Below are 144,179 nucleotides of genomic sequence, written 5' to 3' on the forward strand. Positions count from 1 at the left end.
TGGCAGTAGTAGCAGACTAGAGTGCTAACAGGGAAGAGAGATTCCACTCCCACCTAAGTGAACTGCAACTGTGATATTAATTTAAGGATTATCCATCACAGGCAACTAGATTGAAAGTACATATAGAGTTAGTGGGTTATATTATTTATATCATACCTTTAGAAAGACTGAGACCAGACTACCACCAAGGCACAACAAAGAAGACTTACTATGAAAACAAATACTAGCAATATTAACTTGAGCAATGGGGAGCTAGGTAGGCTGGCTGCGACTACTGTCCGCTTTGCTCTGTTTCCTGAAACAATTCGGTACTACTTTGCAAAAGAGACAAATCCAACTCGATTTCACTGCAAATCGGTGTCGCCATGATTGCAGTGGCTGCCTCGCTGACAGACATGGATTTGGGCTTCGGTTGGGGTGGTGCTGTTGATGCAGGAGTGCTGCTCCCAAGTTCCTCCCCGGAGGCCAGTGCGGCAGGCACACATCTCTCAAAAAAGGTTGCGGTCAGCACACCAGTGGCCGAAGTCTGCCTCTTCTCTTTGGCTGCTTTCTTGGCAGCACCTTTGTTTGGGGCCATCTTAAAGCTGACAGTTGGCAGTGGCACCAAGCTGCACAAGTGCAAGACATTAGAGGATTGACATCACATGTTTTTGTTCAGGCCCTTTGTTTAGCAATACTGTGGGTGATGTCTCTTCTTCTCTTGTGCACCTAAAGCAAATAAGCAAGAAAAGCATTTAGTGAACTGTGGCATTAGTGTAGTTGGTTACTTAGGTAATAATTAACGACTATTTATCCAACCTTTTTAAAGTCAAACCACACCACCAAAACATAAAATTTAATTTCCAATCAGGATAGCACAACATACAGATATAACTCTTTGCTTTATGTGCATCTATTCAGCCAGGTGAGTGCATGGGGAAATAGAATGATCGTTAAAAAATGAATGATGCTAGTGTGTCTGCAGTTCTCTATGGCAGGTGGCAGGTGCAGAGGGAAATTAAATAATACCTAACAAAATGAAGGCTGTTGTGCGGCTGTGCTCCTACTGTAGTCAGGTGGTGGATGAATCAATTTGAGGCAAAATGAACAAAAAGTACAAACATTAAAATTAAATAAAAATTAAATTAAAATTTTAAAAATTACAAAATAAAAAAATTACATTAAAAAGAAAAAGAAAAAATTAAAAGAAAAATGAGTTGGTTATGTTTGTACTGCAGTGGTATGATAAACTGTTTGGGAGGCAAGGAGGTGCATATGAAAAATGCAAAAAAATGCATGTAATATAAAGCACATCATCTTCATATTTTACATAGACCCAGATTCAAGAAAAGTGGCGTTTCACCTCGTGAAGCATCACTTTTCTAGCACCCCTTTGCACCCCCCCATGCCACCATCTGTGCACCATATTTAAGATACGGCACACCGTGGCAGTATTAGGAACAATAGTGTCAAAATATTGACGCTATTGTGGCGCTTCGCTCCAATAGCAACAAAAATTCTGATGCTAGTGGAGCAAAGTGCAAGAAGGTCTATTGATTCCAAAGGGTGCGTCCCTTTAATGCCTGCTCTCAACAGGCATTAAAAATGACACCAAAATTGGTGCAATGAAATCTTGTAGATTTCATTGTGCCATTTTTGCATGCCTGACTGCGCCTGTACGTCCCTTTGCATACATTATGCATAGCCCATGCATAATGTGGCGCAGAGGGTCGCAAAGTGGTGCAAGGCATACATTGCGCCACTTTGTAGATATGGTGCTGCATTTTTTGGCAATCTAATGCCACATTAGCATCAGAAAAATTACGCTAATGTGGTGTCAGATGGCGCAAGGCTATCCTTATATTTGGGCCATACACTGCAATGATCCTCAATCATATTATTAAACTGATATCACATGCAAGCCTATGACAAAAGCATACCAGCTGGCTGCACAAAATGGTCACCAGTCACGTGGTCAAACAACAACAGTGAGCAAGAAGGCATGGAGAACAAAGAACACTTCCAAGCCTCTTGCAAAAGCACACTGGCTGATTGCACAAAATGTTCACCAGCCACATGGTCAAACAAGAACAGTGAGCAAGGAGGCCTGGAGAACAAAGAGCACAAGCAAGCCTTTGGCAAAAGCACACTGGCTAGCTGCACAAAATGTCCGCCAACCACATGATCAAGCAACAATGAGCAAGGAGGCATGGAGAACAAGGAATACATGCAAATCTATGGCAAAAGCACACTGGCTGAGTATACAAAATGGCCTCCATCCACATGGTCAACCATCAAACTATAAGAGCAAGCAAAGATGCATGGAGAATAAAAAACACATGCAAGCCTATGGCAAAAGCACACTGGCTGACTACATGAAATGGCCACCAGCTACATGGTCAAACAACAACAGCAAGCAGGGAAGCATGGAAAACAAGGAGCACATGAAAGCCTACGGGAAAAGCACACTGGCTGGCTGCACAAAATGGCTGCCAGCCATCTGGTCAATCCAACAGCAGCAAGCAAGAAGGTATGGAGAACAAAAAACACATGCAAGCCTTTGACAAAAGCAATACAAGCCAAGCAAAGGATTAAGCTTTCAACCATGGCATGCTCTTCTGCGTTTTCATTCACACCTGCAACTGTGAAATTTTCAGACACCTTCTTTAGCTGGTCCTACAACAGATGCAACAATGGGATAGCTTGGTCCCTCATACTGTCCTCCTTGCTAATTTCAGGCTTGCACTGACTGGCAGCACAAAATGGCCACTAGCCATATGCTCCAACAACAACAACTAGCAAGGAGGAATGGAGAACAAAGAACACATTCAGGTCAGGGGATGAAGATTAGGCAAAATGGCCCCTGACCATATGACATGGAGAACAAAGACAAACAGAGGCCTATGGCAAATACACTCACACACACACTGGCCAGACAAAGGAGGCATGATAACACTGAAGAAAACACCACCATTACTTCAGTAATGCCAAACATGAAAAAAAACTGAGCTATAACATTTTTACAACAACATACATCCTCCTTTGACAGCATATTACCCTGGAATACCCTTTTGTGGGAACAAATATGAAATACAAAAAATAGCCAGCATTTTTCATTTAATCCAATGCCATCCCTGCTCTAAATGATGTTTCAGAACACATATAGCACAGAAACAGTTGTTTCATGCACTGAGGACTAGTACCGGACCTACTGGCTAGGTGGTCCATTGGCAGAATAGGGCACATAGTAAAAAAAATGAATATTGCAAATGTAACAAACATGGAGAAAAGGTACTGAACTGTGCAACATTTTTCCCATTAAAAAAGGTGAAAAATTAAAGTAACCAGGCCCCTACTTAACCTCTTTGCTGCTAGGCCTTTTCCCCTCCTGTGCCAAGCCTTTTTTTGGCTGTTTGGGGCAGTTTGCGCTTAGGCCCTCATACTTTTTTGTCCACATACGCTACCCATGCCAAATTTGCATCCTTTTATTCCAACATCCTAGGGATTCTAGAGGTACCCAGAGTTTGTGAGCTCCCCTAGAGGAGACTAAGAAATTAGCCAAACTACAGCTAAAATATATATTTTTTTAAATGGGAAAAAGAACTGCAGGAGAAAGCCTGTGTTTTTTTCCACAAAATTGCATCAATAAAGGATGTGAGGTGCTACAATCATCACCCTCCCAGCTTTCAAGAACAGGCAGACTTGAATCAGAAAACCGCATTTTTCAACACAATTTTGGCATTTTACTGGAACATACCCAATTGTTACTTTTTTTGTGCTTTCAGCCTCCTTCCAGTTAGTGACAGAATGGGTGGTGTGAATCCAATGCTGGATCCCGGACAGCTAAACATTTCTCAAAAGTAGACAAAATTCTGAATTCATAAAGGGGTCATTTGTGTAGATCCTTTAAGGTTTTCCTACAGAAAGTAACAGCTACATTTTAAAAATATTGAAAGTGGGGTGAAAAAAGAGCCTTTTCTGTCTACGTTTTCTTCAATAACTTTTTCCAGCTATGACAGATTTCTGAAGCAATATACCATTACGTCTGCTGGACTCTTCTGGTTGTGGGGATATATAAGGCTTGTGGGTCATCAAGAACCCAAGATATCCAATGCCAATAAAGGAACTGCACCTTGCGATGGGTTTTCATTGTATACTGGGTAGTCAGCAATTTATTTGATGAAATATAAAGAGTGAGATATAGGTATCAAGGAAACCTTTGTATTTCCAAAATGAGCACAAGATAAGGTGTTGAGAAGCAGGCGTTCTTTGCACATCTCTGAATTCTGGGGTCCCCATACTAGCATGTAAATTACAGGTCAGTTCTCAAATGGAAGTCTTTTTTACATACTGTCTTACATTTGGAAGGATAAACAGTAGAAAAAGACAAGGGACAAAAACACTTCTTCTTCTATTCTGTGTATCCCCTAGTCTACTGACAAAAATGGTACCTCACTTGTATGGCTAGGCCTAATGTCCGTTGAGGAAACGCAACATGGACCCATCACATTTTCCCGAAGAAAACTGACCTGTTTTTTGGAAAGAGCCTAGCTGTGGATTTTGGCCTCTAGCTCAGCTGGCAACTAGGGAAACCTACCAAACCTATGCAGTTTTGAAACCTAGACACCTAGGGGAATCCAGGATGGGGTGACTTGTGGGTCTCTCATCAGGTTCGGTTCCCATGAATCCTTTGCACTCCTCAAAATGTGGCAAAAACACATTTTTTCTTCACATTCCGTTGATAGAAGGTTCTGGAATCTGAGAGGAGCCACAAATTCTCTTCCACCCAGCATTTCCCCAAGTCTCCCGATGAAAATTATACCTCACTTGTGTGGGTAGGCTTAGTGTCCGCAACAGGAAATGCCCCAAAACACAACATGGACCCATCACATTTTCCCAAAGAAAACTGACCTGTTTTTTGGAAAGTGCCTAGCTGTGGATTTTGGCCTCCAGCTCAGCCGGCACCTAGGGAAACCTACCAAACCTATGCATTTTTGAAAAATAGACACCTAGGGTAATCCAGGATGGGGTCACTTATCGGTCTCTCATCAGGTTCTGTTCCCCAGAATCCTTTGCCATCCTCAAAATGTGGCAAAAACACATTTTTTCTTCACATTCCGTTGATAGAAGGTTCTGGAATCTGAGAGGAGCCACAAATTCTCTTCCACCCAGCATTTCCCCAAGTCTCCCGATACAAATGATACCTCACTTGTGTGGGTAGGCTTAGTGTCCGCAACAGGAAATGCCCCAAAACACAACATTGACCCATCACATTTTCCCAAAGAAAACTGGCCTGTTTTTTGGAAAGTGCCTAGCTGTGGATTTTGGCCTCTAGCTCAGCCGGCACCTAGGGAAACCTACCAAACCTATGCATTTTTTAAAACTAGACACCTAGGGTAATCCAGGACGGGGTGGCTTATGGGTTTCTTACCAGGTTCTGTTACCCAGAATCCATAGCAATTCTCAAAATTTGGCAACAAAAATACCTTTTCCTCACATTTTGGTGATAGAAGGTTCTGGAATCTGAGAGAAGACACATATTTCCCAGCATTCTCCCATGTCTCCCAATAAAAATGGTATGTCACTTGTGTGGGTAGGCCTAGTGCAGTTTGGCACCACTGTGCTGATTACAACTCCACTTTCTACCAGCCTTTTCATGGCGGGGTCTCTGTCATGGAACGGCTGGCAGGAAGCCAGTGCTGGGGCAACAGAGGGGCCCCTGCACAGCACTTACCATGTTTTTGGCAGTGCACATTTCCAGGGTGCTGCTGTATGATAGCATTGTCCTCATCTCCCTAAGAGAGCCAAGGCCAATGCATCCGCAATGTTTCTGCCGGTCAGCCCGACGGAAACATCATAATACGACAGGGGTGAAGCCGCTGGCTTGACAGCGGATTCAAACCCGCAGCTTTGGTGGTCCGGCGGTCAGACTGCCAAAGTCGTAGTAAGGCCCTATGGGGGTCATTCTGATCCCCACCGGCGGCGGAAGCCGCCGGCCTGGCTGGAACCGCCAGAATACCGCTGCGCGGTCAAAAGACCGCCGCGGGTATTCTGAGTTTCCCGCTGGGCGGGCGGGCGACCGCCAGAAGGCCGCCCGCCCAGCGGGAAACCCCCTTCCATGAGGATGCCGGCTCCGAATGGAGCCGGCGGAGTGGAAGGGATGCGACGGGTGCAGTTGCACCCGTCGTGATTTTCAGTATCTGCCACGCAGACACTGAAACTCTATGTGGGGCCATGTTAGGGCACTGCAGGGGCCCCCAGGGGCCCCACAACACCCGTTCCCGCCAGCCAGGTTCTGGCGGTGAAAACCGCCAGAACCAGGCTGGCGGGAAGGGGGTCGGAATCCCCATTGCGGCGCTGCAAGGATTCCCTTGGGCAGGGGTAAACCGGCGGGAAACCGCCGGTTGCCCTTTTCTGACCGCGGCTTTACCGCCGCGGTCAGAATTGCCCATGTAGCACCGCCAGCCTGTTGGCGGTGCTACCCCCGGCTTCCACCCTGGCGGTCATAGACCGCCAGGGTCAGAATGAGGCCCTATGTCTTCTGATATTATGCTACTTATTCTTTTAACATGGACCATGGCATTTCTTTTCTTTCTCTGGCTACAAAGTTAGAGGATTTTGTAAAGTGAGCTATCTGACAATCTTGCTGGGGTACAGGGAGTGTGAAAGGGAAGGCTGTAGGAGATCAGTTTTTTCTAATGCATGACATTATTATGCGTTTCCTACTTTAAAAATGGACTGTGTGTTTAGGGCAGCAGCACGTCTGAGGGAGGGAGATGGAGTGCAAACTACGCTTATGCTAGTTGTCAACCTAACTCCTAAATAGATCACAGTGCCTCACCCAAACCTCCTGACCCACTGGGGTAAAAGGTGATTGAGCAGCCTGAACAGGACACTCCGGCTCCCCAGGGAAGCTGTGGAAACAGATTGTACCCCTTTCGCTCAGTTACTCATGCTGGCCAAGGTGAGACACACGATGCAAAATATGTTTTCAATACATTTATTGAAACAGTCACAATCTAGTATTAAAAGCAAGGGCTGTGATAATTAGGAAGGTGAAACAAAGTTATTTCTGATTCCCAGGATCTCCTTAGGTGCAACTTTTAGAAATCATGGCCCAAATATTTACCTCACTTATTGTGTGTGTATCTCGAAAGGTCATTTCCATGCAGTTTAAGCCATTGTTAGTGCAGATGTGCAATATGTTTTTGCAGGTGCGTATGCCATTGTAATCTTTACGAGTTTCCTTATTGTGCACTAGATACTTAGTTCAGAAAAAAGAGCAATGATCTGGCTAAATCAGGAAGGTACCACTGCTCCTCAAAACAACACATCTGTGCTGCTATGCAAGAGAGCTCTAGCTTTTAACGGTCATTTGGTAGACAAACCACCCTAGACATGGACTTTTGCCTCCTAGAACTGCCCTATTTTATTATTATTTACTTTTTCGATTTTGTCAGACGCATATAATTTTTATTTATTTATCAATACACAGAGCTCCCTGTAATCATGGAAGCACATAGAGATACTTGCTATTGCACAGTTACATTTCTATACATAGTTGCATTGAAAAGTATATTCAACTAGTGCATAAGGCATCACTTACAGGAGAACTTTGCATAAATTGCAGCGCTCAAGAGGTTTGGACAAACGCCTTCACAACATATATGGAGGGATATTATTGCATCACATCTGGCAAAGGCTCCCTCTATATTGGGGATATGTGCCGGGATGGAGCCTGGGGAGTGGAGGCACACACCAGTATAGTGGCCAGCAATTGGGCAGCAGCGCAGTTGCAACCCAGAAGCAGTTGCAGTGTTTCCGGGTCGTGCAGTTGAAGTGGGCGCACTGGCCCTGACCATAAAAGGGACGTCATAGCAGTGAGCGGGTCTTTTGCTCCAGCTCGCCACCTCAATACAAGGATGCCGCCGCTCCCTTCCATGAACACCACAAGGAATTTTTCTCTGTGATCTTTGTTTTGCCCAGCTTCTTTCTTGCAGGACAAACACTCCGCTCTGTGCTCTGCATCAGATATTACGGTACCAGCCCAGCCATCTCATTCCTCTCATTCCTAGGGGCATCCAAGTTTGAGAGTCACTCACCTGAACTGAGAGCTAATGCACTCGCTTGTAGCACAAGGCTGGGGGCCTTGGTGTTGGGGGTGATGGGGTATTGTTGGGGCAATTGTGAGTATGAGCTGGCACTTTTTAAACTATTCTGGTGAAATTTGTTGGGTGGCTAAAAAAAATCCCTCATGCCACCCTGGCATGGTCTAACATCTTCCCAAGATTATAGTGGAGGGTCAGGGCTTTGAATGATTCGGTGAAGTGAATAAACAACAAGGTTGGTAAGTTGTTCAGATCGCCTAAACTGTTGTGGATGCCCCATGGTTACATAAAAGGCAAGCTTTTATACATGCAAGACAGAGTGCACCTGTCAAAGGTTGGTAATGAGATGTTTCTAGAGAACCTATTAGCATGGCTGGAGCACCGCTCTCAGTAGGATAACTGTTTGGAAGAGTCCAGGGAGTAGGGGAACTATGCTGGCCTGTGGCAGGTGAGGTCATGAATCGAGGGACAATTCAGCATACCTTTCCCTACATAAGCATGACAGCGATGTCACCGGGCCTTCCAAGAGGTGCTGGCAACAAGTAGAATGGAGGATCCAGGGGTGCGGGGTTGCAAGCAGTAGCTGGGATCTGATTCTGAGGTTGCCCAAGGTAGGCATCCTGGCGGCAAGGCAGGCCCCCTGCACAGGTGCACCCTGGCAGGGGATTCGGGTGGGTGGGGTCTTCCCATAAGGAGGGACCCACCACAGGTATAAAAGATGGGAAAGTGTGATTCTGGACCAGGAGACACCATTGGGTCCACTCAAGATGTCACTCGCGAGCATAAATTGTGATATGCAAGAATATGTTTAGACAGTGGTAGGAAATCGGATGTATTAGCGTCTCTGTTACTGCTAGTCATCAACTGTAAATAAAGCTGTAAATATTAAGGGTGTGTATAAATACTCGAGAAGATATGTGATCTTTACTGCAAAAAATGTTTGTATGTTTAAATAAAAAATACGGCCGGAGATTTATGACCTTTAATCCAAAATTGTGTATATTTTGCTTGCCAGTGTGGGAAGTAATGGGATGTGCTGGGGAAGGCGGATTAATGGTCGGGGAGAGAGGCCTCGGCTATACCGGTACATATGTAAGGAGTTAATTTTTGACACTGATGAGCCAATTGCTGTACGGAAAAAAGGTAATATGAATTAATGTCTGGCAGAGCATTTACAATTTTTTTTATTTCTCCCGACACATGACTTTCAAGGGCACGTTTTGTAGGGACAAATGATTTTACTATGGCACATATATGTGTCGAGTGCATTAAGGGGCATATTTATACTTCGTTTGCGCTGAATTTGCGTCGTTTTTTCGATGCAAATTTGACGCAAAACTAACTCCATATTTATACTTTGGTGTTAGACGTGTCTAGCGCCAAAGTTCATAGAGTTAGCGTCATTTTTTGGCGTGAACACCTTCCTTGCGTTAATGAGATGCAAGGTAGGCGTTCCCGTGTAAAAAAATGACTCCGATGCATATGCGTCGTATTTATACTCCTGGGCAAAAATGACGCCCGGGAGTGGGCGGGTCAAAAAAACCCGCTTTTGCGCCGCTTTTTAACGCCTGCTCAGGGCAGGCGCTAAGGGACCTGTGGGCTCAGAATGAGCCCAGAGGTGCCCTCCCCTGCCCCCAGGGACACCCCCTGCCACCCTTGCCCACCCCAGGAGGACACCCAAGGATGGAGGGACCCATCCCAGGGACATTAAGGTAAGTTCAGGTAAGTATTTTTTTTTTTTTTTTTTTGTGGCATAGGGGGGCCTGATTTGTGCCCCCCTACATGCCACTATGCCCAATGACCATGCCCAGGGGACAGAAGTCCCCTGGGCATGGCCATTGGGCAAGGGGGCATGACTCCTGTCTTTACTAAGACAGGAGTCATGTTAATGGCGCCTGGGCGTCGTAAAAAAATGGCGCAAATCGGGTTGAGGTGATTTTTTTGCCTCAGCCTGACTTGCCCCATTTTTGGACGCCTAAACGCCATTTTCCCCTACGCCGCCTGCCTGGTGTACGTCGTTTTTTTTTACGCACACCAGCCAGCGCCGGTCGGCTAACGCCTGCTAACGTCATTCAATAAATACGGCGCCCGCATGGTGCTTCAGAATGGCGTTAGCCGGCGCTAATTTTTTTGACGCAAAACTGCGTTAGCGCAGTTTTGCGTCAAAAAGTATAAATACGGGCCTAAGTGTTTTGTATCAGGCACATCATCTTATAAAACACCAATATATGATTTGCTGCTGCAGGAAATATTGTTCTACACTGCTGTGCCGCTTCAGACCTGCCTGCCAATCCTGTAGTTTTTTTCTTTGTTATATTTTGAAACTATGCTCTAAAATGAATCATTTAGCTGTTTTCTTTTCAAAATCCTCCTATGGACCTTAGATGGAAGCCAGAGATAACCGTTCCATTATGTTGATTGGTGCAATGTGAGCACCCACATGTTTATGATCACATTGTGGAGTTTTCTCAAAAATTAGAAGATCCCCAGACGCCAGACATTGTTAGAGCCTCACACACTGACATGTCTTTTTCTGTTGAGTCATTACTGGATCAAACATTTTGATGTAACTTCCTGTAATAAGCCAATGCCCACCTCGGAAAAGATGGGTGAAAAAAAGCAAAATTGTTTATGAAGCACAATTTTATCAATCACTATCAAAGAAATATATAAATAGATAAAAACTGATTAAAACACAATCATGGTAAATTACAAAGATTCAGTGTAAAAAGTGTGACAACGCAGTAAAAAATAAGTGAAGTTTAGGTGCACACATTGGAAAAAAAACAAAAATTGTAATTAAAGGGGGCTGCAAAAGAAAAATCAAAATGACGCGAAAAAAGGTCTCTCAAGAAAGAGTATCAAGTCTGGGAGTTAAATATACAATGATTTTACAAGTCCATATTAGAAAATTGCGTTGATGTTCCAGCCCCTATGGTTAACTTGACCAGGGCCATCATCTGGACAAGATGTCAGAAGATATTTTAGAAGGAGCAATCTAAAGGTTTATGAGGAATTAAAACACAGTTAATTGTACCATGACACTTCTAGGCCAATAAACCCTGAAGGCTTTTGAAAGTAAAGGCAGAAGATTCCTGCAACACCTGTCATGAAAAACAGGGAAGGAATTTAGCAAAACATTCCAAGGTAGAGCATGTATAAAGAAAACATCAACAAGGTATCCACGGAGGGAGAGCAGCAAGTCAGTCTCGGCACACCACACACAATGAACCCCAAATGAGAAGGATTTGTGGCTAGCCCAAAGCAACCATCATCTCTGAAAGGTCCCTGGCAGCTCTGAATGTCCAGAAAGGAAAAAGAGGGTCTGAAATTACACAGCACCCCAGAAAGCAAAAGCTCAGCTTGCTTCCTGTAATGCCATTATGTTACTTCATAATTTTCAATCCTGAAAAGTCCCACCTCTTTCTTAGATCTCACCTAAGACAGTGCATTTGCTGCCTGCTGCGAAACAGTAGACATAGAGCCCTTCCATTGCTTACCATTGGTTGGCTTCATTGTCGCTCTCATCTTCTTGTTTCTAATTAATCAGCTTCTGTAGCTTCCTTCCTCTTCTTATGTTTGTTCTTCCCCTGAAGCAAGCACACACTACGTATTTCATTCCACTGTCCATTTTTCAGACACAATTTTGTTTTTTGTTTAAGCACTATGAGGGTGCATGTGTTTCCCAACTGCTTCCATTGTGTACTTCTTCCACCTCTGTGTTCCCATTTCTCACCTCCCTCAATTGCCATTCTTGATTTCTCCCTGCCAGCCTTCCCTTTTCATTCTTGCTTCTCAAAAACCCACTTGTTCATTTACACGCTCAGCCCCACGCACCCATATTTCATTTTCCATGTATTTCCCCAACTTCTCCCACCTACCCTCCATTGTTTATGTATTTCTGCTTCCCTTTCTGCTAGCCCTCCTTTGTCCGTGTGTGCCCCAACCCTGTCTGGTCTCCTTTATCAGCCTCTTGCCTTTCCTCCATTGTCAGCTTGCTGCCCTAGTTTCTCCCACCTGCCCTTCATTGTTAGCTCACGGCTCCATGTCCATTGTCAACTTGCTGCCCCTTCTCCATCCTCCTGGCCTCTATAATCAGCATGCTTCCCCAGACCCTACCTCAACGCTCTGTCTCCCCGCCTCCATTGTCAGCTTGCTGCCTTCCCTCTTGCACACCTTCCATTGTCCATGCGCTTCTCAAGGTCTTTATGCAGTTGCGTAGATTCTCAGTAGGCTAATGAGGCTACTGGATTTGGGCAGCAGCATTGAATAGATTGCGGGGCACTAAGTACAATTCCACACCATGTGACGCCTGTCAGCCTAATCCAGGTTTTCCAGCTAACTAGCAGCGCATCATCTCTACCCAAGAGCATGGATGATTGTGGTAACCAGACGCATGGTAGGGAAGACTCTGAAGGGGAATCGTGGTCGATCAGATCTCATCCCTTTTTCTCAGTTACATTGGTCTCACACAGGCAAAGCCAACAGAGGCAGAATATAGTTCAATAAGGGTTTATTGAAGTAACTGCATCTTAGATAAAATCGCATGTATTGCAATAACTAGGATGATAAAACACAATAAAAACAAGAGGGTGACAAGGAGAGTGAAACACAAAAACAGTCCCACCATACTCTACCTAGGAGTGATATGTAGTTCTCCTATCTACGCTATGTTCTAGCACAGCATAATAGGCCTAATCTGCCCTTCAGGTTTCCCCCTGGGAAAACATCATCCTTCATACCTGAGTAAAGAAGCCTGTAGTCTAGAAAGACACCGTCCCCATGTAGATCAGGGGTTTGGCAGTCTAAACTGCAGCTGTAGCGAGGCAATCAGCAATCAGCATGCAGTTGCGGTCATCTGGCTGGAATCTCCCTCTAACTTGTATGGGACAATTTAGTGTTTTTATAACTAAACAGTTGACATTCCAAGAAAAGGTCCCCACGTATGAGTGTGTATATTTCTGTGAATGTTGGAGACACAGCATGCAAATTTTGCTGGCAACCCTATCTGGCTGTAGCCTTGAAGAAAGCACAACGTGAAATGAATGTCCTACTGAGAACGTATTGCTTTCCTAGGTGAAAGAACAATTAGATAGAGAGAAATAAAACAACATAGCAAAAGTGGCTATTGCTAGAAAAATAAAGTGATGCTCGATAAAATGCAACTGAGCTAAAGTGAACAACGGCAGGCCTAGTTAGCTAAAATAACGTGTCTAAAATATGGCTAAAATAACATACAATGCCACCCTCTGTTGTCCTTGTGTGTCCTGACTGTCTCTCACATGCCCTCTCCCCCTTGCCTTCTCTTCCATTTTCCCTCCCTTCCTGTTGCCTCGTCCCACAACCAAATCCACCATTTGTTTTTTGTTTGTTTTTTTTAAACTGAAAGAGCATTAGGGCTGGCTACATCATGGCAGTTTTTGTAAAAAGGTATTTTTAGCCGTGCTCTACTGCAGCCACTCTGTCCCCATCTGTGCCTGGCACACCCAATTAAAGGGGTACAGTGTTCCCTATGTTTAAAACGTCCATAGATGCATTTAACATCCTTGGTATACTATTTAACTCAAGCAGGAGTTTAGTAGCGTTCATTCACACTATTGCTATAGCAGCCCGATACCAGGTAACTAACATGACAATAATCCACCATCACTTCAATCAGTACTTGGGGCCTGATTTAGATCCTGGTACAGGGGAATACTCCGTCAGGAATGTGACAGATATCCTGTCCACCGTATTACAATCCCATTATAGCCTATGGGGATCACAATACAGCGGACAGGATATCTGTAATTTGTGACAGAGTATTCTATCCACCAGGATCTAAATCTGGTCCTTAATTGGTAAAAGATTAAGTGATGAGGCCAACGTTTTGCTAAGAAGCCCACAGCTGATGCTATTGAAGGTCTGGATGCTGAATACCACAGCTGCATAGTTTTAATTCCATCAGCCTAAATCATCCACCACCAGACACTCCCTGCCCCTTTATCTCACTCTTGAAGGTTATTTTTCATCCCTGCTTTTTCTCTTTGTCACATTGTTTCTGGCTGCTGCTTCCTTTTTCATTCACCATGTGTTTTTCGCTCTCTTGCTCAAAGTCTAACAGGAAACATAAGTGCTAGTCACCAAAAATAAGTGCTGTTGGGTCCCACCTGCAACCACCAGCTCAAATTAAGTGTTTGCTTTCGCCAAAATAAAGTAGTATTGAACAAAATGGACAATTGCTTGCCGGTAGGTGTAATCCATTGTACATTATCTTTACCCAACCTCAGCAAGCATACATTCTTAAACCACCTCAGAGTTCCCCATTGTACGTCACAAAGCTCTTTCCCGCCGCACCCAGCTGTGAGACTTGCAAACCTGTCAACTGTCAACTGCAGTCTCCTTATGAGCCCACGCCTCTGTGCCGCATCGAGATTCTGGTTTGCTTGCTCTTACTATGTACAATGTTTCTGTCAGAAATATTACTAACTCGGTAAAAAGAAACTGTCCTCAACGTGACCTCTTCCAACTAAAGTTACATTTACCTTAGCTACATAACTACTGTGTTCCTTCAGAGGCATGGTATCCTCTTGGTGTTCCCATGGCATTTCCACACAGTAAAATGGCTCAAAATTTAGCATCACTGATTTTCTCATAAGGGCGTGGATTTTTATAGAGCTTCTCTAGACGCAGCCTTCATGCAGGCTGTAGTTGATTGTATAATTTCATCCACATAGGACAGTCTTCTGTCCCACTAAGAAACAAGCATTTGCAATGCAATGGGGCTCGCATTGGCTCCAGTTAGAGCTATTGGCGTTGTAAATTCCTAAGTGGACTTTTCTTGCCACATAATTTGAAAATAAAAAGTAAAACATTAGTTCACATAAGCGAGCCGATTAAAAGCACCCAGGCTGCCCAGAGCGTGAGCGTGAAGGAGCTACACAAAAGGAAAAAGAAGTTTGCTCGCAGTCAAACATATCGCCAAATGTGCAATTATCCATGTAACAGGGTCAATCTGCAAGACGGTAACAAAACCTCCCCAAGGAGGGACAAACGTAAAGCCTTTACCAATGATGACAAAGCATTGTTGAAAGGCAAGCTCACGCACGAGTGAAAGTGATGGACGTGAGGTGGGCATGGTTAAAAGCCCACAATACTCACAACAGGTCAAAGAGTTTGTGCGCTCGACCTAAAAACAGGACGCTAGTTTCATAGGAAGTGTCCACAGAAGTATAAGATGTGTCCCATAATGGAATCGTGGTATGTAAGAATCTGGTCTGTAATAAGACCCTTTTTTTTCAGCAGGCAGTAACCTGAGTTTGTGCATCTGACTGTTAAGTAATTAATGGTGTGCTTCTGTAAACTGCTGACATTTTTTTAAATAAGGTTTTGGCTGGAAACCAATGATATAACTTCTTGGAGAAAGATGGTAGGAAGTTCAATGATGTCACTTCCTTTGTTGGACTATTTTTTGTGACTTTCATGTCAGGACATAAGGGCATAAAACAATCTAAGGCAGCTTTGAGCAGGTGGGTCAGTCAGATAAGCCTTCTTGGTTATTTGCAGAGCCACGCCACTTTTCATATATAATCCCCAGTTGTCCGACACGGTGGATTTCTGCCTTGGGAAAATAAATCAGAGTGGTTTCCATAGCAAATATCTGCAAGAAGACAAACTTGACACCTCCAAAAATAAATGTATTACATTATAAGATTAGAGGCAGTTGGAAGCTGCTTATTTTGTCAGAGTGGCTCTCTGATAAATTAAGGTTCTTGCACGCTACATTCTTGGAACACTAAATAATCTCATTCATTTGTAAACTGCAGGTGACATACTTTATCAATTAAAAATGATTTATATAAGTAGACATAAATTATCATTTTGTCACCTACTTTAATTGCAGAAGAATTATACTTGTTTTAATAAACGCACTGAATGCCCATGTTCCATTTGCTTCCATCGAGACACAAACTTTGAGAGAACAATTTGTGTGAAAGAGGTTTTGGGCCATTTGTTTTCTTGTTAGCGTTTCCACTAAATATTATTATTTTTAAAACAGTTGATTGTCATCTCTTCTCCAGTACTTGCTTAGGCACTTTTCACCCTGCATCTTTTTCCTTCTAGCACCGTGGAAAAGCGCCTGCAGTACATATGCACATTTCTGCCAATAGCATGCCACTCTGCACAATACTATACTGCCCTTGCTTGATAGGACGAACGCAAAGCAGTTGAAGCTTTTTATTTTCAGCACAAGAAGTTAATCAAAATAAAGGCAGCAAAACTATTTCATGTCATTTTGGAAATGTATACCTTATTCGTCACAATAGATAGTTCCTTGTACTTGGGAAAAGGGGAATTGAACAGACTAATTAATTCCCTTGATGTCGATGCTGTTTTGAACTCTAGCACACATTTTATTATTTTCAACTGAATTTGACATTACTTTGATCAAAGATTTCATGTCTGCTGAGAAGTTTTGCCAGTTCTAAAAGAGCCTTGGAATCCCTCTTGCTTGTGCACAGAAAACAAAAAGAAAAGTAAAACAGTTGAAATAAGCAAGCCGATTCAAATCGCCAAGGCCGCCATGAGCGCATAGGTCCACACAAAAGGAAAAATAAGTTTGCTTGCAGTCAAACGTATCAGCAAACGTGCAATTATCCATGTAAGAGGGTCAGTGCCCAAGGCGGTAACACAATTGCTCCAAGGAGGGACAAACGTAAAGCATTTACCAATGATAACAAAGGATTTTTAAAAGGCAAGCCCACAAAGATTGAAAGTGATGGGCATGAGGTGGGTGTGGCTAAAAGCCCACATAGATAACAACACATTGGAAAAGCAGTGCTTCTGCGCTGCTGTGCTCGAATTAGGGAAAAAGGAGTCTCTCAGGCGACTGGTCGAGAAAGAATCAAACTTTTAAAGAAGCAGTGGCTGAAAATGGTCTCTCACATTGGTTTCTCACATAACAAACATAATCCCCATCACCTCTGAGGCACCCAATGTCATGCTCGAAGCCAAGACACAGGATACCAATTCCAGACCCTAAAGAGTGGACAGGAAGTATAAGGCGAAGCAGAGCATTCTATAGTAGGGTGGCACCGGTACTGCTTGGATGGACACATGGTTACCCAGAAGTAGAAGAACAATCTACAAAGGCGGGCCACAAAATCAAGAATATATTAGCTGTATACCTGTGTGTCATCTGTCCACACTACATTTGTGATACAACATGCCAGGGCTAATTTTTGTCCTTGCCATGTTCCACCATATATTTGGAACCAACAACATACCTAGTAACAACCAGGGCTTTTTTTATTAATTTCTTTAACAATGATGTGCAAATGGTGTGCAATGATGTGAAAATATACTATTAAGCTGGTTCGGTACATGAGAGTTTCAGGGAGAGTTGCCAGTTCTATAAATGCTCGCTACCTCTCTGAAAGAAAATGAGATAAAATGAAACTGGGCAAGATTAAGGTACCTAATATAGGGCCAGATGTACGAAATCACCTGAATTTTGGCAATTCGCTATTAGGAAATCACAAACTGCGATATACAACAATGTGTTTGCCAAGGGGAAGCTCCTCCGTGATAGCGGGGGAGCGTTGCTCCCCTGCTCAGTGCCAGCAAATGAAAAATAACATGATACTAAAGCAATTTTATTAACATTTTATTTTTCATTCCGACTGAGCCATGCCGATCTAGGGTGGGACCGAGCTGGGCCATGGAAGGGAGTAGGAATGGTGGGCACTGTAAAGTGCACATGTTGGTTTGGCCAGCCGTTTTAGCCGGGGCAAACTGGCATGTGCATGTACATTTCTCCAACCCAGCTGTGTTACACAGCCAGGTGGAGAAATGACACAGTCTTCCTGTGGCTGAGCAAGCATCTGACCAGCCCACTCAGGCCAATCCCTGAGCTGCTCTCGTGCTTGGCATAGCATAAGAGTGTTGTCTGAATTGACATGTGCTTGTACAGTTCTTCAACTCAGCTGTGTTACACAGCCAGGTGGAGAAATGGAACAGGCTCCCTGTGCTTGAGCGAGCATCTGACCAACCCGCTCAAGCTATTCCCTTCACTGCTCTCATGCTTGGTATAGCATGAGAGCAGCATCTGGATTGGGAGCTTGTGCCCCAATGACTGCCAGGAAGAGAGGAGTGACAGAGGCAGCTGGTAGTGGGATCAGGAACGGCAGGTAAGTTTTGATTTTTTTATTATTATTCCCCTAACACCCCCCTTCTCACTTCCTCACCCCCACCACCACCACTTTAGATTGGCGGTAGCCATCATTGTGTTTGACACTGTTAGTGATTCGCAGTGGGTGGCAAACGTACCTACCTCATCAATATTCATGCGTCGGGTCGTAATTTGCGAACCAATGTGAATGGCTCAGTCACAGGGATGGTGGCCTGCTGAACTTAGCAGACCACCATATCTGTGATAAAGCAATATTTTTTTTGTAATGCAGCCCATTTTCCTTAAAGGAAAAAGTCCACTGCCTAGTCTTAAAAAAGATGTGCCCCCACCCCCATTTGCCAAAAGGAAAGGGTCCCTAACTTAACATTGGTGGTAACTGCAAATGTTTTGTGACCGTATTCCTAGTCACAAAACATTCTTACATACCAGTGTGACTCGCTATTAGGAAAGGACCCACTTGGGACTCCCCTTCCTAATGCCAAATTGCTACCTATTTTGCGATTCGGTAATAGATTACTGAATTGCAAAATAGGGTTTTGTACATTCAAAAACGCTTTTTTCTGTTCGCAATCGAATAGAGTCATTTGCGAACAAAAAAAAAGCTTTGAGCATCTGCCGCATAGATTTGTACTGCCTTATCTATTTACCACAAGTCCACATGTCCGATCAAGACTCCTGACTCTGAATGTACAGAAACACAAATTCACTGGCTGTGCCAAAACTCTACGTATGATTTGGGATGCTGATTTTAGGATTAATTTCCAGCTAGGAACTGCGGTTATGGTACCAGTGGAACAGACACCATTTGAAGCTGAGACAGCTTCATAGGGTCCTACCACCCACGCCAGAGGAACATCACAAAATGGCGCGATGGTAGTCAAGTGAGTCCAACCCACTTCTTACTATCACCATATCCCTTTATTTACTAGTGAACAAGATGTAGCATTACTAAGTGGGTCTACTCGAGTTGAATAGTTTAATCTAAATGAGGTCCTGCAGCTTTGGTGTCAAACAAATTACCATGCTACAGTTGAAGAGCTTGTTACTTTGAAGGTATTATATACAGCATTTTATTCTAACAGCAACATACTGACATGCCACCTTCGTGTGTGAGTGAAAACAACACAAGCAGGCGTGTGAGACTATCACATGCTCAATTTCCAGCACTAAAATTGTAGTGGCTAAAGGGCTTTGTTATGCAGAAGCGCCCCCGTCCCCTCCACCCACCAACACACACACCCTTTTGGTACACCTTACCGCTTGAGTAAGAAAAATGGCCACTTCACAAAGCAAAGTTATTCAGGTAACTCTCACGAGAATTATTTGCCTTACAAATTCATAGCTTTTGTTAAGTTTCCCGTAGCTGGGAGGCAGTTCATTTTGCTGTGCCTTTCTTATTCTTCAATAATGACACAAATATATGTAAAAGGGACTAAGTTCCACAGGAGGGGGTAAAAGTATGTGCCTTCCCTACAGATGCCAGGTCTACAGTTATTATTCCTTAATGGATGTCTGTAATTGACACTATGTCACATTGTCTATTCTGTTGCCTCTCTTCTGATTTCTTTTTAGTATTATTTGAATGTTTTCTTTCAAAATGTGTTCTTTGTGTTTCATGATAACGCATCCTGTGTGTTGATGGGAGGATCAATGGCACCCTCACATCGCCTGACACCGTCTCAGATGAGAAGTGGCATATTTGGGTGTGACATTGTGTTTTTGTTCACCTCTGTAAAAGGAGTAAGGGTATACTAAGCCTGCTGTGCTGACGGTGGAAGCCACACTGCACTTGATCTGTCGTCTGCTCGGTAGGTGTCTCTAGAAAGGGGAATATTGGCTATCTTGCTGTGTTATTCTACGGTGTGGTGTGTTTTATGGTCTCACGAGTTGGGGATCAGTCTTTTTTATTGTTTTGTAGTGTGGTGTGGTGTAATATGGCATGATGTGGGTATTACGCTGTTTTGGTGTGGGGACATGCAATGTGAAATTTTATGAGGAGCTACTGTATGGTGTGTTGTGGTGCATTGTGATACAGAGTACTGTGGTGTTTTTATGGTGTGAAATGTACCGTTATTTTTACGTAATTTTCGTTGTGCTCTGTTGTGTTATTATTTTTTCTGATGTAGGCTCAAATGATGGATAGATACGTATATAGATAGTTAGATAGATAGATAGATAGATAGATAGATAGATAGATAGATAGATAGATAGATAGATTGATTGATTGATCATGTCTAGCCTACATAATAAAAATAATGGTGTGTTTTGTGTTGTATGGTGTGAAATGTTAGGTTATTTTCGTTGTGCTCTGTTGTGTTATTATTTTGTATGATGTAGGCTAAAAATATGTGTGTGTGTGTGTGTGTGTGTGTGTACATAAGCCTTTTGCCTTTTTAACTCTCTTTTATCATTTTTATCATGCACGATATCTGGTATTTTAGAAAATACTGCCGTAAATGACCATATATTTTACTTTTATGCGTTATTGCGTATTAGACCGTGCTATTCCGTACCAGGTCATATCATGTTAAGCAATACTATATTATGCTAAATTATTTTACGGTATGATGTCAGTGCTATTCTAAGTCATGCTATGTTTTACTACATATTTGTATATGTTGTGCATTGTTAAGTCTATATTATGCTATATTACGCTATAGTATGTTAGGTTAAACAAGGCTATGCAGTTAACCCTTGTGATGGATTCTGTTTGACCTCGGATCACTCAGCTGCTATATATATGATGTGTACACAGATGTGCAGTGCCTCCTCAACAGCATAACAGCACACCCATATAAGCTCCAGATATCAACATCTCAAAAACAAGGCTATATATGTTAGCATAACCTAAGAGGCACCAGCATGGCACCATCATGTGAACAGCTGCTTTATCATTTTCACATCACTCCACTTCCTGCCGAGATTAGTAGTTGCCGAAGTATTTACACCTCAATAGCACATCAGTACACTTTCACCAACACACATATCGGCCATTCCTAACACGTTAAGATAAATATATGAAACTGACACGCTCACTACATTGCATCAAAGCTGATAGCTAGCTAATGATGCGGGCAGCTCGGCAAGGCAACACCAGCTAGTGTGCGCCTCATTTAGAGACTGGCAGACCAAAAGCTTTCTGTCGGGGGAGCTCCCATTTGTTCTGTTTTTGGAAAGCTCTGTTGTGCCATCCGCGTAAAACCATCACACCATCCCCTCTATTTAGAGCAGATAGAGTGATTTTGTATTCCTGTCTCTCACTGCCACATAAAGGCTGGTGGTGAGGGACAGAAAAAAACTGTAATGACCCTCATGTCCTGGGAGAGAAGTCCCCTGGATTGGTGGTCATTGGTCTTGTTTTTTTTTTTAGAAACAAACTCCAGCTTTGGAAGTTTGCTTTTGAAAATCCAAAAAATATAAGCGATGGCGCGTCCACTAAACCTTTTGTACCTTGAAGGGAACTGCCTTGACAACAGTTTCTTTCCAGGTATAGAAATGACTGGCTATGTCCTCTGCCAACCTCCATTACGTCTGACAATCTCAAACTCCATCCCCACGTCCTTTAGCATATGCATCTATGCACATAGTTCACTGGAGAAATCACTGAAGAAGGCTATTAGCCAACTTGAAACCACCAAAGAATAATCTGTTCTATGCTAGCTAGATTTCATCTACCCAAAATGATTCACTACTAGGGGCGTTGTGAACCCCTCTGCTATAGATGCTACAGCTGAGGTAGAGCTGTTGATGAGCCTCTTCTGTCTGTAACTTAGCAGACAAAGGTGAGTGAAAGGATCTATGGATGGATGGAGGTGTATGCGAGTGAAAGGGTGAATGGATGAGTGAGTGAAAGGTTGGATGAATGTATGAGTGAAGGATGGATAAAAGGACGATGAGTGAAAAATGGATGACTGAGCGAAAGGGAGGGTGGATGATGGAAGGGTGGATAGATGAATGAATGAAAGCATTGATGGATGAGTGAAAGGGAGGGTGGATGGAGGGATAAAAGTATGGATAGATGAGTGAAAGGGTGGATGGATGGATGGATGGACAGATGAATGGATGGATGATGAGAGAGCATGGATGGATAATAAGTGAGGGAGTGAAAGGATGGATGGCTGAGTGAAATGAAGAATGGATAAGTTAAAGAGCACATGGATGGATGATGAGTGAAAGAGTGGACGGATGGATGAATTAATAGCTGGATAGACTGATGAGTTAAAAGATGGATGGATGGGAGAAAGGATGGATGAGTGAAAGAATGGATTGATGATTTAAAGGGAGGGTGGATCAATGGCAGTGGAGACTGGTGGCTTTTAAGAGTAATGAGGCGTAAAAGTCATTTTCGACTGCCACCAAGTGAGCAAAGTAAGTGACACCAACTGACCCAAGGGGGTCCCAGGCTAAAAGACACTGGGCCACATGTACATAGAAATTGGTTTATGACTTTGTAATTGTGAGCTTTTGCGACTTGCGATTAGGAAGACGCAAACTGCGATGAACAAATGTGTCTCAGACACATTTCGTGATTCCCAATGGGTCGCAAATGTACCAGCCTCATCAATATTCATGAAGTAGGTTGTAATTTGTGACCCATTGGGAATGGTCTGATGTCACAGAGATGGTGGCCTGCTGGTGTCAGCAGACCACCATGTCTGCGATTGCTTTTTAAATAAAGCAATTTTTTTTAAAATGCAGCCCATTTCCCGTAAAGGAATACGGGATGCATTAGAAAAAAAAAATGAAAAGTTTTCTTTTAATTTTTTAAGAGTAGGCAGTGGTCCATAAGACCACTGCCTGCTCTTAATAAATGTTTGCACCCACATTAACAAAAGGAAAGGGGTCCCTTGGGGATCCCTTTCCGTTTGGGAATGGGTTACCAGCTCCTTCACGGAGTCAGTAAAATGTAAGGGGCATATTTATACTCTGTTTGCGCCGGATTTGCGTCCTTTTTTTTTTTTTACGCACATTCGGCGCAAACACTGTCCCATATTTATACTTTGACGTCCGACGCAGTGGGTGTCAAAGTTCCACCATGTGCGCCATTTTTTAGAAGGGGGAACCAGCCTTGCGTTAATGATATGCAAGGTAGGCGTTCCCTTCTAAAAAATTACTCCCAGGCCTGTGCGCCATATTTAAACTCCTGTGCAAAAATGACGCACGGGAGTGGGCGGGCCTTAAAAAATTACGTCCAGCCGCGTTTGCGTCATTTTTTAACGCCTGCTCAGGGCAGGCATTAAGGGACCTGTGGGCTCGGATGGAGCCCAGAGGTGCCCTCCCATGCCCCCAGGGACACCCCCTGTCATCCTTGCCCACCCCAGGAGGACGCCCAAGGATGGAGGGACCCACCCCAGGGACATTAAGGTAAGTGCAGGTAAGTATATTTTTCCGTAATTTTTTTGTGGCATAGGGGGACCTGATTTGTGCCCCCCTACATGCCACTATGCCCAATGACCATGCCCAGGGGACATAAGTCCCCTGGGCAAGGCCATTGGGCAAGGGGGCATGACTCCTGTCTTTGCTAAGACAGGAGTCATGTCAATGGCGTCTGGGCGTCAAAAAAAAATGACGCAAATCGGGTTCAGGCAATAATTTTGCCTCAGCCTGACTTGCCCCATTTTTTGACGCCCAAGCTCCATTTTCCCCTACGCCGGCGCTGCCTGGTGTGAGTCATTTTTTTTTGACGCACACCACTTAGCAGCGCCGGCTAACGGCGGCTAACGTCATTCAATAAATACGGCGCCCGCATGGCGCTTTGGAATGGCGTTAACCGGTGTTAAAAATTTTGACGCACAACTGCGTTGGCGCAGTTGTGCGTCAAAAAGTATAAATATGGCCCTAAATGTTTTGCGACCGCACACATACCAATGCAAGTTACTATTAGGAAGGGGTGCCCTTAACACGCCTCTTCCTAATACCGAATCACAAAAACTATTTTGCATGTTGGTAATATGTTACGAACTCGCAAAATAGGGTTAGTGCACGTAAAAAGGCTTTTTAGCAATCACAAAAGGGCCTATTCTCCATTGGGGCCCACTGTCTCCACATTCAGCATGCAGACAAATGTATGCCAATAGGCTTGCATTAGCATTATCTCTCATTTACTCAACATTCATATTATCTGACGGTGTGGGAAGGCAAATTGTAATCATTATAATTTTAAAAAACTCAAGAAAATGATGGATAACGTACCCTTATGTCATAATTTAGCCTGTTACTACATCCATAGAGTACCGTCTTTTTGACTTGCACATTAATTGCATATGAGTTCTTGCAACTGAAAGTGTCCTATACATTGGTAGACACATAGCACAAGATTGTTTCAGGTGACTGACTGACCACTGTTTCAAAAAGTATTTTTTATCAGCAGAAACAAATGAGCTAATAGCTTCTAGGCAGCAGTGTTTCACACAATCCAAAATGGAAAAGGACACAGTCTCAGACAGTAAAAGGTAGCAGAGGTGCTTTACATATTACTGGCAAGGTAATATTTGAATGTTTCTTTCATTTTACTGATTTGCTGCACTGACATATTATTTCAAATTGTCTCGTTTTGGTTATAATATAATGGCCTTTATGTATGATGTTTCACTGACTTTTTGTACCCGAGGCCTCCCTGATTAGTGAGAGGGACTCTAAAAAGAAATAACTGTGTGGCTTTCATTATGAAGCAACGTTGCCGCAAACCTTGTTGGAGCACAAACCTTGTGCCAGACATGTAATGCACCAAAAGCCTGTGTAATTATAAAAAGCAGTGCGTTTAAAATCTTAAACTTAGAATAATGGCAGTAACCAGAAAAATATCGCTACTTGGTTATGATATAAAATGTACAATGCTGATTTATATGCAAAGAGGCTGTCCTCACCTCTGAATTGAAATAAGCATTTTATTTTGTTTTGTTTCCCTTAACATTCATGGACGTAGGGGTCGCCTGGTGTCTTTCCCCTTGCGACCCCTGCCACTGCCTTTGCGACCCCTGGGGGCAAGATCAGTGCCTGAAATAGAGCAGCCGATCCTCCATATACTGTATTGTCCTTATTGATGTCCATAAGGGCGCCATTCTCCTTATTTTCAATAACGTTTTTATTTCACTAATAGTGAAGAAAAATACAATTTGCACTATTATTTTAATACACAATGGAGCTGACATAGGGATTTCACTGGCAGTTGAGGTAAGTAAAAAAATGCTTTTCAGTGTATGATGCGTACGTGTTTGCAGGTGGGAGTGTGTTTAAGTGAGAGTGTGTATGGATGAATGTATGCATGTGAAAGTGAAGGGCAAAGGTTGTGTGATGTCAATTCCGCTACCCCTGGTACTTTGGTGAACTGATGTCCATGTTAACATTGTGCACATTTTGTTTGCTCATTATTATTTCTTCGTATTGCTCTCAAGACCATAACATGTCCAATTCTAAACCAGATTGGCCTAGGATATATTCATTTTCTATGAAGCAATTCGTGAATCTGTCGCTGATTTCCAAGGCAGTTCTAAGGATGCCTGTTTCACACGCTTTTTCTGAAATTCGGACAGTCCGACTCTGCTTGCGTTGTATCATTATTTGCAGATGACATACCCTTCTCCCATCTGAGTTATTTCTAGCTGAAAAAATAGCACGGACTGTATGCATGTTTGGTATTGCAGCCGCAGCCGCCTTACTTGTCTGCAATGTGTGTCACCTTAAAGAAGCTTTAGAAACCAGTCAAGGAAAACCTGCACACATTCTTGGGGACCAATGGCACGTGTACAGTCCTGTTGTCACCACGGACCTCTTCACCTCCTATCTTTGTGCGCACACTGCCTCACAGAAGATAATAAAAAAAAAACATGGCCAATTATTGTGTGCTTTAAAATAAAGGGGCGCTGTAGGAAAGCGGGGTATTATGTGGTGTGGGGGTTAGTCCTCACCATGTAATACTCTCACAATACCCCAAAGATGTTCCTTGGATTCAAGCTAGTAAATCCCATGCGCAATCCTGGTACTGTGGCAAAGATCAGTCAGGCTTTACTTAGAGAAACATGTGTTAAGCATTTCAGAGTACCAACATGGATGATAAGTAATTGACATGACCGGAAAGAAATCCAACACCAATTTATAAAAATAGTGCTTATTTCTATCTTAGTTTAGGCACCAAAATGAACAGATTTGCCTAAGTATAACAGGAGTTATGGATTTTTGAAGCAAAACTAAATCACAGCAAAAATGGCCTTTAAACGTTGCATTGAAGTCAAGATAGAAAAACCTTGTGTGGCAAAAGACCAGTTAGAGGTTGAGTTACGTGGAACCGTTGCAGAGGTAAGTTTGTGCGGGTCCTAATACCAGGCCATGACAGTCAGTTCAGTTTTACATGGCCCATGCAGAGTTGTCCTGGTTGCCCGTGGTGCTAAGCAGACTCGTGCTTATTATACCCGTTATATGACGATGCAGAAAAGAAGATGCAAAAACTGAGCTGGGGCCGGATTGGCAATGTCGGATGCAGGATGCACAGTGTGCCCTGCAGTTGCAGCGTCAAATGCAGTGCCAGTTACTGCCTGGCAACCAACAAGCCTTGGCATGGGTAAAGGTTTAGGAACTTCACAGGGTCCAGGGGAATGACATAGCGGCCTGAAATTTCAGGGCAGGTGAGACTACAACTCCCAGAAGTAACTGGACCACCTGGATTTGAGCAATCCCATGAAGGGCCTGAAGGATGCTGGTTCTTCAGAGCCTGAGTGCTATTACCTGCAGTTTGCAGGGGACTAGTGCCACTGGTCCATGGGAGAATGAGGGTGCTTCTGGAGTCCACAGGGGTCCGTCTGGTCAGGAGTGCAGACTTTTAGCCAAGGATGAGGGTCACTTTATACTGTTCACAGCCTTTTGCCTCAAGGACAGAGTATCCCTCTTTTGCTTTGTTGCAGTAGTCAAAGTTCGGTTTTCTGTGACACAGGTCTTCTCTTGGTCCTTCTTCAAAGATGGTCAATCAGATCTGAGGTTCTGGTGTCAGGGGTGGCCCTTAAACATTGGATTTAGGGGAGTAAGGAGTGTGGAGGCTAGTGGCCAATGGGTTGCTATCTCCTATGGCTAATGCACCTCTGAGGTGACCACACATGGTGGGGTGGGTCACCTTTTGCTACCCAGAACCCTCTATTCTGCCACTCCTAGGATAGCAGAAATCAACATTTAGAGCACAGACCGGGATGCTCACCCTAAACGTGCGGTCAGCCTGATGGAAGTGTGTACTGTTCGCCATATCTAATTTCCCACCTGACCACAAGCAAATGTGCCTGTGGCAGGTGCAGGGCTGTTTCCTCCTCTGGGAGACATCACAGATGGTTATCAGGGGCGGTGAAGCTTTTGAAGGTTACCGACCTGATATACCTATTCATTAGCCTAGGCTAGGGGGCGGGATGTGTGACCTCCTTCCTGCATCAGTCTTTGTCTCTGACTCCTGGGAGTGTCCACACTACCTGGCATGAGATAAGAATCCTTTCTTGGTGGCAGAAGACATGGGAAACGTGCAGGCAGACCAGCCAGAGCACAAAGAAGTTGGGGCAAACAGGTGAGTAACCTCTGAAGTGCCACCTGGGTACATGCCAGCTGTCCCTCAACACTAGATTTCTGTCAAGGGAGAGAAGGCAGCTTGTTTGAAACCAAACATGACATGTCTAGAGGGTATCATAATTGAGCTAGCAATCCAGGTCTGTCTGGGTGCAAGTTCCATGTCATCCTATGGATCGGCTATCACTTACAGCAGTGGTCTCCAAACATCTTAGTGCCGCACCCCTCCAGTTGAAAAATAAAATATCATTGCCCCCCCTGAGAATTTTTTACAATTGTTTTATAAAGATGGCACTGTTTAAATATGTCTAGAACTATATAAACATTGCAGTTAAGTAATGTTACCTTTTTAAAAATGCAATAACATGCTTCAGCTTAAAACAAAGGCATGTTATCTGCATAATGCTTTTTTTGGCCAGTGTCTGGCGCCCCCCTGGGATCACTTGAGGCCCCCCTGGGGGGCCCGCCCCTCCGTTTGAAGACCTCTGCCCTATACAGTTCTTTGCATGCATGAATGGTGGCTCCTAGCACCTGGATTTTGATTTCACTTCTGTGATAGCAGGATCTAAGAGCAGGGCTGAGGGAGCTGTAGTTAAACTTACCTCTCTGGGTCGGCTTGTGAGGGCAAACTTGGCTTCTCCCCACTATCAGATGATACTTATAAAATGTGAACGAGAGCATACGTTATTGGCCATTTATTATAATGATGTCTTTCATGACAGTAACTCTGTCATAGTGAAAGCATTGCAGGTGGATATAGAGCAAAGTGTGAGCAGATTCAACGGTAGCTATGCGATTGTATGAATGGGGGATTTTAATGGAAAACATTGTCAAGTGTCTCCAGCAATGTCATGAGGACTGCTGAACAACGAACGGGAGCTTACAACACATTTTGGTCATAGCTCATATGGAGATGAACTCAATTTGCTATTAGTGAGGTACTACCTTATGTTTGCTTTTGACTCTTTAAACAGTTGCCACGTTGTTACTCCCACTTTTGTTTGGCATATCTATTTTAGTTTAATTGATTTTATTTCATTTTCATACAATCTTAGGGTATGGGTCAAAGAATATGCATTACTAGATTCCCCTTTGAGTGATCATAGGCTCATAGCTATTTTGATGAGTAATGTTTTTTTTATAAAGTGTCAGGTGACGACCCACTCAATACCACTGGTACACTCAACTAATAAGGGGGTTATCATGAGATGGGCAATAGTTGTTAACAATACTTTTTTATGAAAGCTAATGGCCACAACTTGTAGTGATTTTTGACATGCCTGGAGGAGATCAAGGAGGAGAGGCTCGAAATAATCAGCAGTTTTTACAGAATCTGTGACACTGCACAGGAAATGTCAGTGTTACAAATAGCATCCATAAAAATAAATGTGTGAGGTGGTTTGACTTGACCTGTACCAGGGTCCACAACCAGATATTGTCAACCCTTAAAGCGGTGGCAAGAGATCGGGAATGGATCCACATCAGTAAAAAGATGTACAAGAAGGCCATACCGACCCAGAAAAGGGAATAAGATAATAAGTTTACAATAAGAGAAGAAGTTTACCGCTATGGGGCTGCGAGCGGATGACACTTGTGTAAGATGTCACGCTCCGGACGCTGGCTTTATTCATTTGACGTGGCACTGTGTGGAAGTATATGACTTTTGGCAGGAGGTTTTTCATGCGATTGAAGAGATAATTTGACTGGAGCTGACTCCTTCTCCTGTGCTGGCGCTGCTGGGTACGGTGAACGGGGTGCCATTGACGGTGAGGAGATTAGTAGGTATGCTGCTGCTATTGGCTAAGCGCAGGTTGGCAATTTGCCGGGGTGGACCCCCTAGAGTCTCCGATTGGCTGTGAGATGCCGCATTTTGTCAGGAACAATTGACAATTTATTGGGAGCTGGTGCCGGAGGGCTCTAGGCCACGTGATATTTGGGTGCCCCTCCGATCCTATCTTACGTCTGTGCATACTTAAGGAGCTTTTCTGCTGACTGGGCATAAATGTGGAATTGTCTGAGCCCTCGCTCCTGTGCATTGCTGTTGATTGAGATGACTGCTGATGGTACTTTCTGCTTCCTCCCCGGCTTCCTTTCTCTTCTCTCTCTGTTGAGTGTTTCTTCTGTGTTCGCCCCTTGGGCTCGGCAGCTTGCTGAGACTTGTTCGGCTACATGCTGCCTACAAATGGACATTTGATATCACTGCTGGACTCTGTTTTCTAGAACTCAGTGGACTAGTTGAGACACATGTTGCTATTAGTGCCCGGCGATACTTTGTGGCTGAATTAGGCTGTAGTTGCGTTTATCTTAATGATAAGTGGGCGGAAGAGGTTCCCTTGTTTGTTTGCAGGTTGTAAGCATAAATGAATAAATAAAAAATAATAAAAAGAGAAGAAGTTTACAATGACTTAATAATGGCTAATGAACTTACAAACAGCAAACTCTTTTGGCAAACGGTCAACTGTAACTATCTCGAGAAACCTTATGAAACAGTGCTGGATACAGAGATCCCCTTGAGGTTTGGGTCAGAAACTTTTCTCAATTATATTCGGAACCTTTGCCTCAGTAGGACCATGCTTCGAGCAAGAGCCAGACAATAACATCTGTAATCTCAATAGCTTCCACCCAGCCGTTCTGCAGCTTAGATGTTAGTCTGAATGATGTAATGGAGGCTATTAAAAGATACCCTTCTGGGAAAGCTCCAGGCCCAGATGGGATACCAGTGGACCTTTTTAGGGTAAACCTACCCTTCTAGGCCCCTCTCCTGACTAATGTCTTTAAGGCTTCCTTAATTTTGGGCCTGCCCAAGACTTGGTCACATGCAACAATAGTCCCTCTTTTTAAGAAAGAATCCAAGGGGTCCTAAAATGCTCCTGCCGCATATCTAATAAATTCCACTGCCCATATAATGGTCAGGATTTTGCTGGAATGTCTGCAAACATGGCCGACTGATAACAGCATGCTTTCAAATCCCCAGGTTAGGTTTCGCACTGGCTTTGGGACTGTCGAGCAGTGCCTCAATCCATAGCCTCCTAATTAAGAAATACACAGTAGCAAAGGAAGGTAAAATGTATTTCGTTTTTATGGATCTGAGCTCAGCCTTTGACTCCATCAACAGGTCAAAACTATAAGCAATCATTATTGATCTAGGGGTTTAGTCTTGTATTGTCAACTTTTTGAAGGAACTCAATCTAGAGGTAACTTCCAGCGTGAGGTTTAGTCCAGCTGGGAACACAACAGAAGCCTTCATGCTTGATCAAGGTGTGCACCAGGGCTGTGTACTGGCTCCCTTTTCTTTTTCATTGTACATCAATGGTCTGGAAAAAAACATTTGTTGAATTTTAACATTGATTGTCCCAGGGTCAGTATTCGTAGTATACGTGCTTTCATCTATGCTGATAACACTGTCCTATTGGCCAGAACTGCGATTGGCTTGCATCATTTATTAGATCGGTTCTGTGCCTTTATAAATGGCTTGGACCCAATGGTAACTAAACAAAAACTCACATCATGGTCTTTGGATCCGAGATAAAAAAAAATAAGGCATTTGCTGTTAACAGAATGAAAATTAGCAAGGTTTCTTTGTATCCTTATGTGGAAATACGTTTGATGATAGATGTACCAGGGGCACTTTGAAAGCTGTCAGGGCCGCCACTTTAGCAAGGAGTACAGGGGCAGTCCTAGGTTTTGCAGCCAGATTGTGTAGCAAGCCGATTAAGAGTTAGTGACCCTTTATAAGGCTAAGAGCTTTCCAGGTGGCACATATGGGGCCAGTGTATGGGGCTTCTTCAACCAACCAGGGTTTGGAAAGGAGGAAAATGGCTTCACAAAAAGGTTGCTAGCTGTGCCCAGGCCCACTAGCAATTACATATGTCACACTGAAACTGGGCTTGAGGACTTAAGCAACACTGTGATGTTACAACCCCTTCTGCTATGGCTGAAAATATGGACTAATGAGTAAACCTTTCTAAACCATTGAATTTGAGCAGACTGTCTTACATTGGAAAAGAGCCTAAAAATACCTTGGATCACATACATGCATATGACTTGTAATTGGTTGACTCTAAGTGAATTTTTCAGAAATCAATGTACCTTTTCTTCTAGTTTCTCGAGATCATTGACCAAATTGTTTTTCGCCAAATGTGTGGAGGAGAGAATGTCCAAAAATGTAGGAAAGCCCACCGTTGTTGCCCACACTCAAATTTGCACCTGCCTTGGAACTAAGCCTTATTTAAGGAGGGTTAGAAGCCTACATCATAGGTTCTTGCTACCCAGATTGAGGTTGAATATCCCACGCAGGGCACGTTTGCTGATAATCTGCCTGCCTACCCATGCGATGGACACTCTGAACAAGGCACAATACACTTTATTATTTTCTGCAACTTTTATTCTTCGCAAAGGAAAATGTTTATTTTACATTTTCAAAAGCAGGCACATTTTGACTGTGTAGTGCCGCCATGAATTTTTTATAGACATTGCCAACAGTGAGGATATGCTTTTCAGCTACAATTTTTATATAGCGGGCTACAGGTTCCGCAATTGTACCATAAAATTATATTCTTGCCTGACATGTTTCAGTTTTATGGTTTCATGATTTTACATAAAACAACAATTTTAGTACTGTTTAGTGTATTTTGTGGGATTTTATTGTACTTTGTTTCTTTTATGGTCAATGGTTGACCGAATAAAGATTCATGATGATGGCTGTCAGATGCTCATTAATGCTATATTATTGCAGGGTGAATACAACACACATTTGTGTATCCTAACCGCTCTCTCACTTTTATATAAATCACTGGAAAGATATAAATAATTTGCTCTTTTGGTCTGCATGTTTAATCACTCACTCCATATAAATCCGTATTTAATTTGGCTCAATAATCCGTATCTACTGGCAACAATCCCTCACTCATTCTCTCTAAGGCGAGGCCTTATCGGGGAAGGAAAAAGCCTCTCATTAAAGTAATCTTGCTTTTATTTGTTAAATGCCCTCGTTGGCCTGGCACAGACCACCTTTGTAAAGCCTGTTTTGTAAGGAGTCAAACATGGAAGAAGAAAGAGGGAATAATGTAAGCTGGGAAGGAAGAGGCGGGCTGCTCTGAATCAATTACAAAAGGGCCGCAGGAAAGTTCTTCTGTTGCAAGGTGTAATGGAGACCATTGATCTTTCTAGAGATGCATGCCATCTATACAACCTAATAAAACCATCACCTAGTCTGTAGAAAAGAAATAGACAATGAACAATGCATAATTATTATTTTATCCCTAAACCAGGAACAAAATTCATTACACCAGTGGTTTTCCATAAAATATCTGAAAGTGAAATAAAACCCTAAGTAAATATTTTGATTTTTAAAGTATATTGGGCGAATGGCATTGGTAAAAGCGGTGAAAGATTTCAAGATTTCGTTATAAGTATTAACAGGGAATCTAACAAAATCTAGATATATCAGATCTTGCCATTTTAATCATGTTTATTAGCAGTGTGTTTTCTTCACGCCTGATAACAAGTAATTGACCTTCACTCAGGGTTGTACTGGAAAACAATTAACCTACTCCATTCATTTAACTCAGAATTTCTCTGAGTTAGTGCATGAGCTGCAGAGCACAGCCTGGAAACCGGGAGAAGCAACCACGGCTTGTTGTGTCCGAGCTGCGCTTTTTGAAGCTCATACACTAACTCAGAAAATTCTGATTCAGATTTAGGCACTTTAGACAGCACAACCACATAAAAGCAGGAGCACAGCTGTGCTACAGGTGAGCGCATAGGTTCAGGAAACAGCCTGATCTTGCATCGTCCATTGCAGATGACTGTGCATTACAGGCTCTCAGTTTTATGTGTTTTTCCTATTCTCTTGTACCTTATAGGGCGCTTGCATCTTGAGGTGTTTTTTATCAGACGCGGTACACAAAGCCCAACAAGGCTGAGAGATGGCGTATCTCCATCTGCTTGGAGTCCTAGTTCTCCTTCCCCATGGTGAGTGTGTTAATGAGCCTGTATTAATTCTATAACTACTCATTAGTCATTGCTTAGTATACAATAATAAAAGCATCTGCAGTCTGTGCCACATCACAAACAGGTCCCACCGATGAGGGTGTGATTCAAAGTCTGTTAGACAGAAGATCAGCCATTCAGTGGTCTTGTTACTTGTGCAATTGCAGGAGGGCGCTGTAGTGTATTTGAGGATGGGTGTACAGGGCCCCTATAGCTGTGAGTTTGAGGCTTTTTGTAATGAGTGTCAACACCCCGTGGGACAAGGAATGGGGTGCTGGTGACCTGTAATGTCCTGAAGGTAGCTCGCAGGACAGGGGTTAAGGCGTGTTCGGTACAAAAACAGGGCTAGTGAAACCGAAAACAGTTGTGTTGCATTACCAGCTGCTAAATACAGACAATAGATGCAGAGGGAAATCTAAAATGCACACTTTATATTAAACACTCTTCATCTGAAAGACTCAAAGTCTGACAATATTCACTCCACCTTCCATAGAATAAAATAATCAGTCCATTTGTTGATCCGCAAAGCGCATAGGGCCAAAGTGCTAGAAGATCAAAAAGTGCCTCCGACAAGTTTTGGCCAACTCCCCATCCTCTCTCAAAGGGACTGGCCATGTTTCGACCAAGCATTCTGATTTCTTGGTCTGTATCACAATAAACTCATGTCAACAATCCTTACAACAGTGGCGGCCCGTCCTTTAGAGCGAAGAGGCTAATTCCCCCCCACCTTTTTCCCCTCATGAAGAGTGTCTGTCAGGCTGAACAAAGGTCAGCCTAACAGACACTCTTCATTTTCAGCTCAGACAGCCAGGAGTTATCCATGCACAATTTGCACAGACTCCTGCCTGCCTGAGCTGAACTTTGCTGGGCTGAGGAGGTCACAGCTCCTATGGGCGTGACCTCCTCTGCTCAGCAAAGGTGCCTCAAGGCCCTCCCCTGGGTGACGAGGAAAGCGTCACCAATTGACACTTTCCCTTATCGCTTCAGGTTTAAGCCCTGAAGTGCCCAGGGCGAGTGTCAATCAGTGACACTTTGTCACAGAGTGGGGTGGGGTCAACAGTCTCACTGACCCCATCCCACTCTGTGACGAGGCTGGGACTGCTGCCTTCCCACCAGCCAATGAGGAAAGGCAGCAGTCCCAACCTTCCTAGGACCTGGAGGCTGAAGGTAAGTGTGTGTGTGTGTGTATGTGTGTGATGTTTTCAATTGAATGTTTGGTGCGCGTGCATGTTTGAGTGTTATGAGTGTTTTTAATGGAAGTGCATGCGTGTGTGAAAGAATGAGTGTGTGCGATCTTTTAAAATGAATGTTTGGTGGGTGCGTGCATGCTTTAATGGTATGAGTGTTGTTAATGGATGTGAGTGCGTGTCTGAGTGTGAAAGAATGGGTGTGTGTGTGTGTGTGTGTGTGTGTGTGTGTGTATATCCCGCCCGCCCCCCTCCCTCCTAAAGCTGCCGGCCGTCACTGCCTTACAAATATAAAATAAAAAGTGCAGTAAGTGTATTTTGTGTCAGTCCCCTCAGCTATTGTCTTTCATGTGTTTTAAATGATTTATTATTGCTCGGGTGAGCTGCCCATCGAAGTCTTGATTTTTTGACCATGGTTACATTGTTTATTTTTGTTCCCAATAGGTTTTGTGATTGCACTAGTCTTTGTCGTAGCCCAACATATTGCTTCGTAAAGAGATTTTTGTGTCTAGAACTATGTACGGCAAAATACAGAAATGTGTTCAACTGTTACTAAACAGCTGAATAAAAAAGCCAGATCTATTGTATTTTCCAATGCTTGTTGATGTTGCTAACTTTAGTATATACAATCATTGCAGCCACCATGGCCTGTGTCTCAGCATGGTCATGGTCATAATGTGTCAGGAGCTATCACAAGTCAGTGAGCGTAGCTACCATTGGTGCAGCCGGGGAACCGGGACCCCGAGCCTTAAGGGGCCCATTGAACCCTGATAATTTTTATATTTTACTACCCCAAAGTGGCCATTCTTCTTCCTTGTAACAGGGCCCATGGCATCCTTGCTTCGCTACTGTAACACGTGTTTCAAATATAACGAAACAGATGCAAACCTGCAGTATGCCATCCCTCAACACATATTATGTCTGAAGGACCCGTGGTATGACTTTATTCATCCTTAAGCATACTGTCTTTACTGCATTTCATGTTTATTTACATTAAAAAAAAATCTTAATAAATACAAACTACAAGTTTGGCATTCACATCATACACACTTATAACACCATCGATATAAATTCGATAACTTTATCATGATGTATATTAAGGGCTATACCAATGGATATGATGTAACCATTTCTCTCGCACATGGGTCCTAGTCAGAATATTAATTTCCAAAGGCGATCTTTGATCCAGTTTAACTAAGGGTTTAACCTGTATTACCGATTTCATATTACCTAATAGGGGTTAAGTTCACCCATCTTGTCCGTAGTGCGTTCTTTATATAGTTAGAAGGCCTAGCCACATTGCGTGCCTCTTTGCCAGTAAAAATGCCTATTTATGCGTATGATGATATATTACCTCGTTTTAGAGCACTAGCCTGTTGTCATTCGGGCACTGGTTGCTCTAATACACCCCCTACGGCCACCTTCCACCTTACTTTGAATTGGTAAACAGAAGTGAAAACTTGGTGGCAACATCTGTGTGGGACATGAAGACACACTGGCTTCCAGACAGTGTAAACAGAGTAACTAACAAGAACCTACCTCCTTCTTTGCAGCTTGTATACCTCAGACAGGCTCCAATCGCATCGCGGGGGGACAGGACGCCCAGGCCCGAAGCTGGCCCTGGCAGGCCAGCATTGGCCCACCAGGATACCACACCTGCGGAGGCAGCCTGATTTCGGAGCGCTGGGTGGTGTCAGCAGCACACTGCTTCCCAAAGTAAGCCTATGTGTCAAGAATCGTTTTCTTTTCTAGCACACTTGACAACCTCAAGTGAAGTTTTTACGGCAGAACTGTCACTGGACGACTGCCCCACCCCCACCGGTCCAGACTTCCACTTTCAAGATGGAATAACTGCAATTCAGAACTTCAAAATGTTGTGCCAGTTGCTTCGACTCCTTGCCGACAAGGTGATCAAACATTAAGTGGCAATCGTGTCTTGCAATGGTTTATTAACCTAGTGAAAGCCATGATTTCATATTGATGCAAGTTCTGGCGCATGCACCTTACAATCATTGAGTGTTTTTCACATTGCAGAAGTGGTGGCACAATCCTCTTCATCCATTGGTCTGTCCAACTGTCATTCACTTTTTCTTTCTGCCCACCACTCCATACATCACGCGGCACTGGATCCGCCACTTCAGCCACTGTCCTGCTTGCACTGTGCACTGTGCATTGTGCATTTGTCTAACCACATTTGAGCATCTGCCTAAAAAAGGCGTACTTCATGGCTGATGGATCCCTTTTTGTACTGTGGCAATGTGTTTTTAATTTATTTTTTTATGTTATTTAGTCAGCCTTCTTTGTTTAAACTGTCTTTAGCTCACTATAAATAAAAGCCACTAGCACTTTTTAATTTGCACCAATATGAATCATATTTTCCTGTAAAGTGCATTCAAACTAACAAGGTTTTTCTTGCCTGCTCTAAGTCCTCCTCCCTGCTAGCAAGTAACACCATTCCTCTATTAAATTTGTTTACAATTGTTATTTTTGAAAAATATTTTTTCTGCAAATATATGCTGCTAACCTTAGACAGTGGCATGTTTTACTGTTTTTCTTCACTCTGTTTTTGCAGCACATGCTTGCAATGATAATTAAAAAAATAACCATCTAATCAGCTTGCTAAGGCCACACCTACTGACTTTGCCAGTTCTTGTTTTGATTGCACGAGACAGGAAGACAGCTAAAGCTCCCTCTGGCCCGAGCTAGAAATAGGTACCAATGTGTTTTGCATTTACTTCACCACTAGCATTTTGTCATACATTACATTCTCTACAAAGACTTTTCCAGAACTCCTACTTTGCTGGCCTTTGCTCTTTTGTGTTCAACACATCACTTACTCACTTTGGTATTTTAATGTCCACACTTCATTTTTTTACATGTTTATGGGGAAAAAGTCGACTACATTTTAAAGGATGAACAGAATAATTAGGCGTTCAATATGAGGGGGCCAGAGAATTCCAATCCCTGCCCAAAAGCCAGTGTGCGGAGGGATTAGAATTACAAGTGATGCATACTTTATCACCCCTGGTAATTGCTGGTTGTGATAAAGTTCACATCCCTGATCGCATTTTGGCATGTCAAATCTGTCAGATTTTAACAGGTGAAAATGGCTACTATTTTCAAGTACCTGCAGATTTTTTGTGCGGTAAATACCAACATATGCATGTTAGTTCCCACTATTTGAGAACATCTCGTAATCGGTGCTGTTTCTCACAGCCGATGAATGTCGACCCTCGTGGTGTCACATTTGATAGGGTGCGAGAAGTAGCGAACCCTTCAACAGGCAATCATAATCAGGGCTGTGGTCAGGTTAAGAGTTCCTAATAATGCCCTTTTACATTTAAAACAACAGCTCCACAGTTTGACATTTTAAAGTCTACAGTTTATTTTATACTCGTTTTGAAACATAAAAATAGATTAATTATTACACAGAACACAATTACATTGATTTCAAAGCAACGTGAGCTTTGTTATGCGTAGTTTAAAAGTATCCCCATGTGTTCTGGAAGGAGTCGTGAAAAGATTTTTGGCAGGAGTGGCATAGTAGCATTTTGCCAAAGTTGATAGCACAATGAGCAACCTGGCAGGTACATCCTCGTGGCACAGGAAACGGCTGCAATGATTTGCTGTTCTGCAGCACCAGGGTCGCTATTTGTATCAGTTGTTCAGAATGTGTGTTGTCCAGATGTATAGAAATCAACTTCGTCACTGAGATTCGGGGTTGTGAATCTTAAATTTCCCAACTAAAAAAGGCATTGGCTGCAGAGTGGAGGGGTGAAACTACAGCGGTTCATGGTGGACTGTTCGGAGGAGGAATAGGGTGAATACTGCTGTGTAGGTCGGCTTCTGTCTAGAGTGGCACAGTTGGTGAAAATATATGGGTTGGGATGTTATCCAGAGCAATTGCCTCTGGCTAGACTATCTTCTGGCAATCACCCCATGACCTTTAGGATGCTTGATTGCCAGTAGTATGCTTGGATACTTGAGACAGTGCAACTCTCCTAATCTACTACTCCTTTGTGAATTCAAAAGTACATTTGCACCCATTCATGGAGTACTTCTATAGAATTATATTACTTTTCTTGGTAAACACTCACTATATATTTAAGTTTCCAAGAAAAAATAAACACGTTAAAAGCTCTAAGTGAAGTGAGAATGACAAGGACAACCAGCACCATAATATCCAACACAGCAGATCTGACTCAGGGCCCCCAGACCTAACTACCAAGCCAAGAATGCATGTGGTGTGTTTGTCACCCCAAACACACCACCTTAACATATGCCCCTGCCCGTCCTACCTCGACCTAGTATTTCTCCGTGGGTACTTAAGACTACAGTCACATACAACACATTGGCCTGGAGTCCCTGCATGGGATTACTTTTTTGAAATGTATTTTTACTGCACATGCTCTTCTTTGTATCTTCTACAAAAAGCATTGATGGTAAAGAAGGGATCCACTTTTCCAATCCATGCATTTTACAAGCCATTATAAAAAGTAACTGACAGCCATGTGTACAAAGCTCGAGCTGTAAATAGAGGTGGGGGTGCCAGCAGATGAACAGGGCAAACCAGAGCGGAACCAAGGGTTGGGCTTTGGCTCTAAGAGTCCGTGCATGAGCCAAGCCATGAAAACATTTGACATGTATATCATGAAAAAAACATAATGTAAAAATATGATACAGCCTCCTCAAAATTAAACAAGCATTTGCAATGCAATGGGTCTCGCGTTTGCTCGAGTTAGAGCTATTGTCATTGTAAATTCCTAACTGGACATTACTTGCCACATAAATTGAATATGAAAAGTAAAACGTTAGCTGACATAAGTGAGCCGACTGAAAGCGCCATGAGCATGAGCACGAAGGAGTGACAGAAAAGGAAAAAGAAGTTTGCTCACAGTCAAACGTATCGGCAATCATGCAATTATCCATGTAAAAGGGCAATCCGCAAGGCGAAAACAAAACCGCCCCAAGGCGGGACAAAGGTGAAGCATTTACAAATGATGAAGGATTTTTGAACAGCAAGCTCACAAATGAGTGAAAGTGATGGGTGTGCGGTGGGCGTGGTTAAAAGCCCACAATACTTATAAGAGGTGGAAGCGCTTGCTCGCTCAACCTAAAAATGTGGCACCACCTGGCCCTCACCCTACGTGCATACCACTTGCTTGGTAATAAATAGGAGTGGCATTCAAGAATCTTTGCCCAAAAAGCTCCTACAATAAAAAAAAAACACCCTGCTTCAGGATAATGACTGCACTTCTCCAACTAAACCACTCCACATTGCCAAAACACGTTGCTCCTACAAATGGAGACCACATTCTTTAGGTTAGGTATCAGACCTCTGAGCTCTGCCAGCTCATCTAACCCTCATAACCTCTAGCTACATACAAGCAGGCCCTTTGTGCACTGTGCTAAAAACCTCTCATCACTCATTAGGTTATTCAACGTTACATGCTTGAAAGCACCGCAGCTCTCCCTCCTTCTTAGTAGAAAGAATCCGTCATTGCGTGTATTTATCGGACGCCACAAGGCTACATATGTCAGCAAAGTTAGTGGCGAAAAGCTCTATGTATTCACAAATTCAACAACATACAAGGTCACCAGCCTCCGCCCTCCTCCGAAACATAGATTATTTCAATTCAATTATCAAATACACACTCGTCTTACAACATGCCCATTATTGACAACAGTCCTGGACTGCTGCGACCCTCCCAAGGAAAGCGACCACGACAATGAGTGGCTAAAAGCCTAAAGCTTTTTCGATGTCACCCAATTAACCCTCTGGTCTTACTAAAGAGGGTTGGCTCTTGACCTCGGTAACTTTCCACAGTATTCAAACAAACATACGAAACAAGGGCTCTCAATACTTCTAAAAAAATGCCTAGCCGGACCAATTAAAGCTTACACTAGTTAAGACAATATTCATATCAGGAAGTTCCACACTCTTAGGAAATCTTATTTCTTTTTTTTTTTTTAAATAGTTTAGAAAATGAGGATGGTCCACCAAACGGCATTGTGGCTTCAAAATGAAATAAAATAGAAGCCAGTGAATCTTAGCAACCTCAAAGCGCACAGTGAAAAGAAAATGATAACAAAAAACAACAAGGTCGATGGCAAGCGAAGCGCTGGACTTCTGCCCAGCAACATCGCGCTGCGAAAACAGACAAAAAGTAGTACACAAACCCAGCCAGCCTCGCATGTTTTCTGTACTTGGTCGCTGCGCTCGAGGAGGGCTAACCAGCGGAAAAGGCATGACGTATGCGTGCCTTCTACTAATCATAAGAAGCGGATTCTAACAGGCAAGCCAACGTGGCAATGAAAGACACTGACGTGACTTCGACGGGGATCCGAGCCCTTTTCTAATACCTAAAGTGTCTTGCTAGCGATACGCATGCGCAAGCGCATGCGACGCAGGCTCGACCCTAAAAAGGGTATTTCTTTAACGTGCATAAGTGTTTTGCCTTAGTACATCAGATTTTATCACTGCATACACAGCCGCTTTTTAAAAATTATTAAACATGAACTTTAAAACATTATTGGCTGGCCCACTAATGTCAATGCCATTAGTGAACTAAGAGGCACATCAGTAGTCATGTAAACCATAAACATATCCCATATTAAATCAAGCAGAAGAGGTGCTTGTACTGTGCACATCCTGAATTCAACTATTTAAAAGTTGTCTCGTATGTGATAATAAAATAGGAGGCTCTATCAAATAAAATGTTTGCCTAGGATCAATCAATTGGGAAAAGCAGGGAAGCCAGTATTGATTCCATGTTATCTGGTTTAACATTCTGAAATTCAGCCACCAGATGTATACGTTTGTCCCACTTTCACGCCTGTTTTACATCAAGGTTTATTATTTTGGCTTTTGTTTTTAGACCACAACAAGAAAAAAAAACAACACAGACAAAGCAGACCCACTCAGGGCTCCCATACCCCACTACCAAGCCAAGAATGCATTTATTTGGGTGGAGTCACACTGAACCACCCCCTGAAGCTACACCAGTGGTAGAAATCACAAATGTGTCACCGTTCTGCAATAAGCATACATATATTTGTGAGAATGTATAATTTCCTGTAACAGGTGTGAACACATTTTTTTACCTACAGTTTTGTCCCTCTGCTATCCAACATCTATAACACAAAAAGTAACAAATCACAAGTTTTTGCAAAATCTATTCATGTTTATCTGCCTGCCTTTGCATGTGTTTGCACCTTAAAATCAGACCACTCGCCTTTGACAATCTTAGTACTTGAGAATGTGAAAGGAGATCATGTTATTGTGTGATATGCACTTTCAACTGTAGCTATATAGATCCCCCTTCCTTATCACAGAGATTTAAGAAAACTCACTTGGACTGCAAATCTTGAGTGAAACGTGTACCCCGCTCATTAATATGGCTGATAAACGTTGTTCTAATACCCAATGAATCAGTGAGGATCAGCGGTCAATTACGGTTTCTGTTTTTCCCCAAAATGTGCAAAGTAGTTGGGTATACTATAGCTGGGGACTTGGACGTCATTTACACCACAAAGTGCCAGCAGAAAGATTCACATAATCATGTTTCACAGATGCCGAGCCCACACAAGCCATTACAGCATCCATTTTAGGACATCCTGATTCCTCACTCCTCATCCCTACTTCTCATACCTGCTTCTCTTTCATCATTCCTGCTTCTCATCCATCATACATTATCCCTACTTGTCATCCATCATCCCTGCTCTCTTCCATCACCCCTACTTCTCATCCATCATCCCTACTTCTCATCCATCATACATCACCCCTACTTCTCATCCCTCAACTCTGCTTCTCATCCCTACTATTCACTCATCATCCATCATCCATACTTCTCTTCCATCATCCCTACTTCTCATCCTTACTTCTCATCCATCCATCATCCCTACTTCTCACCCATCATCCCTGCTTCTCATCCATCATCCATTAGCCCTATTGCCCATCCATCATCCCTACTTCTTATCCATCATACATCAGCCCTACTTCTCATCCATTATCCTTACTTCTCTTCGATTAACCATACTTCTCATCCCTGCTTCTCATCCATACTTCTCATCCATCTTCCATCATTCCTACTTCTCATACATCATCTATCATCCCTACTACTCATCCATCATCTACTTCTCATTCTTCACCCCTCAGTCATACCAACACATTTGCAGTTTTGTGAAATACACATTTACACTGATTGGTTGGCAACAGCCAATCAGAGTTATGAGAGAGAGAGCTGCATTCTATTTCACTGAAAAACAGCCTGCTCATTGCATGTGCTGGGAGAAGACAGAGAAGAGGAAATGCAACTGTTTTTATTGTTTCCAGTGAATGCAAGGCTGTACAATGTTTCATTTTATTTAACTAAGTGTTTTTCCGTTTACACAGGCCTCTGCAGAAGGCTCTGATATTGGGGAAATACAGGGAGCCGCTCAGCTCAGGCAATAAATCAGCTCTTGGAGAAAGGGTTATACAGTTAATCTACATCCTTTCTGGTTTCAGTTTCATATGTAGAAAGAAAAAGTTTGAAATCAACTCTGGTGAGAGTGCTATGCAATTCTATGCAGGACAGGAGGCTTCGGATTATGCTTTCTCTTTCTTTACTGAAAGAATACATCAGTCAATGAACGTTTAAATACATTAAAAAAAAACAACATGACCCAACATTCCCAGTAGTCCATATCCTGACCAATCCCAGGTCTACTATCCACATAAATGTCTCTGCCTCTTTAGTCCATCCTCTTTCTTTGCTGCTCGCAGCCAGAAATAAGTACCCAAAACTTTCTTATTATTTACTGACGTTTATGCTTAATTGTTTGCATTTTGTTATGACGACCGTGGAGTGGGAGCATGGGTCAAACGGCTCTGCGCAGAAGGCTTCACCGCCTCTTTAAATAAGTCAGTTGCGTGCTCCGCACTCGCGCGCTCATTTGATATTGCCCATTCTTAGGGCCAATAGCAGGGAGCTCAGGAGCAAGCAGAATCACTGGGGGACATAAAGACACTCCCGCGTGGCACCCCCGTGCCTCACGGTGTGTTTATGGCCTTTCTGTGAGGCCGAGTGAGCGCTGGTGCGAGAGGCTAGTCCTTTCTTGACTTCTATGGGTGCGCCTGTGCAGGGTGAAGTCCAGGGCTTTGCTTGCTTCAGAGCTCATCTGGCTGCAGCGTACATGGAGCTCTAAGTTTATAATGCCTCAGAACGCCCGACGGGGTGGAAAAAGCGATTAAAGGCTTTGCCTTATAGGGGATTTGGTGCAGGTGCTCCCTCCACTTTGATTTTGCGTCGCTTTTTGAGAGCTTGCTCTTATTTTGAAAGGAGTTACCCCATATTTAAGCCTGCAAGGGCTGATTCCCCCATGTTGAACTCCTTCAAAACCTCTTATATCTACTGATATGGCGTTTTACGCAGAAGAGGATGATTTCTTTCAGTAAGAGGCTGAAGAGCCATAGGAAAATCAAATGGAGGAAAGACTAGTACAAGCCCTGGGTCATCATGTGCAGGACTCTGTAAACCAAGCTCAAATAAAAGCTTTGAAACCTTTTACACAGCCCCTGGTGAGATTTGGGCAAAGAGAGCTGATGGGGAGAAACCCCTCTGAGACAAGTGTGATAGACAATCAACCCCCAGATACGGGCCTTGCCCAGAGAGCTTTGAAAGGACCTAAGTCCTCTGCGGAGATTCTAGGTCAGATGGCTACTTCGGTTCTAAGAGTCCATGAATATGAGCAAAAGGACCTCATGGAGACCCCGGCCACGAGTTGGCATGCCCTGAGAAATCGCAATCCTCCGTTTCCCATTCTTCAGATTCAGAATGGGCTCAGGGTGAACCCAAGCTGCCGGGTAAGTGGAAACACAAATCCTATCATACTACGGAGGAGACAGTAGTGCAAAAGCATCTACTTTTTGATCCGAGAGTATCACCCACCCACGATCCACTGAATGGGTATATTCTATGGAGGTTGCGCACTATGTCCAAGAGAGACTTCGCAAACTTCTGCGCTCAAGTGTCTGCACCCTTCTCTCCTAGGCAAGGTGGCAGACACCCCTGAATTGGACCCTAGCATGGCCACATTTCTAAAAAAAGGTTCACAAAAGACCCAGAGAAAAGCCTGGATAGAGCCTGGAGAGGCAGTCAGGACAAATTGTTAGATATTTCATAGCCTCTTACAAAAATTCTGGAGCTGGTGGTGCAAGCCAAAGACGACAATACGCCATTAGGCCCTGAAGCAGTCTTGCAATGGGCGCAAAGAACAATTTGTTTCCTTGGAAATGCCAATTGTGCCATGTCCACAGAGTGACGCAAATAATTTTTAGTGGGGGTTGATTCAAAATTGGTAGAACTGGCCCCTTTGGAGCCTGGGACCCTTGCCAACGGTCTTTTGTTGGGGACAAATTTGTTAAAGATCTAAGTAAATACATCTCCCCTTTTTCGGTCCAAGATAAAGCCCACACCTCAATGAAGAAGATGTTCAATGGCAGCCTTTTTCTCAGGGCCAGATGTTATCGGGCCAAGGGCCAGGCCGAGGTTTCTATCAGGCCTCCTCCACATGCTCGCAGAGAAGCCGAGGCTCATATCAAGCCTCTTCAGGATTTTACCGCTCACGTAGGAGAGGTTGAGGTCGTGCCCACCAGAGTGGAGGTAGAGGCAACTTCAATGCCCCAGATATGGCAGCAGCAAGTGAGAATAATTTTTCTGGTGGGGGGTTGATAAAAGAGCATTTGCATGCTTGGGAACATTCTCTTGAAATCCTTGGGTCATACAAACGGTACTGGATTACAAACTAGAGTTCTATTTCCCTCCCGGGCTAATAACCATTCCCTTTCCTCTGCATTTTTCTCAACCAGAGAGCAGTTTCATAGACCACAAAATCGCTTCTCTTCTGCAGAAACGTGCAATAGTAAGAACGAACCCACACCCAGCAGGGTTTGTCAGCACAATCTTCTTCGTGCAAAAGAAGGGAGGAGGTTATTTCCTGGTCCTCAATTTGAAGGATTTCAATTTGCACATAGTTTACCACCATTTCAAGATGGAAGGCATTCATCTATTAAGAGACCTGTTACAGGAAGGGGATTGGCTTGTCCATTTTGATCTCAAAGATGCCTATTTAATGGTGCAGGTTTTCACTCCCCATCGTCGATTCTTGTAGTTTTGTTGGTAAAGCCTATGATTCGAGTTTGCAGTCCTTCCCTTCAGTCTGTTCTCGTCCCCATGGGGTTTCACCAAACTACTGCGGCCCGTTGTACAATTTCTCCGGGAATGAGGCATTCACCTCATCATTTATCTAGACGATATTATGCCTATGGCCTAAACCAAAGAATTAGCTCTGGTACACCTAGACTGGACCATTCAGATTTTTCAAGAGCTGGGTTTCCTGATAAATTCAGAACAATCAATCACAGTGCCCTCACAATGTACAGAAGTGGACTCTATCAAAGCCCAATTAGAACTTCCTCTTGTGAAACAAACTCAGATCAAGCGAGAGTTACGGAGAGCCCTTGCCTCTCCTAATATATCATTGAGAACCCTTGAAAGATTAGTAGGACTTTTGGCCTCCTCTATCCAAGCAATAATTCCAAGTCCTCTGCATTACCGGGCCCTTCAACATCTAAAGATTCTTCATCTTCACAAGGGCTATCCCTGTAGATAATCATAGAGTATGATTCCAGTCAATGGGGGTGGGGAGATTAATGTGGAACAGTGGAGACAGGAGGCAGGTGGTCTCCAGAGGGACTCTCCCTTTGCATCAATTGTTTGGAGCTTCTGCCAGGAGTGTTTGCGATTCGCTCCCTCTCTCCCCACAAAGTCAGTTGCTGCATACTGTTACTTTTGGACAACATTTAAGCGGTGAGATACATCAATCGATTGGGCAGGACCAGATCCTGCACAGTGGCGGAGATTGCCAAGGATTTTTGGCCCTTCTGTCTACAACATCAGATTTCAGTGATGGCGGAATACATACTGGGTTGCCCCAATGTGATAGTAGACTGGAACCCTCGTGTTTTGAGGAACAGCAGCACTGGAAACGTCATCAGTCAGTTTTCCTAGCTCTGATGACACGAGGGGGTGAGTGTGCATCTTGGCTAAACTCTCAACTCCCTCACTTTTACAGTTGGAGACAAGATCCGCCAACCCTGGGATGGCTGCTTTCCTCCAGGTCTGCACAGACAATCTCTTATATGCGTTTCCCCCATTCTCCATGACTCAGATGGTACTTTCTCTGGTACAGAGACAAAGACCATCCTGGTAACTCCACTTTGAAGTGCCCATTTGTGGTTCCCAGTGGCGATGTCCCTATCTTGTGCCTCTCCTACTCTACTGCTGTTGGTCCCTTCATTACTCGTGGATCCGGGACTCCTCCCTCATCCTCTGATACTATAGGGATTATTGTCCCTCACAGCGTGGAGCCTTTCAGGGGATGCTGGCAAATGGCAGATGTTTAAAAAGAGAAGCTATGTTCTTCTTATCCCAGACTTGGGCCCCTTCCACCCATAAGAGATATGAGGCTTCCTTGAAGTGAAGGGTGGGTTGGTGCAGTGAACGGAGTATTGATCCCCTGGGGGCCCTCATTAGTATGATTGTCAGTTTCTTATCAGATTTGGCAACACAAGGCTTAGCATGTAGGACTATCAATAATTTTAGATCTGCTCTTTCAGCAGAACACCCTCATATTGAAGGTAAACGGGTGGGCGAACATCAAGTCGATTGTAAGCGTTTGGGAGGCATTAGAATGCTTAATCCTTCTCAACCTAAATATGCTGTTTTATGGGATGTTGACATTGTGCTTAGGTTTCTGCGAAATTGGCCCTGTGATGAAGACTTATGATACAAACAGCTGTCAGCCAAACTTCATGTTATTAGTATGTCTTATTTCATGTAGAAGAGTATCAGATGTAAGAGCCCTTGATTTAGCAGGGCATGTATTTACTCCTACGGGGGTTTCCTTCACCATTTCCAGACGCACAAAGACTGCTTCTAAATGTGTATCCACATCACCCAAAACTGTGTGTTGTAAAATGTTTAAAAGCTTATGAAGATTGCACTCGAGAACTTAGCAGGGATGTTTGAGGGCATTTACTCATTTCATGACAGAAACCGTTTTCTCCAGTCTCATCAGCCACCTTGGCTAGATGGATCAGATGGTTGTTGGAAGAAGCAGTATAGATGTCTACTCTTTTGGTGTGCATTCTGTATGAGGTGCAATGGCCTCTAAGTCATTTGGAGCTCGTTCTCAGTTGGAGGACATTATGAATGCCGCAGAATGGTCTTCTGACAGCACATTTAAGGCTTTTTATCATAAGCCTATTGCGGATGTAACTTCTGTTCTAGTGGATCAACTTTGAACTACCATAATCCGAAGACTCCGGTCCTGCCTTAGAATACAAAACATTCTATCTATTGCGTAAAGAATTTTCAATTCCATTAAGGACACGGAAACTGTTTCTGGTTTCATTTTTATTTGTTACAACATTTTTAAATCTGAGACTGCTTTTATTTCTCTGAGCTGTTTATTTCTTTTCTGAAACCAGAAAGGTTTTAATTGAACTGTAGATTAACTGTATAGGTTCTGATAACAAAGGTGCATGAATATCCGGAGATACGTTGAAAACAGGGAAGGTGGGCAGTAAGCAGTACTGGTTTCGCGGAGCAGTTCTTTGTTGGAGTTGAAGATTCGGTTCAAGTTCAGGTTGTCTTGTTCTGTTATTGCAAAGAAAGAGGAAGGACTAAAGAGGCAGAGACATTTATAAGGACAGTAGACCTGGGATTGGTCAGGATATGGACTACTGGGAATGTTGAGTCATGTAGTTTTTTTAATGTATTTAAACATTCATTGGCTGCTGTATTCTTTCAGTAAAGAAAGAGAAAGCATAATCCTCATCTCTGTGTCCTTGATAGAATTGAAAATTCTTGACGCGATAGCTAGAACATTTTTTATTCATCCAAACCTTTTCTGGTTTCATTTTTATTTGTAACAAAAAATGTAAATCTGAGGCTGCTTTTTCTCAGAGCTGTTTTTTCTTTTCTGAAACCAGAAAGGTTTTCATTGAACTGTAGATCAACTGTATAACCTTTCCCCAAGACCTGACTTATGGCCCAAGCTATGGGCTCCTTGTATTTCCCAAACCAGCAGAGCTTTCTGCAGATGCCTGTGTAAACAAAAAAAAAACTTAGTTAAATAAAATTAAATGTTGAACAGCCTTGAGTTCACTGGAAACAAGCACACCATTACATTTCCTCTCCTCTGTCTTCACCCAGCACATGCAATGAGAAGGCTGTTTTTCAGTGAAACAGATGCAGGCCTCTCTCATAACTCTGATTGGCTGTTGCCAACCGATCAGCGTGAAGGTGTGTTTCACAAAACTGAAAATGTGTTGGTATGACTGAGGGATGAGGAATGAGGAGTAGGGATGATGGATGAAGTACGGTAAGTAGGAATGATGGAAGATGGATGAGAAGCAGGGATGAGGGATGAGAAGTAGGAATGATGGAAGAGAAGTAGGGATGATGGGAGAGAAATAGGGATGAGAAGTAGGGATGATGGAAGAGAAGTATGGACGAGAAGCAGTGATGAGGGACAAGAAGCAGGGATAATGGATGAGAAGTAGGAATGATGTATGATGGATGAGAAGTAGGGATGATGGATGAGAAGTGTGGATGATGTATGATGGATGAGAAGTGGGGATGATGGAAGAGAAGCAAGGATGATGTATGACAGAAGAGAAGTAGGGATGATGGATGAGAAGTAGGGATGACGGATAAGAAGAAGGGATGATGGATGAGAGGTATGGATGATGGATGAGAAGTAGGGATGATGGAAGAGAAGCATGGATGATGGATGAGAAGCAGGTATAAGAAGTAGGGATGAGGAGTGAGGAATGAGGATGTCCTAAAATGGATACTGTAAGCCCTGTTTTGTAATGGCACACAGCTGCAGATCCACAAAAATGAATGAATACTTCAACTGTATTCAAAACCACAAATGTATAGTCAAAAAAGACATTGACCTTATGTCAGATTGTCAGTTCCCAAGAGCCAAACATTTTTTAAATGTTCAATGCTATATTCTCAAATCCTCAAACTAATGGAAGTTAACTTCCTTTAGTAAAAAATAAAGCACTTATTTATTCCGATTAGCTGCTGGAGCCACCACTGTGGACTGGCTTTGAACTTTGAATGGCTTTGACCTCAATCCTGCAGAGTTGTCTGCGGTGTGGTGTTGTGTTGCAGATGTTGCCCTAATTGGGTCAAGGCAGCAGGTCCTGAAAGTTGCAGGTCCTCCTTTTGAGGAGTGTGTGCATTTGTCTCACAATTCCCATAGAGGCATATTTATCAAATATTCACACAGCGAATCTAGCCACCATGATGTGCTGGGCTGCCTGACAGAGAAAGGGCAGGAATGTGCTGTATTTAACATTGGATGGTGCATCCTTGTCTTTTCCCAGCGCTGGAACATAATGTGCTGTCTAGCACCTACGCACGCAGTCTTGCACCATGGTGCAAAGGTGCCTGTATTGTAAGAATAATAATTATTTTTGTCGAGGAAGGGGCACCTTCCTCCACAAAAACAATTCCCTAGGCATTTTCCTCTTTCTATGTATGCTACAGAATGCAGTACACATAGAATGAGGAAGAAACGAGGAGAAATAAACATATTTCTCCTTTTTAGGTCTTACGTAGGGAAGCGTAGCAGTTTTGGAGCATTCTCAGGCCTACTTATGGTAAATCTGGGAGTCCGTCAAAATCCATGGGAGTTGCATGGGAACACCCATGCACCACCCAAGGAACACCTCCCTAGGGCAGACTAACGCAATTTAGCGATTTACGCTTTGTTGCGTTACTTCAGATTTATCAATCCACTCACGGCCATGCAAGGTGGCCTGCAAAGCTTGATAAATCACACTTAGTAGTTGCATCACACTTGCACCCCACGCGGTGCAAGTGCAAGGCAACTAGATGATGAATATGGCCCATAATACTCATGAACACTACGATTAGTAAATTAGGTTTCAAAAGTGTTTTTTTAATTAATGTGTACATCACAATCTGAGCTTTTAGAATGCTTCAAGGAAAAAGTTAAATCACAAGAAAAAAACACATTGGTTTTCAGAACCAAGTAGTATTAGTGAGGAAAAATTTCCTCTATGGGTATACCAATAATCCGTATCTAGGTAAAACTCTGTTCTTGTTATAACGGTTTTTCACTCACATGGGATCCCCTTATAGATTATGAAGACAGAAAAATAATTCATTTCAGCCACTTCTAGCCAGGAGAATAAGATTAGGACAGGTTAATTCTATTCTGGGGAGTATTTTATGGTACACATTTCTGCTGAAAGTTTTAGCATGGAAAACCAACAACCAACCACTTGCATTACATGTGTTGTGAACATCATGAATGATAGGCACTCACTACATTTGTCAAATTGAGTGAGAGTACAGTGTCTGATGTTTCTTTTACTCTAATGTGTTACAGGCCCATAAATTCCTCTCTGTATGTCGTCAGACTTGGAGTGTACCAACTGTCCAACACCACCAACATAAACACAGTCATCACAGGGGTGAAGCAGGTGATCGTCAACCTCAACTATGACTACAGCGTGACATCGAGTGGAGACATTGCCCTGCTGGAGCTGCAGACACGCGTGGCCTACACCAGCTCCATCCGCCCCGTCTGCCTGCCTACTGCCACGGCACAGTTTTTACCAGGGACGAACTGCTGGGTGACTGGATGGGGGAATGTTCAGTACCTAGGTATGTTTTTTTGGGGCGCAGGATAGCTAGGCACAGGACACTGCAGCAGAGGTCTGTGTAGGTATGGTATTTGGAAAGCACCCCCCTCTCCCCCACCACCACCGCTGAGAACATAAAAATTACACTTCCAGAAAGAATCCCCCAAATAGCCACCTATCACAACGGATCTGTAATAGACTGACATGGACATTCTACCCTACATCACATTCAGTTTCTATCTGAAACATTTCTATAGTAATTCACTCAGACATACCAGATTCATACAACTGTACACCACAGTCACACTGGCGATCACATACAAATATAAAAATCTAAATATAACCACAAAGGCATATGAGCTCATCAATGACCCTATTACTGGCTCTCATATCGTACCTGGATTTTTGCAGACTGCATGTTCGCCAAGAGTGATAATTTGGTACTAATGACTGTAAGATGTATATTACTATCCAACTCAATAGTACTTATCAACTTTGGAAGGATGCCACATGGAGGGGACCCAAAATGGCTTAAACCTGTAAGCATGGGTTCACACACAAATCCCTGAAGTTGGTTCATGAGCCACCAGCCTCTGCTATCTTCCTAATTACCCTCCTCTTTGAGTTGTATGCCAGAAAATCATTAGCAAAAATTTTGGCTGGTGAAAACATTGTGTCCTAAATATTGTTTACAAAAATATTGTGCAATTGAGTGTAGATTTTCTCACAGTGTTTTGGTTTGCAATCTTCTGGTGCCATCTACCGCACAATCTTGCAAGCAGAAATCACAAACTGCCCATCGGGCACCTTCCTTGCACACTTTCTATGCCCTACCACTCTAAAGAACTACAGTGGATGCATGGGTACATAAAGACACCCTGCGAGGGTGACCACATTTTTCGGATTAGCCCGGACAGTTCGGGTTTTGAGAGGACTGTCCTGGTGTCAAGACACTTTTTAAAAAAACAAATACATGTCCCTGGTTTTGAGATATGGTCGGCAGACCATGCACATTTATCACTATGCTGTGAAGGCTCATGCTCACACCGACCCTCTCTTTACACCAGGAACAGAGTTTTATTTTTTATTAAAGAGCCTCCTGCTGTGCTGTCTTGCCTCAGTCACACAGCCGAATTTAATGAGGGGTTAATAAGTCTCCATGGAGCCTATCACCCAAGCCTTAATGAGGGGTGAATCAGTCTCCATGGAGACCATCCCTCAAGTATAGATCACAAACCTCCTACTCTTAGAATAAAGTTTCTGGGAGGGAGTCTCTCTCTTTCTCTCTCTCTCTCTCTCTCTCTCTCTCTCTCTATAAATATATATTATATTTATACATTACCAACTGGCAGTTACCAGTAAGTAGTTATAATTATGACCTATTTTCCACAGGAAAAGCATTTTTAAACAAGAACTTTGGCACCGCTTGACAAATCTTCATGAAATATAAAGACTAATAAGACAGTTGGTTCAGCTGCTGACTTGAAAGCTTCAAGGTGATTTGTCAAGTGGGGGAAGAGAAAAATGGGGACTCCCAAAACACGTTTTCCCCATGCACTTTCCCATACAGTCTTTAGACACGCCTACAGCTCGAACTGCTAAACGGAATTAAACCAAATTTTGCAGAAAACTAGATCTTGGTGCACAGATTGTGCTTTTTGTGATTTGGTGTGAATCCGTTAAGTAAAATCAGAGTTATTTAAGGTAAAAAAAATATATATATAGGGATGCGGAGGAACGGTGGTTCCGCGGATATGGGGAGAAAAAGCAAGGCTCTGATTGGCTGGCTGCAACAAGACAGAAAATGTGCTGCTGCCATTTTATTTGTCACATCGGCTGAGGGGGGTGAGAAACGTAGAGTGAAAAAACAAATAAGGGGTCAGGAAACAGGTATCCTGACCCTATAGCACATACAGAGGGGTCCATTGGGGACCGCTCATGGACAAAAAAACTGCCCATATTTTTTTTAAATCTGATCCGTGGATCCACGCGTGGATCTGCAGATCCAGAGAAAAACTGAAAACAAAAAAAACACCCACTACATCCAAACCTATGTTACGCATGGGCGAAGGCTTTGCGCAGCTTAGGGTTGGGTGCATGCAGGAGGATTGTCCACCAGGCTTGGCCACCGCCCGCCGTGCACAGTAAAAAGCTATATTTATGTGTTTGTGTCCTAAAAAACATAGATATTCATGGAAAAAACAAAGGTTACAGGGACGTTATAGTTAGGTTCTCAATTTACTCACACCAAACCATAGAAATTCATCAGTTATAATTATAGTTATAATTATAGTTAACTCAAGTACCTATAACTGGCGCCATAAGGTAACTATAACTTGTGCCCTCACCATGCGCAGCTAGTTAGTCCACATGTTACATCATTGATTACACCTTCTATGGCATCATTGATATTATCACTGCAACATTTGCAATAACATTGTTGATGAGATAATTGTGCATGGCAGAGGCGCAATTTATAGTTACCTAAGAGCACAAGTTATAGTTACTTGAGTTAACCATAACAATAACTACTGAATTTCTATGGTTTTGTTCGAGTAAATTCATAACCTCATTAACGTTAATGTTTTTCTCAGTAAATATATATATACTGCCTCCAGGTTTCTCCTATTCAGGCACCTAAGCAGAGGTGGCGCACTGTACGGTGGAGAATGTTGTAACAAATCCAAAATCCTGCTGACACAAAGTTGCACACTCAGGGGAACTGTGCTCGTAATGAAGGATTTCTGGCCAAACTGAGGTGTTTCGACCTAACAGTCTTTTTCACAAAAGCAAAGTCAGTTTGGAAATAAATCCTTCATTACAAGCACAGTTCCCGTGAGTCCACATCTTTGTGACAGCAGGAGTTTGTGTGTATATATATATATATATATATATATATATATATATATATATATAAATGTTTCTGCCAGCATTCCTCGGCTACATCCACGGGGTCGGTGCGATGAGCAGAAGCCGGCCACCGCTTTACAAATAAGTAAAGAAATTCAGGTACCACCGTCCCGGTACCAGAAAAAAACGCACTCCACAGGCTTGTGATAAAAAAATCTTTTCTCATCACTAATCCTGTGGAGTTCCTTTTTTGTTCTGGTACCAGGAAGGTGGTACCTGAATTTCTCTTTATATATATATAATCCAACAAGAATTGCTGCACTCCCAGAGGTGTGGATTAGCAGATTCCATTTATTCACAGAGCAGCAGCACATCAAACACCACAACACCACAACGTGTTTCAACAATCTGTGTTCCTCAGGTGGTTTCAGTTTGTAGGCACACATGGTTCTCATTTATCTGTCTTTTATAATCACAGGGGCATTCTGGGAGTTATAGTTCAAAGTGCCGCTTTCAGAGTCTTTATTTCACTGTGGCTAATCAGTCCAACATCTACTTCTGCTGATTTCAAAAGCAAACAAGCTATGAGAGGTCATAACAGTCTCTGTATTATTACGCTCAGTGCTCTTATGCTCGTCTGTCCAATGATAAAGATGACATTCACACAGAGTTGATTTCTTAGTAGAAGGTATGTTCAAACATCTCAGTAAAGCGTTGTCTGCAGGCACATTGTTCAAATTAACTCTTCACAAGCCCCTTTAACTCTGTCTCTGTGGCAATTAAGATTGAGATTTACTACATTGCCTCTGGCCCTTTTCCCTGAATCAATATTGAGTCATTGCTGCATCGGTGTTGTGGCACAATAATTGAAAGACATCAACTCACCAAACCTCTTCATGAGGATGTCCCACTGATTTCAGGATGGCGCAAGGCGCATTTGAAGTTTACATATTTATCTGTCTCCAAGTGTATAGTACACACGCAGGAACTTAGTATTTCCTCGCCACCTGTGGCCTTAACCCTTTAGTGGCACCGGCAGTAGGAGCGCTCCGCTTTTTGACCATTTGTTGTGCAATCAAATTATAAGTGGAAGCGCCCGGTTTTGTGGAATGGAAACATCACAGAAGGATACACCTGATTTGCCGCTGGATATTTTACCAAGATACCCCACAGGAATCAGTCAAATTACTGATATCAATGAATATGTATAAGTCACATCCTCCTTGGTTGACAGAGTAGGTTTCAGCAGTGGTTCTGGTAGCATCAAAATTAACATCAGCTCAAATCCCACCAACCGCTACCAAACTCATGGTGGGTGCCTCCGTAAGCGTGATGGCAGGACTCACGCATTCCCATACCCACTTCAAAAAGTCTACAGGGCACTCATGGGGCTGCCACAATCAAGTATTTATTCCATGCAGCTGCGTTCAGCAAAACATTGCCTTTCTCAATGCTTGCAAATACATATCAAACACACTGTGTTTTTAGTTCATTAAAATAATAGAAACATAGTCCTCAATGGTGGATTCGCTTTTTCGGCAATTAAGATAGGACTAAAAGCATATTGTTAACATCTAGGCCGCCATGCTGGTGATTGAAAAACATTGTTTGTGTATGTAAGAAAGCCATACATGCTCTGATGCCTCCAAGTTGGTCTCACCTCAATAGGTACGTATTCAATTTAGTCCCCACATTTACAGCTTGCAACGTTATTCAAATTGCTGTTATTCGTTACTGCCACATCAGGGCTGCTTCAAAACTGTGCGGTACATACCCCTCACTTGCTGCTGGATATTTTACCAACATACACCACAGGAATCAGTCAAATTACTGATATCCCTGAATATGTATCAATCACAACCCCCTTGAACGAGGGAGTAGTCTTTTGGCGGCGGTTCTGGGAGCTTCAAAATTAACATCAGCTCAAATCCCACCAACCACTACCAAACTCATTCAAATTGCTGTTATTCGTTACTGCCATATCAGGGCTGCTTCTACACTGTGCGCTAATACCCCTCACTTGCAGCTGGATATTTTACCAAGATACACCACAGGAATCAGTCAAATTACCAATATCCATTAATATGTATAATTCACGACCTCCTTGGTCAACAGACTGTGGTTCTGGGCGCATCAAAATTAACATCAGCCCAAATCCCACCAACCTTTACCAGTCTCATGGCTGTTGCCTCTGTAAGCATGACAGCAGGACTCACGCATTCACATACCCACACCAAAAATATACAGGCATTCACAGGGTTGCCACAGTCAAGTATTTATTCTATGCAAAGGGTTTCGGCAAAAGATTGCTTTCCTCAATGCTTTCGATACATATTAAACACACTGGGCCTCATTACGAGTTTTTGTGGTCTTTTTGGAAGACAGCCGCGGTGGTGGCCACCAACAGACCTCCATGTTGGTGGTCAGCCGACTGCCGTATAAAGAGTCACAGAGTGAAGCCCGCCAAAATACAGCCAAAAATCTAAGACCGCCATGACACTTGAGGGCGGAAAAGAGGCAGTTCAACCTCCAGCACCACCAGCCCAACAACTTCGCACCCACCACATTGCGAGCCACAAATCATCAAAGTAGTCCTTCAATGGCAGAAAACCATTGGCAGAGCGGACCACAGCGTTCAAAAACTCACTTCAGACAGAACATAACACCACATTGAACAATTCGAATACCCCATACCTGACAACCATACTCACACCAGACACACCTACTCACTGCACTATATAACACACCCCCACACAACCATCTATCCTTTGCAACTAAAACGACATTCATTGGCACAGAGGAGCCAAAAATCCAATGAATTTGCACTTGTACACCATAGGCACATATGCACTTCACACTCAGCACACACCACACAACTGCATGAACAACACAATACACACATCACAACTACACACAAACACCACAACCAACCATCACACACAATCAAACCCCCACCCAACTAAGCACCCTACACTGCACCCTTACACACAAACACCCACCCACAACCAGGTCCCCTCATAAGCACCCACACTTCACAGGCGATGAGTTGAGGGTCATGGTCGATGAAATTGTCAAGCTTGAGCCCACTATTTGCAGCACAGGTCCAACAAACATCCATTGACAGTAAAATGGAGTTATGGCAGAGAAGTGTCGACAGAGTCAACTCAGTAGGCAACCATCCATGCACAAGGGAGGACATCAGGAAGAGGTGGAACGACCTACGGGGGAAGGTGCGTTCCATGATATCGAGACACCAAATTTCCATGCAGAAGACTGGCAGTGGGCCCCAACCTCCTCCCCCAGAGTTCACACCGTGGAAGGAGAAGCTCTTGGACATCCTGCATCCAGAAGGCCTTACTGGAATACACAGAGGACTGGACTCCGGTAATTAACTACCACTTCCCTGGAACAAATCACTCTTATCTAGCATGCTTACTCACCACCCAAACACTCCACAGGTGGCTCTATTTCCCACTACACCTCCAACCTAATCACCTAATGCCCCTCTCCTGCATGCCACACCACCACCCAGCCCCAATGCCCACATAGTCCATGGCAAGTGCACGGATAGCAGTGCCAATAATAATCACTACATCTCCCACATTGCACTAGCTCATCTACATAAAAAGTTGCTATGTCAACGTCACAACACAACTCTTGCATGTATGACTATTGCACTAGCTACACCAACTGGATGCCTCGATTGAGGAAACTAAATGGCAATGACAGCAATGCAATGGCACTACACAATGCCAAACAAGACCAAACACAGCCACAGCACTGTACCAAACCAAATGGCCACCTATCCAGATCTACAATCCTGAAATGGACTGAGCATGGACTAGAAAGTAAGACGGTAAACCCCATGCACCAAATGCACACACGGGACAAGTGACCATGTATACACACATTTCCACCTCCCACTTGGACACCATGCTACAATGTACAGTCATTCCCCACTCACATCTAGCAAGCCTGATTTACCACAAGTAAACAGGGCACACCTGCCTTGTGAACCATCACACAGGACCTGATCCCACCTACCCACCAAACGTTACCTACCCAGATTGACACCAATCCTCAATGGAGCATGGTACACATGTCACAATCCACTATTCACAAACAATGTTTGCAGTGCTTTGCAGTGCTGCTTCTGTCATTGCCATTGCTGGGAATCATCTCAAGCCACTGTATGAATCAGACAAAGAGACAACCAATCACACGTCCACCATTTAACTCCCTCTCCCTCCATCCACAGGTACCCCTGCCACTGCCACCATGGAGAGGATGCCAGAGACAGCCAGACACCCTCAGGATGAAGACCTCAGTGAGGACAACTCCCTTGGATGTCTGGACATTGATTATTTACCTGGCCCATCTAGGAGACCTGGTCAGTCTACCACTCCCAGCCTTGCCTTGCTCACATCTCCCGACCCTGTGGCATCAACAGCATAGCCCACCCTTCATCCCCAAACCTGTGTCCCAAGGACAGTTCAATCAATAGTGTTCCCCAAAGTACAGGCACCGGAGTCAGCCAATCACACCCAAGACAATGAAGGTCCTGGTGACAGTGGGAGTGGGCACACTGTGCCAGGAGCATAGGCACGGGCAGGGGCATGGGAGAGAACCGGTGGGCCAGAGGAGGGGGCCCCCAGAGGACTCAACTGACCAGGCAACCATCTCCCATGTCCTGGGAGCATACCAACAATTCCAGGACAGGAAGGGCCAGATTATCACCAGGATGGGAGAAAACCAAAAGCTGCATAGCAAATACCACCAGGAGGTCATGCAGCAGTGGCAGCCACACAATGCCACCATGGCCTCCATTGCAGAGGTGCTCAGTGACCTCACCACCACCCTGCGTGCTTCCACCACCCACCAGCAGGCCCCTTCCACTAGCCACATAACAACTGAGCCATCCACATCTGCCACAGGTAGTGGAATGGAGGCCCTGCCAGGGGGACCACTGGCCTCTGGCACCCCTCCCTCTGTAGCTAATGAACCCCCCGTAAAAGTGGATGTCCACCCAGACATCCGACTGGTTCAGATGCCAAGTTAAAGCCCACTGCCAAGAAGTGAAACTCTCCTGATTTCTCTCCTGTGTATGCCACTGAGACACCCTGTTGACTGTTCAATTACTTTACTCCATTTAACCATGGCCCTTGGACACTGGACATGTGCTACCTACAGATGTGCCACCTACTCTGATGATTACAACTACCATGACCCCACTCATCACCTGTTTGTCACTATATGCACCATATATTGTTTGTTCACAAATCTCCTGTATGCCCAATAAACACTATTGATCACAGCAACTGCATATGTATCTTTAGTTGAACATGTACAAATATTTTGTTAGCAAAATTTGATGTGGGTATGCCCCCCTAAACCAACAGGCATTGTAATGGACAGCAAGAGGAGGCATTATCTTCAGGAGACACAGTACAACAGAAATGTTCCAGGGTAAGGAAGTCACTAGCCCATGCACACACTACAGTAAATTCACTCATCCAACCTGCAAAAGAGATCATGACGCAGATATACATCAGGATAGAAGGCACTGTACCACACAAAGCACATATGCAGTACACAGTTGTCTAGCCCAGTGATTGCCACCGAAGCAGGTCAAAACAGATGACATTTCTATATCCCCAGTCACAGGAAATACATGACAATACACTGTAACTGCCATCTGTCATGTGCAAAGCTCCATTCTGTATATAGCTACCAACAGCCCATAAGCACAAATGCCTCAAGCCATAGGTAGCAGAGGTATTGATTTACAGAACACAGTCAGTGGTTGGAATAACATGAGGACAGGAGAATGCAGGACACATAGCTCAACACAGGTCTGTCCATAGATGTGAATCTAGCAACCTGCAGTGGGTATACATGTTAGATAAAATACATGTAAACTCAGTTCCTTACATTTAAGCATTCACCTCCACCAACACACACATAGGGAAAGGAACACATTATAACACCACTGATTAAACTAATCAGGAGGACCATTGTTGGCAATCAATGTGGATATACATTACTTGCAAATACACAGTCAGCATACCTGTATGTCACTGGAAGTGCTGATTTATGAGAGCTCAGTCCTAGAGTCAAGTACACCATCCTCATCTGCCTCCTCATCACTTTCCATGTCTGAATCACCAGCCACTGGTCCAGTTGCCTCCTCATCATCAGCTAGCAATGCTATCTGACGTCTCAGGGCAATATTGTGGAGCATGCAGCAGGAAACTATGGTCTGGCGCACCTTTTGGGGAGTGTATAAAAGGGCACCTCCAGAGCCATCCAGGCACCTGAACCTGGCTTTCAGAATTCCAAATGTCCTTTCAATTACACACCTTGATTTGCTGTGGGCCTCATTGAAATGGAGTTCCCCTTCCATGGCAGAGTACCTCACTGGTGTGCATAAAGGTAGGACCTGTTTCAATGCAGGTACAGCTACAGGGAAGATTGTGATGACAGGTGCCATAACAGAGAAACATATCCAAATGCATACATACCAATGAGCCAAGCCCTCTCTCTGTGTAGTTGTGCCATCATGTGTGGGACATCGCTGTTCCTCAGAATGTAGGAGTCATGCGCAAATCCTGGAAACTTGGCTGTCACCTGTACAATGTACTAGTCTGCCAGACACACAACCTGGACATTGATCGAGTGGTAGTTCTTCCTCTTCCTGTACACCTGTTCATTGGCTCTAGGAGGGACTAAAGCTATATGGATGCCATCTATGGCCCTTATGAAATGAGGGACGTGTCCCACATCATAGAAGTCTACCTTCACATAGGCCAAATCTACACGTTGGGGGAACCTGATGTAGCTGTCCAGGTGTTTCAATAAAGCACACAGTACATCCTTCAACACAAGACTGAACATGGGCTGTGGCATCCCTGCTGTCAAGACCACTGTATTCTGAAAGAACCCAGTGGCAAGAAAGTGTAGCATTAACAGGGCTTGTACTATGGGAGGGACGGCATAGGGATTGCGTATGACAGGTAAGAGATCAGACTCCAACTGGCCACATAGATCCATGAAGGTTTGACGATTCAGACAATAGGTCTGGATGAGATGCCTGTTCTCCATGGTAGTAAGGTAATCTAGTCATCTGTACACTAGTGCGTGTCTCAATCTCCTCATGGCATGGTATCTAGGATAGAGAGTAGAAAATGTACTGAGTGATGAGTCCTTCACACATGGAAGCAGTGCAGGTCATCATCACACACACCAAGCACAGTAGACATGTGTTGCACTGCTGACACATAACGTTATGTGCAAGTTGAAGCATCACAGTGACATGCATGTCACATATACTGGCTAAACTATGATAGGACAACACAGGCCTACTCTGCACTTTGCACATAAATGTGTTCGACTCACTTATTTAGGGACTGCAAGGCATGATATATGCACAAAATGGCATCCGCCTGGCCTGTTGCACAGGACAGTTGGAAGTGACCTAAGTCTGCCAGTGTATGTCATCATGGCAGTAGGTGGTTGCAACTGCCAAGCAACTTCTCATTGGATAACATTGCTGCCTATGTGGGAATTGGGAACACTGACGATCACCGCCGGCAGTGATTGTTCTATACACGGCAGCCGTGACTGCCATTTTCTGCCACCTTACTCACTTGACTTCTGACACTCTTGTAAGCAATACCTCCACGAGCAGAGCTGCTGTTTCCTGTCTCTAGGAGCCATAATACCATGTCCTGTAGGTGATAGGGCCCCAGCCTTCAACCCAGAAGAGCTGGAGAAGCTCGTGGACGGTTTCCTACCCCTGTATGGACAGCTGTATGGGGCACCAGAAGAACAGGTGAGCCCAATGCCATAGTCATGTGTGACAGGGGTGTCTGTGATGGTGTAAGGGGTAAGTGTACTGGGGAGAAAGTACATGCATGCAGGGGGCATGGAGTAGAGGCATGTGAGCCAAGAGGAATGGTACGTGTGGGCACGGGGTGAGTCAGATGAGTACTGTCCACTGCTGTTGGTATGGGGCATGTGTACCTGTCTTTCTCCTTCTGTCGTTGTCACCGATGCAGGAAAACGCCCATCAGAAGAAAGGGGTCTGGTGTGCCATCGCCAAGAAAGTGCGGACCCGGGGGATCCACAGCCAGCAGAGCATCCACTGCAGAACGAAGTGGGAAGACCTGAGATGCTGGGCCCAGAAAACCACGGAGGCCTAGCTGGGGCTGTCCTCCCAATGAGGGAGTGGTGCCCGTCGGACCCTGACCCCCCCCAATCGTCTGCATTTTGACAGTGGCCTACCCTGGATGGGCATTTGAGGGCAGCACAGCACAGCAGCCACAAGCGGGTGAGTACAGACTGTATCCTGGCACTTGGCTGGGCTCAATAAGGATATTGTGCCTCAATGCAGTCAAAGTGACGTTGTAATGACATCCTATGTGTCATCTATTGGGAATGAGTATTATGCACCCTGGCTGAGTGTAGATACTAGAAGTTTTGGCATGCTTTACTGTAAGTGTATGTACATCTCCCATTAAAATACCTCTCCGTGTCTGGAATGTGGAAAGGCTCATATGACATTGCCACATGTGTGAGACCATCCTGCCTATGCAAAAGATGTCTGTATTAGTATCACCCTAAGAATTGAGTGATTGATTGATTGATAAATCCTTGATTGATTGAGTATGACCAGCTCCATCCATCTGCATTTGTGGCTCAGAGGTGTCAGTCCACGCCCATCTGTGTAGCATAGCTGTATATGCTACTGTGTGATTCTAGTTTTATCATAGCAACTGAATACATCATGTACTGGTAATAGTTTTGACTGAATATGGGGCTGCCATCAAAGTTACACTACAGATATGGCCTTCATGTGACTGGATCATTGATTTTATAGCTGTATTGTCATATATAGGTGATCTGCTGACTGTAGGGTATTTTAAGTTAGGCTAACTGTAAAACTGAAACATGTACAATTGATGAGGTCTGGTTGCAGACATTATCCATTCCTAGGTGCCATACCTGTGGGGATGTTACCGTTAAACCAATGGAAAGGTACTAGAGGTGGCTTGACAGGTCTCGTATATATATCAGCATGGTATGTATATTGGATGGATGGCAATGGCCTAGCAATTGATGTGCTACGTTGCAGAGTTACTGCCTACATCATGTCCTAATGGTAGGTTGGGGGCACATCTGATGGGCTGGAACTTTTCTGCTTGCCTTGGCCAAGCTGAAGTGGCAGAATAGGAGAGGCTGGCCTATTGCATGTGACAAGGCATGTAGATGTGATTCTAATATTGCATTTTGTCTCCACTGTCTGGCTCATGTAGTAGTGGGATGTGTAAATGGTATGCAGGCAGTGGTGTTGATCGATTTGTGCATAATGTATCCTGACATTTACCATCTGAGATATGAGTTATCTGACCTCTGTGACAGGTATTGTCATTTATGGGTTGGTGTTTGAGGGTGGAGTTGTCATGTTGCGCAGTCTGACAGGTGTGACCGCATGTGTGGTTGCATTGTAAGTGGACCGTGATGTAATATGTGTGTTCCTGAAGTACATCTGGTGTGACATTGCACTCAGTGATGGATGTGTCATATGTGCTATGTGGGACGTTTTAGTTGCGCTTAGCAATATGGTCAGTTGTGATATATATGATTTTGGTGTCTGCTAATCTAGCTCTATAATTGGGTCAAACTATTCTAATGGCCATACCAAAGACTCATTTTACACATCAGATGTCAACAATTTGGGTGTCTAACTTGTAATGGCCAAATCAGTGTTGATTTCCATATTGGCATCACTGTAAAGAGTGTTTGGTCTGGCATGTAAATTGCCAGGCAGGTGCAGTGTGGACTGTGAGTGGAGTTGTCTTCAGTGTTATAGATATGTTACAGAGGGCATGGTCTGATCATGTGTGGTTACAGTAGTGGGCAGTAGTGTTTTTTTCAGTCAGCTGAACATCCAATGGCTGATAGGGGCATGGAGAGGTATGATGTCTATTCAGGCATACATTTTATACTGTGTGGGTGGTAGGGACATGTTGTGACATGATGTAAGTAATAATGTATAATGGCACCTACGATGGACTAGCCAGGATAAGTATTGTCACAGATGTGCTTGTTAACCTGTGTGCCTGAGAGCTATATGTTAACCCATTTTTGCCCTATCTCTCTAACAGTCTCTCCCTCCCTCTCTCTCTATTTGTGTGCATCAGCATCATCAGGCGAAGGAGAAGGGGCACAGGTGAGTGGTGAAGCAGCAGCGCACTGGACCCAGGAAGCTGGAACCAGTGAGGCCGAGGGACCCAGTGGGACAGAGGTGTGTGCCATGGGGTAGACCACATCTACCACCTCTTCTTCGGAATCCTCCTCCAGTGGACACTCCCTGGTGGTGGCGGACCCATCTGGGACTACCCCAGGACCATCATTGTCTGCCAACCCCTTTACTACCTCCGCCCTCCATATAGATCCCCGCCCAGTTGCCAAAGGAGACTAAGGGGGTCATTACAACCCAGGTGGACGGTGTTAAAGCGGCGGTAAGACCGCAAACAGGCCGACGGACAAAAAAAGTGAATTATGACCGTGGCGGAAACCGCCAACAAAGACAGCCACTTTAACACTCCGACCGCCACGGTGGTACAGTCAAACAGTGCAGCGGTCACCGCCAACAGACAGGCGGGAGACAAAGTAGCGCCCACAGTATCACAACCTACTAATCCGACACCTTTTCCGGGGTGGATTCACCGTGGATAAAAACACAGCGGAAACAGCCATTTCAATGGGAAAACGCTCACCTCTACACACTCCACGAGGAAGGAGGGCACCATGGAGCCGGAACTCCAAATACTCCCTGCGATAGTCTTCCTGCTCCTGTACGATCATCATCAACGCTGGCGCCGAAGACAACGGTGAGTACTGCACCTACGACATAGGGGAGGGGGGAGGCAAAAGTCAGGGACACACACACGCAACACCCCCACCCCCACCTCGACCCTCACCCACTACAACACACACACCAATGCATATCCGAACATAACAGTAACAACCCCCAACCCCCCCGGAAGAATGCAAAGACAAAAGGAAATGAGTTCAACCATTGTAATGTATCAAAATACAGTAAGCAAATATATACAGATATATATACACATTCAACAAAATATACATCACGATTAGTAGTGCAGGTATGCACCATTCAATGTCCGTGGACCACTGGGCCCAAAATGCATGGGCGAGGCCCACACACGATACCTGAGCAAAACGGAGAGAACACTGCTGGGGCATCAGATAGAAATACAACAGGCACCTCAGAGGGAAGGGAGGGCACCTCAGCCGGATGACAGCACCATGCCAGATCCACGACGGGGCTCCATGCCCATTGATGTATCCAGGGGAGTGCCAAGCCACAGTCTCTCAAGTCTCTACAGTGGGTGGGTTGCCCACTGTACCATCCTGGGGAGTGCAAAGCCAAAGTCTCACAAGTCTCTACAGTGGGTGGGTTGCCCGCTGTTCAATCCTGGGGAGTGCAAAGCCACAGTCTCTCAAGTCTCTACAGTGGGTGGTTTGCCCACTGTACCATCCTGGGGAGTGCAAAGCCACTGTCTCACAAGTCTCTACAGTGGGTGGGTTGTCCACTGTTCAATCCTGGGGAGTGCAAAGCCACAGTATCTCAAGTCTCTACAGTGGGTGGTTTGCCCACTGTACCATCCTGCGGAGTGCAAAGCCACAGTCTCTCAAGTCTCTACAGTGGGTGGTTTGCCCACTGTACCATCCTGGGGAGTGCAAAGCCACAGTCTCTCAAGTGGATGACAGTCTCCACTGCTTCTGGAGGGGGACTGGTGCCCAGAGTGCTTCATCCTGTTAAGGACTGAGGTAGTGGATGCTGTTCTCCACTGGTTCTGGAGGGGGACTGGTGCCCAGAGTGCTTCATTCTGTTAAGGACTGAGGTAGTGGATGCTGTTCTCCACTGGTTCTGGATGGGGACTGGTGCCCAGAGTGCATCACTCTCCCCGTGACGGTCCCAGTTCCGTCACTGCCCCTGCCGTACATGGGCTAGCGGTGCTTGAGTTAGCGGTGCTTGCCCTGTTCAGCTGTGCTTGCCCTGTTCAGCGGTGCTTGACTTTGCAGTTTCTGACCGTTCAGCGGTGCCTGCCATGGCGATCTTTGCCCTGTTCAGCGGTGCTTGTCCTGTTCAGCGGTGCTTGCCATGGCGGTCTTGGCCCTGTTCAGCGGTGCTTGCCCTGTTCAGCGGTGCTTGACTTTGCAGTTTCTGACCTGTTCAGTGGTGCTTGCCATGGCGGTCTTGGCCCTGTTCAGCGGTGCTTGCCCTGTTCAGCAGTGCTTGACTTTGCTGTCTCTGACCTGTGCAGCGGTGTTTGCCATGGCGATCCCTCATTGCCCAGCGGAGCTGTGGCTGCCGGGGCCCTCCTGGGCACTGACTCTGGTGGTGGCCTCCTGGCCACTGACGATGGGACTGCCCTCCTGGGCACTGACTCTGGCGGTGGTCTCCTGGCCAGTGACAATGGGACTGCCCTCCTGGCCACTGACTCTGGCGGTGGCCTCCTGGCCACTGACGATGGGACTGCCCTCCTGGGCACTGACTCTGGCGGTGGTCTCCTGGCCAGTAACGATCGGGCTGGCGGTGGCCTCCTGTGCAGCGGGGATGATGGCGGTCTTCTCCGCCGTGCTGCTGTTCCCAGACTTTGGCGATTTCTTCTGCCCTTTCCCCACCTTGGGAGGAGTCACAGCTGAGTTGACAATCCCCCCGGGACCCTTGTGAGCGGCTTTGCCGGCTGGAGTCTTCCCCCTATCCCGTCGGGCACTGTCCAACTTCTGGTGCTTCACAGGAGGGGGGACTGGCTGTGCTTTGGCTCTGTGTCACACTGGCTGCCCTGGTGCCCGGTGCACTCCACATACCTCTAACAGGCACCACTGGTACTGCAGATTTTTTGGCTGAGGTGCTAGTACGGGACCTATGAATTGGAGGGGGGGTGGTGGGAAAGAGTTCAAGGTTGCCCAGGAACACTTTCTTAGGAACACTGGTACGAGTAGCTGGAGGGGGTCTGGGAGTGGAGGAAGAGGAGGTGGTTGTAGGAGGTGTAACGTTTGATGATTTGGGTGCAGGTGCATGTGCTAGAGGCTGGGGTGAGGTGGATGGATGTTGGGTGTGTGTGTGCCCGCGTTTGTGTACTTTGGGAGGGGGCGTCACGGACACACTGGGAGAGGACACAGGGGACGTGTAAATGGGAGTGGGGGTGGTGACTGCAGGTGAGCGGGGTGTGGTGGTGGGTGTGCTGGTGCGGGTCCTAGTGGCTGTAGCGGTAGTGCATGCAGGTGAGAGTGTAGACGACACTGGGAGGGAGGAGGGAGACGATGAGGAGGGGGACACAGTAGAGGCAGTGGATGTTGCTGTGTCTGTATGTGTGTGATGCTTGTGTGAGTGCCTGTGGGATGTGTGGTGCTTATGTTTGCCTGAGCTTCCCTTGTGTGTTGACGTGTGTGCATGCTGGTCTGATGGTGTGCTTGGGATAGGGTGGGGTACAGGGGATTGGGTCTGGGTGGAGGAAGTTGGAGGGGGAGGCTAGAGACAGGGACAATGGCTGCCATCAGTGCTGAGGCCAGAGACTGCAGGGTTCGATGATGGGCAGCCTGACCAGAATGAATGCCCTCCAGGAATGCATTAGTATGTTGCAACTCCCTTTCTACACCCTGGATGGCATTCACAATGGTAGACTGCCCAACAGTGAGTGACCTGAGGAGATCAATGCCTCCTCACTGAGGGCAGCAGAGGTGACAGGGGCTGAGGTGCATGGGGCGAAGGTGATGCCCACCCTCCTGGGTGAGCGGGCACAGGGCGAAGGCTGAGGGGCTGCTGGGAGGGCGGTGCTGGTAGGGGGGGTGGTGGCTGTACCTGTAGAAGTGGGGGGCACAGATTTTGCCGCCACCACAAGGGAGCTCCCATCGGAGGACGAGTCTGTGTCGCTGGTTGCTGATCCGGTGACCTCCGTGAAGCTCCCCTCGCCCTCCGTCCCACTGGTGTACTCAGAGTCCGTGGTGTGGCCCTCCATGGCCATGTGGGATGCAGCTCCCTCGTGCTCAGGTGCCACTGTACCTCTGCCTGATGATGCTGATGCACAAAAGAACAGGGAGAGCACAAAAAGGGGGGGGGCGACAGAAGAAAGACAGGTTGAGTGCATGGCTTACCGCTACCATTGGCGGACAATACAGACACAGCAGCCCCCTGCACTACGCCGCGCTGTTGGGCTCTACTGATGCAGTTCCTGGGATATGGCCTACATGGCTATGGTGGACATCAGCACACATAGATGACACAGAGGCATGTATACCTGTACTTGCCACTCTACAGAGGTGGGGTGGAGTGCCACATGGCCTGTATAACGGAGGGGCCAAGCCTACCGAACTCGCCCTGGCCTAGGGAAACCCACAGCCCTCCTCCCCACCCAGACACCTTCACTGCACGCAAAGTCCGCTGCATGAGAGTGTACTCACCCCCTTGTGTCTGCTGTGACGCCCTCAAGCGCCCATCCAACTCAGGGTAGGCCACCGCCAGGATCCGGAACATCAGGGGGGTCATGGTGCAACGGGCACCCCTCCCACATTGGGAGGCCATCCCCAGCTGAGCCTCCGCCATCTTCTTGCTCCAGCGACGAACGTCCTCCCATCTTTTCCGGCAGTGGGTGCTCCGTCTCTGGTGGACCCCCAGGGCCCGGACGTCCTTGGCGATGGCACGCCAAATATCCTTCTTCTGGTGGGCGCTGACCTACATGACATGTACAGGGGAATAAGAGAAGTCATTACCAACTGCGCCGTCGCAGTGAGTGGCCCACATCCCTGCTCTTGCCATCTGGCACATGCATTCACAGTCCCTCATGCTCGCAGAACTCTGCCCCCTTCCTTCTTACATCCAGCCCTCTCCACCCAGGCATAGCCCATACAACTTGCACCCTATCTACTCACCTGTTGGTCTGGAGGACCGTAGAGTAGTGTGTACTGGGGGAGGACACCGTCCACGAGCTTCTCCAACTTCTGTGCAGTGAAGGCAGGGGCCCTTTCCCCAGACGCAGCAGCAATCGTCGCTTCCAGACCGAGGTTACAGCAGCACTAGCAGTGTGGGTCCTCTCCTGTCGAGGGTCAGGTATCTAGTGATTGAACAGATAGAAAATGGCGGTCACATCCGCGGCGGTGACGTCTGCGGCGGTGCACATCATCACCGCCAGCGCACCTGTTCATTGGCTCCTGGGACCCATAGGGTCCAATGTTAACCAATGCAGCATTGCGCTGCGCACTACGACCGCCTACCACGACGGTGTCCAACGCCAGCGCAGTTACCCCACAATTCCATTGTCCCAGTTTAGAGGTCAGGCAGCCGCCATTTCAGGGGCCCACATGGCTTCAATTACTATTGCGTCACACATACCGAGGCCTGCACTCAAAACCTTTCCCGGATGGGTTGATTGTCTGTTGTAGTCTTGTGTGTAACTGTGGGTACATACCTGGAGGAATGCTGACAGTTTCTTCACTCTTGTCCTTCTTAGGCACCGTCAGTTGGGACATATTGGAAGATGGCGGAATCCTCCGGTGTACCGACCGCTGGTGGACCTGTTGACAATGGAAGAGCTACATGTCATCGTGACCTACCGGTTTGACCGTGCCACAATCCAGGAACTATGTACCCAGTTGGAGCCAGACCTGATGTCACCAATCCGCCATCCAACTGGAATCCCCCCTGACGTGCAGGTGCTGTCAGTGCTCCATTTCCTTGCAAGTGGGTCATTTCAGACAACAGTGGCCATGGCATCAGGGATGTCCCAGCCTATGTTTTCCAACGTCTTGTCCAGAGTGTTGTCTGCCCTGCTGAAACACGTAAGGAGATACATTATTTTCCCTGAGGTGGCGGATTTGCCTACAGGTAAAGGTGACTTCTATGCCCTTGGACATATCCCCAACGTCATAGGTGCCATTGATGGGACCCATGTAGCTCTGGTCCCCCCAGCAGGAATGAACAGGTGTACAGGAACAGGAAGAGTTATCATTCGATGAATGTCCAGATGGTCTGTTTGGCAGACCAGTACATCTCGCAGGTAAATGCAATGTTCCCTGGCTCAGTGCATGACACCTACATCCTGCGGAATAGCAGCATCCCTGATATGATGGGTGAACTCCAGAGGCACCGTGTATGGCTATTGGGGGACTCTGGTTACCCCAACCTGTCCTGGCTACTGACCCCAGTGAGGAATCCCAGGACCAGGGCAGAGGAACGCTACAATGAGGCCCATGGGCGGACTAGGAGGGTGATCGAGCGGACCTTCGGCCTCCTGAAGGCCAGGTTCAGGTGTCTCCATATGACAGGTGGGTCCCTATTCTACTCACCGAAGAAGGTGTGGGACATCATCATCGCCTGCTCCATGCTCCATAACTTGGCATTGCGACGGCAGGTGCCTTTTCTGCAGGAGGATGATCCAGATGACGGTGTTGTTGCAGCTTGTGAGCCTGTGGAGCCTGTGGACAGTGATAAGGATGAAGCTGATGAAGATGAAAACGACAACAGGGAGTCAATCATACAGCAATATTTTCAGTGAGACACAGGTGAGTACAATTTCATGTATCACATAATATTAAAATTCACACGTCTACCTCTATCCTGTACCTACATTTCACTCCCTGTTTGTTAACTGAGTTGTCCCCTTCCATTTCAGTTTCAGTAATGTGGTAACCTACGTGTCAACAGCTTGCACCCTTGAAAGGCTTGTGATGTGTGACATTGGTATGTTGGCCTTCCAATGGGTAACCTTTTTTAACACTGTAATTGACAATACAAAGTTCACAATCATTGACTGACTCCAATATTATTGAGGTTTCAAGGGTGTTTATTGAAGTGCATAAAAATTTAGGGGGGTTGTGAAATAGGGATAGGTCATGGTGGAAGAATGTCCATGGCAGAGTCCAGTCTATTAGTCTCAGTGGTACATTGCACATCTGGCCATTGAAAGTGGAGCTGGGGCTGTTCCAATGTGGACAGGGTAACAAAGTGGGACAGTGGGGGGACAATCAGGGTAGTCTTATTTCCTGGCGGGAGTCTTGCCATCTTGCTCTGTCCTGTTCCTGGATCTCAGGGACCGCTTTCGTGGTGGTTCTCCATCTGCAGGGGGTGGGGTGCTGGTGTGTTGGTCCTGTGGCGGGGCATCCTGCCCACTAGCGCCGGCAGAGGTGGTGGGCAGTTCGTCGTCCTGGCTAGTGTCAGGGGCCCCTTGGAGTGCCACGTTGTCCCTCAAGGTCTTTTGAATGTCCGTCAGCACCCCTACGATGGTGCCCAGGGCGGAGCCTATGGTCCTGAGCTCCTCCCTGAACCCCAAATACTGCTCCTCCTGCAGACGCAGGGTCTCCTGCAACTTGTCCAGGACCGTTGCCATCGTCTCCTGGGAGTGGTGGTATGCTCCCATGATGGAGGAGAGGGCCTCGTTGAGAGTAGGTTCCCTTGGCCTGTCCTCCCTCTGTCGCACAGCAGCCCTCCCAGTTCCCCTATGTTCCTGTGCCTCCGTCCCCTGGACCGTGTGCCCACTACCACTGCCCCCAGGTCCCTGTTGTTGTTGGGGTGGTGGGTTAGCCTGGGTGCCCTGTAGTGGTGGACACACCGCTGATTGACCTGTCCTGGGTAGGGAGGTATGGGCCCGCTGGGTGGGTGCTGTGCTGGTGTTCCCAGAGGGTAGAAGTTCAGTGTTGGGCTGGGGCTGGGCAAGGGGAACCGACTGTCCTGAGGCCCACGATGGTCCGGGCTGGTCATCAAGATCCAGTAGGGCAGAGCTGCTGTCGTCACTGTGGGCCTCTTCTGGGGGTGGAGTGGTGTTGTCTGGACCCTCTGGTGTGGTGACGTTCCTTCGGGTTCCTGCGGGGGTATAAGTACATGATTATTGCATGTGTGTGTTTCATGGTGTGCAATGTTTGGGTGTGCGTGTACCCCAGTGCTAGCATTCCTGTGTGGGAGCTTGTGTGGTGATGGTTGGGGGGTGTTCTGGGTCTGTGCAGTGGGCATGCTTTAGTGATGGGTATCCATGCTTAGTTGTGTCATGCAGGTTTTGGGGTTGGGATGGGTGGTTGGTGTTATGGGTAGATTACTGAGGAGTTAGGGTGATAGGGGAGGGTGTGAGGGTGGGGGTGTGTGATGTCATGCAGGTAGGGTGGGGGATATGATAGTGAAGATTTGACTTACCAGTGTCCGTTCCTCCAACGATTCCTCCGAGGCCCTCAGGATGCAAGATGGACAAGACTTGCTCCTTCCATGTTGTTAGTTGTGGGGGAGGAGATGGGGGTCTGCCGCCAGTCCGCTGTACCGCGATGTGGTGCCTGGAGACCGTTGAACGCACCTTCCCCCGTAGGTCGTTCCACCTCTTCCTGATGTCCTCCCTATTTCTTGGGTGCTGTCCCACAGCGTTGACCCTGTCGACTATTCTTTGCCATAGCTCCATCTTCCTGGCTATGGATGTGTACTGTACCTGTGAGCCAAATAGCTGTGGCTCTACCCTGATGATTTCCTCCACCATGAACCTGAGCTCCTCCTCGGAGAAGCGGGGGTGTCTTTGGCGTGACATGGGGTCGTGTGTGTGATGTGTGGGGTGGTGTATGTGTTGATGAGTGTGGTGAGTGTAGTGGTATGTGGTGTTTTGTGCGTGGATGTTGTGTGGGTGATGGTGTAGTGTGCCTCTGTGTGATGGTGTTCTCTATTCTGTGCTGTCTCTCTCTGGCCTTCGTCTCTAATTTTTGGTCGTAGGGGTTTGTGTGTGATGTGGGTGTGTGTTTTATATAGTGTTGGGTGTGTGGGAGTGGTGTGTGTACTTGTATCAGGTGTGTGTATTTGGATTTGTCCAATGTGGCGGTGTTTTGGAGCTGTGTGTGTATTTTGAGCGCGGTGGTGTGTACTGCCAATGGAATACCACGGTTGAAAGACCGCCGCGTGGATTCGTGGGTCGTAATAGCATGGGCGTGTTTCTGTTGGCGTGGAGGTGGAGGATTTGTTTCCGCATATTTATCGCTGACCTTTGGTGTGGCGGTATTGTGTGGGTGTCTGAATTTCGGCGGATTCCGTGATGTGTGTCATAATAGCTGTGGCGGTCTCCCGCCGCCGCCCCGGTTTATTGGCGGTCTTCTGCACGGCGGTAAGCGGCTTTTACCGCCAATGTTGTAATGACCCCCACAGTCTTTCTAGTTCTTTAAAATACTAGAAATATCGTCCTCATTAGTGGATTCCCTTTCATCGCAATTGAGATAGGACTTCAGGCTTATTGTCAACATTTAGGCCGCTATGCTGGTGATGGAAAAATATTGTTTGTGCATGTCAGGAAGAAATACATGCGCTGATGCCTCTACGTTGCTCTCGAACTTCTATCTAAATTGTAGCCCCTGGGTGGGCCGGGTCCCGGGGAAATGTGGGGATATGTGAAAAAATGAAGGGGGTGCACAGGGCCCTCCTCCAAGGCCATTCTACTTCCCTCCTGGACCACCACCACCCCGGGTCTTATGTTAGTATTTTGGGGGGCACGCTGCCCCTGTTAGGCCCAGGAACCATCACCTTCCCAGGGCAAGAAATACAAAATCAATAGGGTGGGCCCAGTAGACCCCCCAGACCTTGAGGACCACCACCTCCCTTGGACTACAATTTTGTGATATGCAGACCGCCCCCCCCCCGCCCCGGGGACCTCCATCTCTCCAGAGCAGGAAAGAGGAAAATCAACACATGGCGCCCTGTTGACCCCCCTCCCCAAGGCTACAGACCACCACCTCCCCAGGGCTACAATAATGTAGTATGTGGGGATGGCACGCACCCCTGGGACCACCACCTTCCGGGGCTAGAAAGAGAAAAATAAATAGGAGGGGCTGCACAGACCCACCCCCTGGGTGACCAACACCCCCCATGGCCAACGAGAAATAAAAAAAGAAGGAGGGAGACTGCAAGGCCCCTCTCCTGGAGCCATATATGGCTCTGAGGACCACCACCCCTAAAGGCTGGTTCCTGCTACCTCCCAAGGTGCCCACCCTCTGGAAGTAGCTGTTTGCTTTCCTTGGCAGAAACTGTGACAGCTCCTGCCAAGCAGAAGCAAACACTCTACTTTCAGAAAACAGGAGCTTTAAAAATCCTCCTGCTTGCTGAAAGCAGAACTTTCCTCTCTTTCCCTGCCCTCTGTCATGCGGGCAGAAAAAGAGATTAAAGTATTGCTCCTACATGCAAGGATCTGCATTGACAGCAGCTCCCTGCATACAGGAGCAATGCTGGCTCCCACAGTAGGCAGGAAGCCCACTGGTACTGCAGGGGTCTTGAGGCTTCCCCTGTGGTCCCTTAGAACTAGAAAAAAACACTTAATTCTGTAAAGAACAAATCATCCAAGTGTGTTTTTGACGCAATTCCAACCTATAAAGTAAGATGATGAAGACGCTTGAGGATCAATCACAATGGCAAAGTTACAGCCACACAATATCACTGGAGACATTACTTGGGCTTCATTTACCCAGCTGTTGTGTAGGAGATGCACTATACATCTACCCAACGAGGTAGCACTTGCTAATTAGTCAGTAGAAAGTACTCCAGTTGGGTTGGTATTCTGTACAAAATGCTGGCCTCTTCTTGGATAAATATGCAGGGCAGGATTCCTTCTGGCATGATGCCTATTTCCCAGAAATAAAACCTCAGCAGGAAGCATTTACACATATAAACAAAGAAGGTGCTCAAGTTGAAGCTCGACTTCTGTAAAGTACTAATCATCCAAATTTCTTGTGCAAGGTGAAGGCAAAGCAAGTGTTTTTTATCTCGACCTTGAGAAGTTATCTGTAAGCCTTGACAGAGATGTTTGCATCCTTGTTTTTTTTTAGCGCAACATCTCTTGTAGTGATTGTAACTGTGCTGAGTTGGTTCTTTCTTGTCAACTGCTACTGAGACCCAAACCCCCACTGTGCGTAGTGCAGGGTTGGGTGGTTATCGGGGTTTGGCCGCAGGTGATTGGATTAACGTGTAGTAATGAAAGAAAATTACCTTACATGAAAGAAAATAGAAATTCACTGAAATAAGCAGGAAATCTCTTCATATTTAAGGGGAAACGATATTGTGTGTGTGTATATATATATATATATATATATATATATATATTCACTGAAATAAGCAAAGGTTACAGGGACATTATAGCTAGGAAATAGAATTAAAAAACAACATAGAAATTAACTTCAAAAACCAAAGGTTACAGGGACGTAATAGTTAGGCTCACATTTTAAACCACAGAACCACAGAAATTCAGCAGTTATTTCAAGTAACTATAACTCATGCCATAAGGCAGTGGTCTTCAAACTAGGGGCGGGCTCTGCCTAGGAGGGCCTTAAATGACCCAAGAGGTGCCAGACTGTGGCCAAAAGAAGCATTATACTGAGAACAGGGCTTTGTTTTATGTTGAAAAAAATGATCAGCACCAAACCGCTCTGTGATGCACTAACGTGTTTTGACATTTATATGCACGCTGGAAGGTATATGCAAAAGGGGAGGGAGCCCAAATACTCTTCAAATACTCTTCAAACCCACCCTTAACCCCCAATGATTACTTTTTGGATACCTTTACACGTCAGCAACGCCTGCCTGACAAGAATAGTATGTTTGCCATCATGTATTTGATTACATTTTTTAAACAGTAACAAAACTTAACTGAAATGTATCAATAAATCTAGGCATATTTAAACATTGCCAATTTAACAGAATAATAGTGAAAAATTTGAAGGGTGACCTGATGATGTTTTTTCCCACTGGGGGAGGTGCGGCATTAAACAGTTTAAAGACTACTGCCCTAGGGTAACTATAACTTGCACCCTTGCAATGCACTGCTATTTACCCCACATATTACAGCATTCATTACATCTTCTTTAACATCATTAATAATATCAATGTAGCATTTGAAGTAAAATTATTGCTGAGATAAATGTGCATAGCAGTGCAGGAGTTATAGCTGCCTTAAGGCATGAGTTATAGTTACTTGAAATAACTCTAACAGCTATATTTTGATGGTTTTGTACGTTTAAAATGTGCAGCTAACTATAATACCCTGTAACCTTTGTGTTTTTTTAAGTGAATTTCTATTTTTTTAAATTCTATTTCCCAACTATAACGTCCCTGTAACCTTTGTTTTTTTCAGTGAATACATATATATGTACAATATCTTTTCACTTAAATTTCAATAGATTTCCTTTCTGTCAGAAACACTTCCCTATGTAAGATTGCCTCGCTTGACCTCACCACTGTAGAAACAGTAGTAAAAAAGACATGGACAATCAGACAGCATGAGTAATTATCCTCTAAATTCTAGCCCAATAAATGCATAGTATGCAAAATGTCAAGGCCAAGTCGCCCACAAGGCGTGCAATATAAAATCATTTGTGTCACAGGAAGTTCAACACCTTCAAGTGTCTTTACGCCATTAAGGCCCTCATTACAACCTTGGCGGGTGGCGGAGGCCGCCCACCAATGTTGGACCGCCGAGCGGCCACCTATGCGGCCGCAAACCCACCAGCCGCATTACAACATCCCCGCTGGGCCGGCGGGCGGAAACGGATGTCAGCCGTAACCTGGCTGTGCAAACAGTGAAAAGCAGGGTGGGGCTGTGCCTGGGGGCCCCTGAACTGCCCATGCTAAGTGCATGGGCAGTGCAGAGGCCCCCAGGGGCCCCGCGACTCCCCTTCCCGCCGGCCTTTCCATGGTGGTCTCCACCGCCATGGAGAGGCTGGCGGGAAGGGGAGTCATAATCCCCAGGGCAGCGCTGCAAGCAGCGCTGCCCTGGCGGGGATTAAAACCGCCGGATCAACGATGGCGGGAAACCGTCAGTCCCGGTGGAGCGACCGCGGTGCTACCACTGCGGTCATAATATGTAGATTTGTATCACCAGCCTGTTGGCGGTAAAATCGCCAAAACAACCTGGCGGTCTTTGACCGCCAGGGTTGTAATGAGAGCCTAAATAATTCTGCAGAACCACTAACATCTCTGTCCACCATCATGTCCACTCCCACATTCACTAAGCCACCTTTACTTTGATTTGGTGATGTGTTATCTCCTTCATGAACTGCTCTAACAAATATCATACCTGCAGCCACCAGTAGGATCGGGTTTTCAATAAATGGATAATGGTCAGCTCTGGTTATTAAAGGTAAACAAGAAAGACCACCATTTTAAAGGCCCACAAACAGCTGCGCTCTTCTTGTTCAATCACTGAAGCTCTGATTACAAGTGTAGGGCTAAATTCCGATTCCTCTGCACATGGGTTTTCACAGGGATCGGAATTATGAGTTGTGTGACAATTAGCATTCTCTCTGAGTTTCCCCCTTATAAATTCCAGCAGGACAAACCAGTCGAAAAAAATTGAGGGGGGTACTTTGAGAGAAGGCTAGTGGTGGGCACAGCTGGCATAATTTTCTCTAGCGTAATTATTTGTAATTGCCTCTAAATGACTTATAATTAGGGGTAATTACATCTGTGGCGTAACAAAATGTGAGGGGCCTCAACCTGGAAGATATGCTGAAGGGGCCCTCCACACTAACATTAGAAGGGGTAAGACTGGGGCACCCCGCACCACGGGGGCTGCAGGGGGCACATTTACACCCCTTAATTACATGAGAAGCACAATCCAGTACTTAGTGCTATTTTCGCGATGCAAAATGCACCGTCACATCCAAAATGGGCCAAAAGATGTTTTTCCTGTGCTCTTGCGGTAGGATTTTGCCCCAAAATACTCTTAATTACTCAAACTGTGTAATCCCGTTATTTTGGTAATTTCACCTCACAAGAGAAATGATTAATGGCTGATTACTCTTGCGTAAATAAAATTTTGCCAAGGACTGTAAAAAAGCAATAAGTGCAGAATCTGGTCCGTTAAATACCAATTACGCATGTTATGTCTCGTTTTAAAGGTTACAACTTGTAATAGGAGATAATTATTGCACCTTAGAAACTACAAATCCCCATGAGATTGGATTTAAACAATACTTCAGAAAGCATGAGAACATGGTATTACCAATAGAGTGATTTTTCCATGCCTAGAGAACCTTAGCTCAGCTGATCCAGAGGGACAGGCTCTTCTTTACTAGGTATGGGAGATTATAGTTCAAATGGCTCAGGTGGACATGCTCATGTTAAGAGGAGTTTCTTTTCGCGGATTGGTGGACTCATTTAAATAGACCACAGTGACAAGATCACTTTGCAACTTTGTTTTTTTTTCGTTGGGTTTCAACTTAATACCAATTACTCTAATCATTTCTTAACTATCTACCCAGCTGCCCCAGCCCACTTCTAGTTTAGTACACTACATATCTTGTTGTGAAATCTCATCCCCTAACGTTATTGCCTTAGCTATGCCCCCGCCTGCAACTTGACCAACAGTAGTGAAGGACCGTGCGCAGGATTAAAAGGGTGAGAGGTTCAGTGTATGACTTCTGTGATTTATCTGACCAGTAACCACTCCAACTTGAGGTCTACACCGCACGAAGGGCCTGATTAATGAAAAGTCAGTGCCACCTTTATGTCATTTTTTGACGCAAAAGCAGCATAAACTTACAAAATATAATTATATTTTGTAAGTTTGCACCGTTTTTGCATCAAAAAATTACATAAAGGCAGCACTAACTTTTCATAAATCAGGCCCGAAGTCTAAGGCACAGCTGGGGCAGGAAAAACTATCCCTGCAACAGTACAACCAGGAGCAGATAGTTTGTGGGTACCTGCATTGGAGCCACCTGATATGCCCGCCGTTACCGTGCCTCTGCTTCAACTAAGAGTGACCTTTCCCATACTGGGAGATTGGTGCACAGACTTCTTACAGCTGGGCAAAAGAGACATTAACATTTTCTCAAGTTTTAGACACATAAAGAGGGCATTATGGTTGAAGGCCCTGTTGTCAGGTAGGTAAAGCAGCCTAAACTAGCCAATCACTTCTTTCAAAGACAGCTGTCCTCTATGCTCGAATGTTCTGTGGAAGAAAAAGAAGACTTATCTAAATTTATGAAAGGAGAGACAATTTTAAAGTCATCCATAACAAACATGCATGATAAATTGGATAATATGGAACAGAGGTTAACCACTGCCAAGACCAAAATAGAGACAACTGAGTGGCTACTTGTAGAAACTGTGAGATAGTTTATGCTGTGGAAGGACAGATTAAGAAAATGTAGCAGAAATGCAGCATCTGAACCAAGATTCTTCTAATACTTCCACACTCATTTGTGTACACTGACAGCAGTTGTTCGGCTTGAGACCAGGTAGGTATGCTAGAAAACCTACAGAGAGCCAGAACCATGCAGGGCTTGAAAAGGCCATCAGCTGATGAACTTTCAGAAAAGCCCAAGGTGGTTCTCCATCAAGAAGTCCTCTCCAGCTCAACAATCTAATGTCCATTAAGGGAGCAATCTGGTAGACATTGAAGGACCCTAGAAGAGGCAGATATGAGGGGGGCACAATCTTTTTAACCGAGGTAGTTGGGCATGCACGAAAAAATCCTTAAGGCAGCTACAATTAAAAATAATTGCTCCATTTGAAGAGACAAATTCTTCTGTTCCTGGACCAGATTTTCATTTATATAACAAATAAGCAAAAAGTGCAAGAGCTGTGAAAGAAAGCAATGAAAAATGGGATGGCGACTTCTGTTTTATTTCCTAATTCACTGAAGGTAACTTTGGAAGATAAAGCATCAGTTTGTACAACATGAAACTGACTTGAACAGAGAGAGGATGAGGACTGATTGGAAGGCACTGGAGGTTGGCCAAAAGTGGTTTAATCTTAAATGTACTCTCTTCGGTGATACCACTGTGAAGAATGTGCCCCCTCTGCATGACCCCCACCCTCCACCCCCATTTCCATCTCCCAGAGAAGCCTTTATGGCACTCCTCTGTTCACCCATCAGCGGAGGCATCCCCACTGCATAACCAGTGGTCCACCACCATTGGAACGATAACGGTTTGTCTAACTCAATAGAGTGGGGAGACAATTTGTTAGGCAGATAGGGTATTCTGTCACGTTTGTATTGAAGTGCCCAGTCCACTAAACTTCAGAACAGGCCCTAAAAGTGTCAGTATTTGACTAAATTGCTACATTTAAATCCTCCCTCCTTCCAGACATTCAAAGGGGCCCTGGAAGTTAGATCCCCTTTGGAAGAATGAGCATTAAAAACAGACACATCACTCAGCACATTTGTAGGGAGCCACCTAAGTCAATGAAATACCGGACGTGAAATTAGGTGCAACGGTTTTGTAAAATATATCAAGAAATTGAGTCTGCAGGAGGTCGATCTGTAGTCGTTTTAAGGCCATGGCATTGTTCATCATGCGGAAAACATGTATATGAAGTTTTAGTAGCTATACATGCACCAACTCACATCGAATAAAAGCCCTTCAGTGGCATAAAAAACATCTGCTCTCTGCACCGACCATACAGAAATCCTTCAAAAAGAAATGATGATTAAGAGCATAATTCATTTTCTCACAATTCGGCCCTCAGTTTTGAAGGTATCCTTTTCATTTAAAACAAATGTTATGGTATTTTTGTTTGAGAAGTCAAGACGTTAATTCATAATATTTGGCTCAGTGTCTTCAATTATAATCTTTATTTCGCATTTGTCACATGCAGTACAAATATTCTTGCAGAGACTGTCAATATTGCAATTAATCGATGGTAAAATTGTTAATGGAACAGTTATCTTTGGAAAATCGGCCTAGAGATGTTTTAAGGCATGGGCAAAGTGGGAACCTTTAAAGGGGCTCCTTATTAAACTTTCAGGACAGCTTCCACTCCGTCTAGAGTTACAAAATAACTAGTTTGTTTACTTACTTTCTTTTTTTGAGCCACCTTGTCAGGCCAATCCAGCCCCTGCCTGACAAAAAGAGGGATTTAAAGAAAATACCTATTTTATTCTGGTTTGATTCCGGAGGCATGTTTACCTTTGAAAGTGAATAGGCACAGCCTCTTACTATATTCATCATATGGAGACTTAGTGGTAGATTTACAAACCTTTCACGCAACAGAACGCAGCAAGACAAATTGCTGCACTGTGTGAAAGGGAAAGGGCAGGAATGTGCCATATTTACTATGTATAGCGCATCCCTGCTCTCTCTCTCTCTGCGCTGGCGCACTGAGTGCTGCCTAGCACCAACGCAGTTACCCTTGCACAGTGGTGCAAGGGTGCCTTTGTTACATCCAGGATTGTGTTTTTTGCAGGAAGGGACACCTTCCTTCATAAAAGCAATGCATGGGGTCAAAATGCAAACACTTAGAAAGTGGAAAAACATGGAGAAATAGAGTTATTTCTCCATGTTGTGCCTTTTTTGGGAAGGCGTACAATTCTGACACATTCCCAGGTTTACTACTCCTAGCAAATGTGGGAATGTGCCAAAAAGCATGGGTGGATGTGTGGAAACACCCACTCTCCACCCATGTATGCCTTCCAGAGGCAGAGCAATGTAAGACAGAGACTTGTGCTAGCTTCATTACTCTGAATTTACCAAGCCATGCACGGCCAATCAAGGGGGCTTTGCGAGCTTGCTAAATCGGAATTAAGCCCTTGCATCACCTTGCATGATGCAGTGGCAATGCAAGGATTTAATAAATCTGGCCCTTTCTGTGCAATCAAGATTGACATGGAGGGGTTCCAATGTGACTGTTTTGTCCTTTTGGGGCTGCAGCCAGGTTAAGGGATCACAGCTTGCTGCTTCCTGACCCTGAATACCTGTCACTCACAGCACAGGCAGTCCAGTAAACAAAAGCACTTATCAGTGCTGTGTACCCGAATGGCTCTGACAGACTAACTACTGTGTAACCAAGAGTGTGGGAAGTAGGACCACTTTTCCTTCTGTTTATGTGGCAGGTAAGGCACATGTCAATTTGCCGTGCAGCATTATACACTCCCTCTATGATTACACCATCCACATGGAGGCGCTGCTGAGCCGGTGTGAACACAGCTTAGTGCCACCTGACATAGAGTCCAGTTCCTCATATAGCAGGAATTGGAGTACATTAAACAAAAAGCCAACAGGTAGAGTTCAATGGTTCGGGGGCAGAGAGTATTGTAGCGTGGACTGGCATGGGGTGGGGTGGAATAGCATTGACTGGGTTGGAGTGGATTGAGGTAGTGCATGGATTTGAGTAGAGTGGGATAGATTGGATTGGAGTGGAATGGGTTGGAGTGAATGGGGTGGATTGGAGTGGGGTGGGGTGAAATGAGGTGAAGTGGATTGGAGTGAGGTGGATTGGACTGGAGTGATTAGATTGGATTGGGGTGGGTAGATTGGACTGAACTGATAGGACTAGGGTGGGGTGGATTGGTTTGGGGTGGTTTTGAGTGGGGTAAATTGGAGTGGGGTGGATTAGAGGATTGGAGTGGACTGTAGTGAGGTGGATTTGATTTATTGGAGTGGAATGGAGTGAGGTGGACTGAACTGGGGTGGTATTGTTTGGAATGGGGTGGATTGGGGAAGAGTGGGGTGCATATGAGTAGGGTGAAGTGGGGTGGATTGTAGTGGAGTTGGATGGATTGGAGTAAAGTGGAGTGGATTTAGCTAGAGTAGGTAGGATTGGATTAGAGTTGTGTAGATTGGGGTACAATGGGGTGGATTGGAGTACAGTGGTGGTAATGTGGATTGAAGTGTGTTGGAGTGGATGGGTGGATTGGATGTGAGAGGAGTTGATTGAAATGGGGTGAGGTGGATTGGATGGGAAGGAGCGGTGTGGTGGTGTTGGGGGGTGGATTGGAGTGGATTTTATTTGGGTGGAGTGGGTTGGATTGATTTGGGGTGTGGTAGGGTGGTTTGGAGTGGGGGAGATGCACTGTAGTGGTATGGACTGGATTGGGGTGGAGGGAGTTGGATTGAGTGGCGTGAATTGGATTGGAGGGAAGTGGAGAGGAATGGAGTCAGGTGGATTGGATTAAGTAGAGGGATGGGATTGGATTGGGGTTGGGTGGACTGGATTGAAGTTGGGTGGATTGGACTGGAGTGGGAGGAATTGTTTTTGAGTGGGGTGGATTAGATTGGTGTGGAGTGCAATGGATTGGATTTGTGTGGAGTGGGGTGGATTGGATTGGAGTGGGGTGGATTAAGGTGGGGTGGAGTGGATTGGAGTGGGGTGGATTAAGGTGAAATGGATTGCACTGAGGTGGATTAAAGTGGATTGGATTGAAGTGGTATGGAGTGGTGTGAGGCAGGTGGATTGGAGTGGGGTGGAATGGGGTGGACTGGGCTAGATTGGATTGGGGTGGGTTGGATTGGAGTGAGGTGGGTTGGACTGCAGCGGGAGGGGGTGGACTGGAGTGAGTTGGATTCTGGTGGAGTGGAGTGGGATAGGTTGGATTGGATTAGACTGGAGTGGGGCAGATTGAATTTGGCTGGATTGTGGTGGATTGGTCTGAATGGGGTGGATTGGATTGGTGTGGGGTGGATTGTGCTGGATGGGAGTGGGGTGAATTGGGATGCTGAGGGGTAAATTGGGATGCTGATGGGTGGATTTGATCAGCGTGAGTTAGACTGGATTGGAGCGGGGCTGTCTGGAACGGGACAGACTGGAGTGGTGCAGATTATTTTGGATTGGAGTGGTGCAGACTGGAGCGGTTCAGATTGGAATGGGGCGGATTGGGTTGGGGTAGGGAGGGGTGGAACTAGGTGAGGTGGATTGGATTCGAGTGGGGTGGATTGGATTGGAGTGGGGAGGACTGGAGTGGAGCAAATTGTTTTGGATTTAGTAGGGCAGATTGGAGTGGAGAAGATTGTTTTGGATTGGAGTGAGGCAGGTGTGAGTGGGACAGATTGTTTTGGGTTGGGGTGGGGCTGATTGTTTTTGATTGGAGTGGGGCAGATTGTTTTGGATTGAAGTGGGGCAGATTTGGAGTGGGTGGGTTGGGAATATTGGAATGTGGTGGTTTGGGATGGAGTGAGGTGGATTGGATTGAATGTGGTGGACTGGATTCGAGTGGGGCACATTGTTGGATTGGGGTGGGACAGATTGTTGTGGATCAGAGTGGGATGGATTGTCTTAGACTGCTGCACTGGAGTGGGCAGATTTGTTTGGATTGGAGTGGGGCAGATCGTTTTGGATTGAAGTGGGACAGAATGGAGTGGGGTGGGTTGGGGGGATTGAAGTGTGGTGGACTGGAGTGGATTGGAGTGAGTGGTCTGGATTGGAGTGGGGCACATTGGATTGGAGTGAGGTGGATTGGGGCATACTGCACAATTATGTGATAAAGCATAACTTTGAAAATTACACATAAGAAAGAAAAAATGCTGCTTTGCAATATTTAGAACAAGATAACAGACATCATTTGAGGACAGCGCCCACAATCAAAAACAAAACAACACGTGAGTGCAAAGTGAGAAAAGAAGATTTGGCAAAATAAAAAAAAAGGTTAACTATAGAAAATACAACTTTGCATTTTTGTTTGTCCTACTCAGCCATGCGCCTTCTTTTTGCATGATACTGGAAATAAAACAAAAAACAAAATAGTACCTCAATCACTCCAGGAGCAGCGGACGGCACCGATTAAGTCAGTGCTTGGTCATCGCTCCACTGACATGAACAGAAATGATGATAGGCCAACCGTGACCAATTACAAGGCTGTAAAGAAGAGTGCCATGCAATCCAACAAATGACAAGCAATGGGCATCCTCCAAGTCCTTTTCCTAAACAGAACAGCATTTCACAAGCCTTACGCATGCACTCTTGACCCTAAGGAACACCCACCATATGCACAGGTCAAAAGGTGAGACAGCAGTCCACAGCACCACATGCAATAGGCTGGTCCAGACTGATAATATTTCTGTTTCTATGGTGCTTACCAGTCAAAGAGAAACTCTAATATTGGGCCCATTTGGAAGCTGGCCAAAGAAGAGGGTTGTCAACTATACAACCAAAGTCATTGAGGGTATAAATGAGCTGAAATTGGATAATACATTCAGAGCTGTACTGAGCAGGGGCCCCTAAATGATGTTTGGCCAGGAGCTCCCATAATCCTTAAAATGTCTCTGAACCGGCCGAACATGACTGTGTTAAGAATATGCTGGGCCAGAAGGAGCTGGTTTTACTTTGCATTTTGAAAACTGCTATATATTGTATTTCACCTTTTGTAGAACGCCCTCTTACTATTCTGTCAATACCTTCACAATAACCCCCTCCACCACAGGTAATTCGTTTTGGATTTGGATTGGGCTTTACAAGACGATCTTGAAATAATGGAAAATCTTTGCTGGACTGCAGAAACTGAGGTATAAGAATACTGCTGTCTTTTTGTTCATCCATTGTTCTTTGCCCTCGCAGCAAACCTGCCCCCGCCGAACACCCTACAAGAGCTGCAGGTCCCTCTAATGAACTCAACATCTTGCAACTCCATGTTCCTGCAGTACCTAAACCTGAGCCAGGGTTCGACGCTCATCCAGAGTGACATGCTGTGCGCTGGTTACTCAGCGGGACAGAAGAGCTTCTGCAATGTGAGTATTGCTGTTTGTGATGTTCGTTTGTATCGGAAGTGCCCATTCGTATATTTGCAGCTGTCTTGTATGTGCAGAGCTTGAGGTGACAACTTCCACATGTCTTGTGGGCGGTACACTGCTGTAGATCAGGACGCTCGAGTCACAAGTTAAATGATCTGGCTCTGTTAAATGACAGCAGGAAGTGACAACACAGAAAGTGACTTTACATACCATCTTTCTGACTTCCTCTCCTTCATTTTCGTTTTGCTTTCTGCTATCTCTCAGTCCATCTTCTTTTTCCTTTCTTGCACTCTCCCTCTTCCTTCCATCCAAGATTCAAACCCCCCCTCTCCACCTGTAACTTTTCCTTGGCATTCTGGTATTTGTAATCCCATATTTATAACCGACAATCAAAACTAAAAATGCGAACAGGACTAGATAAGCTACGCACACCCAAATCAAATCAAATACTGACCGCTGTCAGTGCACCATCTCCCTGCCTCTCCCTTCTTCCCTTTCTCTCGACTCTCCTTCCCATCTTGGATGACATTTGCTCTGACTCCCTCCCAATCCCAGCTCCCATTCACCCCCAGCTGACCCCTCCCCCCCCTCCTACCTCATATGGCGGCCGCTGCGCGACCGCGCAGCGGGTGCGCCTCTGGCGCGCCAGAGGCAAGCCCGTCTGCGCCCGTCCGCGCCTGGCCCGCGCCCAGCGCCATGACCCCTGGTCCCCAGCGCTCCCAAGCCCCGATGATCCGCTATGACCCCACCACCCTCCATGCCTTCAACCCAGGACGCTCCAACACCTGCTTCCAAGCTCACCCCAAACGCACCAATGGACCCTTCGCCTGCAACTCCTGCAAACGCATCTTCCACCACGCAACAACTACGACCACAAGCCCACGCGCCATCAACCACCTCAAGTGCATCCTAGTCAACGCTCGCTCCGTTCACAAACACGCCGTTGAACTCTGGGACCTCCTAGACTCCACAGCACCGGACGTCGCCTTCATCACGGAGACCTGGATGAACGCCTCCTCTGCTCCAGACATCGCCACCGCCATCCCCGAAGGCTACAAGATCTCCAGGAAAGACCGCACCAACCAAGTAGGAGGAGGCATCGCCATCGTCTTCAAAGACTCCATCAGCGTCACCACCTCCACTGAAGACTCCCCTCTTGCCGCTGAACACCTGCATTTTCAGATTCACACCGACCCGAGGACCACCCTCAGAGGATCCCTCGTCTACCGTCCTCCCGGACCTCGCGCCCCTTTCAGCGACACCATCGCCGACTTCATCTCCCCGCACGCCCTCGCCTCACCGGACTACATCCTCCTAGGCGACCTCAACTTCCATCTGGAACAAAACAATGACCCCAACACCACCACCCTGCTCGACAACCTCGCCAACCTCGGCCTCAAACAACTGGTGAACACTGCCACCCACATCGCCGGACACACACTCGACCCTATCTTCTCCGCCAGCAAACACGTCTTCTTCAGCCACGCCTCCGCCCTTCATTGGACCGACCACAGCTGCATCCACTTCACATTCCGACGCGAGACCCGCCACCTCCGCACTCAACCCATCCCTCGCCGACAGTGGAACAAGATCCCTGAAGAGCAACTCTTCGCCGCACTCGCCGCCAACCAACCCACCCTCACTCGGTGGTGAGGGTGGGTTGGTTGGCGGCGAGTGCGGCGAAGAGTTGCTCTTCAGGGATCTTGTAAATCGTCGCAGCCCTCAACCTCACAAACTGGATCTCCAACTGCGCAGACAACCTTGCTCCCCTCAAACGCTCGCAGCGACAGAACAACACCAAGAAACCCCTCTGGTTCTCTGACACCCTCAAAGAATCAAAGAAAACTTGTCACGCACTTGAGAAAGCCTGGCGCAAGGACCGCACCGCTGACAACATGGCCGCCCTCAAGAACGCTACCCGCAAACACCACCACCTGATCCGCACTGCCAAAAGGAATTTTTTCACCGACAGACTGGACAAAAACAGCCACAACAGCAGAGAACTCTTCAGCATCGTCAAGGAGTTCTCCAACCCCAGCGCCAACGCCAACGCCGTCACGCCCTCACAGGATCTATGCGAATCCCACGCCACTTTCTTCCATCGCAAGATCAGCGACCTCCACGACAGCTTTGGACACCAGACCCAACCTAACACCACCGAACCCACATCCCCGACCATCACCCTCAACAACTGGACCCACATCAGCACGGAAGAAACCAAATCCATCATGAACTCTATCCACTCCGGCGCCCCTTCAGACCCCTGCCCGCACTTCATCTTTAACAAAGCCGACAACATCATCGCCCCGCACCTCCAGACCGTCATCAACTCTTCTTTTTCTTCTGCTACCTTCCCCGAATGCTGGAAACACGCCGAAGTCAACGCCCTACTAAAGAAACCTACGGCTGACCCGAGCGACCTGAAAAACTTCCACCCCATCTCCCTTCTGCCTTTCCCAGCCAAAGTAATAGAGAAGACCGTCAACAAACAGCTGACCACCTTCCTGGAAGACAACAACCTGCTCGACCCCTCACAGACCGGATTCCGAACCAACCACAGCACTGAAACTGCCCTCATCTCAGTCACAGACGACATCAGAACCCTGATGGACAACGGTGAAACAGTCGCCCTCATTCTTCTCGACCTCTCGGCTGCCTTTGACACCGTCTGTCACCGCACCCTAATCACCCGCCTCCGCTCCACCGGGATCCAAGACCAGGCCCTGGACTGGATCGCCTCCTTCCTCGTAAACCGCTCCCAAAGAGTCTACCTCCCTCCGTTTCACTCAGAACCCACTGAGATCATCTGCGGCGTACCTCAAGGCTCATCACTCAGCCCGACACTCTTCAATGTCTACATGAGCCCCCTCGCTAACATCGTACGCAAGCACGACATCATCATCACCTCCTACGCCGACGACACCCAACTTATACTCTCCCTCACCAAGGACCCCGCCAGCGCCAAGACCAACCTACAAGAGGGTATGAAGGACGTCGCAGATTGGATGAGGCTCAGCCGCCTAAAGCTGAACTCTGAAAAAACTGAAGTCCTCATCCTCGGCAACACCCCGTCCACCTGGGACGACTCCTGGTGGCCCACGGCCCTCGGCACCGCACCGACCCCCGCAGACCACGCCCGCAACCTCGGCTTCATCTTGGACCCCCTTCTCACCATGACCAAGCAAGTCAACGCCGTGTCCTCCGCCTGCTTCCTCACCCTCTGCATGCTCCGCAAGATCTTCCGCTGGATCCCCGCCGACACCAGAAAAACCGTGACCCACGCCCTCGTCACGAGCCGCCTGGACTACGGCAACACCCTCTACGCTGGGACCACCGCCAAACTCCAAAATCGCCTGCAACGCATTCAAAACGCCTCAGCCCGCCTCATCCTCGACGTACCCCGCAACAGCCACATCTCCGCACACCTGAGACACCTGCATTGGCTCCCAGTCAGCAAAAGGATCACCTTCCGACTTCTCACCCACGCACACAAAGCCCTCCACGACAAGGGACCGGAATACCTCAACAGACGGCTCAACTTCTACGTCCCCACCCGCCCCCTCCGCTCCTCTGGCCTCGCACTCGCCGCCGTCCCTCGCATCTGACGCTCCACGGCGGGTGGGAGATCTTTCTCCTTCCTGGCGGCCAAGACCTGGAACTCCCTCCCCACCAGCCTCAGGACCACCCAGGACCACTCCGCTTTCCGGAGACTCCTAAAGACCTGGCTGTTCGAGCAGCGATAACCACCCCCTTTGTCCCTAGCGCCTTGAGACCCGCACGGGTGAGTAGCGCGCTTTATAAATGCTAATGATTTGATTTGATCCTTCCTTTCTTCTGATATATCCCTCCCCTCGTCACTTGTCTCTTTTCCCTCACTTTTTCCCTTTATTTCTCCTTGCCTGACTCATGATATTCCTTGATTGTCTTCTGCCTAGCCCTCTTTCTCGCAGTCCCACTCTCTAGTCCTGCCTTATCTTTGTCCGTTTCCCTCTCACCCCGTAGGCGTTGGAAGGAGGGGTGTTGAAGGTGCTGCAGCACCCTCAAAATAACCTTACTGGAGTTCAGTATGTGAATGAGCAATTGAGTTGTCATTACATTTTGTTTTTATCTTGTCACATTTGCTGTGCGTTCGAAGACCGAGGTCAAATGTCAGGCTATGTCTTCAGACAAATTGCTGCTTGCTTATTTAACATGTAGAATGGTGCTTTTTTTCTTTCTCCTACTGCAACTTGAGAGGAGTTTGTAAAGTGATGTTTGTGACAATCTCGCTAGGATACTGAGTGTGAAAGAAAGGCTGTAGGACTTCACTTTTTACTAGAATACTGCAAAATGCAAGTACCTGTAAATGAACCGTACACATATTTCAAAATACAGCAACAGTTAGGAAAGCACAAATGGAACACATTCTTTTTTCAACTCTAAAGTGTGATGGAAGCAAACATTTTAATATGTTCAAATCAAGACACTTTAGTGGGTGACGCAGCAGATAAATATTTGCTGAACTTTTATCTGTAAAACTGCATGTCTGTGCAAATTAAATGCCCTTTTCCATAAAATGTGCTTTCTTTAAATGACAGTGTGCTACCACACCATGCTTTAGTAATATATTTGCAACAGTGTGTTCCAAAATTCACCGCACACCCATCACTCCTTTGTTGAATGGCCCTTGCTCATTTGCTACTGTTGTTCTTTGTGTGACGCTTGATTTTTTCACAGTCCCTGTGACTTCAGTGATATAATATTGATAGCAGCACTACCACTCTGGAAATTGATCCAGCACCACTGTCTCACCCTCATTTCCTCCATTCCATCCTGGTATTCCTCTTCCACCATAGATTTTAAGCAGACCCATGTCAGGTGTTAGAAGTTCATCCACTGCCGTATTTTGTGCCACATGGTGTTTGTAATTTTGTGTTGCTAACTGAAGATGCAAAAAACATATACCACAATGCAAAGAAAAAAACAGGGCTAGACAAACGTCTCAAAGTGGCCTTGGGATAAAGTCCAGCTCCTCTTCTCGCTCTCTGTTTCCTATTGCTTTCTTCAGCTTGAGCTCTGCCCATCTTGCTCCCACCTTGTTCTTCATCCAATTCCCTAGACTTTCACCTCCTTTTAAATTAAGCCTACTTCCTGCTGTTCTTCTTCACCTCTGTCTATTCCCGTGGAACCCCTGCCCGTTTTATGCCACACATTCCATAACCCATTTTGTTTCCCATACATCACTCTCATTATAGTCTCTCAGCAGCACTCAGAATCCTGAGGGCTATTAGAGGACTTCCAGTGAAGAATGAGTTACCATCAATAAAGACTTACCAGGGAGAGAATCTGTCTAGCCGCAGACTTTTTACCTTTGATTATCCCTAGGCTTCAGACTGGATCCCAAAAGATTTGTTTAGCAGAAAACCTGTAAACCTGTAGGTGGTGTCATTTGGATCCACATCATCAGTGTCTACCGCGACAGAAGTGATGTGTGTGGTACCCATATAGGCGCCACCTTGGTGTGCTGACATCAGTAACTTTTGCAACTTTCCATGCGAGGAGCCACAATGAAAACTGACCACTGGTGTGGAAAAGACTAAGGCCCTCATTACGACCCTGGCGGTCAGTGATAAAGTGGCAGTAATACCGCCAACAGGCTGGCGGTAAGTACTGCCAAATTATGACCATGGCGGTTAGATCTCTGAAAGACAGCCAATGTACCACACCGAGCGCCAGGGCGGAAACAACAGGCACCATGGTGGTAGCCGCCTACAGCCAGGCGGAAGACAAACTTCCACCCACCATATTAAGACACATCACTCCTCCATCTTTTCCGGGGCGGTACCAACGCCATCAAAAGCCTGGCGGAAGCACATCACAGCAGTGAAAGGATTCACCATTGGAGACACAGGGAAGAACCATGCTGCCATAGAACCAGAACTGCAAGTATTCCCAATGATCTTCTACATTACGCTCCACCATGAATAGCAATTCCAGCGAAGACAACGATGGTGAGTACAGCCATCTAGCACACAAGAGAGGGGGGGAGGAAAACAACAGTGACACACGCACACACAACACACACACCATACACACAACCAGCTGCACAATAAAAAATTTATCCCCGTAAATCGGCTACAAAATGCAAAGACAACAGGGACTGACTAAAGTGATTGTAATAAGAACAACACAAAATTAATAATTCGATTTGACAATGCCACTAATATATGTACAAATGAACAAAAAAAGGGACACTGGCCAGTCCTCAGTTCACAGGGGCCACATAGTCACAGGGCAAAGTCCAAGGCCCCACTCGTTCCCTGCACCAATACGGAGAGAACACTGCAGGGGCATCAGTTGGCAAATAGGCAGGCACCTTAGGGAAAGGGAGGGGGTCACCTCAGCCGAATGCGGAAGCAAGACCACTGGTTCTGGAGGGGGAAACATGCCCTGTGCTTTGTCCTGGGGAATGCAAGGCCACAGTCTCTCAAGTGGGTGACATGCCCACTGGTTCTGGAGGGGGCAATATGCCCTGTGCTTGGTCCTGGGGAGTGCAAGGCCACAGTCTCTCAAGTGGGTGACTTGCCCACTGGTTCTGGAGGGGGCAACATGCCCTGTGCTTGGTCTTGGGGAGTGCAAGGCCACAGTCTTTTGAGTGGGTGACTTGCCCACTAGTTCCGAAAGGGACAGGCCGCACAGCAGTCCATAGAGGCTGGATTATATGGCGTCCGCTGGCGGTGATGGCTGCACTATGGTGGTGGTGGTAGTGGGAGGCTCGTGCTCAGCCCCGGCACCCTCCGAAGGCTGCATTGTAGTGCTGGTGGTAGTGGGAGGCTCCTGCTCAGCCCCTGCACTCACTGATGGCTGCACAACCACAGCTGGCAGTGGAGGCTCTGTGACAGCTGCTGGTGAGGGCTCCTTGCCCTTTCTGCTGGCTGGTGCAGGCTCCTTCTCCTTTCTGCTGGCTGGTGCGGGCTCCTTCCCCTTTCTGCTGGCTGGTGCAGGCTCCTTGCCCTTTTTGATGGCCTTCCCTATCAGTATTTGTGGCATGGAGTCCTTTGCACCACGAGTAGGTGCTGATGGAACTGGGCCTGTGGACTGTTTGGCTGAGGTGCTTGGCTGGGTTCTTGATACTCTGGCCATATGTGCAGGATGGGGGGTAGGGAAGAGGTCAATGGTGGAAAGGAAAAGCTTTTTAGGCACATTGGGGTGGGAAGAGGGGGAAGAAATAGGAGTGAAGGATGAGGGAGTGGTTGTTGGAGGTGTTTGTCTGCTGGATTTGGGTGCAGGTGCATGGGTTGTATGCTGTTGTGAGGAGGATGGCTGTTAGGTGTCGGAGTGCTTGCGTTTGTGTTCTTTAGGGTGAGGGACAGACACAGTGGGAGAGGATACAGGGGATCTGTGCGTGGATGTTGTGGATGTGTCTGCCAGTGAGGTGTGTGTTCTGCTTGGTGCGGTGGTGATGAAGTGCATGCAGGTGTGAGTGTAGACGTAACTAGGTGGGAGGTGGAGGAGGAGGAGGGGGAAACAGTGGAAATAGTGGATGTTTTTGTGTCTGCAACTGAATGGTGTTTGTTTGAGAGCCTGTGGGATGAACTGTGGTGCTTGATTTTCCCTGTGACACTTTTGGGTGTTGTCTTGTGTCCATGCTCGTCTGGCCGTGTGCTTGGTATGGGTTGGGCTTGAGGATAATGGGACTGGGAAGTGGAAGTTGGAGGAGGGACTGTTGAAACAGGAACAATAGCTGCCATCAGAGAGGAGGCCAGACTATGAATCGATCTCTGTTGGGCGGCCAATCCACCGTGAATGCCCTCCAGGAATGCATTCAGGCTGCCAACCCCTGGATGGCATTCACAATGGTTGATTGCACTACAGAGATGAATCTCAGGAGGTCAATAGCCTCCTCACTCAGGGCAGCAGGGCACACTTGGGCAGGGCCTGAGGTGCCTGGGGCGAAGGAGACGCCCACCCTCATGGTGGAGCGGGCACGGGCAACTCACTGAGGGGCTGCTGGGAGGGCGGTGCCGGTACAGAGGTGGTGGCTGTACCTGTAGCTGGCGTGGTCACAGAGGTGTCCGACACCACCAGGGAGCTTCCATCGGAGGAGGTATCTGAGTCTGTATTGTCCCCTCCAGTCTCCGCCGTGGTGCTCCCCTCGCCCTCCATTCCACTGGTGCCCTCAGCGTCAGTGGACTCTGCCACCTGGGTCCTGTGGTATGCAGCTCCCTCCTTCGCCGATGCCTCTGCTCCTCTGCCAGATGATGCTAATGCACATAAGGACAGGATGACAAAACAAGAAAGGGGGGGGGGGAGAGACAAAGGAAACACTGGGTCAATGACTGCACCAACACCACAGTTGGCATACACAGCGCCCTCACACACAAGGTACAGGCCTATACACTATGCATTGCACTAACAGTGATATTGCCAGCCACCAAGGCATGAGGAGGAGCACACACCGCCAATTGTAACACACCTGAGACCCAGGCAGCCCTGAACAGTAGTGGATGCTAACAAGCTAGGTAGGCAGTATTTTCCCTTCAGACCCTTAGTCACCAGAGGACCTACGCTGCTATGTCTGGCCTGGCCTAGGAGCACCCAATGACACACACCCACCCAGATACCGCCCCTCCTACCTTTTCCTTCAATAATGGGCACTGTACTCACCCCTGTGGCTGCTGTGTTGCCCTTAAGCACCCATCCAGCTCTGGATAGGCCACCACCAGTATGCAGGCCATCAGGGGGCTCAGGGTTCGACGGGCACCCCTTCTTCATTGGGAGGCCATCCCCAGCTGAGTCTCTGCGGTATTTCGTGCCCAGCTCCGCCTGCCATAGACCCCTAGGGTCCGCACCTCCTTGGGGATGGCACGCCATATACCCTTCTTTTGATGGGCGGTGACCTGCAGAGGCAATACAGACAAGAGAACACCATTAGGTAAACAGTCCAGCCACTTACACAAATGGCCCGCCATATCCGTTTCCAGCACTATTGGCACACATACAGCCCAGCACTCAATGTGTGCCCAGCCAGGAGGACATCCCTTCCCCCTTACACAATGCCTTCACACACACCTCCATCCATGCATGCCACATGCATCGTGCCCACAGTGTACTCACCTGTTGGTCTGGAGGCTCATACAGCAGTCCGTACTGGGGTAGGACCCCATCCACCAGTCTCTCCAACTCCTCCGAAGTGAAGGCTGGGGAACTTTCCTCTGTCACACAGGCCATGGTAGGTTCCAGATACAGGTCACCGCAGCACATGCAGTGTAGGTCCTCTCCCATGGATGGTCAGGAAACAAGTGAGGAATCACATAGAAAATGGCAGTCACGTCCGCGGCGGTGCAAACCTTCACCGCTAGCGTAGATCACCATTGGCCACTGTACCCCATAGGGCCCAATATTAACCAATGAGGAATTGCACGGTGATTCCCGACTACCTCCCACTATGGCGCACAACGTCAGCAGCATTACCACCTGTCCCTCCACACAGGACAGGCGGTCACCATTTCAGGGGGGGCAGGCCTATGGAATAATGCTGTGTCACAGAAGAAATAGACAGATCACACTGACCCATTACATGTATACAGATTGCAAACTACTGTTATGGCTCAACTGTTCAGTTTATGACAGCCTCCTCACTCTTTTGGCCCTTAGATTCCTACAGCTTTGGATGAATAGGAGATGGAGACATACCCCATGTACAGACCCCTGATTGACTTGGCTACACTGGAGGACATGCACATAATAATCACCCATAGACTAGGCAGGGCCACAATCACAGAGCTGCGTGCCCAATTGGAGCCTGACCTGATATCTGCTATCCATCATCCGACTGGGATCCCCCCTCTTGCGCAAGTGCTATCAGTGCTCCATTTCCTGGCAACTGGTTCTTTCTAGGTGACATTGGGCTTGGCAGCAGGAATGCCACAGCCAATGTTCTCAATAGTGCTGACAAGAGTATTGTCTTCCCTGATAAAACACATGTGCAGCTGCATTGCATTCCCCTAGGTTGAGGATTTGGCCACAATGAAAGCCGAGTTTTATGCAATGGGACATATCCCCAATATAATTGGGGCGATTGACAGAACTCATATTGCATTTGTTCCCACTGCCAGAATGAACAGGTGTTCAGGAATTGTAAGAGTTTCCACTCTATGAATGTGCAGATGCTGTGCTTGGCTGACCAGTACATCTCCCACATCAATGGTAAGTACCCTGCATGATGCGTTTGTCCTGAGGAATAGCAGCATCCCAAATGTGATGGGCCAACCACAGAGGCACAGGGTGTAGCTAATAGGTGAGCCCTGGTTCCCACCCTGTATATGTTGGTGTATGTGTATGGTGTGGGCCATATAGGATAGTGTGTGGCTAAATGTTGTCCCTCAATATTTGCAGGTGACTCTGGTTACCCAAACCTATCATGGCTGCTAACCCCTGTGAGGAATGCCAGGACAAGGGCAGAAGAACGTTATAATGAGGCACATGGGCGAACCAGAAGGATAATTGAGGGAACCTTTGGCCTCCTGAAGGCCAGGTTCTTCTGCCTCCATCAAACAAGTAGATCCCTGTGCTACTCACCCAAGAAGGTCTGCCAGATAGTCGTGGCATGCTGCATGTTGCACAATCTGGCTGTCCCTTTTCTGCAGAAGGAGGAGACTGGAGATGCCCCTGTGGCAGCAGTTGACCCTGTGGACAGTGAGGATAAGGAGGCAGAGGATGAGGATGAGGACAACAGAACAACTGTAATCCGTCAGTACTTCCAATGACACACAGGTGAGACAGTGTAACTTTACATTTCAATGACTTTGGTTGTATTCTGTGTGGCATTGGCATGCTGGTATTTCCCACTTCTATGCCCACTTAGGGCCATATGTACGAATAAATTTTCCCATTGACACAGAATGGGAAAAAAACTTTTATACATCTGGCCCTTACTGTTTCCTCTGACTATTCATTTTGCAGATGTTGGTGATTTGACAAATATTCCTGGTCTGATCACAACAGCCAGCTACAGGTCATTCATTTTATGCTCGTTCTATGTACAGTTCTTTTGCACTGGTTGTACCTGTTTCAATCAATACATATTTGAAATACATGACATACTCTAAATACATTTTTTTCAAAGTGTGTTTATTGAAGTGCTAACATATAGGGAGAAGCGCAATGGGATTGGGTGATGATAGAGGAAAGTCCAGGGTATTGTCCTAGTCTGTTTGCAGCACAGGTGCATTCTCCAAGGGGGCATAGGAAGGGGAGGAATGGCAATTCAAGGTGGACAGGGTGACTGAGTAGGACACAAGGGAGAAAATCAGGAGAGTCTCATTTCCTGGCGGGGTCTTGGCAAGTGTCTCTGGCTTCTATTTGGGTCGCAGGAAACGTTTGCGGGGTGGTTCACCTTCTGCGGGGGTGCTGGTGGCCTATGAGTCCTGTGGCCGGCCCTCCTGGCCACTAGTGGAAGTGGAAGGCTGTTCGATTACTGGCTACAGGCAGGGTCCCGCTGGTGTGAGACTGCCTCCCTCATAATGTTGCCCATGTCTGCCAGCACCCCTGCTATGGAGATCAGGGTGCTGGTGATGGCCTGCAAGTCCTCCCTTATCCCCTGGTACTGTCCCTCCTGCAGCCGCCTGTTCTCCTACATGTTGTCCAGGATCTGGCCTGTTGTGTCCTGGGAATGCTGATAGGCTCCCAGGATCTAGGAGAGTGCCTCCTGGAGAGTCGGTTCCCTGTGCCTGTCCTCCCCCTGGTGCACAGCATTCCTCCCAGTGTCCCTGGTGGCCTGTCCCTCTGTCCCCTGAACCGTGGGCCCACTGCCACTGATCCCAGGTCCCTGATTGTCTTGGGTGCGAGGTGTAGCCTGGGGTTCCTGTACAGGTGGGCACACTACTGATTGATGTGCACTGGGGACAGAGGTTTGGGGATTCTAGGTGGGTGCTGTAGTGTTGGATCCTGATGGGGGAGGCTCTGTGGTGGTCTGTGATTTGGCTTGGGTAACTGGCTGTCCAGTGATCCTTGATGGGCCAGGTATATCATCCAGATCCTAAAGTCCAGAGTTACTGTCATCACTGTGGGCCTCGTCTGTTGGGGGACTGGATAGTGCTGGCACTTCCTCTCTGGTGACATTGGCTGGGGTACCTGTGGGGATGTAAATTATGTGTTATGCTTCATGTGTATTACATATTGTACATCCCTGGCTTCACCCCTGTGGTTGGAGTTGCCCTGTCAGCTTTTACTTGTGTATGGTGGGATTGTTAGTTCTCTCTACTATGCATGCTTTAGTGATGAGTGTCCATGCAAGGCTGTGAGGGGTGTCCATGCGTTGGTACAGCATGCAGGGCTTGGCATTGGGATTAGTGAGATGTGATGGTGGGGTGTGTGGGATGGAGTGGAGTATTGGGAGTGAGGGTGAGGGTGAGGGTATGTGATGGCATGCAGGTATGGGGGTGATAGTTGTTGAAAGTTGATTTATCAGAGTCCAGTCCTCCTCCTACTCCAGCCAGGCCCTCAGGATGCAGTATTGCCAAAACTTGCTCCTCCCATGCTGTGAGTTGTGGGGGAGGAGGTTAGGGTTTACTGCCAGTCCTCTTGATAGCGAGCTGGTGTCTTGCTGCTATGGAACGTACCTTCCCCTGTAGGTCATTCCACCTCTTCCTGATGTTGTCCCTTGTTCTTGGGTGCTGTCCCACGGCGTTGACCCTGTCCACTATTCTCCGCCATAGCTCCATCTTCCTTGCAATGGATATCTGCTGCACCTGTGCTCCAAAGAGCTGTGGCACTACCCTGACAATTTCCTCCACCATGACACTTAACTCCTCCTCTGTGAAACGGGGATGTCTTTTTGGTGCCATGGGTGTTATGGGATGTGTGTTGGTGAGGGTGTGTTGGGTAATGTGTTGGGGTGTGTGAAGTGGGGTGCATGAGGGATGTATGGGTGTAAGTGGTGTGTTTATGTAGTTGTGTCTGTGGTCTTGGTGTCAGTCTCGTGCCAATGATTTGTAATTGTAAAGGGTTGTTTGTAATGTGGGTGTGTGTTTTATAGTGGTATGGTGTGTGGGTGTGGTGTGTGTATGGGTGTCAGGTGTGTATTGTTTAAATTGTCCAATGTCGTGTAGTTTTGTCTGTGGGTGTCCATTGTGAGTGTGGCGGTATGTACAGCCAATGGTTTACCACCATTGAATGTCCGCTGTGGTGATTTGTGGGTCATAATGTGGTGGGTGTTGTTCTGTTGGCGTAACAGTGTGGGTTCTGATACCACCATTTTATCACTGGCCTTTAGTCTGCCAGATTTGTGTCTGTGGCAGTATTCTGTCGGATTGGTGTGTGTGTGTCATAATGGTGAACAGGTATCCACGCCGCCGCGGTAAGTTGGGGGCCGTCAGCGTGGCAATAAAAGGGATTTACCGCCAATGTCATAATGAGGGCCTAAGACCCTGAAAAGGGTGTCCCTTACACTTGAACCGGTTCACAGAGGATGGGAAGGAAGGGAACATCTGTAAATAATCTGCGGTAAGATAGTCTCTACCAGATAAGGCTTTACCAAAGGTAAGTAACTTGTTCATTTCATAGCAACTTCTAGCCACAAATTCTTTACCTCTCAATACATACACAGGCAATACCTCTCAGAGGTGAGTCTTCAAACCTGATTGGGCTGTTCCTTGGCCAGTGCATAGCAGATCTTAATGCACAGGACAATCCATTGTGAGATGGTTCTGTACTGTACAGCTTTCCCTTTATTTGCTCCCACGTAGCCCACGAAGAGTTGATAGTCCACCTGGAACTTTCTTGTGCAGTCAAGGTTGAACAACAACACCCTTTTTGGGTCTGAGTGGTTGAGTCTCTCCTCTTCCTTGGGGGGATGAAGTGGAGCAAAGAAAGTAGGTGGGGGAGTGTTCTGGCCTACATGGAATGGAGTCACAACCGTTGTGAGGAAGGAGGCACGCGTCCAGAGAGGTGGTAAAAGGAGGGTGGGCAGAGAGTGCTTGCAGTTTGCTGGTCCTCCTGGCCAATGTTTTGGCTACTAAAAATACAACTTTGATTGTCAACAGCCTAAGAAGGCAATTGTGCAAAGGCTAAAATGATGCTCAGAAGAGAAAGATGAGGACCAGGTTGAGTTCCCACTGAGGCATGATGAAGGTTGTATATGGGAAGATATTTTAAGGAACCAAGCCACAACAAGTGATTTAAAATGAGAAGGTTGGCCCAACAACCGCAAGAATGTTAAGACAGCAGAAGGATAGCTCTTAACTGTGTCCAAAGCAGTGCCCTCCTGGGCCGAAGATAATGCAAACAAGATAACTTGTGAGAAAGGTGCAGATGGGGAGAGGGTCAACATTGTGATACGCACACCATGACACAAATTTCTCCCAGTGGCAGGCATACACCAAGGATGAAGGACACCTTACTGCCAAAATTACATCAGGAGGAAGGTCGAAAGCTCTAAAATTGTCACCGCTCAATCTCCACAAATGCTGATTCAGCAGGTTCAGGTGCAGAACCCTGCCCTCTTGCTGTGACAGAAGGTCCTCCCGAAGAGGCAGCCTGACTGGAGGACCAATGGTCATGCTCAACAGCTAGTTATACCAGTCTCTCTGTGCCCAATCCAAAGCCAGAAGAATTACTTGGTCGTTCCTTATCTTCTTGAGAACTCTGGGCAAGCATGGTATTGACAAAAAAGGCATACAGTAGGCCCGAGCTTCACTCAAAATGAAAAGCATCTCCGAGTGACAGTCACCATGGAAACTCCAGCATGCAGAACTGCTGACATTGCACATTCTTAGCAGTGGCAAACAGATCTAATGAAGACTCTCTCAACTGCTGAGAGAGACCATGCACAACCACTATGCGGAGGCACCATTTGTGATCTTCTAGGCATCCTCAGCTGTTTGTCCACTCTGGCATTCAGAGAGCCTGCCAGATGCTTCACCACCAGGTAAATGCTCTGATGGTGCAAGACCCCACAGCACCCTGTTTGTTGGAGTACCACATGGTGGTGGTGTTGTACATGAACAACTACCCCTGCTTTCCCTTGATCGAAGGAAGAAAGGCTTTTAATGCCCAATGAATCACCCGAAGCTCCAATAGGTTTATGTGGAGCTCAGACTCCACCTGAGACCAGAGTTCTCTGATCTCCATCTCTCCCAGATGTCCACCCTGGCCCAGGAGTGATGCATCTGTTACCACCATTTGATCTGGTTGGGAGAGAGGGCCCTGCCACTGACCTATTTGTGGTTTTGTTAGCCCCCACTACAGGTCTTTTGCAGTTCTCTCTAAGTTTCTAGACTATGTCAAAGAGACTCCCCTGGTGCAGCATCCACTGAGCCTTCTGGTCCCACTGCAGAGACTGCATATGCCAATGGGCATGTATTAATGTAGGATGCAGGAGGCCATGAGGTTCAACAGCCTTAGAGTCAGTCTCACCGAAATCCAGGATAGAAGCTAAAACGCCAGTATCTTAGCCTGAATATCAGAAGCTGATCGCTTTGGAGGATAGGCCCAAAACTGCACCATGTCCAGAACAACTCTGGTGAAAGAGAGCATCTGAGAGAGAGTGAGGTGTGACTTCAGCATGTTGATAGTGAACCACAATGAGTGCAGGAGGTTTGCCGTAATCTGAAGGTGGGTGACAACTGCCTGAGGCAAGCCCAACTTCCATAGCCAGTCATCAAGGAAAGGGAAAACTGACATTCCGACCTCTACAGATGAGCTGCGACCACCGCCAACACCTTAGTGAATACCCAAGGGGTGCTGGTAAGGTTGAAAGGTAGCACAGTAAATTGAAAGTGCTCTTGGCCCCCTGTGAACAGTAGATAGCATCTGTGGGCAGGTAGGACGGGGATGTGGAAATATGTATCCTGCAAATCTAAAACTACCATCCAATTTCCCAGGTCCACAACAGACAAAACTTGGACAAGTGTGAGCAATTTGATGTCTTTCTTTTTCAAGAAGCGGTTGAGAAGGTGCAGCTCCAGGATAGGACAAAATCCTTTGTCCTTCTTTGACATTAGAAGGTAGTGGGACTAGCAACTAAAACCTACATCTGATGCTGGCGCCCACTCTATGGCTCCCTTTGCCAAGAAAGCCTGCACTCCTTGACAGAGCAAGGAGAGATCATTCTCTCTCAGTAAATCAAAGTGAGTGCCATGGGAGGTGGGTGCGTCACCAAGGAGAGGGAGGGGCCCCTTAAATTAATGTGGAGCAACCAAAGGTCTGCTGGCATGTGCAGTGCCACACTACGCTAACCCTACAAGGTGATCCGTGCCCCAGGAATGTCAGAAGCTATTGTGGGTCTGTGGACTACAACTTTACACGGGCCATTCTGATCCAAGAAACAGCTTGTATTAACAAAGACAAGTAGGCTGGGGAAAGAGGAAACAAAGTATTTGGCACCACCTAGTAGTGCTGTGCATCAACTGCAATAATAAGGAACAGGTGAGGTCTTCTCTATCATTTTTAAAAAAAGTTGTAGCAGGAGATTGGAACCCCAAAGAGTGGGAAGAGGATGTGGTATTACTGCCAGCGCTGCTGATTTTGGAGCTGGGGAATCAAGTTCGAGTTTCGGCTTCGACTCAATCACCTGTGATTAAGGGCAAATCACTTAGGGGGTCATTCTGACTTTGGCGGGCGGCGGAGGCCGCCCGCCAAAGTCCCGCCGTCAGAATACCGCCACGTGGTCAAAAGACCGCCGCTGTAATTCTGAGTTTCCCGCTGGGCGGGCGGGCGACCGCCAGAAGGCCGCCCGCCCAGCAGGAAACCCCCTTCCACGAGGATGCCGGCTCCGAATGGAGCTGGCGGAGTGGAAAGGGTGCGACGGGTGCAGTTGCACCCGTCGCGATTTTTAGTGTCTGCTATGCAGACACTGAAAATCTTTGTGGGGCCCCCAGGGGCCCCACGACACCTGTTCCCGCCAGCCAGGTTCTGGCGGTCAAAACCGCCAGAACCAGGCTGGCGGGAAGGGGGTCGGAATCCCCATGGCGGCGCTGCCTGCAGCGCCGCCATGGAGGATTCCTCAGGCCAGGGGAAAACCGGCGGGAAACCGCTGGTTTCCCTTTTCTGACCGCGGCTTTACCGCCGCGGTCAGAATTGGCCTGGATGCACCGCCAGCCTGTTAGCGGTGCATCCGCGGACCGCCAGGGTCGGAATGACCCCCTTAATCTCTCCGTGGCTTATTAAAAAAAAAGAATGTGACCTTCTGTAATATAACTGGTGCTTATGGAAAGTGCCCCAATACCTTTGGGTTGAGTTTACACTGCATAAAGTTGCAAACAAAAAATTGCATAAAGCACTAGCGATTCTTTCCTTGTTACAGCACTGCCCTATATGTCACATTCCTGCTCTCTGCCTGCTCTGATGCACAAACTGCTGCCTAGCACCAACACAGGCACCCTTCCTCCTCCCAATAACACTCAATGTCATTCTACTTCACTGTTACACTCACTTCCATTCTCCCTCACAGTTCCAATCACTATCAATATCCCTCACAGTTACACTCAATCATTCTCCTTCACAATAACACTCCCTGTTGTTCTCTCTCGCAGTAAGACTCACTGTCATTCTCCCTCACAGTGCAATAGCACTCACTGTGATTCTCTCTCACAGTTACACTCACTGTCATTCTCCCTCGCAGTTACAGTCATTGTCAGTCTCCCTCACAGTTACTCAGTCATCCTCCCTCACATTTGCATTCACTGCCATTCTCCCTCACAGTAACACTCACAGTCATTCTCCATCACAGTTACACTCAATGTCATACTCACTCTTTCTATCACTCATCGTCACTCACTTGCTCCCTTTACTGATTCTCTCACTTTCACTTGCGCACACACACACACACATGCCGCCACAGACACACTGTTACCCACAAACACACACACTTATCCATATGCACAGCACACAATATTAGAAAGTTATAAAGCGTTTTACTCACCTTGCAGCAGGTCCTCCTGGCACTGTACCTTGAACCTTGTAGATTTGAGGTTTTAATATCTGCTCTCTCACCCCACTCTTTGCCAACTCTGTGATGAGTTGGGAAAGGGTGAGGTGATGGGGTGATAGGCTGATTGGCGTGTGACAAGGGGCACTGCAGGGTTTAAGTCTCCAGTACCCATGTCTACCTTTAAGTGTGACACCTAACACATCACAAATATGGAGGCACAGAGGCGTGCCAGGACCCCAAAGCCAGGAATGGGATTTCTCCAGCCTTGGGCGAACTCTCTCTTAAGGCTGGTGTAGGCACCGTTATATGCCTGTGCCAGCCATCAGAAAAAGACTGCTGCCGGACCGATTTTCTTCACATAACTTTCACACTAGTGACAAGTAAAGCAAGGATGTGGGTCCAACCACCATTATGACCTCCACTCTATGACTTTCCAGGTCACCTATGAGGATTCCAGAATATAAACATTTGTCTGGAGGACATGTGGATATTTTCGGGTATTTTTGAACTTTGCATTGACTTTCGGAACACACCTGTTGGATTTATTTTCAAAGATACATTTTCCAATTCTGTTTAACGTTTCTGTCCCTTGTCCACCATTTTTCATTTTTTTCTCATAGAATATTTCTCTTTTTGTAAATCAGTTATTTAAGTATGTTTTTGTTAGTTTGATTTGTTGCATACAACATCTAACAAATTTTTTAGGGACTGCTAAGGCTTAGTCAGCAAGGGGGAGCTAAAGGATTAAATACATTTCTCTGGCAGACCATATTTCAAAACACACACAATAGAAAGCACTAAGGCCCATATTTATGGATTTTGCCGCAAAACTGCACTATCGCAGTTTCGCATCAATATACATAGCGCCAGCCGGGCGCCATATTTAGGAATGGAGCACAGTGGCTCAAAGGACAGGCTAGCGTCTAAAGAAAAGATGCTAGTAGGGCAGGGGATGGCAGGAGGAGAAAAGGTGTTAGTGGGCCAGAAATGACGCTAGACTCGTTAGTGGCAATATATATGCAGCTAACCAGCCTAGCGTCATTTTCTGACGCACTACCACCCAAATATGACTCCTGTCTTAGTAAAACAGGAGTCATGCCCACCACCCCAATGTCCAGTCCAAGGGACCAGTGTCCCCTGGGCAAGGCCATAATACCCAGTGCCAGGCAGGGTGCTCCATTGAGGGGGGGCCTCAATGGCACAAAAACAAAAATTATACTTTACTGTACTTACCCAAGATAGGGTCCCCCATCCAATGGCGTCACTTTGGTGTGGGTGGAGATGTTCCAGGGGCTTGGGGTGGGCATCTTTGGGCCCATTCCATGGTGTTTAGCCATGAAAATGGGTCTATAGGTCCCTTAACGCTTGGTCAGACCCAAGCGTTAAATAATGGCGCTAAGCAGGCTTAACACCATTATTTGGGTCCTCCTACTCCGTGCACGTCATTTTTGTAGGGCAGTAGGGGGTTACCATGATATTGTGGACGAGAATGCCTACCTTGCATCTAATTAGTGCAACATAGTTTGCCGCATCCACAATATGACGCTAACCCCTATATTTTGACGCTAGACAGGTCTAGCGTCAAAATATAAATATGGAGTTAGCTATGCGCTGTTTCAGCGACAAAAATGTTTACCCTAAAATGGCACAAGTCAAGCATAAATATGAACCTAAGTGTAACAACTGCAGGACTCTTACCTTTAGGGCACATGACCGCCATCGAAAGTAAAGACAAAGCCGTAAAATATCAAAGTTCTGAAATGAGATTAGGTGAAAATTGGGTGTTTATTCATGCATAATAAACATGAATTTGGTGACAATTATGTCTACTGCACAAAACACATTTAGGTGGTCATCTGTAAGGAAATTTTTGAGAGCTGTGCCCTCATATACAAATGTGATGCAAGATACCTGTTCAGTACATTTTTAAATACAGTTTTTAAGTCAGATAGTGAAGATTGATAGTGCAGTGTACACAGTCAGTTTCACAGGTCCTGCAAAGCATTTTAGACTCAAGAAAGTCTTGGACAAGCACAAAATTATAGGAAAAGCGTTATAGGAAAAGCGTGCAAAACAGATTACTTCTTCTTGATAATGGTTCAGTTTGTTGTCAACTAGCTCATACTTTTAATGAGAAATTCTCAATCAGTCACTGATTTGTCCCTTATATCCCAAGCATTGTGTGCCTTAAGGCTCCTCAAAGATATTTCTAATATCAATACGGTTAAATGTCGGCACTGGAGAACTATTTTGAGTCATGAAATGTAGGCCAGGCGCTAGGCATGACCAGTGTGGGTAGCTGCCCATGGCCCGCGCTCAAGTCCATAACAGGTGGCTTGTGTGTGAAATTCTACACTCTTAGGGCCAGATGTATCATCACGGCCCATTTTTTAAAAATTGCTATTTCCGACTCGCAAAGTGCCATGTATCACATTTGCGAACCGGTAACAGCGATTTCTTAAAAATCGCAAATGGTATTACCGATTTGCAAATTGAGACACCGGCCCCATTCGCACCTATGGGCCTGTTGGCCCATATCTGCAAATTTTTTGCATATCCAAAATTTCGATTTCTGAACCAGAAATCGCAATTTTGGAAATGCAAAACCCGAGGGTGCTGGGGGGCTAAGGCCCCCTCTGCTGTACGCCAAAAGTTTTTGGGGGAACATGCAAGGTGCACACATGCCAAAAGGGCATGTGTGCTTTACATGTACAATTTAAAAATGCATTTTAAATGCATTTTTACGTTTTGCACATGGTTACCACCAAGTTCAACTTGGTGGTAATTAGCGATTTCTAAATGCCAAAATCACATTTAGGAATAGCTTAATACATGTGCTAAGAAATCGCGAATAAGGAATCCTTCTTTTCGATTTCTAATTTAGGGAGTCGCAATTTGCGACTCTCTAAACAGGGTCGCAATTTTAAGGAATCGCTATTTTAGTTTGCGAATGCAAAATGCTTTCATACATCTGGCCCAACATCAGCCCGTCTGCGCCTCCAGTGGCAAACCCCTATCCTCCATCCGATCACATCACAAATGTATTATTTAAGGGAGGTGTCTTGACCTCGTTGGTCCAAAGGAATGGTGACATTCTTGGGATGAAGGGGTGGAGGAAGGGAAACAGTGGTAGGAGAAGTGTAGAGCAGCAAAGCCAATAGTTGTGTTGGCACATAATGCCAAGGGCGGGCAGCAACTCTTAAAAACGTGCCCTGAAGCCTTGCCTGCTCTTTATGTTTCGCATTGCCAGACAACATATGGTTCCCTTCGTTCCAAGGACCATTCGTACATTGTTAGGTGAAGAGAGGTTGGTTAAGGGAGGACGGAATAGCCAGAAAAAAGTGGCAGGGTAGGACTTAGCAAAGCGCATTACCCTGGACCTTGAAGCGTTGCATCAGGATGTAAGGTCGAGGTATGGGACCCCCTTCCCTGGACCTTGCAGCCATTATTCAGTGCTGTGAGGCTCAGGGCAGGGGCCCTTTCTCATTGGCTTCACTGCTACACTATTGCTGTGAGGCCTAGGGGATGAAACTACCTCCCCTGGGCCTCGCAGCAAATGGAGTAGTTTAATGGAAGTAGGGTACTAGGTACAAGTCCTGGCATTGGTTCTAAATCCTGTGATTCTGGGCAAACTATGGAAGTGTGGATGAACGAGTGAAAGGATGGATGGCTGAGTGAAAGGGTGGATGGATATATGGAGTGAAAGGGTGGATAGATGAGTGAAATGATGGATAGATGGATGAATGAAAGAGTGAATAGATGGGTGGGTAGGTAAAAGGGTGGATGTAAGGATGGATGAGTGAAAGAATGCATGAATCCACTCTAGCTCAGATGGCTCATCAGGAAATACAGGCTACACCCCAGCTCTCTTTGTGTCACTGTCTAGAGGAGAGGTGTAAACAGCCCAACTGTCAAACTGACCCAGACGGGAAATCCACAAACAGGTCACAGAATGGTTTAAGCAAGAAAATGCCTGCTTTCTAAAAGTTGCATTTTCAAACTCACAATCCAAAAAACAACTTCACTAAAAGATGTATTTTTCAATTGTGAGTTTAGGGACCCTATACTCCATATTTCTATCTGTTCTCAAAGGGAATCTTTGCCTTAAAGTAATTTAAAGGCAGCTTGCATGTTAACCTATGAGAGAGATAGGTCTTGCAACAGTGAACCCCTAATTTGGCAGTATTTCATTGTTAGGACATGTAAAACACACCAGTACATGCCCTACCTTTTAAATACACTGCACCATACCCATGCAGCTACCTAGGGCCTACATTAGGGGTGCCTTACATGTACAGAAAGGGAAGGTTTGGGCCTGGCAAGTGGATACACTTGCCAGTTCAAATTTGCAGTTTAAAACTGCACACACAGACATTGCAGTGGCAGGTCTGAGCCATGTGTAGAGGGCTACTAATGTGGGTGGCACAGCCAGTGCTGCAGGCCCACTAGTTGCATTTGATTTACAGGCCCTGGGCACCTCTAGTGCACTGTACTAGGGACTTACCAGTAAATCAAGTATGCCAATCATGGATAAATCACAAATACAATTTACCTAGGAAGCACTTGTACTTTAGCACTGATCAGCAGTGGTAAAGTGCGCAGAGACAATACACCAGCAAAAACAGTCCAGTATACCATAAAACAGGAGGTCAGAAGGCAAAAGACAAGGGAGATACGCCAAAAAGCTGCCAGGTCTAAAAGCAACTTTCATAATAAGGCAGCTGTGTAGCATAACCAAATGATTGGTTCCCACAGACGCTAACAACACAATTCAGTGCTGAGGGGTGAGGAGCAGAAAGCCTGAGCCCTGCAGCACAACAAAGGCACATATTGCATGGGGTGCCATGCCCTTATGACACAATGCAGTGCTGAGGGGTGAGGAATAGACAACAGCAGCCCTAGAACACAACAAAGGCACAGGCTGCATGGGGAGCCACACCCTAATTATGCTATGCAGTGCAAGGGAGAAAGGTGCAAACAACCACGGCCCTGCAGCACAACAAAGTCACATGATACATGGTGAGCCATGCCCTAATGACACAATGCAGTGCCAGGAGATGAGGCGCAGGCAACATGCCCCTGCAGCACAACAAAGGCACAGGTTGCATGGACAGTGTAAAGGCTTTCTGTGCTTGCAATTTGTAGGGGCATCTCACATGTCTTAATTAAAAAAGTACACACAGCCAGAAGGCTGCAGGTAGCATACAGGTATCTCATCTATACAAGCATTTTACAGGCTGCAGAGAACACGTGCAGGCTTCTTGGAGTCGTATACAGACAGGACACGCAGCATTGTGTGACGAGACGTAGTGCGCTGCAAATAGAGCTGCCTGGTACCTCAGCCCACACAGATAGACGTACGTACATATGGATGCAGTATCAGGACAGATCACAGGCGGTAGGTACATTTTATAGACACGTCACTAGCTACAGAGTGTGCAGGATTGTGGTACTTCAGCTTCTGCGGGCTGAGTTGCTACTTTTAATACAGTACAAATGTGAAGTGTTGCATGCAATACTCTGAAGCATGAACATTAGCTCTCTATTCTATTAAAATTGTTGCCCAGAGACTGTACAAAGATGTGTATGATGGAAATATGGGCATTAACCACCTGAGATATCTTGCACCATGGGTCACTAGAAACACCCATTAATAGAGCGCTCCAGAATCACACTGCAGATTACATGAACCACTATAGCATAAAAAATGTTGTTAATATGCTGCTCAATAAAATGTGCCTGTCATAGTGTTATCCTGGTGCACAGTCACTGGTGCCCCTCAGAGTAGTCCCCTGACTGCGTGAACTACGCTGCAGAGGAAAACCGCTGTGATGCACTGCATGTGCACCAGGATAAGCCCTTCCGATATCCGTAGCCCGAAAAATAAAAAGGAACAAAATATACTCCTGCAAGAACTCAAACCAAAATTTGCCTTACTTGTTGGAAAGGTTTGCCAGGAGCCGAGCACCACGAGAAAGATGGTTGTGTGATAATTGCCTCTTAGGGCAGATCTACGCCCTAGCCCTGCCTGGTCTGACAATCAGACCTGACTAGCAGAGCCATGTGGCCCGACTGAGCATTTATTGGGGGGGAGCTTTGGCATGCACCCCAACCCCCACCCCCAGAAGCTACGCCCGTGGGGAAAACATACAGTGACCCTGACGGAGAAACCTCCCTACATATCAGGGCTATGTTTCTTTGTTTAAGTTTGTGTAAAATAATAAAGAATGCTGAGTGGGTGATACAAACATAAGCACATATTCATACCCTGTTTGCACTGAATTAGCGTCATTTTTTTTACGCTAATTCAGCGCAAACAGCTTCATATTTATATTTTGGCGCTAGATATGTCAAGCGGCAAAATATTCGAGTTAAAGTCATTTTTTACCGGTGGAAAACTACCTTGCATCAATGAGATGCAAGGTAGGCGTTCCCGGGCTAAAAATGACTCAAAGGTCCAAGTGCCTCATTTATCCTCCCATGCAAAAATGGTGCACGGGAGGGCCTAAATATTATTTAACGCGTGGGTCAGGGCAGGCATTAGGGGACCTGTGGGCCCATTTCTATGGTGGAACACCATGGAATGGGGCCACAGGTGCCGCCCCCCAGGCCCCAGGGACACCCCCACCCACACCAAAGGGGCAGCCGAGGATGGGGGATCCCATCCAGGTAAGTAGAGGTAAGTATTTACCTTTTTTTTTCAAGTGCCATGGGGACCTAACTTGGGCCCCCCTACATGGCACTGTGCCCAATGGCCATGCCCAGGGGACTCAAGTCCTCTGGGCATGGCCATTGGGCCCGGGGGCATGACTCCTGTCTTTACTTAGACAGGAGTCATGTCCATGGGGGTTGTGCATCTAACAATGGTGCTAGTCAGGTTAGAGTCATTTTTTTTACTCTTATCTGACTAGCTCCATTCTTTCACACACAATTTCTAGTTTTCCATACGCCTCCCCCACCCGGTTAGCGCCATGTATTTTGAAGCTAACCGGGCCTTAGTTCCGGCTTGCGCCATTCCTTAAATATAACGTCTGGCTGGCGCTCTGGAATGGCGCTAGCTGGCGCTATACTTTTTTACACAAACCTGCGCTAACACAGGTTTGCGTCAAAAAGTTTAAATCTGGGCCATAGTGCCGACTCAGCACAGGAAGCACTGAAGGTACAGAGATCTCTGCTAGACAGGAGAGGATCTGTAAGTAAGGAGGGTGGTCATCACCAGGGGAGCAGTGTACAGAGTTGTCTCAATAACTGGCTGTTGTTGGAGGGGTGGCATGGCACTCACCAAGGTGTATATGATGTCCCTGGTCTATGCCATGATTTGAGGGTGTTATGTGCCCTGATAAGTTAAAGAGCTGGAGCAGTGTTATGTTATCACCTCATGCAGAGGTAAACGTTTGGAACTCAGTGGAATGTGCATATTTTGAGAGAAAACATAGGAACATTTTTCAAGTCTGCTAAGCGAAAGACGCAGGACAATGAAACAATAACACCAACATAACAGAATACAACAACATAAAACAACATATAAAACAACATAAATCATAGTCATTCAGTAAACAATAAAGTCAAAATCAATTAAGAGCACAATAAACAATAGAACAACAGACAAAAGGAAACACAAAATCAATATACCATTGCAACTCAAGAAGTACAAAAACAAAATAACCACAAATCAAAGCAGAAGACCACAACAACACATCATAAATGTACAATGCATCAGTCATTGCTACCACATCAATGCAACACATAAATCACAACATAGCATCACAACACCAGAATAGGCACTCTTGATAAAAAAACACAGTACAATGAAATCATGACAGAAAATAAAACACCATAAGAACATTAAGACACAGCAAGAGCACCATTTAATACAATAGGACACATAAAATACAACGCAACACAGTAACAGCACAAAATAATACAACAAAACACACCACAACAATAAAACACTAAGCTACTTTGGCAATTACACAAAAAAAAAATCATGACACAAGCTAATATGACATTGCAACACACAAACCACACGACAAATCAACACAAAACAGCACAATACAATAACTGTACAACAAAAATATACACAGCAAAACAACAACAACATATCCTATAACAATACAACAGCAATGCAAGTATACACACTGACAGGACAAAAAACGAATTGCAAGAATGACACAACAATTCTACAACCCCACAGTCACCAAACAACGAAATGCTGCAAGACAGCAATACAGAAACACAATAACACATCACAGTAAAAACGTACCAAAAGAATACAATATTACAAAACAACAATGAATTAATGAAAATACTCATAGAGTGTGCTGTTGCTCTAAAGAGGGTGTCATGGTGCTATGGCTAAAAAGAGGCAGAAGAGATTAGATGGTAAATAGGCATGAATTAATCTTATTAGGAAATTGTAGATGATCAGTGAAAAGATGAAAATTTAATGGATAGATATTACTTTTTAAGAAAGGATCGGTGCGTACAAGCGCAGTCCAGTGACTGAGTCACCACACTGTGCTTGTGAGTCTGTTAAAATACCTCTTTCAATTGCAAATTAAAGAATAAAGGCCAGATGCAGAAAGATTCCTAATAGGAAATCGTAAATTGCATCCAATAATTATTTGCAATTTGCTACTGGTTATTATAAATCCACTAAAATGGATGTGGTGGAATCTGCACACCAACCTCTACTAAATGCATTAGTATTTTGTGAACTAAGCTATGAATTAATAGTTTGATAAAAAAAAAATACAGATTCCTAGTGGGTCACAATTCGACAAACCTCATTAATATGCATGAGGCAAGTTGCAAATTGTGATCCACTACGATTGGTTGGAGTCACAGGGATGGTGGCCTGCTGGGGTCAACAGACCCCCGTGTCTGTGATTGCTTTCAAATAAGGTAATCTTTTTTAATTTTTTTTAATGCAGACATTTTCCTAAAAGGAAAACGGGCTTGTTTAAAAGAGAAAATAAATACTTTTACAAACATTTTTTAGCAGCAGGCAGTGGTCCCAGGGACTCCTGCTTACTCATAAAATGCACTTTTGTGGGCATTCACAAAGGTGAAAGAGTCCCTTTCATACCCCTTCCCATTTCCACATGGTTACCACCTACTTGGTAGTAAAGTATTAATGATTTGCAGCTGGATTTCTGTCGCAAAACATTAATACATACACTGAAGAATGGGTATTTAGAAGGAACGCCTCTACACACCCCTGCTAAACGGTGATACTGTATTTATTCTAAGGCGTTACTGAATCAGAATTTTGAATATGCACTTTAAAAAAAGCCATTTTGTGGTCACAAAGGCTCAAACTTGACCTTTAGAATTATAAAATCCCTTTGTACATCAGGCCCCTAAGATATGCATTGAGTCACTGATCGCTTGAGTAGCATTGGGATTTCACCAATTGTATTTTTGTTTTCCAGGGAGACTCCGGAGGTCCTTTGGCCTGCAGCATAAATGGTACATGGCTTCTGGCTGGAGTGGTGAGCTGGGGCCCTAAAGTCTGTGCTTCGCCACTAGCTCCAGGTGTCTACACACGAGTTACTTCCTACCTCAGTTGGATCAACAACATTGTACCAGATCTGGACTGTAGTGCCACAGGAAATACACTTTCCTCTGCAGGGATTGCCCCAGCAGGACCCAGTACTACTGCTACAACTAGTGTGGTCTTATCACCCATACGCACTTCAGCAGTGACCATAACTCCAAAAGCTTTGAATGTGTCTACATCAGTGTCTTACTCCAAATCGTTAGACATTTCCTCAATTACACGTGCATTAGCTTCCATTGTCAACACAGTATCTCAGCCAAGCAACTCATCTTCCTCAAAAATAAACATCAGTTATACAATTTCCAGAGAATCTAACACAACCAATGCACCAATCTCTGCCAACACCACTGTAGGCACAAGGTCGATCACAATGGGCTTGCAACCAACTGCAAACACAACAAATACTACATTTGTTTCCAACACCACAATAGCAGCCACATCTAAATGGGTCACTCAGCATATATCTAATGGAACAGCAACTGTTGCCCCAAATTTTACAACACCATTGAATTCAAACTCATCAACCAGACCTCTCAACTTAAATACACCCAGCATACCCCTTGGTTCCACTTTCAGAATTATTTTTCCCAATTTCACTGCACATACCATTCTTAACAGTACATCAGACCCTACTTCATCTTTAATACTGAAGGTTTCCTCCACAACGGATGCTCACCAAACTCCCACATCCATGCTAAACATTTCCACCACAGACAAAAAGGGATCTGGGCCCATTTCCAATATAACAATCGCACCTACCAACTTCATGAGCACACACAACCTTTCCGTGCTCAGCACCCACATCACAACAAATTCCCTGGCGATCTCCAATCCACATTTCAACACAAACACATTGCAGAACACTTCATCAATCCCATTGTTCTCTAACTCAACCACAATATCTGACTTTAATGCAAATGTCAACGTAACCTCTGGGGTACAGGTGTCATCTGTCCATTTCACAACCATAGTAAGTACTTCTTCCTTCAATGTAAGCACTACGTCCACCTCTAATTTATTCAATAAAAAGGAACTGAACTCTACCGATGTTCTGAAATTTACACCAGTAACCACTTCCAAATTGGTTCTTATGACAACTTCTAATTTAACAAGAAATAATAGCTCGACAACAAATCTATCTATGACAACAAGTGACTTGGTGAAGATAATTAAGGCCACAGTGCACCAGTTTTGGTCCCAGATTATACAGTCACTGCAGAATACCAATATATGGACAACAGAGGACGACCTAATAATTTAACTCTGTAAACCAGCTTTTTATGGCATCAAACACGAATGTACTTTTAAAAAGATTTGACCACAGATAAATGGCAAAAGATAAATGAAATTTACAAATCACAAGGAGGAACATAATAGAAAGACGCACACAGAAACGCTATGCACGAGTGAACAATGCGGAAATGCTACTTTTTTGTACTTTATAATGACACGGATTCACAATAAAAGAGCGCCTCGTGATGAGAGTGATTCATAATGACACAGAAATCAAAATGTCATAGGAATTTACGCTGATGTAGCAGTTCACAAAACGGTTAAGCAGAGACAAAGCAATTAACAAAGAAATATAAATTAGCAACACCAGTGATTTTCAGCACCATAGCAATTCACCATGGCATATTGATTATTAACAGAGATTCAGGCTGCCAGTGAGTCGCGTAAGGATTTACAGCAACATCCCATCCACATTGTGAAACTGGTTAACAAGAAAACCAACTTACAAAGTAGTAGCATTTTTCCAATACTTTATGTATGTGTTCAAACTGATACGGCAGAAGAAAGTTACAGCTGCCAGTACTTAAATATCTGATATTTAATTATTATTGACACTTTCGGAGTAGTGAACTGCGGTCACTAGACAAGGTAGGGGTTTAGATAAATAATTAAGTTATCTTACATTAAATCAATCATTGAGAATTGGCATTGGTTGAAATATTATGAACATTCAAGCTCATCAGATGCACTCTTTTGGTGACATAACTTTGCGAGGCAAGGACGCACATTTAAGAGAACACACATTGTAGGACATGGGACACATTGACCATAAAAGAGAGGAACGGTTCGGATATTTTTTTTTAAAATGTATTTAGGCGATTATTGGAAGAGTTTATCTAATTCCTATAGCAAATGAGAGATTTTATTTATTTGTATGATTATTGGAAGAGTGTTTCTTATTCCCATGCAATGAGTGAATTTAGAATATTAACAAAATCTAGGATTCCTCTAGTAAGCAAATCAGCAGGTCGAAGGGGACAACAAGGCCACTGATAAAAGTTATATGGGACAACATTTCCCAGAGTGTATACCTACAATCATACAAATATGAAACAGTGAGGCTGGGTTTTTGCTGCAAATCAACACTTCAAGGAAAAACAGATCTTATTTGTGTTATCCCTTGCAAGAACACATTTTGGGGATCTTGAAATCCTGGATCATGGATGAGGAACATGAGGTTTCTTGTGGTCAGCTTCCTATCAAACACACCACAGGTGTGGAGGAATGCTTGCAAATAATCTAACCACTGGCAATCGCTCAGAGTAGCATTCCGACCTATCATTTTTCACCCACTGCACCGCTAAAGACAGAGGTCCACATTATGCAAATCACTACTGATCCAGCTCCTTGTGGGAACAGTACAATCTCAACTGCGCGGCCATGCCAGAAAGGCACACAAGCAACCCCAGACCGGTTTTGGTTTGTTTGTGTTCTGGTTCAGAGAAGACCTGACTTGGCAGTTCAGGCTGAATTGTTCCTATTACAAGAGGACCAAGACTGACTTGCATATGGCTGGGTCTAATCTGAGGGGGTATGGTGGGCAAAGAAATAGTGGCTTGGAATGCTACCTTGAGTGATTGTCAGTGGCTGACTGTTTGCAAGCACTCCTCCCATCATCTTTTGCGTGTTTGATGTAAACCCGTAGGCGGCTAAGGGTAGGCTGAGATGTGGGTCCTGTGCTCACTTTGGCCACTACATCCAAGCTGACTGAAGAATCCAGATAAGCCAAAACCAATCTTGGGTTTCCTTGTTACACTTGAGAGAGGACCTGGCTTGGCAGTTTGGGCTGGACTGTTCTTAAAGGAACAGTAACAACATTGATTTGCCCAGAGCTGGGAACAATCAGAGATGGCATGGAGGGCAAAAATGTGATGGGCTGGAATGCTACTTCAGGCCATTGCAAGTTAAATTATATTTGTAAGCATTCCTCCCATTACTGTTTGTGTGCTCAGCTTCCTAATAAGACATACATATACGTTTTGGGTCCCTTCGAGTGAGATGCAAAATGCTTAGATCAGTGATTCTTAACCATTGGTTCTTGGACCTGGGAGATGGTGGGGAGGGGTGGGCGTCTGCGATAGCTACTCGGGCGGATTCTAAGAAATATGTTGGTGACCTTATCTTGATTTTTGGGAGTAGGAATCTATTATGGATGACTGTTTACCTCAAATGAAGCATTACTATATGCCCTCAAATAAAAAGCAAACAAAATAAAATGATATGCTAGTGAATAATATTTCGCTCTGTTTTAGAAATTAAACTAAATTTTTTACAATTTCGATTTTTGCATACAATTTTGTTTGTGTGTTATATAAAAGATTTCATAATTTGTATGTTTGCTTGATGTACACTTGTTTCTGTGTTTTGTGCATAATTTTTAGGTTGTGATCATAGAAATTGCTTAGTTGAAGGTTCCAGTAGTGAGTCTTTGGGGATGCGTGGAAGGCCAACGGCACAGATGGTAAAAAAGCAGAAAGGAATGGGCAAACTGGAGTTTCTGTATCTCATTTAGGAACGTAAACCTTCCTATTAATGTCTCAGAGATTGGTTATCCATTAGTATATCGAAAATATTGTAAATGACGACTCTAACATTAGTTTCTTCTTTGCAAATGTACAACTTCTTTGGCTCACCATCTATATATTGTTGACTCTATTGAGTTAGGTCTCTCTCTTTTTCAGCTTAAAGGGTGTGTGGAGTTATCGCAGGTACAAACACCCAGATATAAAATACCGCTGTAAAAAGGGAAGGGCAGGTAAAAAAAATCTGCACAGTCATGTTCCTAGTCTCAGCAAGTAAGACACATTTAATCAAGTTTCAGTGTATATCGCAGTGATCTTCTAAGTCTATTTGACAACCAAATCATCGGATGGTGGGATATACTGGCTGGCTCCATATGGGACTAGCTTGGTGCCGTCAATGGGTAAAGTTATTGGTCATTAATTTTCTATGTATGTCTGGGTCAGAAACATTGCACTTGGATGAGTGCATCGTCACTACTTTCCAGGAGACGCTTATTTCCTTCGTTGCCAAATGAAGGAAAATGTTTCAGGTGAATTGTGCTGATTTTGTCCTTATGAAGCGTTATTAGAACTTTGTGTTAAGCATAAAGCAGCATGGGAAGAACATTTATTTTGATGCTGGTATTTCTATCAATCTTGGAACAATCCAGGATCACTCCAACTCGCTGCAAGGACTTAAACATTTAGTTGAAGATCTCCAGGTATTTTTATCCTTTAGTGAGTCCATTTGAACAACAATTTGCTTTGAAGATTTTGACCTAGGAAGCATCTACGAATATGTTTAAAGGTGCTGATTTACCTTAGTTGATTCTAAAGCCTAAGATTTCGCAGAAATGTAGTAGTTTTCCATACATTTCTGGTTGAGCAGAGGCTGGATACCTAAATGAACAAGAATGCCAATCACAAACAGAACACCTGTCTTCTCACTTTTTTATCATTGGGCCTCTGTAACAGGTACGGTCTTGTAGCATTTGCAAGAGTATTGTACAGATTGGGTGATCAAGACAGGAGGCAGGGGAATCACTGTCTCTAGCTTCTTCTAAATTCTATTTCCAGGATAGTAAGACATTAATCCTTGCTCTAGTTTTGGTACGTACATAATTGGCGAGTTGATTTCTGAAAAAAGTGTGTGAAAAGCATATCTGCCAAGGCCAGAGTCAAAAATGACCAGTGAAGACTCTCAAACAGCTTGCAGAACCTTGGTCCTCTATTTTATTTATCACACTTCTAAGATTATGAAATGTCTTTCTGCCTTTAGGATGGTGATCAGTTTAGGGAAAGGTGCGGAAGACATTGTGACGCGAAGGTTAATTAGCATGAACAGTGTAGATGAGCGTGACGCCTGCTGAAACCTGAAACAACGTGGAAAAGTCCACTATGTCGTTTTCAAGTTTGTTTTCCAACATTCCATAGATAAAATTATTCGCAGCTGCATGTGTAAGAAGCAGGATGTGTAAGAGAGAGGCACGAAGGTCGTCTTAACCCTGGGAAAGGGAGTACAGGAAAAAGACGGAAAAAACAATGGCTAGGGAACGGCAGAGCAGCCAAGGGACATGTGCTGATAACATAGCTAGAAGATGCGAGAAAGGGATAGAATCCAAGCTTCAGGTTATTTAAGCACTGAAGCACAGGTGAGGGGATTGAAGCTCGCAAATGGGGTTGTGAAAGCTGCCATCGCCAAGCCCACAGCGCTGCCTCCCTAGTTTTGCTGTTCAGAGACCGTGACGCTCGAGGGGGAGAGAGGTCCAGGTGGGCAGTAGAGGGCTTCCCAGCATTTGTGGATTAAGTTAAATTCCACCCAAGGAGGAAAGGCCTTTGTTTCTCTGCTCTATTATGATTGATTATTATGCTTGCACTATGTTTATAATCTGAAGTCATTTATATTTTGCTTCCTGAACATCTTAATGTGAGCATGCTGCAGTAATTGAAATATGTGTTTCATATACAGTTAATCAAAGCTTATATCTGTCAATGAACTCTTTGCTCATATATAAATAAATGCTCTTTATTGCTGGTTTTCATTCTACTTCGTTGATGTGCCAAATGCATAAATTTTCCTGAAATTCTAGTAAAGCTAAGTTGTGTTCATAATTGGCGTGTGGTCCTTCATTGAGCGTCCTTATTGACTTATATCGAACAGATCAGGTGTCAATCGGTCACCTGGATAAGACATTTTGGTACCAGAAGTGGGGTATAAGTCAGTAATGACACTTTGGGGACATAAGAAAAGTGGGGCAGAGAGCGGAAGGCAGCATGGGGCAGAAGCCAGATCCATTCCCGGGTGGTTAGCAACTGACCCGTTCTCTGGTGTGGCAGGACTCCTGAACCGGTGGGCAGCGCCGGTTTTGTGGGAAGCACTAGATGAGAAAGTGACTCCTCTCTTAGTGGAAGATGCGGTCGAGAGTGTGAAACCAAGAGGGGCGAAGCTGGAGCTGAAAGCAACAGGGCAAGTGGGATGGCTTTTGCTGTCTGCGCTCCGTACGGTATACAGGGAAACATTAACCCAAGATGCAGAAATAAGAAAGCTGCGGGATGAGGTTGCAGCCTTGCAGGAAAGGCAGTTACTTATGAAAGAGACTACAGAAAGTGCAGTGACTCAGGGTGTTCAAATGGAGGCAAGGTGCACCGCATTAGAAGTACGAGTAGCAAAACAGAAGAGTAGGCAGAAGCCTAAAGTACCCTCAGCTGTGCAAGTGAGGGCATTGGTACGCAAAGAAAACTGGGATCCTTATACTTGGGATGGAACAGTCTCGGATAATGATGATGACTGGAATTGGGAGGATGAGGTGGAAGTATGTGTAGCAGAACTAGGTGGAGTTGAAAGTGGAGAAGGAAGTGTAGGTGAAGCTGAAGGTGGAAGGGGAAGTGTAATGGAGGTTCGCCCACTCTTGCAAAACAAATCAAAGGGAGTGAATGGTGGGCAAATACAGAATTCTCGTTTAATAAGAGATTATACACAAAGTGAGTTGTTGAAGATAACCCGTATGTTTAGGCAGATGCCTGCAGAGCCTTTGTTTAAATGGTTGGTGAGATTGTGGGACACTGGAGCAGATGGTAAATATTATCGCCAACTGAACTTTTGAAAATGGGATCAGTAACTACACATGCCATGTTAGGGCAACGGTTACGAGGTGCACAGGGACAACAATTTTTCTCTCTAATGGGTTGGTTGATGGAAAGAGTGAAGCAATTGTATCCAACTGCTATAGATGTGGAAGAGAGTTGGGGCCCTTGGCATACAATTTCAGAGGCAAATGAACAACTGCGAGAAATGGGGATGCAGAATGCAGTGTATTCCCAACAGTTTTTAGGGCCTGATGTTGAACCTGTAACAGCAGGGATCAGGGCACAGCTGATCAGGAATGCCCCTCCGCATATGAAAGGTGCCTTGTTGGCTCTTCTAGGACCTGCTCAGGGAAGACCAGTGGGGGATGTGGTATTATGAATGGCACAACTGGAAGGGCTTGACAGGCAAAAATCAGCAAGAGCCAGACAGACAATAAGTATGAGGGTGCAGAGTCTACAATAAAAGTGACCAGTCAACAGATCTGGATAGTTTTTTTTAATGCTGGGGTGAAAAAAGAGGAGATAGACGGGAAGCCTACCCCTTATCTGCTTAATAAATGGAAAGCATTGCAGCGTAGACAGAAAGAAAAGGAGGCATTCGATGAAAAGCAGCCCTCAGCACCACCAATGGAAGAGTCTGAGAAAGAAAAAACAGAGTCAGGGAAGAGTAGGAAGGTGCCTGTCTCAACTCTATATCCCGACTTGTCCAGCGATGGCTGGGAAGTCCCAGACCCCTTATTATGAAGGTCAGGCCAAACACCAGGAGTCAGAGCAGTTCAAGAGGTAAGCCCCGGGGACAGGTGGCCATATGTACTTCTTATCATTTATTGGCAAAAAGGAACACAACATGTTATGGCACTGCTCACTACAGGTGCGTAAGTAACTTTGATAAATGGAAACCCTAAGAGGCTGCCAGGAAAGGGGGTGATCATTAATGGTTACGGGGGTGCTGAGACAGAGGCCAAACCCGTTAAACTCAAATTGTCAATTGGTAAAGGACCCCCATTCTCGGAAGAGGTATTAATAGCTGAAGTACCAGAATACATTATTGGCATGGATTTGTTACTAGGCAAAACTATTGATACACAATGGGGAACATTTACTTTTGGTGTGAGGAGCGTACATATAAAGAAATCTATGACAGTTCTGATTGGGCATGCAAAGTGGAACCCATTACATGTGCACCTCCAAAGGAGCCAGTGTGTGTTAAACAGTACCCCATACATGGAGGTCATAAAGAGATTTCAGAAACCATCCAAGGGCTGCTAGATGCAGGTGTGCTCAGGCCGGCCGTGAGCCCATTTAACTCTCCTATATGGCCCGTAAAGAAACCAGATGATACATATCGAATGAATGTTGACTATCGACAACTGAATAAAGTGGCTCCACCTTTGGCAGCCACAGTCCCAGACATCATCACGCTAGTGGAACAGTTGAGCAAAGATGTGGAGGAATGGCATGCCGTAACTGATTTAGCCAATGCCTTTTTCTCATTTGACATTGATGAGGCAAGTCAAGACCAATTTGCAATAAGCTGGCAGAACAGACAATTCACATTCAGGAAGTTGCCCCAGGGATACGTACATAGTCCCATCTTGTGTCATGGACTAATAGCCAGAGATTTAGCCAACTTCTCGGCAGGGAGCACCCGACTTGCACATTACATTGATGACATCATGATCACTGGGGAAACCAAAGAACAAATCTCAGACACACTGGAAAGGTTAATTGAGTACTTACAGCAGAGAGGATGGGCTATTAATCCGAAAAAGGTCCAAGGCCCTGCACAAGAGGTGAAATTCCTGGGGGCTATTTGGTCAGGGCCGGTAAAAAGAATACCACAGAAAGTGATTGATACGTACAGCAGCTAAAGATTCCTACAACTAAGGCAGAAGCACAACAATTTATTGGTTTGATGGGATTCTGGAGACAACATATCCCTCACTTAGGATTAATACTGAGACCATTATATCAAGTCACCCAAAACAAGCACGCTTTCCAATGGGGACCTGAACAGCAAGAGGCCTTTGACGGGGCAAAGATGCATTACAGAACTTTTTTGCGTTAGGTCCCATCACAGAAGGAGACCAGTTTGAGCTAGAAATTATAGTACAGGATGATGTAGTGATGTGGAGCCTACGGCAGAGGCAAGGGAAAAAGAGGGTGCCACAAGGATTCTGGTCAAAGAGATTAACACCATCCATGAGCAATTACACCCCGTTAGAGAAAGAACTAGCAGGGGCATACTGGGCACTAGTGGTAAAAGGAACGCATAACTGGTGACCGGCTGGTTACCTTAAGAATGCAGGTCCCCTTACTAGGCTGGATAAGAGATGGAGGGGTTGGCACTAAAGTAGGCAGGGCGCAGGAGTCTACCATCGTAAAGTGGAAATGGTACCTGCAGCAGAGGGAAAAGTCAGGGCCAGCAGGAGTGGCGAAGTTACAAGAAGATATGCTAGGGGCAGTGGACTTGCAGGCAATGGCCCCCTCGCCAGAACCTTCTGAAATCGAATCTTCACCGTTTAAAACAGCCCCACCTTTTGAACAACTTCCTGAAGAGGAACAACAAAATGCATGGTTCACAGATGGCACTGCCCGGTACCATCAAGGAAAAAGACAATGGCAAAGAGTTGCATTCCAGCCTGCTACAGAAACGCTGTTGCTGAGAGGAGGAGATAATGGATCAAGCCAGCTTGCAGAACTGCAGGGGGTAGCAGCAGTGATTGAACAGGCCCCCATCGGAGAGAAAACGTTTGTGTACACTGACAGCTGGGTTACTTACCAAGGACTAGTAAGTTGGGCCCCGACTTGGCGCAAAGATGAATGGAAAATTAAAGGCACCCCCATCTGGGGAGGCGAGCAGCTATGGGAAGAGATGTGGGAGAAAGGGCAAAAATGTCAAATCTATGTGGGACATGTGGATGCCCAATGCCCATCGGACACCTCGCTTACATCTCTATTCAACAATACTGCAGATCAGATGGCCAAAACACGAACAGTGGTCATCAATGAGAAAGCTGAAGCTGCTTTAGCAAACTGGGCCCATGCAACATCCAGACATCTAGGAGAGAATGGCACTTATGCATGGGCACAGCAACGACAAATTCCAGTTACTAAAGAACAAGTGCAACAAGCAGTAAAGGAGTGCCCCACATGCAACCAGATTAGACAAATGCCCCTGCAAAAGAAACCTAGCGGTCATATCAGAAGAGGAACTTCAGCTGCTACAGTGTGGGAATTGGACTACAGTATATCGGGCCGCTACCAAAAGAAGGAGGGAAAAGCTACGTATTGACCATGGTGGACACCTGCTCTGGCTTTATGCTGGGTATGCCTTGTAAGTCTGCAGACCAGAAGTCCACTTTGCGAGGGCTAAACTTCCTGATAAAACATTATGGGGTACCTGATGAGATCCAAACAGATACGGACACACACTTTTCAGGGAAAGCAGTGCAGGATTGGGCCCAGGAACAGGGAATTCAGTGGATATTACACCTTAGTTATTATCCACAAGCTGCAGGCATGATTGAGAGATATAACAGATTGTTGAAAGAACAGCTAAAAAGGTTATCAACACATCATACCCTAAAAGGGTGGAGCAGCAATTTAGACAAATCCATATTTGAATTGAAAAACAGACCAGTTGGGCAGCAGACTCCTTTCATTCGGATGACAGGGCATGATAGGGAAACCACCCATACAATGATTGTCTGGAAAAACGAACCCTCGCGCTCGATTACCTTTGCAGACTACTTCTGGCAGTATAGGACTGGACCTATTTGCTCCAGAAGATGGAGAAGTACCTGTAGGACAGGTAAAAACTGTTCCCCTAGGAATAGGAAAAAGAGTACCACCCGGAACATATGGTAGAATTGCCCCTCGATCCAGCCTAGCCATCAAGGGAGTGTCGGTACTAGGGTGAGTCATAGACCCAGATTATAGAGGAGAAGTTAAAGTAGTATTGTTGAACCAAGGAAATGCTGCTGTATCATATCACGCACATGACAGTCTTGCGCAATCGATTTGTGAACAAGCATACACCCCCCACATTGAAGAAAGATCTGCCCCCCCGATAATACCCAGAGAGGTGAGGGAGGATTTGGAAGCACAGGAAGAAAAGTATGGGTGCATCATCCAGGGAAAAAGCCAGAGGCAGGAGAAACATTGAGTCAAGTGGTGGGGAATACGTATATTGTACTTTTAAAGAACTCTAATGTACCTGTGTTTGCACCTGCAGTGAGACTTACCCCCGGTCGTAAATTATGACATCTGAGTTGATGACGTGGTTCGTGTTTGCGGTCATAATTGCAACCGGAAGAGGTGTTTGGGTTCGACCGAATGTAGCAGAGAATGCCGTTACGGATCTTCATGTCACTTGTGCACCTCAAGCCGCTAACGTAACTGATGACCAGGGAAAGATTTCACTTTGCAACGTAAAGGTACCTGGAGGCAAGTGGATGGCTGCCAAAGCTGTGACCTGGAAGGTAACTGGACAGCAAATCTGACATGCTAATGGACTAAACGAGTTGCAAGGGACGCCAGCAACAGTACAGGCTTTGAATTATATCCTGAACATGATATGTAAATATTGTGATACCATTGTATCTTTACACCAGCACAGGCATATCCGTGCAAACCCTATGATTGTTCTGACAAAGTATTTTACCAGGACATATGGTGGTTGTTACAATGAACATTGGAACCAAAAAAACTCGATATTCCAAACCACCAGCCTTCATGTTTTATGTAGCTGAAAGATGCATGTTTAGCAACTTAGGCAACGTCTCCATAGTTCGATATAGGATAGGATGTAAGAAAGCTTTGCATGCAAGCATAATTAACCGTATTGTGTTACGGATAAATATTGCCAAAGGGAATGTCTCAAAGTATGATCCATTATGCGCACCATGGACAGTTTTGGCCCTTGCCGAAGCTACGCATTAGAAGAGATCTAGGACCCCTGATAGCCGGGGCCACTGGAATAGGGGTAAGGGCCCTGAATTCTTTTGATATTGAAGCCATTAGGAATAAGCTATCCTCTACAGGATATAGTACAGGCGAGGCCATAAAAGTAATTTCTCAATGGGGGCCCACACACTCACAAGAAGTATGGAAGATCCTGCGAGGGTTGTATCGTGATTGGCAATGGCATAATTTCACTTATGAGCAATTTGGAAAAAGCTTTCAAAACACACAAGCAGTGTCCAAGGGCATCCAGTGCATACTATGGCAAAGTATTTTTAATCAACAGTATGCAGACTTTAAAGCGGAATGGGGACAGCTTCAGGGTGAACATTGGAGACAACAATTGCATTTACCTAAGGAAATATGGGTAAAGCCCATACAGTTTCACTGTGAAGGAGAAATGTTTTATGCTCATTTTGATATAGCAAGAAGTGATCTTCCTCCTGAAATATGGTGCCCCTTTATATTGCTCCCCATAGTGATAGGTAAAGAGTGGTGGATACCTCATACTGACAAAAAGTGGACTGATCAAACAAATCACACTGTAGATCAAACTAGATATGCAGATTGGTCTAAGGGGTGGGTATGTACCCACACTGGACGGGTGCTAGATTCATGCCTTCACCCGATACCAGGAGAATGTGAATGGTTACCTTATGCTATTAATGGCACAGACTTATATCAAATAGGGACAGAGAGTATATGTTACGTTACTTATCATCCCTTACTCATTAATAGATTTGTACAAACCACCGGAGAACAAGTAATGTGTATGTGCAATATTACCAGCATTATTGACATAAGCACTCACATCCTATACCGACCGACTAAGTTCACCACAACCACATTACAGACGCAAATGCGAGCACAGTTAGAATGGAACATCCCCCTTGTTGTTAAGCTACCCAGACTAGAGGTAATCAGGCACTACGCACAAGCCACATTTGCTCAATTTGATATGCAAGCTAAATACACCAAGTATACCGCCATAAAGATGACCATGGACGCCAAACAGCTTATGCACATTGCTTCACGCATCCAGCAAGTAGCTGAGCACCACTGGCATGATATTTTCTTGGGCTGGGCACCAGGAGCTACAAAGACGCTAAATATAATGTTACATCCTTTTATTTGGTTATTGCTTGTTTGTGTTACGTTAATTACTATACTATGTAGACTATATGTATGCACAAAACAGCTTTATACTAAAATGCAAGCGCTTAGAATAATGCTGACAAGTATTCGTAGTAACCTAGCTAGCAAAAAGTCAAAATAAACAATTTTGTTTCGCATGCATCGCGCTCATCTAAGGGGTGGAGTGATCAGTATAGGGAAAGGTGCGGAAGACATTGTGACGCGCAGGGTTAATTAGCTGGAACAGTGTAGATGAGCGTGATGCCTGCTGAAACCTTAAACAACGTAGAAAACTCCACAATGTTGTTTTCAAGTTTGTTTTCCAACATTCCATAGATAAAGTTATTTGCAGGTGCATGTGTAAGAAGCAGGATGTGTAGGAGAGAGACACAAAGGTCGTCTTAACCCTGGGAAAGGGAGTACAGGAAAAAGACGGAAAAAACAATGGCTAGGGAACGGCAGACCAGCCAAGGGACATGTACTGATAACATAGCTAGAAGATGCGAGAAAGGGATAGAATCCAAACTTCAGGTTATTTAAGCACTGAAGCACAGGTGAGGGGATTGCAGCTCGCAGATGGGGTTGTGAAAGCTGCCATTGCCCAGCCCACAGCGCTGCCTCCCTGGTTTTGCTGTTCAGAGACCGTGACGTTCGAGGGGGAGAGAGGTCCAAGCGGGCGGTAGAGGGCTTCCCAGCATTTGTGGATTAAGTTAAGTTCCACCCAAGGATGAAAGGCCTTTGTTTCTCTGCTCTAATATGATTGATTATTATGCTTGCACCATGTTTATAATCTGAAGTATTCAGCTCATTTATATTTTGCTTCCTGAACATCTTAATGTGAGCATGCTGCAGTAATTGAAATATGCGTTTCGTATACAGTTAATCAAAGCTTATATCTGTCAATGAACTCTTTGCTCATATATAAATAGATGCTCTTTATTGCTGGTTTTCATTCTACTTTGTTGATGTGCCAAATGCATACATTTTCCTGGAATTCTAGTAAAGCTAAATTGTGTTCATAATTGGCGTGTGGTCCTTCATTGAGCGTCCTTATTGACTTATATCGAACAGATCAGGTGTCAATCGGTCACCTGGATAAGACAGATGGCAGGATAACTGATTAAATAGTTGTGTCATACTTCATAAGGGGAATGTGACAATATGATGCACATTCAGTGTGTGCTTGTCTGATTTGGCTGTTAGAGTTGTGATTCCTGTGTTGATGGGTCAGAGAATTGGTAGTGAATAAATGGATGAATTAGTCAGTTGGACCATCCTTGAGAACATTTGCATATGTTTAGTTAAATTTAGCAGAAAGCTTAGCAGAGCCAAGGCTTTAGCTAGGTGATAGAGGAGCAACTTCCTTATCAGTTTTTATGGTGACTTTGAGAGAGTCTGCAAGATCCTTCAGGATCTTATGTATTGTAAATCTGCAATTTTGTAACAATGCGCAATGAAACAGCAATTCTGAAGTCAAAATGGCATAAACTGTCACAGCAGCTGAGAGTGGTAACACAATCTGCTAGATAATTAGATGCACCTAACTTGTAAACAAATGATTTGTACTAGAAACACTGTTCATAGTAAGAAGAGGGTACATTAGATCATAGATGGTGAAATGGTTACACAGTTCAGTAGTGGAGGTGATTGGTAATGAATTTGACAATGCAGTCACAATATATTGCACAGAATATACATGTCATATTTTCTCACACATTGAAACAGAAATTCATGATGACAAAGATTTTCACAACAGACATGTGAAGCAAAAACAATTCGCAATAACAAATTAAGAATAACACAACTAGTTCTGTAGAGTTGCAGCAGTTTACAGTGATGCACTGATTCATGATGACACAGCAATTAGTATTGACACAACCATTTTCAGTATTACAGTGATGCCTAATGACAGTAACTCTTTGGGACGTAGCGATCCACAATTACATTCTGTAAAGACAGTCATTTTTTAGAGTCAACCCATTTGTTGGCTTGTGTGACACTATGCTTTACAACCTTGTAATTCGTCACTGCAGGCCTGGCATCATTTGCATTCCTCTGTGTGGAGCAGGGACCAAACACTGATTGATTCAACTTGATCAGTGCATGTCCCCTGCTCACGACAAGATTGAGGTACTATTTTTTCTTTTTAACTTCTAGTTCCCTTCAAACAGAAGGTGTGAAACTAAAAAAAAAGGTCCCCAGCAGGACAAACAAAATTCCAAAGTTTTATTTTTTATAGCTAACTTTCTTTTATTTTTTGGCAAGTTGTCACTTTGCACTCATGTTTTCTTTTGTCTATGCTTGTGGGCGCTGTTCTCAAAAAATGGGCGATTACCTTGTTCTAAGTATTGCAAATCAACATAGTTTCTTTATTATGTGTAATTTCTGAAATGATGCTTTAACACATAATTGTGCAGTACACCCCAATCTGCCCAACCAGTGTCCACCCCATTATAATCCACCCCAACATACCCCACACCAATCCACCCCACCCCAATCCAATCCACTTCACCTCAATTGAATCCACTTCAACCCACCCCACTCCAATCCTCCCACCTCACCCCAGTCTAATCTGCCCCACTCAAGTTCACCCCACTCCAATCCAAAACAACCTACACCACTCCCAAACAATCTGCCCCACTCTAATCTGCCGCCACTCCAACCCAAAACAATATGCCCCACTCCAACCCAAAACAATATGTTCCACTTCTATCTACCCAACTCCAATATGCCCCACTCCAATCCAAAACAATCTGCCCCACATCCATCTGCCCATTCCCAACCAATCTGCCCCAATACAATCTACTGCACTCCAATCCACTCTAGTCTGCCCCACTGCAGACCAAAACTATTTGGCACACTTCAATTCCAAACAATCTGACCCATTCCACTTCACCTATCTGCCCGTCTTTAATCCAAAGCAATATGCCCCATTCCAATCCGCCCCACTCCAATCCAAAACAATCTGTCACACTCAAATCTGCCCTGGTCCAATCTGCCCCACTCCAATCCAAAGCAATCTGCCTTACTCCAAGCCACCCCAATCCAGTCTGTCCTACTCCGTTCCAAAACAATCAGTCCCACTCCAGTCCACTCCTATCTGTCCCACTCCAATCCAAAACAATACACTCCATTCCAATCCAATCCAATCTACGTCACCCCAATCCAATCCACCCCACTCCATCCCAATTCACCCCACTCCAATCCACTACGCTCCCATCCAATCCAACCCACTCTGATCCAATCCACACCAACCCAATCCACCCCACTCCAATCTGCCCTACTCCAATCCAAAACAATCTGCCCTACTCTAGTCTGAATCACTTCATCCCAAAACAATCGGTCCCACTCAAAATCGCACCACTCCAATCTCCCCCACTCACTCTGCCCCACTCTAATCCAAAACAACCTGTTCCACTCCAACCTGCCTCATTCTACCCTGCCCCACTCCAATCCCAAACAACCCAATCCAATCCCAAAACAATCTGCCCCACTCCATTTCGCCCACTCCAATCCAATCCACCCCACTCCATTGCACCCCACTCCAATCCACCACAATCCACCTCACTACATTCCAGTCCAATCCAGACCAATCCACCCCACACTAATCAATCCACCCCACTCCCATCAAATCCATCCACTCCAGTCTACCCTAATACAAACTGTCTCACTCTAAAACAATCCCCTCTGTCGTCCGCCCCACTCCAATCCAAAACAATTCTACCTACTCCAAACGGCCCCACTCCAATCCATTACAATCTGCCCGCTTCAATCTAAAACAACCTGCCCAACTCCAACCTGCCTCACTCTACCCTGCCCCACTCCAATCCCAAACAACCCACTCCAATCCAAAACAATTTGCCGCACTCCAACTCTCCACACTCCAATCCAATCCACCCCACTACAATCCATTCCACCCCACTACAATCCACCCCATTCCAATCCACCACCATACACCCCACTACAATCCAGTCAACCCCACACTAATCCAATCTGCCCCAATCCAGTTCAGTAAACTACCCCACTCCATTTCAATACACCTCACCCCTATCCAATCCACCCCAATCCACTCTAATCCACCCCCACTCAAGTTCGATCCACCCCACTCCAATCCAACCCACCACAGTCCAACCCACTCAACTCCAATCCATTTCACTCCACTCCAGTATGATCCACCCCACTCTGATTCCCCCCACTCTGATCAACCCCAGTCTGATCAACCCCAGTCTGATCCACCCCAGTCTGATCCACCCCAACGCCACCCAAATCCAATCCACCCCACTCCCTCCTGTCCAACCCACCCTACTTCAATCCACCCCACCCTATTTCAATCCACTCCAACCCACCCCACTCTACTCCAATCGACCCCACTCTACATCAATCTAGTCCACCCACCTCAATCCAATTCAGTCCACTGCACTCCAATCCAACAAGCCTATCACACACCAATCCACCCCACTCCAATTCAGTCCACCCCACTACAATCCACACCACCCTATCCCAGTTCTATTCAGCCCACTACAATTCATTCACCTGACTCCATTCCAATCCACCCCACCTCAATTACATGCACCCCACTCCAATTCACCCCGCTCCAGTCCACCCTAATCCAATCCAACACACGCCACTCCAGTCCAAGCCATCTCACCCCACTGCAATTCAATCCATCTCACTGCAACCCACCACACCCTAATCCAATCCACCCCAATCCAATCCACCACACCCCACTTCAATCCACCCCACCCTATCCCAATCCAATCAACCCCACTCCACCCCTCCCAGTCCCCCCCATTCCAATCCAATCCACCAGCCCGCTCAATCCAATCCACCCCATTCCAATCCACCCCATTCTAGCCCATTCCACTTTACTCCAATCCAGAAAATCCAATTTGCCTAATTCAGTCCAATCTAATCTACCCTACTCTAATCCAATCTACTCCACTCTATCCCAGTTCAATCCACCACACCACACCATAGTTCAGTCCACCCAAATCCAATCCATTCAGCCCACCCACTCCAATCCAATCCACCATACTCACTCCACCCCACTCACTCCAATCAACCTCAAACCAATACACCCCACCTCAATCTAATCTATTCCAATGGGATCTACCCAATCACATCCACCCTCATATGATGTACCTCAATATGATCCACCCCACTCCAGTCCAACCCACTCCAGTCCAATTCACCCCATGCCACCCAAGTCCAATCCACTCCAACCCAATCCTACCCCTCTAGTGCACTGCACCCCAATCCACCCCACCGCTTTGCAACCAACTCCACCCTACCCAAATCCAGTCTACCCCACCACATCTGAGTTCAGTCCACCGCACTCCAATCCAATCCACTCCACACCAATCTAATCCACCCCAATCCAATCCACCCCACTACAATCCACCCCGCCCCAGACCAATTCACCCCACCCCATCCCAGTTCTGTCCACCCCACTCCAGTCCATCCACCCCACTCCAATCCACCCCACTCCAATTCACCCCATCCAATCCACTCAAATCCAATCCAACATACCCCATTCCACTTCAATCCACCCCACCTGACTGCAATCTAATCCATTCCACTGCAGCCCATCACACACCAGTCCAATCCACCAAACCCAATTTTAATCTAACACACTCCAATCCACTCCGGTCCAATCCACCCCACTCACTACAATCCACCCCACCCCAGTCCACCCCACTACAATCTAATCCATCCAGCTCAATCAATCCAATCCACTCCAATTCAATCCATCCCATTCCAATCCACCCCACTCCACCCGCTCCACCCAAATCCAGTCCTCCCCACCCCATCCCATCCCAGTTCCGTCCACCGCACTCCTAACCAAACCAACCAGCCTACCCCATTCCAATCCACCCTACTCAAATCCAATCCACTCCACACCAATCAATCCACTCCATGCCAATCCACCCCAATCCAATCCACCCGGCCCCTGTCCAATCAACCCCATCCCAGTTCTGTCCACTCCACTCTAATCCATCCACCCCACTCCAATCCACCCAAATCCAATCCAACATACCCCACTCCAGTTCAATCCACCCCACCCGAGTGCAATATAACCCATTCCACTGCAGCCCACCAACACCAGTCCAATCCATCCCACTCCATTTTAATCTACCACACTCCAATCCACTCTGGTCCAATCCACCCCACTCACTCCAATCCACCCCACCCAGTTCACCCCATTCCAATCTAATCCATCCCCACAATCAATCCAATCCAATCCACCCCACCCCAATCCAATCCACCCCATTCCAATCCACCCCACTCCAATCCAATTAATTGAATTCAGTCTATTCCAATCCACCCACTCCAATCCACCCTACTCCAATCCCAGCCCCACATTCCAATCCAAACCATCCACCCCACTCCAATTCACCTCAGTTCAATCCACCTCACCCCATTTCAATCCACCCCACCCCACCCCACGTCAATCCAATCCACCCCACTCTACTTAATCCACCCCACTCTACCCCAGTCCACTCCACCCTGCTCTCCTCCAATCCAATCCACCTCACTAACTCACCCCACGTCAACCCACTCCTTTGTATTTCACCCCACTCCACTCTACGAAACTCTGTGCCACTGAACCACTGAACTCTACTCTCCTCAAATCTACAACACTCTACTCCCCCTACTCCACTGTACAACACACCAAGAAATCCACTCTACAATACTCTACTCCCCCACTCTACTCTGATACTCCACGCTACTAACTTTTATCCATGCTGGATAGCAGCCACATTCATGTACAACATTGCAAAACACTTTGCCAAATCCAATAGCTCTGGTATAGGCGCGACCTATTGTCTTTGCCAATGTTTATTTTAAAAAGCAATTTGCAATGACACAGTAATTCTCAAAGAACCAGTCATGTGAAATTACATAGCAATGTACACTGTAAAGTGGTGGCTACTCAAAAATGGGCACAACATCAATGCAATGGATTTAAAATTTAATGTACAAGGTGTACCTTCTATGCACGATCACTTGATTAATGTCCGACCTAAGCTTATATAAATTGGGTTTGATAAAGGAACTAAATTGAATTTGGAGGGTTCATGAAACTAAGGGCCAGATTTATACTTTTTTTAGCGCCGCATTTGCGTAATTTTTTGATGCAAAAACGGTGCAAACTTGCATACTTCAATTATATTTTGTAAGTTTGTGTCGCTTTCGCGTCACCAAATAACGCAAATGCGGTGCTAAAAAAGTATTAATCAGGCCTCAAGCCCATATTTAAACTCTGTTTGTGCTGGATTTGCGTCATTTTTTTTACGCAAATGAAGCACAAACTTATCTCCATATTTATATTTTGACACTAGACCCGTCTAGCGTCAAAAATATGTAGTTAGCGTCATTTTAAGGATGCGTGAAACAACCTTGCATCAATGAGATGCAAGGTAGCCATTCCCATCCCAAAAATGACTCAAACACATTAGCGTCATATTCATCCAACAGGGCAAAAATGATGTACGGGGATGGGAGACGGACCCGAAAAATGAGGGTAAGCCCGATTTGCGTCAAAATTTAACACCTGGGTCAAGGCAGGCGTTAAAATGAGGCAAACACACCACTACTTAAGGAAAACACACACAAGCAACATCACAGACTAACAGGACAACGATGAGGTGCTACTGATGCAGCTTGCAGGATGACGCCGAGCACAGGACCAACAGCAGCAGCCACCACCACCCCAACATGGCCCACAAAGGCAACGCAGAAGGCAGGAGAGGGTCTTCAGGAACAGGACAACCCTCCATGGCCTCAGGGAACAGGACATCATCCAGAGGTATTGACTGAACTGGGAAGCCATACAGCAGCTGCTGCGCCAAATTGAGCCACAAATAACAGCTAGCCTGCAGACACTACACAATATGCCACTGGTTACCAAGCTGCTAGCTGTCCTGCATATGTTGGCAAGTGGCTCTTTCCAGTCAACAGGTGCCTTAGTCGCTGGGGTATCCCAGCCCTCATTCTCGGCCTTCCTGCCCGAGTTCTTAGATGCTATAATCTCCCTCACACCCCACCACATCAGCTTCCCCAACACCCAGCAGAAGCACCAGGAGATAAAATGGGGCTTCAACCAAGTACATGGCTTTCCACATGTGCTTGGTGCAATTGACTGCATCCATGCCCGGATCGTACCACCTGCAGCAACAGAGCACCTATTCCAGAACAGAAAGCACACGCATTCCATCAATGTGCAGGCCATAGTTGACCACCAGGGATTGTTCACCAACATGTTGGCCAAGTATCCTGGGAGTGCACATGATTCATTCATATTCCTCTACAGCACGATCAATCAGCACTTCCAGGATGGACAATATGGCAATGGCCTTCTTGTTGGTAAGTCCATAAACCTAGCAATATACACATAGCACAACAACCCTGTGGGACACACAAAACATACACCACTACATAGACACGTGGGCAGGATGACACTGAGGTGTAACACTGGTAGTTATGTTGTACACCCTGACACAAGGTGATACACACCTATGGACCAATGACGGCTGCCACAAACATTAGCTGCCACTCTAGAGCAACAAGGGACCAATGCCAAAAACCCACAGTGACAATGACATGGCCTGCACTGGAAGTACAACTTTGAAGATGAACCATTTACAATTACAATAAGCTACATAGTCAATCCGACACCCTCTCAGGCAGTATGTAGTGTGGAAGGGGTGTGCAATGTGTGTTGCTGCAGGTCTAACACCATAAGACACACAGCATAATGATGCTGACTTACATGTAGGTGGCACGGAAATACAAAGGCAGTCCCAACATCATACATCACTCCTGGGGTGCCGTTGCCAGGTAGCAATAAGGAAGTGGACTGTGCTATGAAAACATATTGATGTGGCACTAATGCAAACTGCACACACTGAAAGAGCCAATTGTCCATCAAAATAACATATGTACAGGGAGATGGCCCTTCCTGCACAGATACATCCACCTCCACAAGGCAGTTAGCCAGGTTCTCTGGAGCACGTTTGGTAGTGTGGGTGCACGGTTGCACATGAGCCACTGGGAGAGGGAAAAACAAAGGTTTGCCTAGAACCATGTCACACATGGGACAATTGTGCATTGTCAATACTGAACACCTCAGTGCTGCCAACTCATGGAGATGTGTTGCGCATTGTCACCTAGCCAAATCAAAGGGCCTCACTGTTGCATTTCATCTGCAATAACATATGTCTAATTGGATGGGATGTCCAGGCCATGTAGTGCAACCATGTTACCACCACATCAGAATCTATTGTGTGTGTGGAAGTATCATGTCCCCTCCAGTGAAAACACACTAAAAGATATTGGACACAACACATGGTACATACATGCTGACCTGCAGTTTGGAAACAAAATCATAGATCCCAGGTCAACGAGCCAAACACAAGTTGTCTAGTCAAACAACCCACTGCAGAAAAAAACTCACAGAGGCCCAGGATCTCACACAATACCACAAACACATATGAGTCACAGACGACACAAGATATCAACTACCATGCTACATAACATTCCTGTTGCAAGCACTAACAAAATACTCACTCCAATTATATTTTGCAGCGGATCAGGGTTACGGGATCCAAACATGGATCATGACCCCATTCCCCAAGCACAGCAGTAGAGCGTGCCTATAATGAGGCACATCGGAGGACAAGCACCATTGTTGAAAGGACCTTTGGCATACTGAAGTCCAGATTCAGGTGCCTTGACATCACAGGAGGCAGCCTCGTATATGGCCAACACACTGTGTGCAAAATCATGCTTACCTACCTGTGCTATCCTGCACAACATTTGTGTGAGGAGGAACATCCCTCTCTATGAGCCAGAGCAGGAACTGCCTGAGGAGGAGGAAGAGGAGGATGTGCCAGGGAAAATGAGGGGGAACAGCAAAACAAAGCTGCAGGAATGCGCTGCAGACAGCTAATTGCTCAAAAAAAATTCAACCAATAGTCACTTTACACACCTTGTTAAGATATGTAAATAAACGTCTTACTTGATCACACAATCCTGCTCTGGTTTCTTCTTTCTCTATCATATGTTCCTTAGGAATGCAGGTATTTCCTCTGGGAGCATGTTACAAAGACAAATCTGACTACATCACATGTGATGCGTATGATTGTACAGCAAACATCACACACATATTTAAAAAAACTAATTTCACACATGAAGGACAAAATCAATGGCCAACAGCATATGACACACTTCCACTTTGCCAACATGGTCTATTGTAGCACATGACCCACAACTGTGACATCTTCAATCATAAGGTAAATAAGCGCCCCATACATGAGGCAATGTATGTGAAATATCAGTTGAAATGGGAATGTATGAACAGACCCCTGACCTTAGTAAGTGTGACATCTGCAATCTCTGCAAGGAGCTTGTCTGACAAGGGGGGCTCATTTGTGAAAATGGATAGCATGAGTGTCCCAGGAATGACAAGCAATGTTCACAACACATGCCCTGTACAGTCCATCCCTGGAAATAAGTCCTGCCACTGCCATGTGTTACGTCTCTGTCGTCTGATCTCTAGGGGGCACTGTAAACGGACTATCGGTACCCTGTGAATCATCATTAACACTCACCCAGAGTCCCTTTCTGACTCTTGTTTGCTTCCCTTTTCCATATGGCATGCTATAGAAGAACTACATTAGTTGGCAAGGACTTCAGGTCCAGTAATGCACTGCCTGGTAGTCGGTAAGACCTGTAATCTTCTGTCCATTGCTTCCTATGGGAAATGGCCAGTTGTCCCTTTATACTGGATTCTCTCCTCCAAGACTTGTGAGAGACTCAAGCTGCACAGACCTGTGACCTCTCTTGTGCAGGCCAGCCATGTGGCTCTGCTCTGGCCTTGCTGCTGCCTGGAACTGCTTATAAGCTGCCATTCCCTGAAGCTCCTTGTCGTGCTTTGGAGTACAATTCCTTTGTGTTCCAGACCCCTTGTTGGATTGTGTTATAGTCCTGATTCAGCCTGAACCTGCTCTCTGTTTACCCAGTCCTGTTCCTGCTTGTCCCAGCCAGAGTCTTCTCCCTGTTTCTCAGCCTTGTTCACATTTGTTTCTGCCAGAGCCTGCTTTCTGTTTCCCAGACCTGTTCCAGCCTTTGCGTCAGCCTGAGCCTGTTTCCTGTGCCTGTCTCTGCCTCCTAGTTGGTTCCCTCGCTTTCTATTTTTTCTTGGGTTTTCGTGTCTGATAAGTGTCCTATCAGTCCTCACCTGTGCAGGAGTGTTTTCCTTTGTACTTGGGTTGGCACCTGTTTTCCAGGAGGCAAATCCAGCCCCCATCCTTTGTCTAGTGTTGCATGTAGTCTTTAGTGCCTAATAGTGACAGTGTGCTATGGCTATATTCCAGGAATTGCCACTGTGTCTCTAGCCGGACCCACAACGGGGGGTGTATGTAAGTACAATCCTTGTTTGTGCACTAAGGGTCCAGACACAGAATCTCTTCTGCTGCCTCCTTTAAATGGGGCTTGCATGGTGACTATCTGTAAGATTAATCTGCACAGAGGCACTGACGTTCCCTGTTGCTGTGGAAAGTTCTGAGCCCTACCCTGTGTACAATCTTAGTGATAAATCCTGCGTGTTTGTCCATTACTGACCCATTCCATGTTTGTTCACACTAAGGTTGCTCTGCCTTCACATTTCTGTTTTCTCTGCCTTACCATAGCTGGCCTTTCCACTTGTATGCCTTTAGCTGCTCTTCTGCTTTGGTACACTACTACCTCTTTGCGAGATTCTCTGTGAACTTAAGGTGTGCCCCTAGCAGAGTCCTGACTAGACCTGCGTGAAACCGTAACACCATGGAGCCCAATCCTGACACAGGGTACACATGCCCACACACTTCTATGGAATGCACATCTGAAAATATGTGAACACATGCAGCCAAGGCAGCAGGTCCACCACAACAACATAAGTAACATGGGTAATTGTTATGAGTCAAACTGACATGTACCAAACATTTTATGGGTGGAATTAAGGCACAGTGTCTCAAACGCAGTACGTACCAAACATGTACACATGTCCGACATATGTGTAGTTCACACACAAGTCAACATGAAGTCGAAACCAACAATTAATGGCATATGAGGGGTAACATCCTCAATCATCCCAGAGTTTTGTTTGTCATGTGAAATGTAATGTCCCCAAAGTCAAACAACTACACACATAACTTGAGTCAACACATATTACAAACACATATCATGACTATTTTAGATCACCGATTGCCATGAGATGTAGATACTCATTTGGAACACATTCATACCGAGCATTACGTCCAATGTATTGCATGCTGTTCCTTCAGAAACACACGTTACAGATCATTCACTCCCAAAACACACAGTTGCATGCTCTACCACATGTGGCCAACCACTATACCACACACTGCAGGCCATACCATCCTATCTTCATGTTGATACAAGGTGCATGCATGTGAAATATTTGAAAATTACACAATCACAGTTTGAGTCATAAATTTTGACACTCATGCGGATATCCATTGAAATTGAAATCTACAGGTAATGCGTGGTATTTTGCCACACATGTAGGTTATGCGTCAAAAATATTCCCGCAAACATCGTATGCATCAAAAAAAATACACGTATGACGGAAAACGGGCCGCAAAGGGGACAGGAAGTGATATAATAGGAAATCCTGTTTACAGGCATGGTACAGTGGGTGTACCTTCACTTTCTCTTTACAGTCTGTGCTTTTTCTTGACTGTGTGGCTGTGTATCGGTGTTGTTTGTGTCTGGATTGCGTTTATTGCATCTTGTGGTGTCTCTCTTGTGTCTTTTGTGAATTCTGTTTGTTTATTGTACCTGTGTATGTGCTTTTGTGTAGTTTAGTGTCTTTCAGATTGTATTTGTACTATCAGGTGTCTGTCTGGGGATTAGATTAGTTGGGTCAGTTGGGGTTCATAGATTTGGGCTGTAAGTTTCTGTTTTTTACATTTATTTTCCTTCTTTTTTTTACACTTTTTCAATTTTGATTTGTTGTGAAGGACATGTCGGGAAGGGCGAGGCTGACCTGCATGGGGGAGGAGAAGCTTGGGGGCTTTGTGTGGCTGGTGTGCTACTTCCTTCCCTTAATGCTGGAGATGGGTGGGCATGTGATACAGGGGTATCACACAGAAGCAAAGCGACTACGGTGGGGCAAGGTGCTCTACTACCTCAAAAGTGTCTACCATACGAGCAGGAATGAGCACCAGCTGAAGCATCGGTGGGCTGACCTGGTGGCCAGAGAGCAGGATCTGCTGGACCACCTGGTGATCGGTGTCCCTGTTGGTGAGTATCACATTGACAAATGTGTACAGTAGAATGCTCCTGAGTGACAGTAGCAGATCTCTTGACGTGCTGCATGCAATGTTTGTGGCCATGTTGAATGCAAGCAGAACAAAGTGTTAGAGTCCCAGAACTGAGATGAAGTCCACATGTCTATACATATTAACAATGCAGTCCTGAGGTTTGTTGGGTCATGTACGACTATCACTTAGGGCCACATGTACCAACCTATTTTTAATTGTCACAAATGGCCTAGTTTTCAGAATTTGTGTGTTTACATCAAGAAAAAATGTTTATTCCAGTGCACATATGCAATTTTTCAATTCTGCAATCACATTGCCGAATCACAAAGCAGGGTTTGCTAGTGGCATTTAGGAAGGGGCGTTCCCTTCCTATTTGTGAGTTGCAATCTGCAGATTGATTGTTTGTTGACTGCAAATGTTGTCACTAAACAATTGCAGTTACCACCAGTTACAAATTGGTGCTAACCCATTCGCAAAAGGGAGGATCCCTTCCCCTTTGTGAATGCATGCCAAAAAAATGTTTCAGAGCTCGCAGTGGTCCCACAGACCACTGTCTGCTTTCAAGAAAATATTAAAGTTATAATATTGGTTTTTTACATGCTTTCTGTTTATCCTTAATGAAATAAGGCTGCATTTCTTAAATTAAAATACATCTCTATTTGAAAGCAGTCACAGACAAGGTGGTCTGCTGAGCCCAGCAGGCCAGCATTCCTGTGAGTGCTGCCATTTCTAAGGGGTTTGCAAAATTAGACCTACCTTGTTAAATTTCATGAGGTAGATCATTTGTTACCCCATTTGTGATTTGCAAACAGTGTCATTGACAGTGTTGTACATCAGATTATCCTACTCGCAAATTGCGAGTCACTAAGTCTCGCAATGTGTGACTCATAAAACCTGATCTTCGTACATGTGGCCCTTAGTCACACATTTCAGGTACAATGACAATATCTGTGCCCATGCTTTCTGTCAATGATGATCAGGTAAGACACTGTAAGCATACCACATTTCACTGCATCAGGACAGCAAAGTGGCCAATCCATGTTCAGCACTACATTGTCATCATTACACACACATGATCCCTGCCATTATGTTGGCAAAGGGGGCATACACGGCTTAGGGGACACTGCCAATTAGGCATTTGTTACCTACATACAACTGTGCCACATCTGTCATGGACCACTGAATGCATGATAATTGAATACTACAAATTGAGCCACATGTCCATCACACAGTAACTCAGTGTCTCTTGATGCACAAGCCACAATACCGGAGTCACTTGTATTGCAGTGCACCAGGGAAGTGCCATTGAAATTGTCACCCAAATACAAATCATGACATAGAGTACCATCTGAAATGGATTAGCCACAAATGGTTGTAGTCAGGTCTAGCACCACATGATAGTTCGGCCCAGTGCATGTGTGCAGATGTGTAGCTATCACTCACTGGAGTGTCAGTGTCAGTGTGAGTATGTCAGTTGGACTGCATACACACAGGATGACCAGCTCACTCATGTAAAATGTTACACACTATCATATGTTGTCCACACGTTTGTTCAGTGATCTGACATTGAGCATACATTTCCTTCCCATATTTTACAGGTGGGCATGCCCCCTATACCGTCAGGGAAGTGGCTCGATTTCAGGACCCAGATGTATCCAGAAAGTATGATAATGTCTGCAGGAATGCATGCAAGTCAAGGCTAGATGTGTGCTGGCATTAATGTGGGTGTTTTGGGAATTGTGTTGGCAGATCAGGTGTTGATGGTTGTTCACAACAGGACACATGAGTGTAGATGTGAATGACCTATGGATACCTTATTTCTGGGTGGCATCCCTCCTCACATGTGATCCACTCACTAAATCCATGCTCAAGTGGACATGCCTTTGTGGTTGTCCTTGACAGTTGTGATGATGTATTGCATGCCCACCCCCCCTGAGGCACAGGGGTAGGGGAACAACATATATGTATGTAGATGTGATGGTCACAGTGTAGATGACAGTCATCTCATTCAAGCATGCATGTGTCCCAAACAACACTGACCTCTTATGATTAGCAACTGCATACCCTCCTGCCAATTACATCTACGAGTCACTGGTCTTGTGTGCTTTGAAGTTGACTCAGATGATAAAGATTAGTCAGCCTGGCCCTGCATGTGTCTCGTCATATAAGGAGGGTGTGTTGTTAAATGTGGTTAGTAAGCTTAGCATAGGGTAGTAAGGGCCAGGTGTGGGTAATGTATAGTTAGGAAAGATTAGGTTAGTATAGGTGTGTTACATAGTTTTAAGTTCTGTTTCGTACATAGTTATTAAAGATGCAGGTACTCCCTTTCTGCATGTGTCATATGCTTGGGGCTCAGGGTCTTTGCATGAGTGTACAGGCCAATTGTCTGCTGGCCTGCGAATTCCGTCCTGCATCCACTTCCCTCTCTTGACATGTTAATTCCCACTTCCAACTGAGCTGTAACATTGGCAGCTACAACAAATCTAAATCTCAATGCATCTGCCATCCATTGTACCCACCACTCAACATGACTATGGTTCCCATGTATTGGACAGGTAGGTGTTTGACCCTGCTTCTGCAGGCAGGTCGCTCCCCGCTCCGCCATCCGCGCCACCTCCATCCTGTCTCCTTTGCCTGCTTCTTTTCCCGCCGCTGCGTCCCCTGCGGCCCCTTCCGTCTCCCCCCTCCTTCTCACCGTTTCCTTGCCTGCTTCTTTTCTCGCCGCTGCGTCCCCTGCGGCCCCATCCACCTCCCCCTCCTTCTCACCGTTTCCTTGCCTGCTTCTGAAATCAGTGGGAGTTTTCATCTCTAAAGCCATGTTTGTGAGGGCATTACTCGCACAAATAAATACTTGCCAAAAGATAACGTAGTTAGGACTAGCCAACCCTTGCCCTGGTGCAGGATAGGTAGTTCCAAGGTCACAAAGAAAAGGGATTCAGATCTCAATAGAATGAACATTGTGGCTACCTCTTGAGTATTGGCAGGCACAGGGGCTAAATGCTCAGGTTCGTTCATAACAGCTGTGGGAAACAGTATCCATCCCATCTCCTAAAGAGCACTTTACTAAGTGCCATCTATGACTACCTTCTTTATTTGTATGGCACTCCTCTTAAGATAGTTTTAGGAAACAACTCCCGAGTCTGTGACGACCTGGGGTTTTCCACTACTAAGGAAAATCTCCTTCTTCCATTAAGTCTGATAAACAACATTCGCACAGCGCACAGCTGATCCGGGGGCCAGGCGCAGACTTCACATCAAAGGGCAGGAGCCCTTTAAATCTGGAATAGCGCTCCCGCCTCGCGGGACGCGCACAGCACACAGCTGATCCGGGGGCCAGGCACAGACTTCACATCAAAGGGCAGGAGCCCTTTAAATCTGGAATAGCGCTCCCGCCTCGCGGGACGCGCACAGCGCACAGCTGATCCAGGGGCCAGGAACAGACTTCACATCAAAGGGCAGGAGCCCTTTAAATCTGGAATAGCGCTCCCGCCTCGCGGGGCGCGCACATCGCACAGCTGATCCGGGGGCCAGGCAGAGACTTCACATCAAAGGGCAGGAGCCCTTTAAATCTGGAATAGCGCTCCCGCCTCGCGGGACGCACACAGCGCACAGCGCACAGCGCACAGCTGATCCGGGGGCCAGGCACAGACTTCACATCAAAGGGCAGGAGCCCTTTAAGTCTGGAATAGCGCTCCCGCCTCGCGGGACGCGCACAGCTGATCCGGGGGCCAGGCACAGACTTCACATCAAAGGGCAGGAGCCCTTTAAATCTGGAATTGCGCTCCCGCCTCGCGGGACGCGTGCGGGCCAAGACGGGCCCGTCTACGCCTGTCTTCGACCGACTGAGGCCGGGCTGGGCCCTGTCTCTTTACTTCTTCATCCAGATCCTGGAGCCTGATTCGGCCTAAGCCACAGCTTGCCTGCTAGAAGGAGCGTCTCGCTGCCAAGAGACCGGATACGACCACAGTTTCCAGGTTATATCTTCCTGTTATTTTTTATTTTCGGATTATGGGGAAAAGAAAGGCTGTTGGCCCGCCGGCTCCATTGGAAGGTATAAAAAAGCAGAAAAAGCGACCTAGGAAATTAACTATTAAGCCTGCTCAAGGGGAACCGAAATCACTTGATGAGATTGATCTACTATTTGAGGAGGTGGAGGCTATACTTAATAGCGAACTAGGTACTCATGGCCTCTTGCCCCCGAAGAAGCCTCCACTCCAACCTAAAAAGATCCAGGAGTTTTTCACCAAAAATAGAAAAGTTCGATCAGCGATTTCTGGGGGCTTAACAGATTGCGTAGGGAAGTCATCTACTGTTAATGCCACTGTTCCCTCACTTCAACAGGGTATCGTGGCTTGTAGCAG

At 45.7% G+C, this 144,179-nt stretch overlaps 1 protein-coding gene across 1 annotated transcript; it reads left to right on the top strand.

Annotated features, from left to right (window-relative positions):
* Positions 1–35,124: 35,124 nt before the first annotated feature.
* On the top strand, positions 35,125–116,344 carry LOC138246915 (uncharacterized). The gene is made up of 5 exons (XM_069201662.1): positions 35,125–35,143; positions 36,527–36,689; positions 51,453–51,730; positions 85,865–86,034; positions 113,383–116,344. The coding sequence occupies exons 1-5, from the start codon at positions 35,125–35,127 to the stop codon at positions 114,769–114,771; spliced, it is 2,019 nt and encodes a 672-aa protein (XP_069057763.1). The 3' UTR covers positions 114,772–116,344.
* Positions 116,345–144,179: the final 27,835 nt, after the last annotated feature.

This window comes from Pleurodeles waltl, chromosome 7 (assembly GCF_031143425.1).
Source record: "Pleurodeles waltl isolate 20211129_DDA chromosome 7, aPleWal1.hap1.20221129, whole genome shotgun sequence".
Classification (NCBI taxonomy): Eukaryota; Metazoa; Chordata; class Amphibia; order Caudata; family Salamandridae; genus Pleurodeles; species Pleurodeles waltl.

Coding starts and splice junctions, on each gene's coding strand:
- LOC138246915 (XM_069201662.1), top strand. Junction 36,690..51,452: donor GCAGCACACTGCTTCCCAAA/GTAAGCCTATGT, acceptor AATGTGTTACAG/GCCCATAAATTCCTCTCTGT. Junction 86,035..113,382: donor GACAGAAGAGCTTCTGCAAT/GTGAGTATTGCT, acceptor TTTGTTTTCCAG/GGAGACTCCGGAGGTCCTTT.